The following is a 143,536-nucleotide window of genomic DNA, read 5'->3' on the forward strand; positions in this document are numbered from 1 at the left end:
GCAGTGATTTCGCTCTCAAAAGGAGGGGCAAAGAAATGTTTCTGGGTGTTGCAAAGCTAGGCCACGGTTTGCACAACAGTGACTGTTCCGGGGCATCGCTGAGATGACGACGGACTGCCCCAGGCTCCAGGGTCAGGCAGTGGCACCTGAGACCCTCGGGCAGTTGGCCATGCCCTTGCCCTCCATACGGCTTGAAATTTAGCCATAGGACACAATGTCACAGAAGACCGAGCACCCGAGCACCGGGCTGGTCACATGCTGAAGACAGGTTATCAGGGAGGTTCACAGAACGGGAGCTACCACCACAGGGCCCACACAGGAGAGCAGGGAGAGTAACCAAAACACAGCCGAGGGAAGCCGAGAACCAGGCCAGCTGCGAATACTTGTCCTGCAGCAGTGACAGATGGGTGTCCTCCCCCATCTCAACTCACCCTGCAGCCCTCTGTGAGCAAGGTAAGAGGACTGCTACTCAGTCACAGAGATCGAGCCCTGGACGATGTCCACAGAGCGAGTCTCCACCAGCACACGCTGGGCCCTTCCACTCTCGCCCAGGACTTTTCAGCCTCAGCACCAGTGACACGTTGGGATCTCGCGGTTCCTGGTTGTGGGAGTTGTTGGGAGCCTTCTATAAAGTTTAGTGCATCACCAGCTTCCATCCACCAGGTGCCAGTAACACCCCAAAGCCCGCCCACGAGCTGTGATGATCAAAAATGTTCTCGGGCATGGCCAGGTGTCTCCTGGGCTGAGAACCACTGATCCAGCCTCTGGTCTTAAGCTTCTGAAGAACTGAGTGCTTACAATCCTATTTCCTGAGACCAGAGCTTGCTGAGCAATCTGGGGACCTCTGCTAAAAACCCAACACTTGTGTTGATTTATTTGGGCCGGGAAGCTAAAAGCCATTATGTATATAAAACATTGCCCCAAGCACTGAACAGGGGCGTACAGCGCGTGGTGAATTACACAGTCCCCAGGGCAAGAGCCCAGCTGCTCGGATGCAGCTCCCCACATACTGTTATTATTGCAACACTGGGCAAGGGGGTTTCATCTCTCTGCCTCTCATCTCTTTCTCTGTGAACTGTGGCTCATCACCGGGACCGCCGCACAGACATCTGAAGACGCGCAAGTCTATTTTGAAGAAGTGGCATTAGAAGAAGTTTAAAATATTTGGCTCTAAAAAGAAATTTCAAACGTTGTGTTGTTGACTAATGAGTTTGCCGACCACTGGACTAGAGGGAACCGAACGCAGGCTTACACACATACGGTAACTAATTTTTGACAAAGGTGCAAAGGCATTCAGAGGAGGACGACGGTCTTTTCCAGAAATGGTGCAAAACCAAATGGCTATCCATATGCAACACAACACACACAAAAAATTTCATCCGTACTTCAAACCATATTAAAAGATTAACTCACATGAATCACAGACCTCAACGTAACATTCATGGCAGCTTATTTGTGGAAACAACCCAACTGTCCACCAGTGAAAATGGATAAACAAATTGTGTATATTGATACAATGTAACTCCACATAGCAGTCAACAAGAATGAACTGGGTATTAATATATGCAACAACATGATTGAATCTCAAAAAATTATTATACTGAGTGCAAGAAACCAGAACCACACACCCCCCAAAGAAGATAATACAATTCCATTTACCAGGAATTCTAGAAAATGAAAATTAACCCACAGTGACAGAAAAGAGATCAGTAGTTGCCCAGCTGGGGCGGGATGTCAGGGATGGGGAGGAGGAAGAGATTACAAAGGACACAGGGAATTCTGGGCAGGGCAGTGTTCACTATGATTGTTTCATGGGTGTATGAAACAAAGTTTGCACTTTAAATATGAGCAATTTATTAGGTCAATTGCACCTCCATTTAAAAAAGAAAATATTTCATTTTTATTTTTTTATATACAGGGTGAGGCAAAAGTAGGTTTACAGTTTGAGTACAAAAAAACAGAGTTGGTTCTTGTGCTATTATTTATTAATTAATCTATTATTTTCCATATGAACTGTAACCCTACTTTTGCCCCATCCTGTATATTTGTTTCCCAAACCAGTATGCCAGCGAAACATTTGTTAACAAATCCATCTTTCTCTTGAATAATTATTTCCATTAAACTAAACAGGATGGATCATTTACAAATCGACAAATTACAATTTAGTTGTTTCTGTGTGTAAGGATTGTAAGAAATAACATTAAAACAAACTTTAGAATAGAGTCTACAATAATATATAGATTAGAAATGTTTGAAAATCATTCTTTTTAAAATCATTATGCAAGAATAACAAGTTTTTAAAAAAATCCCTGAAGAGAGATATTGAGAGACTGTCTGTATAAAGTTAAGTAAAAAATAAAATAAAATAAATGGAGGAATGCCGATTCAGTTTATTTCTCTTATTTCAGAGGTCTACACAGATGAAGTGACTGCCCACAGAGACCCATGTCCCAGCCCCTCCTTGGGATGGAGGGAAAAGAGGGACCACCGGTTCTGTGCTCACCTGTTCCATCATCTATCCACAGCAGGCGATGGGGCTCGGAGGAGAGGCAGGTTATCCATACAGAGAAACAGCTGGCTCCAGGGGACAGGCAGCTTTTTTCCATTTTAGGAGGCGGCTTTCACTGGTTTCCCTCAGTATTAGTTCACTGTTGCTGCTGTAACAAATCATCACAGACTCAGTGGTCAAAACAATACAAATGTATCCTCTTGCAGTTATGGAGGTTAAAGTCTCCAATGGTTTGGCAGGGCTGCTTTCCTTCTGGAAGTTCGGTGGATGGGGTGTCTCCTCGCCCTGTCCACCTGTCAGAGGCTGCCCCTTCTTGGCTGGTGGCCCTGGCCCATTCAAACATCGCTTCCACCATCACCTCTCCGCTCTCTTGGACCCTCCTGCCTCTCTTTCTAAGGACCCTCTGATTACATTGAGCCCATCAGGATCATTGAGGCTAACCTCCCCAACTTAAGGTGCTTAGTCCCTAATTGAATCATCTCTGCGAAGTCCCTTTAGCTGTGTGAGATAACATTCGCAGGCTTGGGGATTGAACTGGACATCTTTGGGGAGTGGGAGCACCATTCTACCTACCACACGCTCTGTTTGGACATTTGATATAACCTCTAGGTCCAGGTTTTACTGTTCTTTTACTTTTTCCCTAAGAAGTCTATATTTTCCTCAAATGCCAGGACAAATGACGCCTAAACTTTCCATTTACCGGTCCCTCTGTACATTTCCTTCTGAACTAAATGCCTCACTTGCTCATTCCTGTAGAAACACCTGGTTCTAATCCTGTCCATTCTGGTCATCTAAGTTTTCACGTTTCTGTTTTTCCCTGAAGGAAACAGAGGCCTCCCCTCCTTGCCCAGAGCAGCCTAGGGTCATGATGAGCCGCACTGACTCTGGTCCAACCTCCTCTCCGTGACTTACCAGCAGGTGACTGCAGATGGCTGGACTCTGCTAAACCTCAGTTTCCTCTTCGTGACCTGAAAGAAATAATACCCAGCTTTAAACGGGATGGCGCGTAGAGATGACGTTAGAACGGATGAGCTCAGTGATTGGCTCACAGTGAGACTGAAATCACCTGCACACTATAGGGCAGGAAGGTGATTCTAAAGGGCCAAGACCCAGGGCCTATGCCCGGATGAGCAGTCTCACAATGTGGGCGGCCACTATTCCTGGTTTGCCTCAGTTACGTCATCAGCCCCCTGCGAGAGGCACCTAGCGGGTGGTTACAAGGGGTAGAAAACAGAAACAAGTGGGTTCAAATTCCAGTTCTGAGGTTACTAGCCACATGACCCCAGGCAAGTTAGTTAACCGCTCTCTGCCTCAGTTTACCCATCTGTTAAATGGGGCTGCTAAAATTGCCTGCCTTGTAAGGCTGTTAAGAATAAATGAGTTAAATTTGTATAGTGCTTAAAATAAGACCTGGGGAGCGCAAAGAAAGCGCTTCAGGTTTATTTAATAAATAGTTGATGGAACTACTGCAGGCAGAACTGGTCTCCGCTCCGATCAGCCTCGGCCTACTGGGGAAAGGGCTGCCCAGTGGGAGAGTGTTTCCGAGGAAGAGTATGGTGTGCAAGGGGCGTGAAGGCCAGCCCCTGGGCCACGCCGAGGGCCTCCCTGAGGAAGGGACGTTTGTGGAGAGCTGGAATTGTTCTTGGTAGAGCCGTGGGGCACTTTTTCCATTGGGCATTGACTTTATTTTGCCTGTTTCTGAGGAGCTGGCTCCTGGTGTAGGCGAGCTGGGGTTGCCAGATATTCAAAATAAAAAGGAGAGGAGGTCTTGGGGTTTCGAACAGGCCTGTTCTGAGCTGAGCAGAGGAAGCCTGAGGCTATGGAATGCAGGGCTGGAGACACTGCATTTCTGGGACTCTCTCTACCAGGGAACTGGCTGTATCTCCCTAGCAAAGGCCTAACCTGACCCAGGGAGAAACAGGATCAAACAAAGAAAGGTGTCATACCCCACATTGTCCACTTGGGGGAGCATTTTAGCCAAAGAAGGGACCTTTACATATTGATGCCTTAGGATGTCTACTTTGGAGAAGATAGATGCGAGGTTGGACTTGTGATGAATCACACCCATCAGAACCCCCCTCCACAGGTAATATTCATCAAAGTCCTCAAACCTATGGGCTGTGCCTATCCTGGTAAAGGAAATCCTCTATGGGAGGAACTGATTTTAAAATTTCAGAGCCAGAAAGTGGCCACGGGAGGACCTCTTTCCCCAGAAGCTGGAAATGTGAGGGCCAAGAGGGGGGAGCCTGGACCAAGGCTGCACAGCCAGGCTCGGCTGTGTCAGACCAGTCAGCACCCAGGCCTCCTGCGTTCCTGGCCGTGGCTCTCTCACTCGGGACTGTGTCTGAGTCACTCAGATAGGTATCCTTGCCCTATAGACCATCCACTGTAGGTATGAACCTATATATTTTAGGAACAGATGAAAGGTCTGAGAAAACTGATGCTGAGAGGAGAAAGAGGTGGGTACAGCTCCCTCTAGTGGTGGACTCTGCTCGGGTCTCCAGCGTGGAGGCCTCCCCCTCCTCCCTGGGACTGGCCTTCTCAGCAACCTGCTTTCTGTCTCAGCCCCTCTCCTCCCTTCTGCTCCCGTTCCCTCCTCAAAGATGCTTCTTGGACCTCCCATCCTAAAGGGCCACCCTCTACCCACTGTCACAGGCTCTCCCTGGACCTTCTCCATTGTACTTCAGCGTGTGTACACACACACACACACACACACACACACACACACACCCCTATCTGTCTCCCTATAGGAGGTAAGCCCCCGAATTCAGGGTTACATGTAACTACCCCCAGCACCCAGAAGAATGTCTGGTACACAGAAGATGCTCAGCACAAATTTATGTAATTAACACCTTAATGAAAGACCATGGCTTTAAACCCTCATGTACCTATAAAATGGATTATGGTGAAGATCAAATTAAATAGTATATAAAATGACCTGGCTGCCTGTTGAGAATAAATAAATGCAAGGGGTGCCCACGCACAGAGGGATGGACTAAAAATTGTTAGCAAAAGCAAGGGGCCTGTCTCCTGTCCTATGACAGTAACTGACATGTATTTGCATGAATTTGTTTATTTTGTTATATTCCTTCTTGTTCCAAAACAAAACAAAACAAACAAAAAAATACCTGCTAAGGGTACAGCCAGATAGACACAGCTCAGTCCGGTGCAGCCACAGAGCTAGGAGAGTGTGAGGTGTGGCCTTGGGCTGCGGCTGGTTTGCTGCATGCAGTGTTGACTCAGAAATGTCAGAAGCACTTGCTGTTTACAAAATAAATGCAAGTGGGTGAGCAATAAGGCAAAGGAAAACAAAATTAGGAAGCTAACCGGCAGATGGAGAAAAGGCTGGTACATAAAAAGCAGACCGTGCAGAAGCATTATCAGAAAGAGTGGGGCACAAATTTAGGTCCCCACGTCCACGTGGACAGACAGTGGGAAACCTGATCATCACAGCACATGTCTGTGGTGGTGCCAGCATCAGGGCTGGGCTGCGAGGCCCAAATAGAGTTTGGGATCTGAGAGCAGGGACTTCCTATACTGGGGCGTCTTTCTGTTAATACTCAGATGGGTCATAAGCCAGACTTGAGCGCCAAACTGACATTTTAAAAATTATCCCTTTGCGCCTGGCCAGTGTAGCTCAGTGGATTGAACACTGACCCAAGAGGTCAATGGTTTTATTCCTGGTGGCGGCAGGTGCCCAGGTTGTGGGCTTGATCCCCGATGGGAGGCGTGCAGGAGATAGCCGATTACAGTTCCTCTCACACACATCAATGTTTCTCTCTCTCTCTCCCTCTCTCTTTCTCTCTTTAAAATCAATTTAAAAAAAAATTATCCTGTTGCCCTGGTACTGTTCATCTCTTCCAAGTCAGCAGGAAATTCAACGTCTATGACTTTAAATAGCTCCCAGTGTTGTTGTTGTTTTTCTCAGTAACATATAAATATATATATATTGTATAAGAAAAGTAGAGCAAATTCTAAATAAAGATAAGCCAATGAGAATGAGACAACTGGGAACACTTTGGGAAGCTGACCTCAAAAAAGACAAGACATAAGGTTGTTTCAGTCGGAAATCTTTCCCCTCTAATTTCTAAAGAAAGCAGAGGTCACTGATGCTTGGCAGTGACCTGGGAGCCAACCACGCCTTGGAGTGGCTGTTCTTGGCCCCATCTTTAACAGCACAGACTATTCACCGTGGGAAAGAGCTGGATGTGGTGAGGGGTTTAATGGTGAGATCTCCAAGGTCCCGGCTTCCTGGACATGAAAAATGATGCCTCCTTATCAGCCGGACTCTCAGTAGGCTCTGAACTTCCCTTTTTCTTCCTTCCCTTGCAAACCCTGTGAGCCACAAGGTCCTCACTGTGTCCAAAGCCGTCTCTTACTGAAGGAAGACAAAAACTGGGCTGAAGTCCCAAGAGCCAGAGACCCCTCTAAAGTGAAGACATGCCCTGGGGGTGTGACTCAGTGGTTGAGTGTCGACCTATGAACCAGGAGGTCACAGTTCAATTCCCGGTCAGGACACATGCCTGGATCACAGCTTCATCCCTAGTATGGGATATGCAGGAGGCAGCCGATCAATGATTCTCTCTCCTCATTGATGTTTCTCTCTCTCTCCCCCTCTCCCTTCCTCTCTAAAATAAATATATATATATATATATATTTATTATATTTATATATATATATATATATATATTTAAATAAATAAAGTGGAAAGACTTGGCCAGACTATTGTGTGACCAGAAGACATGGTCAAGGGCCACTGAGAAGATGGGTGTCTGGAGGGGAGTTGTCCTGCGTCAGGTTCGAGCCACCAGGAGCACCGGGCTCCCTGGCGGAGCCGAGTCCTCTGGGTGGCAGCTAGAAACAATCACAGACGAGTTGCTAATTTCTCTGACTCTCAGCTCCCCCGAGAAATAAGCCCTGGTCATGTCTGCCCTGATCGCCTGATGCAATCAAGGAGAAAATGGAATGGAAAGTGTTCACAAGCCATTACTACTAGGAAACGAATGGCACTAATATAATAACCTATGACCCAGCATCTCCAGAGAGAATGAAGTAGGTATAGGAGCTACCATGTTTGGGCACCGGCTCTGTATCATGCTTTTCCATCTATATGTTCCAGACCTAACAATATAGTTACAAGTATTTGCATTTGACATGGGGGGCAGCTGAGACCCAGGGAGGGAGAGTAACCCCCCCCCCCCCGCCCCCAAAGCTCATTCAGCTGTTAAAAGGCAGAGTGGGGATTTGAACTCACACCTGTCACTCTGTGTCTAATAAAGAGGCAAAGGGGTAAAAGTGACACATTAGGGGTTCATGTGGAAAAAAAAATAGGACAGGGATGATAGTTGAAAACCTCAGGTTTCTGAGGAAGGCTGCTGAACTTGTATTTAATTAAAAAATTAAACGGGACGGTTGTCGTGGAGTCGGCAGAGTTCGGCAGTGGAGAAGGTGGTAGGAGGGAACAGTGGTCCCTTGGCAGGCCGGCGTCCCCGGAGCCCTCCAATGCAGTGTCCCTGTACCCTTGGCCCAGGGGCTGGTGGAGCCATGTGGGCATGGCGAGTGGCCAGCCAGGGCTGGGTTTCTAAGAAGAGAGGACAGGAGACAGGACAACAAAAGGTGAAGTCCACTTCAGGGCTCCCTCTCGTTCCCGCATCAGCCATGAGCAGACAGGGGACGGGCCCGCAGTCCCCAGGGAGGGACAGGCTGGTTACCTCCCTGGATAACAGGAGGATTCAGTGATGGCTGAGACGCTGTGCACGTCCTAACGTCTCCACTTGCTCCCTGATGCCACCGTCCCCTCTCACTCGCCTCTCATCTTCTCTCCCTCCCTCCAAGTTCACATCTCACCTTTGACCTTCCTGGTCTCAATTCCTCGGCTTTCCCTCCTGCCTCCTCCCTCCCCACCTCCTGACAGATCATATCAGCGAATCCCTCAACAGTGGCAGGGAGAACTTTTTTATTCCTCGCATGATTTATTTTTAGCAGGAGACAAGTGCATCCTAAAAATGGAGTTCCTGATGGGTCGGGGCTGGGCAGAGCTATGCGCGGTATCTGGGCTTGGCTGCCCAGCCTGGCTCAGTCCACACGTGTGTGTGCATGCGTGTGTGTGTGTGTGTGTGTGTGTGTATGAGAGAGAGAGAGAGAGAGAGAGAGAGAGAGAGAGAGAGAGAGAGAGAGAGAGAGAGAGAGCGCCTCAGCTCCCTCCTTTCTGAGCTCACAACTGCAGCAGCCGGACCCAAGAAGGAGAAGACTCAGTTCCAGGGCCCAGCAAGAGCAGGAGGGACAGGCCAGCCTCTCTGCCCCACGCCTCTCTCAACAAGCCCCTAAGAGTTTTACCTCTTCTGTCCTGCACTCAGCATTTCTGGGCAGGACACCCCACTTCTCCCCGATGAAGCAGACTCACCTGTTTGTGGTGGGGGTCTGCCTGCTGTCCTGCCGGGCGGAGGAGGGGCTGAACTTCCCCACGTACGACGGCAAGGACCGTGTGGTGAGTCTCACGGAGAAGAACCTCAAGCAGGTCCTGAAGAGGTACGACCTGCTGTGCCTCTACTACCACGAGCCCGTGTCTTCGGACAAGGTCGCGCAGAAGCAGTTCCAGCTGAAAGAGATCGTGCTGGAGGTGAGCGGGGGCATGCTGATGCTGCCCCGGGGGCTGGGGCTGCCCGGCAGAGGCAGAGGGGGCAGGGTCCCTGTCCTGAAATCTCCCTGCATCGCAGTGTCAGGTGAATGGGAGATACTCTTGTTGCAAAGTCGGGATGAGTGAACAAGCATGGGCCCTGTTGCCAAAAATGGGGACCGTGGGATGTGTCTGTCCCATGGTGGTCCTCTCAATTTTTCAAGGGCATTAGCTCTAGTCAGTGTTTTTCAAAAAATCAAAACTATTGTTAAAAGGCCTGGTTGACATGGGATTTCAGGATTGGTGGTGGTTTAACTTGGTGTGCTGATAACCCACTGGCTGTGCTGATGGCCCACTGAGTGTGCTGATGGCCTACTGAGTGTGCTATGGCTCAGTGGGTGTGCTAATGGCCTACTGGGACGTGCTGATAGCCTACTGATAGTGCTGATGGTCCATTCGGGGTGCTGATGGTTCATTGGGTATGTTGATTGCCCACTCGGGGTGCTGATAGCCCATTTGAGGTGCTGATGGCTCACTCAGGGTGCTGATGGCCTACTGGGTGTACTCATGGCCCACTCTTTGCACCCTCCCTGAGATCCCGGAGACAGGGCAGGCCTTGACCTTGCATCTCTTGGTGGGTCAGTGGGGAAAGCCATGAAGTTCCTTCCTTGTGGTTGGGTATGGTCAACATCACGCCGTGTGTGTGTGTGTGTGTGTGTGTGTGTGTGTGTGTATGAAGACTCAGTAACGGGATCTTTTTTTCCCTCAGAAAGTTCTTGGTGTGAGTTCAGGGCCGACACTGAAGTCAGTTCTTATTTTATCTGCATTACATGGCCCGTTAGTAAACCGGCGCTGGCGGGCCATTCTTGAATGCAGGGAGAGTGCCCTAGAACTCTCCTGGGCAGCCTAAGGTCACTCACACCCAGGAGCACCCTGAGCGCCCAGAATCCCAGGAGTCACCCAGGTCCCTTGTCAGTCCCCGTGCCCAGCCCTGTCCAGCCCAGGCGCAAACCTGTGAAAAGGATTATTGGAGAATTACAGCCATTTATTAACCATCAGAAAGCTCCTCTTCATCAAATATGTTATATAGAATTACCATATAAACCCTTGTGGATTTGAATTCTCAAAAAAAAAAAAAAAAAAAAAAAAAAGACTAATAAAATCCAAGAATACCACGCAAGCGCATCTAAATATCTTTGCTGATTTAAGAAGCACTTCAGAATCCTAAGTGTCTTCTGGTGGCCATACAAGCACCTATTTCGGAGGCTTCATACACGGCATGTGGTCAGCAGGAGAGCTCGAGCTGACAGACAGCTAAGTGTTTTGAAAATACCATCACTGCCGTTAGATTTTCCTCAGGCTCCCTCTGCGGGCTGAAGGCGGACATTGGGTGTCCTCTGTGGGTGGCAAGTGAAGAGAAACAGGGACAGTTCTTAGGTCTTGGTAGTGTGTACACGAGAAGATCGCAGGTGGGTAAAACCAGGGCTGGTTAGCCCGCAAAATCCTCACTCACATCATCATCTCCATCCCAAACTGCCCTACTCAATTACTGAGAGGTATTTTTATGAAAAGTTTAAGCAAAGGCATAATGAATCTATTTATATGTTCCTCATTGTTCCTTAGCCTAGAATTTGAAAAATTGAAAACAGCCAGTGCAAGCAGTGACCCCCATTTCTGAGTGCATGTCAAATGAAAACACACACACACACACACACACACACACACATACTCCTCCAAGAGTACATCTCCCTAGAAGACCCATACAAAATCTCGAGAAGGGACTTGCCTCTGGCCTCATATCCCTGCAGACACCTCTGACCCAAGAGCACCCGACAGAGACAGACAAGGGGGAGATTCACACAGCAAGTTGGAGCCCCAGAGGCACCCCAAACTGGAGTGGATGTCATTAGAGGGAGGATAATAGAGACTAAGGGGTCAGGAGATCTGGATTTATATTACATCACATTTATAAGATAGTAATTATACATGCTTATGAGATCATTAGATGAAAATTAACATTTGTTGAATGCCTACTATAATATAAGCACTTTGTACATGTGAGCTGCTTTGGTCCTTACAATATTTCTATGATGTAGGTGCCATACTATCCCCATTTCACATATGGGGAAACTGAGGCACGGAGCGGCCAAGTTGCCCAAGGTCACTTAACTAGTGTAGGTGAAGGCAGTCTTGTCCCTACACGGCACTGCTGCTGGAGTCATGAGACAGGTGTGAGGCTCAGCCCCGGGGCCGGGTCTGATGGTGCCAGCTGCTCACCAGCAGGGCTGAGCAGCACACAACCTGGAGGCACTGTTGATGCAAATGCCCAAACCTCAGAGGAGGCTGGGCATCCCTCCAGAAGGCAGGGCAGGGGCGGCCTGTGTTGAGATACCTGTCAGGTGTAGGCTGTTTCTTAGAACTCAGGACCAAAAACGCCTCCAGAAAATTCGTGGGTGGGAACAGAGGGTAGATGTGAGCCTCTAAGTATTCTTCATGGTCAAAACAACTATTTTGTTAACTTTTAAAGATATATATATATATGTGTGTGTGTGTGTGTGTGTATTATATATATATATATATATATATATATATATATATATATATATGTAATAGATTTCAGAGAAGAAGTAAGAGGGTGAGAGAGGTAGAAACATCAATGATGAGAAAGATTCATTCATCAGCGGCCTCCTGCCTACCCCCTGGTGGAAATTGAATGGTGATCTCCTGGTTCATAGGTCAATGGTCAACCAGGAGGTCACTGTTCAATTTCGACAGGACTCAGCTAGGGTAGGAGGTCCCTGAGCACCCCTTTTCTCCTCTCTACCTCTGTTTGTCCCATGGTGCTTGGCTATCCCACTGCATATTGGAAAGAGAGAATCATTGATTGGCTGCCTCCTGCATGCCCCCTACTGGGGATTGAACCCTAAACCAGGGCATGTGCCCTGACCAGGAATCGAACCGTGACCTCCTGGTCCATAGGTCGATGCTCAACCTCCGAGCCATGTCAGCTGATCTCCTTTATTTCTTTTTAAATTAGGTTAATTCTTTAAAAAGAATTGAACATAGTAAAAAAATAAAAAAATAGATTAAGTCTGTCAGATTCAAGGACCTGTTGGTCCTCCTTGCTTAATCCCACTGACATATGGTTAAAATTGCATTTTTAACCATGGGGCTCTCAGTCCAATATAGGCACAGGCTGAGCAGGAACCTCGGGCACAGCAAGGCTGGCCCTGCCCTCACACTCATTTAGCTCTGGCAAGTGTCCCAGAGGTTTTATTTCTAACCCCCAAGAGAGGGAGGCAATGAAGTGGCCGAAGTCAAGTGAATCTGCAGATGGGACGACGTGGGAACACGGGGCAGAGAATAGCAGCGCACGCAGGGTTGGGCATTTCCTCCAGCTGTTTGTGCCCAAAGACTGCCCTCTCCACACACGCACCTACCGTGCCCAGAAAGATCTGTGAGGCCAGGCTGGGCTTTGGGGCGAGTCCTCACAGGGAGCCGGCGCTCTCTCAGGTGTGCGCATGCTCAGTCTCACATTGCCCTCTTAGAGCCCAAGTGCCCGGACCATGTGACTTGAGTTTGCTGTGCAGGCCTCTGATAAAGCCGGTGCCTGGGCGAGATGGCAAAGAGACAGGAAGTGCCATTGCCAGAGCATGGGTTGTATTGAGCACAGGTAAACTCCTCCTCTGCATAAGGATTAACAGGGAGACGGATTTTACAACATGGCCAACACACTGTTGATACAGGGGGCTTTAGATCAGGGATGGGGAACCTTTTTTTTTTTTTGGCCAAGGGCCAGCTGGATTATTTATAACATCATTTGTGGGCCATACAAAATTACCAACTTAAAAATTAGTCTACTATATTTGGTCAAACATTTAATTAGCTCACCCCTAATGCCCTGGCACAGCCAGACCAAATGATTTCACAGGCCTTATACGGCCTGCGGATTGGACATTCCCCGCCCCTGTTTTAGGCCCAAAAAGCCCTTAATACTCAAGCCCAAATTTAGGAAGCCTGGTCATTGTATCACTGAGGGAGACCTCCTCTTAAAGTTATACATTTTAAAGTTTATTTTTCAATTACAGTTTACATTCAACATTATTTGTATTAGTTTCAGGTGCATGGCATAATGGTTAGATAGTCACATACCGTATTTTTCGGCCCATAAGACGCTCCGGACCATAAGACGCACCAGTTTTTAGAGAAGGGAAATGAAGAAAAAAAGATTCTGAAACAAATAGTGTCCTAAAATATTTTATGTGCATTAAAACCCAACATCACAGTCTTAAACACATGTAATCAACCCTGTAAAGTAAACAGCAGCATTTAGAACCATTTCAGAGCCGGGCAAGCACACAGAGACCACACAGAGCCGGGCAAGTAAAAAAACTTTTTTTTTAAAGTATATGTGTAGGCTATATTTGGACCATAAGACGCAGGGACTTTTTCCCCCCACTTCTAGGGGGGAAAAAAAGTGCATCTTATGGTCCGAAAAATACGGTACTTCACCAAGTGTTCCCCGATCTTCCCAGTCCCGCCTGGCACCATCCAGGATTATTACAATGTTATTGACTAGCTTCCCTGTGCTGTGCATCGCATCCCAGGTCTACTCTGTGCTCACCGATCTGCACTTCTCTATCCCTCACCTTTCCCACCCAGTCCCCAACGCCCCTCCCCTCTGGCCACCATCACCAAGTTACAAATCTTCCATGAGATACCCTGGAAGTCACCACTCTGAAACTATCGTAAGGACCATTGTAGTGCCAAGCAGTAAAATGAAAAGAACAGAATCTGTGTGAGTCACCAGGCCTGTCGCCAGCAGTAGCCCTGCCTTCCCAAGTGAGCACCGCGGGTCGGTGTGGAGGGCGGATGTACAGTAGTACACACTCAGCCTCTGCACCTAAACAACTTGGTCCACCAAGAGAGCCGGCCCCTGGAGGACAGAGCCACAGAGGCTCCCATACTACAAACTGGATGTATTAATAGTTTTACCCAGAGCAGTTTCTGTTTGGACAGCCACTAGGAGAGAGGCCTGTCCCAGCCGCACCCACCACCTGCTCCAGAGCCCAACCAGGCAGGCCAGCCTCTCCTCACCATCCGCCTGTGTGGGCAAGGGGTGGGCCAACAGGTACCCCTACACACACACACACACACACACACACACACACTCACCTGTCTCCATCTTAGAGAGACACACAGCCACGCTGGCTCAGGACACCCAGCGAATGTGACTGCTCAGAGCCTCAGAGCCTCAGAGTATCAGACATGAGCCCAGGTCCCTGTGAGGGTGCGGGGAACTGATATAATGGATGAGAGCATGGGCTTTGGAACCAGAATGTTGGGGATGGGATCCCAGCTATGTCACTTCAATGCTGTGTGGTCCTGGGCAAGTTGGTTCGCCTCTCTGTGCCTCCATTTCCTCATCTGCAAACTTCTACTTCATGTGGGTTTGGGAAGGCTCAATAAGGTAGTTTATATTAGGTGTGGGAGCAGGAGCCAGCGGGTAGTAAACACCCAATATCCTTGTTGTTATGGTTCCTAACATGCCGGCAGTGGAAGAACACACAGCATTGGCCCTCGGGTCTTCACTCTGGCACTGGCCAAGGTGATAGCCCCAAATACAATAGAACAATGGACAGCCTCTCTCACCCCCAAGGCTTTTTCGGAGGCCACTGATCCAGCCTCAGAGGCCCCAGTGTTCACCTGAATCTCAGGCCGTGGCTGAGCCATCCCCTCCCCTGCCTCCTGAGGGCACATCACGTGCGAGCCCCCAGCTATACATAGATCAGGCTTCAGTTGAAGGCGGTGGAAAGTGACAGGAGATTACCGGGAGGTAAGCATCAGCTCTCCGGTTTCAGGGCAGGACACACAGTTGTTGAATCTCTTGACTTGTCGCCAGATGGTATCAGGGACAGTGGGTGAGAACAGCCACTGGGCTCTTAGCTTCCAGGGACCATGCAGGATGGCAGCCAGGGTATTTTTAATGAGTGGCTTTAGGGACATTCACTTTGAGCAGAGATCTGAGGCATTTTCCCCCAGGCTCCTCCATCCTCAGGTTTTTTCCCAGCCTCTCGAGCCTGGCGCCTGGCCTGTTGCAGGTGCTGTCCTCTGAGGCCCACGGCCAGTCACACAGCCCAGGGAGCGTGTCGCCTGGTGCCTCGGTATTAACTTCCCCCTCCTTTCATGGGCAAACTTCTTGAACAAGTGATCCACACCTGATCTAGCATGTCCTTGCCACCCACTCAACTCCTCTAGCTTCTGTCCCCACTCCTCTCCAAAAGGTCATCGATGGCTTACCTGTCCTGAAAGGAAAGACTTCACGGGGGGGCCCACCTGCCCACCCCGGGGCTCCCTACAGCATTTGATCCGACCACCCACTCCTCAAGGCTCTCTCTTCCCGTGACTTTCGAGTCATGACCCAGTATTCCTTGTCCTCTCTTGCTCCTCCTAGAGTCCACTACGCCTCCTTCTGCTCTTGCCTCCTACAGGTGGCCAGTCCCTGAAGATGCCCCCCACCTCTCACTTCTGGAGCTCCACTCAGGGCCTCTCCCTGAGCTCCAGGTTGGCACCTCCAGCTCTTGGCTGGACTTCCATTGCCATGAACTCATTGCATCTGAATCCAGGCGGAGCTCCTTGCCCCGGGCTCTGGCATGCCCTCCTGATGTCACTGCTTTGTCCTCCACTCTGTTCCCTGGCTGGAGATCCTGGAATCATCTTGCCTCCTCCTCTCCTTTGGTTTCTCTCCCTTCTCTCTCTAAAGCCACGGAAGAGTTACCAGGTCCGCCTGACTCTTCATTTGTAACCTCACCTCACAAGTTACACCTTCTCCGTCCACTGCCACTGCCTCTGTCTGAGACCAGTCACCTCCACTATGACATCAGCCTCCCAATGGGTCACCTTTCCTTTCCTTTCTGTCTGTCGGGTCTATAACCTCAGATCACCCTCCTCAAACCCAAACTAGCTGCACTGCTCTATTCAAACATCTCCCAAGTCAGAACAGCTGGTCCTAATATTCAGAGTCCCTTACACTCTTTCTCATGTGCCTGGAACACACAGCTCCCTTCAGCGTCCCCAAAGAAGTCAGCCTGTAATGATTGGCATCGAACTAGACTTCATCTTCAAGTGAATAAGAGACCAAGAATAGTAAATCCAGTGGTTAAGAACACAGGGCTTGGAATCAGAGACCTGGATTTCTAACTTGGTCACAAGGGCTGGGATGGCCATAAAATATGGACAATAACAATGTCTATCGTGATGCTGTTGCAAAGATGCAATGAGATAAAGCATGTAACATGCTGAACACAGTTCTTGGCATGCAGTAAGTGCTTAATCGGTAGATTTTCTTCTTAATACCATGACAGCTGGATAGGGTTCTGGACCACGGACCGATTCAAAAATACCAAAGCATGATGTAGTGAAATGAAAAGAGAACAGTAACTGCTATTGAGGACCTACTATGATCAAAGTCTGTGTTAAACAAAAGTGGGTGAGATATTTCAGTATCAAGGACCTTGTGATTTCATTAGAGAGGAAGCTAATGAAAAATTAGGTAGGTGCTAAAAGACTAGAAAATAAGGGCTATGGAGAGACAGAATGACTACTTTATTATTGACATATATATTGTTTAATATAACTTTTTTCTATAAAATTAATTTTGTACTCGAAAGAATCAGCAATGACTGCCCAATTGGTTGGAGCATCATCATGTACACCAAAACGTTATGGGTTCAATTCCCAGTCAGGGCACATACCTAGGTTGAGGGTTCAACCCCAACCAGGCTGTGTACAGGAAGCAAATGATCAATGTTTCTTTCTCACATTGATGTTTCTCTCCCTTCCTCTCTCTAAAAGTCAATAAAAATATATTATCAGGTGAAGGTTAAAAAAAACCCACACAAAACAAAAAGAATCAGTAATGGCCAAAGTAAATCCTAATGCTTCTGGAAAGAATGAGTGTGTGCCAAAGTCCAGGAGCTACATGTACCAATCAGTAAGAGACAACCCTATTCTATAGGGTGGACAACAAGTCTCTAGGGTAGACAACAGGGGAGACCATCTGAGATGTAACCAATCAAACAAACAAAACCAGCAGAGAAAAAACTGTAAGTCAGCAGCATTCCATTTTTCTGGAATTTAGGAGACAGTGACTCTCTCATTTCTCCTCCTATATGTAACTCCATCACTGTCCTTGGTGATGATGGCTTTTTTCTCTTTGGCTCAGATGTCCTTGAATTTGTGAAGTTTTTTAGCTAATCCATCTTTTCACACACAGCCTGATGTCTCTAAGGACTACATGAGACACACAAAAAAAGGCATAAAACGGGTCCTTCTCTTAGGGAGGAAGATGCATAGTACAGAAGAGACGTAGACAACTCTCACGACTGTGAAATTAAGTGTCGGCGCCATGTCTCTGCAATGAGCTACCGGAATTCACAGAAAGGAGGCTGGGGTGAAATATGACCCTGGAGCTGGGCTTTGCAGCCAAGGGCGGCCAAGGCTGGCAGCAATGTGAGTGAGCACTGGGACTGGGCTGTAGCCGAGTGCAGAAAGGAACATCTGAGCTGGAGATCAAGGCCAGAGCAAAGACGGAGGTGCCATCCAGCCAAGTGGGAGACACAGGCACTGTCTGGCCTGCTCCCCTAGTCAGCAGGGGTTCCTGGTCCTGGGGGGAGGGATTGGGCCAGGAGTCAGCCCAGAAGGACTTTCAGCATAGCATTCTCCCACCCCCCCCACCACCACCACCACCCTCAGTCTCACTGCTCTCTCTTGGGTTGCAGCCAATCAGCCCTGGGTCACCCTTGGCTTAGGCTCCTGAGAGGTGCTCGCTGGGGCTGACGGAAGTGATGACAGAGCTCAAGTGGGCAGGCTTCGGGCCTAATCACAGTGGGAGGCGAGAGTGACGGGGGCACTATGGAGATAGTGCATAAGTGTGCCAAGGAGGAGGTGAGCAGGTCTCGGCTAGTGTGGTCTTGGCTGCTTCTGTATGTGCATCCACACCTAGGATAGTGAGTGGCTATGCTTAAACAGGAAGCCAGGGGAGCAGAACTGAGTTTCTCTGAGATACCACCTTCCTCTTCCATTCATATGTCTTCCAAAGTCACATATAATCAATAAGGGAATTAGGAGACCATGACTGACATGACTAGGAGAGGCACACATATGCATCCACCTAAAAACCAACAAAACATGGTGGTGTATGCCTAGGAGACATCAGAGTTAAATTTTGCATCAAATTTTCAGAGTTAATTTCTTATATTCTCAGTAATATTTGTATTTTTCCTCTATGCCTAAGGTAGGGAGCCCACAGGGCCAAGTGTGAAAAACTTTATGCCATACCACTTTTAGATGGGTACCCACCTTTCTGTGGGGATACAGTCAGAATCCTTTCATGGGTGCCCCAGTTGGTCACAGAAATTATGGAAGTATTTATCCGGTAACACAGTCTACATCTTTCTGCCTTGGGATCACATATTCTCCTTGTCTTTCCCTTTAGCTTGTGGCCCAAGTCCTGGAACATAAAGATATAGGCTTTGTGATGGTTGATGCCAAGAAAGAAGCCAAACTCGCCAAGAAACTGGGTAAGTGTGATTTTTGTTAGCTCTATCAGGAAGAAGCAAAGTGTCTTGCAAAAAAAGTATAGTTTCATTTATTCTTGCATGATAACTAGGCTTTATATTTATGTTCATTGTTATGATCTTACATACCCTAGTTTTGGTTGTAGAAGAGTTTCAGAAAAGTAAATATCAGCTTAACTTGAATGGTTTCACATTAATCATCTAATGAAGAAGGCTTTTTCCTGGAGAAATTGATGCTAAATATTTAAGCCTTTATTTTTAGAGTTAAAAGGCCAGCTTCTCTATCTCACTACTATGGTGGTCTCTCCTTCCATCATCCATTATTTCCTTACCTCTTGGCTAAAACAGCCAATACATACAAACTTAGTGGTAGTGACTCTGATGTCCCAGTGGTTTCTAAATTACCGGTAAAGGCTAAACCCCAGCTGGGCATTATCACCAAGGATGAGAGGGAGGATTTAGATGAGGTATGCGTGACTACCGAGTGCAGGCTGTAATCTCTGGATCAATATGTCCTGCATAAGTGCAAGCAAACTTTAAAATCCTGACAGTGCTAATCCTAAGGAGAAAGAACACAAACATCCCACACATGAACTGCCCATTTCGCTTTTTTCCGCATGATTAGCGAACAGTGGCCATAGCAGGAGGCTATAAAACAGGACCTTTGAAGAAAGGTTAACTGGATGTGGAATAGTAAGCATGTTGGGGAGGGGAGAATTAGTGGTGATTCTATCAATACTTCTAGGTAGCCCCGGTCAGTTTTTCCCAGTGGTTAGAGCATCAGCCTGCAGACCGAAGGGGCATCTAACTTAGTTGCTCAACCCTGTTGTTTTAAAGAGAAGTTAGATTTCCAGTCAATTTAGTTCAAGGAAAACACTAGTGATCCAGTGATCTAGAAATTTAGGGAAGATAAGCTGGGAAAGCATTCATATGGCTCAGTGAACATCCTCCCAGTCAGGATGTGATGGGGCTTGAAAAGTCTCAATGAGCCTTTCCCCAAGCTCAGCCTGGAGGAATTACTGGAACAGGTTCCTTCTTGACTGCCTCATCCTCGTTTCCAGGACAGAGATGTTTGTGAACCTTCTTCATCTCCATTTTCACTTCCACTTGCCTGAGTTGGGTCTCCATGGGGCTGTGCCTGAACCAGTACAACAGTCTCCTAATTGATTTCACTCGGAGCAAAATCCAACAGCAGGACACTGGCTGCTATTCCTGCGGTACCCTGTGATCAGCCCTTGCCAGGTTCAAGGATGTGTGATGCATTATTTCTTTAGGTTTGGAAATGGTGCTCCATGCTGTGCCCAAGGATCTTCAGACATGTCCTGGGCCACAGTAGGAGGAGGCCAGCCTCCCTTTCCCTAGAGGTTTGCAGAAGAGTTCTTTGGAGAAAGTGTTGTCCAGCAACAGAGAGTTTGAAAACAATGAACTAAGGAATTAAGGATGCCTGCAGCTGGACTAAACGCCAGCCTCAGCTCATTTCCCTTCCTGGGGAGAAATGCATTCTTGCAGCAAGTGTTTGTTCAGGTCACGGCATTGTGCCAAGAGCGATGGAGGGTGGGAAGAGGAGGCAGACCCTGTCTGGCAGCATTCTCAGCTAACTGGGAAGAGAGAATGTGCAGAACTCAGCTCCTCTAGAAAAGCAAGCTGTTTGTTCTGGCCACAAACATTTATGGGGTGCCCAGTGTGTCCAGGCTCTGAGTGACACCCTGAGATACCCATAGAAAGCTTACTGCTACCTTGAGTACATGTACATGGAGCCCAGAGAAGACCAGTCATGGCAGGAGACCCCAGAGTGGCCTTCCTGGGGAAAATGGGTCCTAACCAGAGACCTGAAGTAAGCTGACCAATATGGCAGAGGGTGGAAGGTCATCCCAGACTTGAAGAATAGGAGAACATAGGTGTCGAGAATCATGCTCTGTTACCTTTCCTATAGAAACCCTTTTATATCAGTTTGTGGGCAAGAAGCAAAGGGAGTTACAGGAGTAAGAGAGCAGTTCTCAAAGGAGGACTGGTCTACCCAGGGGAGAATGTGAAGGGTGGGTTGGCATGATGTTGTAGAAGGACCTGAATAGCAGGCTAAGGAGTCAGGTAGACAGAGGGCATTGCAACTTTGTGATAAGGAGAATGAGGTCACAGGAGTTTTGGAAAACTGAAGCAGTGATAGTGTGGAGAATAGATTTTTCTTTGTAAGGTAAAATCCAGGTAGGATTGTTGATTCTTGACTATTTTATTTAAATTTCCAAGAGCAATGCAGGGTAGAGAGAAGACACAGACCCAGCCCTGACAGCATTCTCAACAAACATGAAAGAGAGAATGTGCAGAATTCAGCTCCTCTAGAAAAGCAAGCTGTTTGTGTGGTGCCCAGAAATATGATCTAAATTTCCACTAGGGAGCAGCTTAGAGGTGTGGTTTCAAGGGAGCCATCCTAGGAGTAAGGTGGGCTCCACTCATCCTGACCCAACAGGATGGCTTTTCCTGCATCAGGATGATCTTGTCCTGGAAACTCTTTCTTTCTTTCTTCCAGGTTTTCATGAAGAAGGAAGCCTGTACATCCTTAAGGGCGATCGCACAATTGAGTTTGATGGCGAGTTTGCAGCTGATGTCCTGGTGGAGTTTCTCTTGGACGTGAGCATTTATGCACAGTGCCCTGCATGGAGTTGTTTGGCTTCCATATAGAGGGAAGTAAAACCTTAAAATAAGAACACAGAAGCTGGGTAATTGGACTTTATCTAAGACAGATTTCCCAGGCTTCACAAAAAGTCAAGGACAGCGTACATCCCAGTGCTATTTATGTATTCTAGGATGCGGGCCCATAGGTCACCTGAAAAACTGTTTCCTTGTAATCACAGGGTCACAGGTGGAAACTGTGTAGTAGTAACATGTTATGTCTCTTAGCAGTTGTATACGAACACCCCCTGGAATCCCCTTGGCTTGTTCCAGTGCTTTTGAACAGGAGTTGTGAGGAAGTGGTGGCTAGTCACCTGAAACCAGTAGGGAGAGGAGGAACGATCAGCTGAGTTATCCTCAGAGCAGAATAAAAAGGGGCAGGACTAATGAGCCCCAATATCATCCTTCTTCTCAGCCAGAGAGGTCCGCTACCATCAGATCCATATGCAAAGGCAAACCCATATGCTCAGACACTATACAAATATTTTATCCATGGACAAACTTACACTCTCAATAGCAACTATGAAGTCTAGTTCAAGCTGCTTTTGAACACAGATTCCTATACAGAAAAAGCACATCCATTCTGATGATACTTATCTACCAGCTCGTCCACAGTGGTCTCTCACCTTTCTCCATAGCCTCAAAAACCCAGAGATAGAATCAAAATGAGTTGAAGGTCACCTCCTATGAAAAAGTGCCCATAGGTTCTCATTGGCCCTGTCATTGACCATAAAAAAGTTGAGGGCAGCAACTGAACAGCTTGGCCAACATGGCAGTGCTCCACCCTACCAGCAAAGTCAAGGCTTTGAGAAGCTCAAAACAGACACCAGACTCTGGCACCAGACTCTGGCTACCGTAAACAACAGGCTACGTGATCACCTACATAAACAGAAACTCAGAGTGAGGGCAGATTTTAGACTTGATCAAAACTCACTCCATTTTTCTCTGTAAGTCATGGGTAATGCTGTTTTCTCTGGGTTGGCTTTGTCCCTAAGCTTACTGTTCCCATGTTGATTCTAAGATTAGCCAACAGCAGGAGGGGATACATCACATTTCCTCATTAATATTCAAGAAGAGGGAGGGGGAAATCTGGCTTCTCATTGTTGCCTTTAAGAGAAAGCAGAACTTTCCTAAAGCTTTCAGAAAATCTTCCCTGGAGAGTCATTGACCAGATCTGGGTCTCATACCATTTCTGAACCAATAAATGACAAGAGACATAGAATTGCCCACACCAACAAGCCTACCCCATTGAGTTAAGGTAAAGTCCTCAAAAGGCACTGTTGCTGTACTCATTGGGGGAGGGTGGGATAGATGCTGAGGTACCAATCGAAGTCCACAACTTCCCTCCAAAGCCCTCTGCACATGTGCCCGATGCCTTGGAGAGAGGGAAACGATTTTGTGTGTGTGTGTGTGTGGCATTTCAGCTAATTGAAGATCCAGTAGAGGTCATCGGCAGCAAACTGGAAGTCCAAGCCTTTGAACGCATCGAGGACCACATCAAACTCATTGGTTTTTTCAAGAGCGAAGACTCAGAATGTAAGTTGTCTGTCAACTCCAGCCTGTTGGTCTAAAGGCTACATTTCCAGCAAGGCATGTCAAGTTATCCATAAAGACGATGAGCATGTCCCATGCTGGGTAGGAGGGAGAATCTTCCTTGTACCCTGTGCAAAGGGACACCTGTATTAATTATACGAAACAGGCAGAGGAGCCGAAAGAAGGCTGAGGCTGGGCCATGTTCTCTGGCCTTGAGGGGCGTGAATGTTTTACAGAAGAGAGAAAGCCCTTCATCCACCTTTCCACTGGCTCACCCACCACTTGGATTCTCCCTTAAAAGGGAGCAAATAGTGGGCTGTCTTTCTGACATTGCCAGCTCCTAGGGTCACCAGTTGGAGAGCTTCTCAGCCTCTTGGACAGCGTTAGAGGAAAATTGGGGTAGGGCTGGGCCTAGCAGCTGCAGCACAATGTGGGAAATTGTTGACCACCAAGGCAGCCTGCAGTAGCACACCACACCCTTGGGTGTATTCCCTTTGAAAGTTTTGCGGCTGGGGTTTGGGTGGGTACAGGAACATATCACAGCATCAGCACAACCCTACAGGGGTTGAAGTCAGGAGGAATCAGGAAGAAGAGGAACCAGCAAGACTAACAACCTGAGTACCTTTCCTTTATGTGCTTTGGCAGCAGGAGCCCAGAGTGAGTCCTTTTTCTGGTGCCTCAGCCTTGGAAAGAGGGAATGGGCTTAACTATGAGAGGGGACCTGGTAGAATTAGTATAGGAAGGGAAGTGCAAATAACAGATGCTTCTGGCTATTTTTGGAAAACTCCAAAATATTTTGAAATTATTTGTGAAGCTGTGTCTCTACCCCATCTGCCAACTGGCATCCTTAGTCATCTCAACCACCCACTAATTTTCTCTCCCCCATGGCCTAGTCAGGCGTCTTCAAACTACGGCCCGCGAGCCACATGCGGCCCGTAGAGGAGTCTGATCCGGCCCGCCAGGTTTTTTGGGCAGTGAGCGCAGCCGAGGTGTTACAGTAGGAATTAGTAGTTCATATAGTCCGGCCCTCCAGCTCTCTGAGGGACCGATCACTTTAAAAAGTTTGAGGACCCCTGGCTGAACTGTCTCCTAATTTGCTATGTAAACTTCTGTATTCACCCTCCTTAAGAGTGTGTTGGGGGAAGGTGGCTAAGTGGGGAGTTTTATCCTGGTTCTTTGGGTGAATTCATTTCAGTGTTCACATTTCTATATAAATACTTACTACTCAAGGGAGATCAGAGTAGAACACTAGACCAGGTTTCCTGAAGACAACTACTGTTTGCAAGAGGCTACAGGTTCAACCCTAACTTGAAGCACCAACCTGGGATTTGCCTTGCCCCACCCTTTTCCATCTTAGGGATATAGACTAGCTCCTTAAGAGAAGAAGGGAGTTCTCTTGACAAAAGTCTAGGCCATGCTTTCCATCAGGGAAGAAGTTCAGGAAGGTGGAGAGAGGTTCATCAGCGACAAGGGGGACAGAGAATAGAGGAACAGAGAATTCTTAAGGAGCCCATGGCTCTTGTAAATAGATATAAGTGATGTAGCTATGGCTTTAACCATTTCCCTTTAACCATTTCCCTCTCCCACTTCCCTCTATTCATTCTCCAAATCTCCCACCCATCTTCTTCCCCTACACTCAATCCTCCACCCCAACTATCAGCCTATATGACATATTTTGTGACAACCCAGTCACTTTTATGAGGATGAGTTTGTGTGAATGTGGATCAGTATGTAGAGGTTTGTTGTACACTTTCAACCCCTCTCTCATCTGTGCTTATTGTGCGTACCTCTATTCTAGCAACTATGACACACACTATGACTCTTCAAGGGTTCAAGGGTTGTGAGCCTTTGATCATTATCTATATCTTCCTCATTTTGGTGTCCCCTGAGCCAGCATTATTCTTGAAATGTTTTTGATTGAATGTTAAAAAGTTCTGCATGCTCTTAGAATTCTAGCAAAAGCTTGTGCCTCTGATGATGAAGGGGTATGAATTCCAGGAAATGGAAAAAGTTAATCTTGTTGGATCATTGGCTCTCAAGACTATGGAATTTTTGTAGAAACACCACCAGCACCACCACTATTACCATTATCATCACCCTCACTCTAAGGCTTGAACCAGAATGCCTTTACCTAGTAAGTGTCTGGGTGTGGTAAGACACAACATGGCCACACCCATGTGGCCTCATGCCTCTCTCCCCTCAGTTTGTACTCAAGTTTGGGACCAGAGTCAAGCATGGTATTGATTAATTTTTAAGTAATCCTTTCAAGGGATCAGAATTAAAAAAAAGGAAAACTTAAAAAGAGGGAAAGAAATATTAGGATTTGTCAACAAAAAAAAAGTGCTCCTGCTAAGAGTTTAAAATACTTCTGTGCTGTCATTCTAATTGAGGTGCATTTCTCCGCACACTGTGTTCCTTCACATACAGGCTGCAACTCTCTAGGGGGCACATGAATAAATAGCAGTGACTTTGAGCAAAAGAACTTTTCCTTTGGGTTAGGGGTTTGACAATCTCTTTTCTTTCCCTTGTTCTCTCTGAGTTTTTCCTTTCCCTCTACTAGTTTTGTAAAACATACAACAGTGTGGCAAAGAGTTCTTTTGGGTGATTGAATGCCAATCAGTTCCAACTCCTTAGGGAAACTGTGGGTTTAAATGGTACTACATAATTATCTATCTAAATAATATCTACTCAATAATTATCCAATTAGGACTAATTGGCTTCCCACTCTCTCCATTATTTAAACAAAGAAATGTCTGCAGTGTGCCTCTTGCAAATGTCTCTCCCGCCTACTTTTTCCTTTTAGACTACAAGGCTTTTGAAGAGGCAGCTGAGCACTTCCAGCCTTACATCAAGTTTTTCGCGACCTTTGACAAAGGGGTAAGGACCTATGCCACCTCAATTTGAATGCTTTTATAGGCACGAAGTATATATTAACAGTTGAACTTTCCACCCCCTTTTCTCTTCTTTTGAAACGTTAAGCACCCTCCACTCAGGAGCACTTTCTCCAGAATTAGAAATGTAGCAGCACATCGCTACGGCATGAGATATGAATGCAAAGATGTTTCGCTCAGGAGATGTCAGGGTATTTCTGAAAACATCCAATGAAAAGTGATGAACCAACCTCTCCTATCACTGTCAGCACTAAGAATGGAGAGAGTGAGTCCTGAGTGTGCTGGGCACTAATCATTGCTTCCTTTTTCTAGAGCATTCTCTCCCTCCCTGGGGATGCTTGCCCTCCCACTTCTGGGTGGGGAGAGGCACTGACCTCAGAAGCCCCGGTGCTTCCGAAAGTTACCCACATCTTTAGGAGATGCCGCGGATGAACTTGCCTGTAATTCAAATGCTTGTTGTTTCATGGGTGTGGAAAGTGCCTCTATAAGACAAAGAGCAGCAGAGATAGAGGGACCTCAAATCAATGCATACTTTATTTGGGGTCTACTCTGGTTGGAGTGCTCTACCCTGGTTCCGGGTACCACTAAAAGGTTACTAATCCAGTGTTCTGTGCATGTTGGGCTCAATTGGATATTCCACACTAGTACAATCTCTAGTCCTTTACCCAACTTCCAGATGAAAAAACACTTAGAAAGATTAAGTAATATCCAAGGTCTCCAGGGAATTAATGGTAGTGCTAAGATTCCAATTTAGGACAAACTGTGCTCAAAGTCATGCCCTTTCCTCTGTCACACACCATTAACTAGAAGACTCTGTTCCTACCCTCGAGATTCAAGGCACACACTTGCACATTCATACCCACATAACACACACAACTCACACATGTATAGCACACACAACCCACACTCATAACATACTTAAAACACACACAACACACATGTAACGCACATACAGACAACATATATGCTACATAACACACACTCACACACATGTATAACACCCCCAATGCACACAGACTAAGAACATTCAAAGTATTCTGTGAAAAACAAGGAAGTCTGTAGATGCTGAAGCAGGGTAAAAGAATGACAAAAAAGAGATTGCACTCAATTCATACATATATTGACCCACTTCTATGACTCTGGCCCCAGTTTTCAAGCCTATAATCCAGAAGAGAGGTGCATAATCCAAATTACATCATCTAAGCTTGAAGAAAATTTACCCCAATTGGTTGGATTACAGTGGAGAGAGATATTGAGAAAGGATATCAAAAAGAATAATAATTATAATTCATTAAGTGGTTTTTATGTGCCAGGCTTTGTGCTAAGAGCTTATATAGGTTTTCTCATTTCATCTTCTCAACACCTGGTAAGAGAGGGATTAGTTTTCTCAGTCTACAGAGGATGAAACCAAGACACTGAGAGATTAAGAGATTTGTTCATGTCACATAATGAGTAGTAGAGCTATATGTAACCTCAGGTCAGCCTAACTTCAGCGTCAGTGCTCAGTACTACCGTGTTTCCCTGAAAATAAGACATCCTCTGAAAATAAGACCTACTTACAGGTTTCCTTCTGAGTGAAATATAAGGCATCCCCCAAAAAATAAGGCCCCCCTAGGCTAAACATGAGAGATTTGGTCCACTGATTCTGAAAGAAATGGAGTCACAAGAAATTCACCAGGAAATTCAGGAATTGGATTGTTATGATGATGTTCCAGAAGATGATGACATGATTGTCATTGAATAAATGAGCAAATTCTTGATACTGTAGGATTCAGTTTGTCTGGTTTGTGTTGACAACTACCGTACTACCGTACCGTATACTGGTAATAAATTTCCTTTATTTTCATTTAACAATAAATGTGTACCATATTCTTCTTCATGGAAAAATAAGACATCCCCTGAAAATAAGATCTAGTGCATCTTTGGGAGCAAAAATTAATATAAGACACTGTCTTATTTTGGGGGAAACAGGGTACTCTACTCCAGAGAAAGGCATGGCACATATACCATGCATCTGATATATTGTATGTAAGCCTTCAGTGAAGACTGTTTTTTGTTGTTGTTGTTGTTAAATATATTTTTATTGGTTTCAGAGATGAAGTAAGAGGAAAAGAGAGATAGAAACATCAATGATGAGAGAGAATCATTGATCGGCTGTCTCCTCCATGCCCCACACTGGGAATTGAACCCACAACCTGGGCATATGCCCTGACTGGGAATCCAACCATGACTTCCTGGTTCATAGGTTGATGTTCAATAATTGAGCCCCGCCAGCCAGGCAGGACTGTTGTTAATAAAGAAGGATAGAAGTGGGGAGATTATATTAGCGGAGAATGGGAGGTACAGAGAAGCTTAAACTGAGTCCATCACTGGCATCTGGTTAGGTTTGGTCAGCAGTGACTATGACTTCTAGGTAAGAACCCATCCGAGGGAAGAGAGTCAAGCAGACAAGCTTGGCCAAGCAACAGAGCCTCGGTCCTTGGAAGGGTGATTCAAGGTAGAGTTCAGGGTGGGGTTGGTCTGCAGATGTGCCTCCCAATCCAACCACATGGCTTCATGTCTGAGGCCCATGAAGAAGGTGAGGTCAGGCTATAATTAAAAACTCAGAAGGCTCTTCACTAAAAGCTCTAGAAGACACTGAGTCATAAGGGCCACTACTCACGTAGCCTGGCGGGATTTCATTAACATTCAGAAAGAGAAAGCTAAGTCCTCCCAACCTCCATGTGGAACCAGAGGGAAGAGCTGTCACTGAGAGGAGTCAATGCTATTTGGGACTTAAGAACTTGCACCCAGCAATTAGGGGTGTGGGTGGCAGTGCCCACTGGTGATGGTGGGGTCCAGCAGGCATGGTTGAACCCACCGTGTCACTCAGGATAGCACACAATTTAAACTTAAATGAATTATTTCTTGTTGGAATTTTTCTTTTAATATTTTTGGACCATGGTTGACTGCAGGTAACTGAAACTGCGGATAAGGGGGGACTGCTATCTATGAGTTAAAGAAATGTAAAGAGAGGGAGATGTCAGGGCTGCTAATATAGATTTGGGAGTTAGTAGTTTCCAAACACTGTCCATATTGTCCCTCGAGACGCTTTTAAAACTATGGGTTTCTGGGTGCCAGCCCTATAAATCTGAATTTTTATTTTTAAGGATTTTGACAACACCCAGGAATATCCATTTTTAAAAAGCTCCCAGTACATATTACCTGGCACATTGTCTTGGGACCAGAAATAATCTACAGATCCTGATCTTAAATCAACCCCACAAGGGGCCAAGAGGGGGTCAGTGTCCACTCTACTGTACCTTATAGCCTAAAATATGTAGTTCTAATCACGCTCCCCCCTTCTCTCCCCTGTGACCTCCCATTGACCTGTTCCTTTCTTGGAGTGAACAGTGAGAAGCAGAATCATTTTTTGAACCATATGGGGACCAAAAGAAGCAGTTGTTATCTAAGCAAAGTTGATGAAGAAGATAGACATTGAAAAGGCCTAAATTCATTAAACTGGTTTCATTTGCAACAATGAATGGCTTGCTAACGTGTAGAAAAACATCTGTACCAAAATCCATACACTTGCCAATGTAAAAAAATGACCATTCTGCTTTGTAGTTTTCTACAAAATCTATTTTGGCAAAATCTATTCCAACTAGTTTTTTATAAGAGAACTCATTATATGGGCCTCCTAAGCATTCAGGAGTAAAATCCATTCTTGTATTGCTGTTCCTGCCCATGAACCAGGCCTGGTCCCAGAACAGTGCTTCGGAGACAGTCAGCCCCATTAAATATTTATTGAATCAATAAATGAATCAATGCCTCAGCCAGTCAAATCTCCTTCAGTCCTTACCACCCAAAATACAAATAAAATAATTTAAAAAAGGAATTCTCTGAGATATAAGGTAAAGGCCCCCCTCCTCCCGGTGCATGCTGGTGGGCATGTAGTGAACAGGCGAAAATTATGCTCAGCGATCCCCAGAATTAAACTCAAGCACATCACAATCCAACCTCACATCCACGGTCTCCACACTGCAGAGCTGGACTCTGGCAACCAAGAACCAGAGACCTTCTCCCCCAACACACACACACACACACACACACACACACACACACACACACACTCACATGCACGCACACGCACACGTGGGTGCACCAGAGCTTCCGATGAGCCCCTTCTCACCTTTGGGGGCCTGTGATGGGGTGAATTGATGAGAGCACATCCAAGAGCAACAGGAAACATCTCACCAAACACATGCGGCACCAGGGGAATAACTGGGGCCAGACAGCTCTCTTCACAGGGTCAAAGAGAAGGTGATTTTCTAGAGAGGGTCAGCATACTGGCAAATGGGGTTTGAATTCTGGCTCTATCCCCTTAGGTAGATAATCCTGACAAATTGCATACTCAGACTGCACTTTGGGCTCATCATTTGTAAAATAAGTATAATACCAGCTTTTACCTGAAACAATCACAGGGAGGATTCATAAAAGAATCAACCTTACACAAGTTGCAAAAATGCCTGGCACATGGCAAGCGCTCTACGTGGTTACTATTATTACCTTTTTCTTCCTGGTTCTTAAGATAAGTAGTAAGTGAACCCAGAGAACCACAACTGAGTGCCATTTTCAAGCCCAGCTCTGCGAAGAACTGTGTGTGAATGCAGACACTGGGTGCAGAGCTGCTACTTGCCCTGCCCCCTTGCTCCTTGCCCAGCATCCACCCACAGCACCCTCTGCCCCATGGAAAAGGAAACAAATAAGAAAAAAAAAAAAGGAAAAAAACCCACACCTCCATGTCTCTTAAAACATAGCGAACATGACCGCAAAATCTCCTTTGACTGACTATGGCTCTTCACGTGTTCTGTTTCCTCTCTCTCTGAGTCAAATGCCAGTTTCTTTGTTAAGTACTATAACTAATGTCCTTTGGTCTCTTGTGACCTGGAATTAATAGCGGTCAAGGACAAAAACCATAGGGAGACCCATGTTTCCTCAGAATGGACCTCCTTGTGTAACAGCGTATGTGACAGCAGTTCCCCGCCTCCCGCTTGGTCCTGGCGGCCCCGGGCCACTGGACTGTGGGTTATCGGCAATTCCTCTGTAGTTTCAAGGGAACCACTGTTCATCTCTGTGCCCTCTTGGCCCACAGCTCTGACCTGGAAAAGAATGGCATTTGGTTTTCTCCAAGCGGGGCACATTCCAGACCTCTCAAGTCATTTCACAGGAAGAGGCCTGAGTTCAGCAGGTCTGCAGGCGAACACAGCAGCCATTCTGCCCTGACAAGGCGGTGGGGCCACTTAATCAGAGAGGAGATGGCTTCAGGCTACGTCTGGCTCTGAGCGCCCTTGCTGGGATAGGGGAGAACAACTCCAGCTAGCTTGTCGGGTACTAGGGTACTATCCAGTTTTAGCACCAAGAGTCTACATCCGGGCCTCCCCTCCACTCTGGACACACCAGGGAGGGGTTCACCTTCTGACTGGTAACCAAGGGGCAGTTCCCAGAGCCCGAGAAACCATCACAAAAGCCCTGAACCGAGAGACAACTGTAGGGCCATGCTTCAATCTGACTAACAGTAGGTTTATGAGCTGATCGAGAATTAAAGGGTGGGCCTCTGATTTTGAGTATCTGCTTTAAATGGTTCCCATCAATTGCCTGTTCTATCCAAATTGATTTGATTCAATCCATGCATGCAAGGACACTAAGCATGCTGACCTTTACGTCCTCCTCAGGCCTGGCAAATACAGTAGAGTGATGGTGATTAGAGAATTAGATTTCCCACTTTTTGTTCCATCTGCTTCCTGCCCCTGCTTGGACCTCATTGGCCAGAGTGGTTTTCTCCTCCCTGTCTGTCCTTCTTGGATTGGTCCAGCCAGGCCTTAGGTGAGGGGTTTCTATCACTACAAGATGTATGTTAAAATCGTACGTACCCTCTCAAGTCTTTGCCAGAGAACACACAGGCCTTATAGATGGACCACCACTGCCACTCTAGACTAGCATTCAAGGAAGCTATTGTCATATTTCTAATTATGACAGGTTGCAAAGAAATTGTCCTTGAAGATGAATGAGGTTGACTTCTACGAGCCATTTATGGACGAGCCCATTGCCATCCCTGACAAACCTTACACAGAAGAAGAGCTTGTGGAGTTTATAAAGGAGCACCAAAGGTACCCCAGGCGGCATGCAGGGGGTGGGGGTCTTGGGGCCTGGGAAATGGAGAAAAGCCTCTCAATCCTGACCATTAGTGGCACGGATGTTGCTACAGTTTCTGAATATGGGTCTGTCTACACTTGCAAACAGGTTTAAACCATCTCCTCTCAGTCAGCAAATCCCCTCAAAGTCAGAGTCAAATATAAATAAAATTCTTTAATAACAGCAATAGTGATTTAGGGACAGCCTCCTTTATGCCAAGTACTCTGATAGGTGCTATGAGAGCTATTTTATCTAATACAGGGGTGGGCAGAGTGGGGAAAGGTAGGTTTACAGTTGTGATCATGCAAAAGTTTATTCTTGTATTACTATTTATTAGTTATTGTATTGTTTATTTGTATTACAGCTGTAAGCCTACATTTGCCAAACCCTATATTCAACATAATGGGGTAATTATTATTATTATTATTATCTCAATTTACAGATGAAGGAATTGGGCTCCGAGTAGTTAAATAACTTGGCCAAGATGAACATTCTGTACGCAGAATTGCTGGGGGAGGAATATTTGACACCACTTAGAGTAGCTCAAGCGTGGACTGGCGACCCTTTCCTGTAAAAGGCCGGGAGGTAAATAGTTTAGCTCTGCAGCCAGATGGTCTCTGTTGCAACACTTAGCTCTGCTGTTTGTGTGGGAAAGCAGCCGCAGCCAATATCTAAACAATGGGGTGTGGCTGTGTCCCAAAGCGTTTATTTATAAAATAGGAGGCACCGCTGGATTTGGCCCTCTAGTTGCAGATTGCTAAGCCCTGCTACCGAGGGAGGGACAGTACTGACCATGGAATATGGTGGTGGGCTCACCATCACCCCTCACCTCCTCCCCCCCGCACTGGACATGTGCTCATGCATGCTCATTGGACCTGAAGCACTAACTACAATTCCATCAACCCGCCAGTCCTGGTCCCTTTAGGGAGGCAGTTCTTGGAGAAGCAAATAGCCACATTCTAACACAATTAGCCAACATTCAGAAATAACTGAAACCATGAGCAAAATACAGATCCCACCTGCTCTTCCGAACATCCTGAAGAGGCTTTGGATGGATGACCCTGAAGATAAGACACAATCAAGACTTCTCTTTTCCCTCCCAGGTGGCCTCATTCTGGGCCTTCTCTGGGCTCTCAGGCTGGCGCCAGTCCAGGAGGATGGAGATGACTTCTTGCCCTGGGAATGCCTACCCTGTGCCCCCTGGCATTGTTTGTAACAGACTTATAATCCCTGGGCCAAATGGGTCTGTGAAAGGCTGAGAGCGTTAGGCCCAGCTCTCTGTGTGACAGGGCAGGGTATGGGTTAGTGTGGTGTCCTGAGAATACCTACTCAAGGAAGCTCATCTTTTTTATTTCCAGACCCACCCTACGCCGCCTGCGCCCAGAAGACATGTTTGAAACATGGGTAAGATAGTGGCAAACTCCTTCTGCCTTGTAGAGACAGGCATATTCCCAAAGAGGAATACCCCTTTGAGTTCCAAAACTCAAACTAAGTTTTACTTGGCTGGAGCGGATATCTAGATGGTAGAGTATTTGAAATGTGGACACCATTGCGCTCAGAGAACCCGGTTTTCTATGTTCTAGTTTATACCTCTCTGATGTCACCACTGGGCAATGTTACTCTGTCTCTGAGTCCACTTTCCCTGGGACCCTGGCCTCTGTGCACTGGCCAGAGGCCTGGAGGACACCAAGGAGCAGCTATGGAGTCAGAGACTTGGGTTCAAGTCTAGAATTGGACATCTCATAGCTTTGTATCCTACGTCAAGTCATGTGATCTTTCTGAACTTTAGTTTCTACATCTGAACTTAGGGCTTTTTGTAAGAATTAACAGTGTGAAGAGCCCAGAACGTGGGAGGTGCTCGATAAGGGAAGGGCAGCTGTCTTTGTAACTATCAACTTAGGGCACTGGAAAGCACTAGGTCAGAGTACCCCCAGGTCTAAGTCACAGACAATGTGTCAGGCAGGTCAAATAGCATCAGAAAGAGGGTCATGGAGATACAACCTCCCACCCACTTCAGGTTTATACAAAATTTACAAACGATAACAACCAAAGTCTGAGGAACATTTTCCAAAGCATTTCAGGTGTCCTTTCACTCAGATCTTTGAGTGGTTCTAGGAAGTGCTGAAGAACAAGTATTATTTTAGCCCCAATTTATGTGGGGAAACTGAACATAAATTACTCACGAATATATAACTAATAAGCACTAGATCTTGGGACTTAAATTTAAATAATCTAGAGCCAAATCTCACCTTCTCTCAATTATACCTCCCTAGAATGGGCCATGGCCCCATAAGGTACCATTTTGGCAGTGGGGGTGTGGTTGGGAGGGGAAAGGGACTAATGTGGGAACACGTATGATTTATTTATGTACTTAATCTTTAACTCAGAGTTGAAAGTGACATGTGAAGAGAGCCATGGAGTAACTTGACACTCTCTGTTTTAACAGCATGTCACTCATTTGGACATGTGAACACAGAACAAACATTTCCTAAGACGCTGAAGGACAATAACCCAGTGTAAAGGCATAGACTGCCTGACAATAACACAGCACACAGAAACGTATTTCCCCAACATTTCAAACTTTAAAAAATTTAACCTTTTAAATGTTTTGTTATTAGATTTAAATACTGTAACAGTGCTTTAAAGATAATAGCACTTTAAAACTATTTTTACTTTTTATTTAACTTCAGCCTTATAAAAAGTAGTTCAAGGGTTAGGGTTAGGGTTAGGGTTAGGGATGGGAGTCAGCATTCCTTCTAGAAGAATCCTCCCTCTGCTGTAATAACTAAGTAATTCCAAGAGGGAGTCAGAAACCTTGGGATGAGCCCAAGACACTCTTTTGACCAGGGAATCTGCTACTTTTAACTGCATTTTCCTTCTTTGCATCTCTTTATTCAACATGAGAACAAACATTCAACAGAGGCTGGGAAGAAACAGCCAAACCTGAACAGTGGTAATCTACCTGGTTGGTGGGAACTGATGTTACTTTCTTCTTGGAATCTCTAATATTTGCTAATTTTCTTCAAGCAGTATGAAAGATTTTTATCACCATCCTCTTTTTAAAAATCCAATAGGCATTAGTAAGAACTCATTACCTTGTGCTAAGCACAGAGACTATAAATGAACATTGCTGTCCAGGCCTTAGGAGTTCAGGCCTGAGTCAATGAAAACAGTCTCAAATCACGTGACCCCAGACCTGGATGCTCCCTGCTGTGACAGAGGTCATACAAAGTCTGGGGAGTCCAAAGTAAGTTATTCACCTAAGTAATTCCTAAGCTCCAGTTTTGGGGGGAGCTGATGTTGGGTCACAATATATAAAGGCCCTTTCTCAGACTTTTTCAACTTAAGAGCCACTGACCTGAATTTGCAGCATCTTCTGTAGAGAGGACAGCAGATTCCTAAGCTCATTTTGTGCTGTTGGTGACGTCAAGGAGCAGAAACGTGTTCCTCCATCCTCTGAGGTTCCATACTGGAGGCCTGCAAATTAAAGTGACAAAGGATAGATTAGTGTGAGAGAAAAAAACAAAAAACAAAACAGATTTAATTACCTATTTCTGCATGGAAATTCACAAAAAAAATGTGACTCAAGGAGGGGATGGGGGACAGGGGGTCCTTCTGGGAGAACAAAGACTCCTGGGAAAGATAAATGAATACTTGGGAGAACAAATGGGAGATAGAATTATCTGTTTGAGAAGATCAGAGTTGTACTCGGGAAAGGATTTATGACAATTGAGTCCTTTTAAGAGACTCTGCATTTAGGCAAATAAGGGATTTCAGGAATTCACAAGCTTTCAACTCCAAATAATTTGTATGCCATGTGGCTTTCCCTGGCCTACGTCAGCAAGGGAGAAAGAGCATGGGCTTCAGAACCAGGCAGAGCTGGCCTGAACCCCAGGTACATCCTGTACAGGCTCTGTGGCTTTAGGGAAGTCAGTTCAATTCCTTAAGCATTAAACAGGAATAAGACTTGCATCTAAGATTTAGAAATAATGCATTTATAAAGCACTGACACAAATGGCAGATATTCATGTCATCATTTTAATCATCCTTAATATTTCAAGATGTAATCCCTTCCCTCAGAGAACTTCCCATTCAAGTAAAAAGATCATTTCCAAGACATTGTGATCTGAAGACCAAAGGAGTGATCTGGGTGGCCAAGGTTGTGGGGTGCAGAGAAAGCCCCTGGCTGGCCAGCCCTGCAGCTCTTCCTCGCCTGTGCATGTGGGACACGCACTGAGGAACACCGACCTTCTGGCTTGGGAGCTTATTACTGAAAATGCCTGCCACAGAGCACACGCCTGCTTCTTTGCAAAGAGAGAGGCTCTTTCCCTGGGTTAGAGTCTCCATCTGGGACCACCTGAGGCCTGGGAGGTGGCGGCCATGTCATGAGCAATCTCTTCGCAAACAGATATGGATTCTTAATTCTGAATCCAATTTCCAAACGTGTTCCAGAAGGGCAGGCAGAAATGGAGCCCGCTTCTCGGAGTTAACACAGCCGCCTCCCCACGGATGGCAGACACAAGGACAGGGCAGCCTACTGAGAACCGATCAGGGCATCCTGCCTGGTGATAATAGCAAACATGAAACCTCAGACTCCCCTTCCGGCTGCTGTCAGATTTGTGTAATAAACCTGTACGCACGCACACACACACACACACACACACAGACCTATCCAATTCAATTCCCCGGAGAACCTGACCAAGGCAGTGCCTGATTCTCTTGTTTCTAATAATATTTTCCATTTAATCTTGCTCAGAATTTTTGGAGGTTTTGTCCATTTCCAACTCAAAGGAAAAAAAATTAGCATTTAGATAGGATTGCACCAGCATTACAATCCATTGAAATGGAAACAGGGATGGGGAGGGCTGTGAAGCCTGGAGTATTGTTTCCTGAGGACGGTTCTGATATGACACTCGGGTGCCCCACGACGCCCTCTCTCGGGGACAGTGATAGTCAGTGTCCACTCAGATCTGTCCCCGAGCCTCTTGCTCGGGCATCTTCCCCTCCAAGCCTCATGGGGATCACATTTCCTATACAGGAGGCGCCCCCAAGCTCTTGCTGGTTCTTCTGCAGGAATGATCGATGCAAAGAAGACATGACGCCTGTGGTCCTTTCTGTTCAGGACATAGAAACATGGAATGCCACCTGCTTGTCCTCCAGATTTGAAATATTCTCACTTTTCATCATCACACCCTTGCCCAGCCCCATCTCCAGCCCCTCCTGTGACCTCCTACACTTAGACCGAGTTAGATGCCTGGACGGCTCCAGCAAGCTCTGGTTCCAGAGCCAAAAGGAGCCCAAGGAAACACCCTTGGAGTGGCAGGCAGCAAAGCGCCCCCTACTGACCACGCAGGTTCTTCAGTAAGCAAGGTCTCAGAGCAGCAGGACACACGTGTGAACAGAACAGACCCACATCCTAATTTGCCTCAAGATTCCTGACTGCTGCCCATTTGGGGACAGCTGCAGGACCCACCAGCAGCATCCAGAAGCTTCCATATAGGGTCTATTACTGCTTTATTTGCTGGTGGTGACTTCTTGAAACTCAGACTGGCATTCACTGAGCTCCATTCAGAGGGCTGATGAGCCAGACTCACATTCTTCCTCCTCCTGCCTCTTCCTGCTGCTCTCCTGGACCCACCAGACCACGGGAGTGAGGCCCATTCGGTGCTAGTCTTCTGTGTAGTTGGTGCTTTCCTGTCTCAAAATCCCGTCTATTAAATGTCACACCTTCCTCCCAGTTGCTCATCAGTATTCCCTGTCTTAAGATGCATGCTGCTCTGTCCCCCTGAGACTCTGTCCCCTGTGCCTCTGCGTCCACTCCTCTCAGCTCCCTCTCCGGCCTCCATTTCAATTCCCGCCCGACTGTCCCTGACTCCCCGCGTCTCTCACCTGGGAGTGTAACCTTTGATTCCTTCCTCCCACAGGAAGATGACTTGAACGGGATCCACATAGTGGCCTTTGCAGAGAGGAGTGACCCAGGTAGGACCCCTCCCCCTCTTCTGTCCGCTCCCTGACCCCGTAAGCAAGATCTGGCTTCTCACCTTGGTCAGCCCTCACCTTTCCTCTTCCCTCACTTCCTGCCTACAATGCAGCCGAAAGACAAGGGGCACCCCCTGCTGGTTGCCTGCTAGTACAAACCCATTTCAATCGTGCACACAGCTCAGAAGTGTGAGATCAGAGCCTCATTCTGCTTAGCTGCCCAAACTGGGGCTGAGCTCAGACAAACATAAACACAGCCTCATTCTACAGGCCTGTATGTGCATGCGCACATGTGTGCACGTGTGCGTGTGTGCGTCTGTGTAAACTTCTGTTCACATTAAAAGCTGATGTACCTAGCCTATATAAATAACAATATATATATACCCTCTGGCCTGTCAAATATGGCCTGTGCTTAGAAAACTTAACGGAAAATATTTTGGAGCATAGATTATCTGAACTGGGCCAAATCTATGCTACAAATAATGAGAACTGGGCCAAAGAAGCAGCTGATTTCCAAAGTGTAAAAGGACCTATAAGTGAATGAGTAACTTTATTTTGGACCTTGGACAGCTTTGCCCTGTCTTCGCTCTTTGCCGTGTCAGTGAGAGTGAAGTGCAGGAAAACTGATGAGCAGGTGGTAAAAGGCTAGTCCCAGGCAATGTCTGTGAGACAGAGGGTCCCGGGAGGGAGAGTGTACGTGCAGATTCTGAAGTGTATTTTGAGAGGTGTGGAATCATGTAATATGTGGCCTGTGGCCCGTTGCAAGGTGGGGGGGAGGAAGGGGGGATTCTGGCATCTTTCACTTATTGTAACATTTCAAGGTTCCTCCTTATGTGGTGTGTATCCATACTTTGTTCCTTTTCCTGGCTAAATAATATTCCATTGCATCACAACCGAATCTATGCTCCAAATTAGCCAATAGCGTCCTCTCCCTGCCCCCCCAGCTTTATTAGAATGTTTGAATGTCCACCATGTCCCAGTTTTCCCATCACTGACTTGCAGAGTTGGAAAAACTCTTCAAAAATATCTAGCCTTTGTAAAAAAAAAAAAAAGAAAGAAAAAGAAAAAAAGCCAGTGTGGTTCAAGCTTCTTTCCACATCTTCTGGCCACCCCTCCGCCCCCGGAGGAGACATCAGCCAAGGAGGCCAATGCCCGAGGTGGACAAGCTTCAACGAAACAGAATCGGATCCCTGGTGCTGTGGACAGAGATGCCCTCTGTGGGCAGCAGCCTGCTGGCCAGACTCCAGGGCCCTCCGCCCACCCCACCCCCTTCCATGCTGTGGGGAGGCCCGTCTGGCTCTCTAACAATGGAACAAAGAGCCTCGGACAAGCTGCAGGAACCTGTTTGACCGAGATTGCTGCCGATGAATCAAGCTCCTGAAACTCTCCACCTCCTCCCTGCACAAATATCCCTGGGCCCGAAGCCGGCTCTTCCCAAGCCAGGGCTTGTTCCTGGGAAGCTGGAGAAATGCGCTGGGTGGGGGTGGAGGAGCTCAGAGCATCTTTTTTCAAGGAGGGAGGCCCTACCCACTCAGGGCTGAGAAAGGGAAAGGCTTTTCTGTGAAAGTCTCTGCTTCTGGCTAGATCGTCATTGCCCGCAGGTCACTGAGGCATAACCCCGGGGGGAGAGGCCAGGCTGTGGACTAGGAACTGTATTCCCACCCGGACAGCGGGTCCTCCTCTACCTTAGCTCTTGCTAAAAAGGGGCACGTGGCCTATCGCTCCGACCAGAGCCCTAACCACTCTCCATGGAAAGGTCACACCTGGGGGGACCTAAACAACCCCCAGCTCCTGAGAGCTGATGGTCTGGAGGAAGGGGCCGAGGATCCCACTTGGTCCCTGAAGCTACTCCGTGACCTCTGCACGATGATGAAGACTCCGAGGATGGTGGTCACTTCTGTGTGCGTATGTGACAGGACAACCTGGGCGCAGGAGGTGCTAGTTTTTTCCCCATTTTACGCCAGAGGAACCTGAGGCCGGAGAGGCTGATGGCAGGGAGACTGCGGAGCCCACGTTCAGCTGAGGGCTGTCTGGCTTCCCAGCTGCGCCCTGGACTGCAAGGCCCTGCTACAGACTCACCACCCCGGAGTGACACCCTGATGTCAGCCTCCTTGCATCCACCAGCGACAGCAGAAAGATGCAGAGAAGGTCCATGGCACCCTCACGAGGATGAGACAGGCGCAACGGACACAGGCCTGGACTTCTGGATGGCTCCCTGGGGCGCGCACACACACACACACACACACGTCTCTCTCATGGACGGAGCCCCGGCTGCTGACCTGGCTGTGACCAGCCTTGGACCGGTCCCCGGGGCCCGGGGTCGGCTATTTCCCACAGCCCCGGCCACCTGGGGAGGAGGAGAGTGTGGTCACCGGGTTCCTTCCCACAGGGGCCGGGCTCCCAGCGGCCTGGCGCCCGCCCGCCGTGGGAAACCTGGCTGGGCAGGGGCCCGCAGCCGGGTCATGGGAGCGCAGGGTCCGCGCCGTGAGGCAGGGAAGCCGGCCTGGTTCTCACAGCGCCGGGCCCTCTTCTTTATTTAGCTCCGTCTCCGGGGCTCTGGGCTCCGGCAGGGGCGTGGCTGGGGTTGGGGGAGGCCGGGGCTCGGCCATAGGTCCGATGGCCTCGGCGGAAGCGACGCCCCCACGGCCCCACGCGCACCCCTGACTGTCTCCTGGGACCGAGCCCTTTGACCTCGGGCCCAGCCCTTTGACCTCACTCTGCCGCTCTCACCCCCGGGCACCTCCTGCACCAGCCGAGGCAGGAGCATCAGACCCCCACCCCCCAGGCGGGAACGCGGGCTGCCGAAATGGCTGCAGCTGTGTAGACCCAACACCCGCTCCGCCACGTGCTGGCCCGTGACACTGAGCAGGTCACGCACCCTCCCTGTGGTCTGGACTCCATCCTCCTCAAGATGGAGATAATAAGATCCTCCTTCCCTCCATCAGACTCCGCGCAAACATTAAATGCAAAAGTACCAGAAAGCGCTCGGGAAGTGGCATTAGCCCGCCCCAACCCACCTGAGCGGGGCTCGCCCAGGCGCAACTGCCAACCCCCTGCTCCAGGAGCCTCAGTCATCGAGTCAGGAGCAGGGGCCGGAAGGGACCGCCCACATGCCCTGCGTCGTGACGTAACTTCCTGTGCGCAGGCGCTGTAGGGATCTAGCCGCCTCTAAGGCATCTCTGTGCCCTGAATGTAAACATTGAATGAACAGGTGGGCGGCCAGGTTCCTTGCATTCAGGTGGAAGGACTCAGAGCATTTAAAAATAATGACCAGTCCTGGCCGGTTTGGCCCAATGAATAGATTCCGGCCAAGGGCACGGACCTTGGTTGCAGGCTCGATCCCCAGTCTGTGCGGGGTGCGTGTGGGAGGCAACCAAAGGATGTGTCTCTGTCTCCCCCCTCCCTCCCACTCTTTCTAAAAATCAATGGAAAAGGTTCCCTCAGGTGAGGATGAACAAACAAAAGTGGCAAAAGCGTATTCTCCGCCTCTAACATCAACTTCATTTATTAATAAACTCTGTGCATGGTTTTTTTGTTTGTTTGTTCGTTTTGAGCTTTCCTTGAACCTCTGTAAACCCCCAAACCTTTGGCATTCTTAAACATAGGCAGTAAGCCCCAATTTTGACTTCTCCTGTTTATGTAACAATTCCAACCCACTTGATTTTTTCTTGCAGAGATCAATGTTTGAAAAATTATACTTTTATTGATTTCAGAGAGTAAAGGAGAAGAGAGAATCATCGATTGGCTGCCTCCTGCATGCCTCACTCTGGAGATTGAGCCAGCAACCTGGACATGGTCAACACTCAACCACTGGGCCATGCTGGCTGGGCTTGCAGAAACCAATTTTTATCCCTTTGATCTTTATTGAAATCTCCAAATCTGCTCCAGAATGCAAAATAGAAAAGGTTTTTGTATGTAGCATTAAAAAGAAAAAAAGCAATCACACCATCGTGGGTTTTTCCCATCGGAAAACAACAGTGCCGTCTGTGTGTTCAGCCTCAGTTCTGCTCATGACCTTATCCGCCACAACACATGTGCCTACAGAGCCTCTCCCTCCCTCTTACGGGAGTTGGTCTTTTGCATCCCGGGTGAACTTGGACTTGGGTCTGTGTCGTGGAATGTCATCCTCTCTGTGCATTTCTGATTTGTCAAGGTCTCCCTTAAAATTGGTTCTCCTCTCCCAGACGACTGGCAACGTGGCTTTCTGTATCACCTTCCTTTCTCTGCTGCTGAAAGCAGGCACTGGAAGTGTTGGGAGGAATTCCCCCTTGTGGCCTGTGTAATCTGCTCCATGAATCCACAGGGAACCCAGGGGGCACCAAGTCCCCCGGCCTGTGACACAGCAACGTGCCCGGAAGGGAAGGATCGGTGGTCCCCAGATGGCGGCAGCCAGGGGCCCTCTGGGAGCTTGACTCTCTCGGCTGCAGGAGGAAGAACCCCCATCCCACCTCCACCCTAACCCCCCAGTGGTGGATAATGAACTCTCCAGCACAAGGATAGCCCTGTGGTCTCACCCAGGCTGCCCTCCTCTCTGCTAGGGGTATGGGGGGTGGGGGAGGCCTGCGGTCCGTAGAAACCCTCCTCTCTGCTGACAGGAGGCCTGCTTTCCAGGGGCCGTCTCAATTTTATGAACTAACAACATTGAAAGTGACTACACCCACGCAAGGCAGAGCTGCTAAGGAGAGAGTGCCTGCTGCCTGGAATGTATGAGAAAATGAGGAAGTGCTGAGAAAAACCTTCACCCAGAGGCCCCAGTAGCCAAACAAAGGCCGGGGTGCCCGGAGAAGAGAGAGGCTGGTTAAACAGAGGCCAGAGAGGGGCCCGACTGGCTGGGCCCCACCAAGAAGAAACCTTGACAAAGAAAGGCGGTTGCCATACTGAATTCCTAAGCAGCTGGTGAGTGGCTGTACTGAAGATCCACATTTCAGGCCAGAGTCAGCCTTGCGAGAAATGTAACCTCATAGTCTAGAGTAGAACTATTGCCAACAGTGGTCAGCAAACTCATTGGTCCACAGAACCAAATATCAACAGTACAATGATTGAAATTTCTTTTGAGAGCCAAAGTTTTTAAACTTAAACTTCTTCTAACGCCACTTCTTCAAAAGAGACTCGCCCAGGCCGTAGTATTTTGTGGAAGAGCCACACTCAAAGGGCCAAAGAGCTGCGTGTGGCTCGAGAGTGGCAGTTTGCTGACCAGGGGTCTAGACTTAAACATACGTTTTACCCCTGGATGGCATAACTTGAATCTGACAGTGAAGGCTCCCCCACCCTGCCTACCAGGCCCGCGGGCCAGTGTCCTGCTGGCTCCCAGGCACGAACAGGCGAAGTCATTGTCATCATCGCCTCTTACAATGACATTTGTCATTCTGTCTGGCCTCCAGCTTTGTCCCAAGGTCACCAGCAGCTCTTCTGTCCAGTTGCTAGATCTGTCTCCACTCTCAGCTTCGCCCAGGATCCCCAGAACCACAGAGAAGAGGGCAGGTCCTGACTTTCTTGCCCTGGTGCTCCTGTGGAGCTGGAGGGGTGGGGATAGGGATGGAGGAGGGGCGGTGGCAGCGGTGTGTATGTGAGTTCTCCAAGAGATTGATTCTGGGTCTTCCCCTTTCCCTGAGTTTTATTGCAGATCAGAGCATGGGTGCCCGATATTCTAAGATTCCCTGAAATTGTGGCACTTCTGTATGTGGACAGCGAGGCTCACATGGGCCTGTGTTCGGGTGTATGAACATGTACACACACGCACACACACACACACACACAGGCCTATTCCCAGGGACTTTCCAGAGTCTAAACTCTGTTTCCAGTTGGGAGTGGGGTGGGGTTGCTGAGGCTTTCTCTTACTAAACATTCTTTCCAAATGCTTGTTTATGGTATAAGTTTTGTTGTGTGCAGTCCTACAAGACTTAAGCTTTTAAAGCAAAGAGAGAGGGGGGGGGGGGGGAGCTGTGTCCTTGAAACTCACAAGACAGGGTCTGCTTTTCTTATGAATCATCCCTCCCCTGGGGGCAATGAATGCTTCGGACTGACTAAGGGGAAGGCACAGCCCACACGGAAATAGGGAGGGAGGGGCACCCCATTGACTTCTCAAAATTATGAAACCAGCTCTAAGTCAGGAGCTCCCTTCCTTGGAAGGCTTTAGGAATTCCAGGCCACAGGAAACCAAGGGTCCAGGCTACAGGTCCTGGTCCCAGAGCACAGGTCCTGGGGACACCGAGGGATGGCCAGTTGCTGGTTTCCGGAGCCGCCCAGAGGGCTGAGTGAGGACCAGGCCGGGGCGGGTCCATCTTCACCTGCAGGTTAGCGATCTGATCAGCGATCCAATCAGAGCTCGGCTTTGAGTTACAAGCCAGCCACTTCCCTGTGGACTTTTCGTTTCTTTACTCAAAAACTTTATTGTTCCCTTTGAGTAAGCTGCTTTGTGGCAGAGTTCTCGTCTGACTCATTTTATAGAATAATCCTATAATTTGAGGGTACGCGGCCACTGGCTTAAGAAACCCTCATGGAAAAACCGCAGCCTCTGCCGTCCGTGCTGAGAGCCATGTAGGCACGGGGGTTACTCACCTTCTTGGTCCGGCTGCAGATGGCTATGAGTTCCTGGAGACCCTGAAACAGGTGGCGCGGGACAACACCGACAACCCGGACCTGAGCATCATCTGGATCGACCCGGACGACTTCCCCCTGGTGAGTGGCTCAGACTGGGCTCCGACCCGGGGTCGCCGTCACAGTGTCATGCTTGGGTGTGGTGTGAGGGCCTCTCCCGTGAAGGAGGATGTGAAACAGGAGGGGCAATTGCAGAAACCCAGTGGCCGCCCCATCCAGCAGGGGAGACCTTGGCCTCAGGGGCAACATTGACCTTGGGGCCTGGTGCTGACCCTGACATGGTTAGATATATTTGTTCTCACTCCCTGAAGACCAGAAGTCTCAGCTGAGCTGCTGAAATGCTTCTGCCAACAGCGTGATAGCTGCCTGCAGCCCATCACCACCCACTGCTGTAACCTTTCTCATTTTTCTGAGTGGGGATCGTTGTTCTGAGGCGACCTGAGTTACTAAGTGATGAGAAGCAGACGTGAGCTCTGCATAGAGCCCAGAGCTGCACGGGGAGAAGGAGCCACCTCCAGGGCAGGGACCCATTCTCCGTCGGCTTCTCCCAGGTCCTGGCCTAGTGTCCAGCCCGGGACTAGACCTGTCAGAACCTTAAAGTCTGAACTCTCGCTGGTGTCAGCGATCAATGAGCAGCAAGCCTTGGTTGTGCTTGGTTTAAAGAGAATAAGCAGGATTTGGACAATACACAAGCCCAGTGGTGGTGATGATGAACGCAGCTGCTGTACTGTGTGCCTGGAAGGGTAAGTCCTTCCCATGGATCGTCTCATCTAACCCTCTCCACACCCTGTGAAGTGGGGACTGTTATCATCCCCAGGGCACAGAGGGAAGGAACGGCCATGGAGAGGTCAGAACAGTGACTGGTCTGTGTGATGTTCCAACCCAGGCCAACGTGATGATAAAGTTTCATCTGTCAGTCAATAGACCTCAGGTTGAGCTAATTGCTGGCCATCAGGAACGTTTTATAGGTTATAAATGACAAGTCTAGCTTCTTCCAGGAGTTACCATAGGTTGGGACCGGTCGTGCTATGGCTAAACAGACAAAAGCAAGGGGTTTTAGTGATTGCAACCCAAGCCCACATGCAGGACGAGTGCATCCCAGGCAGAGACTTCCGTGCCACCTGAGGTCAATGCCATCGTTGTGGGCAATCCTAACAAAACCGCGGCCGTGGGAGGCGCTGTGTGCTGTAACTTGGGCCATGGCAAGAATGTATTTCTTTCTTTTATATATATATATATATATATATATATATATATATATATATATATATATATATTTGCAGATTTATATATTATTTTATTATATATTTTATTGATTTTTTACAGAGAGGAAGGGAGAGAGATAGAGAGCTAGAAATGTCGATGAGAGAGAAACATCGACCAGCTGCCTCTTGCACACCCCCCACCGGGAATGTGCCCACAACCAAGGTACATGCCCCTGACCGGAATCAAACCCGGGACCTTTCAGTCCGCAGACCGATGCTCTACCACTGAGCCAAACCGGTTTTGGCAGCAAGAATGTATTTCTAATTTATCTGGACTCCCTGGTTATGCAAGCTTGCGGATGGTCTACAGCTCTGACCTGCTCTATCTGTTTGCCTTGCTTTTTGCAAAATAAAAATCTCAGACAATTCTGATTTCTGGGGCCCATCAGGCTCTGTACTCACCTGGGAGACTTTCCCACCACGGAATGCCTCCATTATTATTGGTAGCCCATGGCCCCCCATTCTTTAGTCCCACCCCTGTCGGAGATCAGCCCACAGGGACCCAAGGCTAGCTGAATGAAGAGGCACTTTTCTTACTTGTATGCCAACCGACTTTATGGGCTTAGTGGCACACGTAAGGGGTTTTTAAATGGGGCGTTGAGAGAGGCAGAGGGAAATCTCTCCCACCACATAAGCTATAAAGAGCCCCAAGCAATTTAGGGATCGACTTTGGACCACCTCTGCAACGCTCCCCCCTACAGCTGCATACACGTCCATGTTACACGTTTCATGGTTTTTGACATCCTTTCTTCCCGTGCTGACTTAAAGGGCTGAGGGCTGGGCAAGTCTTCAATTTCCTAAGTGCCCACAGCTGTTGGGAGCCCTTCACCCAGCGGTGACCTAGTTACTGTGGCGGGATGGCAGGTGGGTGCACCACAAAAAGTGCTTTCAGCAGGGAATGCCCCGGCCCCACCGTCTAATTGTACCTTCTGTTGCCACAGCTCATTGCCTATTGGGAAAAGACTTTCAAGATCGACCTATTCAAGCCGCAGATTGGGGTGGTGAACGTGACAGATGTGAGTACGCCCCGTGGAAGCTTGCCCAGGTCCCGTGGCCAGCCCCATGTCCTGCCGAGCAGCCTTGACCATGAGGTCACACAGGGAGTCCAGTCCCTCATAAAAGGAGCAGGACCCTGGGCCCCGCCCAAGCTCAATGTGGCTGGAGCCTCGTCTCCGAGCCAGTCCCAACCTATGGGACCTGGTTCTCTCCAAGGGCGCATGCCCTTGCTTACGGGGCCAGCCTGGCCTGGGTCACGGCCTATTTGGGAATAAACCCCCCTGTACTTTCTTCCAATGCCCCCAAAACAAGATCTCTTTGCACAACTGCCCCCACACTTGCAGCTGCCATTGCAAGATGGATGGGGCCCGCCCCCTGGCACCAGGTCACAGGGAGGAGACCGGGTCACAGGAGGAAGCCATGGGGTTGGCGAGGCTTCTCCTCACCGTTCAGGCCCCACTGGCCCGAGGGCGGCAGAGGCTGGTGAGGAGGACTGGTCGAGCCTGAGGAATGGCAGGCCTCAGTCCACACATCTGATGCAGCTCCAAAAACAACACACAGGGACAGACACACCAGGCAGACGGATGATGGACAGAAAGGGATGGCCACAGAGGGCCATCAGAGCCACAGCTAACTGGTGCCGACGCATGCAAAGCGGGCCCATTAGCCATTCCCCTCGCCCTGTCAGCAGGGTTCAATCAGCAGGGGAATTCTACACTTATGTATTTTGTAAACTAGTTTTTATATTAATAATAATTCCAACAATCTGCTCAAGTTGAAACCCTTCAAGCCAATATAGCAAAGAAGGTGAAAAGCAAAAACACGCTGCACTGCCAACCCCCTCATCCTAGTCCGATCCCTGAGGTAAATGGTAGTGGTAGTTTTGTGGCTATCCTACCAGACATGTAATTGTATATTATAAAGAGCTAATATGCTAATTAGACTGAACAGCAGAACCTCTGTCCAGAATGCAAGGGCCAAGCCCCTTGCACAAATTTCGTGCATCAGGCCTCTAGTTCTATATAAAATAGAATATATAACTAAGAGGTACAAGCTGGTAGTTACAGAATAGTCACAGGAATGGTAAGTGCAGCACAGGGAATACAGTCACTAATATTGCAATAACCACGTATGGTGCCAGGTGGGGATTGGAAATACCGGGGTGAGAGGGGGACCACTTTGTCAAGTACACGATCATTTCACCACTCTGCTGCACACCTGGCCCCAACACGGAAGAGAGTTAAAACAGTATCAAAGACCAAGAGCCACATGTTACTAGTATCAACTCATGAGCAGCACCAGATTTCATTAATAAATTAAAATCGTTAAGAATGGACTATAGGTGTTGTTGGATAGGGATCTATATACCAGCCGCAGTGGGGCCCTTGGGTCCGACTGGGCCCCAGGCCTCGCTCACGGCCCCATCCTGCCCCTGCCCGCAGGCTGACAGCGTCTGGATGGAGATTCCGGATGACGACGACCTGCCCACGGCTGGGGAGCTGGAGGAGTGGATTGAGGACGTGCTTTCTGGAAAGATAAACACTGAGGAAGACGACAAGGAGGATGACGATGATGATGATGATGGCGACAGCGATAATTCTGATGAGGAGGAGAATGATGACAGTGATGATGATGATGATGATGATGATGACTAGCTCCGGTTCCACCTGGTTTTGATGAAAATGGAATCCCAGCTCCCCAATTCCACACGGACAGCACCAGGGGGCAGCCAGCAGCCACAGCCACGCCCAGATGCTCCTCTCCCTTTCCCAGCATCCCTCCCCACCCCTTCCCATCAGGAGCTGTACAGTTCAGCGCATGCACATGCCTTTCTCAACCCCGTCACTTCGCTCAGCAAGGACCATGAGGAACTGTTCCCCTGTGGATGGTCCTGACCGTCACGGGAAAGCCCTGCTCTCTGTCCGGCCACCCGTGGCCATAGCAGCGCCGGACTCTGGCGTTCCGGGGAGAGCCCTCCCTAACACCGCTACTCAAGTTTACTGTCTCCTTTGGCTCTGACAGGGCCAGAATGGACAGCTTGCTAACTCCCAAACACACAGCGGCCGTATTGTCATCAGAGCCCAGGGAATACACGAAATCAATCCTGTAGCTCCGTGCCTGGCACATCAGTGAGACCCTTGCTGGGGAGGCTCAGCCTTGGAGACAGGCCAATGAGTCAGCTTCTCGTGGCTCTATGAAGCTTATTCTTTAAGTGAAGTCAGACCGTTATGAGCATAGATCCAAGCCTTCGGATGGCTAGCGAGAAGCCTTGTACAAGTGCATGTGGATGGAGGTTACTTCCAGTATGTGGGGCACTGGGTTGGAGGTTAACGTGCCCTGACCTTCCCCGAGGGACAAGCTCATATGGGGGGGGGGGGGGGGGGACACTGAAAGAATGAAAGTTTTTTCTCTTTTCTGATGGGGCAGGTGAGCTTGGGTCTGGGACACCTCCCCCTTCCCCTTTGGAGAAAGGGTTGGTTTGTCCAGAGGCCATGTAACTCTCCTTTCACCAGCACCCCCGCAGGACAGGAAACAGCGTTCACAGTGATGCTCCGGCACTAAAATAGACATGTCCAAGTGCCTTCAGAACTCTCTAAAAGTTACATCGTGCTCGGTAGTTTTAGTGTTCCGTGTGAATAAGAATGTTCTAAATTATTTTTCTCAATCTTTTAACATGTGTAAGACACTGCAAACTCTTCCAAAATAGGGCAATCCTTTTAAGGAATACTAGCTAACTGTCATTAAAGTCATATTTTGAAAATATCAAAACTATTTTGTTTGGGGTTTTTTTGGAGAATTTTTATGAGTTCATTTGAGCCAAACTGATGGCCAATGCTGGGGGAGCAGGTCCAAAAGCTCCCAATATTAAGACTGTCTTGGAAATCCTCTCTGACTTCTGATCTTGCACCCATTCTCTCCCTTCCCCCCCCCCCCCCCCCCGCACTCTCTCTTTCTTCTTCTTCAGTTTTCCTTCCTCTGCCTGCCCTTTAAATGTTAGTGTTTCCCAGCATCTCAGCTCTTTCTGACATGATTCTAGGGTAGGAGCATCTATGTCCATCAGCCACTACTTATGTGCTAATGACTTCCATGTCTGTGTTGTTAACCTTGACTTAAACCCATTTATTCAACTGCTCTTGGACATCTTGGTTTGAATGCTGCACAAATGCTTCAAACAATGTTCTTCGCTAGGGTTCCCCCTCCTCCTCTTAGTGGAGCCCCAGTCTGAATGAGTGATGTCATCATCTATCCAATTGCCTAGGTCAGTGCTCAGCAAACCATGGCTCTCGAGCCACATGCAGTTCTATTGAGTTTGCCGACCACTGTCATATACTACTTTTTACTTCTTTGCACACAATATGCCACAATTGCCTAATCCTCACAGTTTCCAACTACACAGTAACATTTAGTCTAGTCCAGTGGTGGGCAAACTCATTAGTCAACAGAGTGGAAAACCGCGGCTCATTTGCCAACCACTAGCCTACGTGACCTGGCCTCTTCCCTTCTACATCCGTGGCATTTGTGTGTACCCCAATTTGAGGCACTTACTTATTAATATGTATTTTTTATTTAAGAGAGGAAGGGAGCAAGCAATAGAAACATCAATGATGAGAGAGAATCACTGACAGGCTGCCTCCTGCATGCCCCCTGCTGAGGATCGAGCCCACAACCCAGGAATCGAACTGTGACCTCCTGGCTCAGATGTTCAACCACTGAAGTCATGCCAGCCATGCTCAGCGCACTTATTTAAATTGCAACACATATTTCCATGTTTGTCCTTTCCGTAAATTGTGGGCAAGAAATTTATCTTTGCATCCCCAGCACCAAGTAGACAGTCCGTTATTGAACTGATGAGTGAGTAACTGATCCATCAGAATACCTGTAACACCCTAGGTCTGCTGGGTAACAATGTGTAATCCTCAGGACTGCTGGGTAAAACAATGTGTGCAGAGCTTCCGTACTCTTATTTCTCCCCCTCACAACCCAAGGCAGGTACATCCCATGCTGGGCTACGCTGCTAACCAGCCAGGCCCAGGCATACCTCAGGTAACCTCCTGGGGAGGTAAGTTTTCAAAGCCCTCTTTGAAGCTAATCTTTCAAACGGCAGGCCGAGGAATGCGGTCCGTCATAAAAGTGGTCTGTTCCCCAGCCCGGGGAGATCCCCTTGTTCGCAGTGGGAGACCGTGAGCAATGTGCCTGGGGTTTAAATCCTGCCCTGAGCTCCTGTGTCAGAGGCTCTGGGGGTCACCCGGGCACTGTCTGGAAGCAGCTGCTTAGTCACGGGTCTGAAATGTTCTAAGCTGATGTGCATGGGATGTTTGGCCTGGAGCGCGATGCTTTTGCTTTAACATGAATTATCTCACTTAATCTCCACAAGGCTCTCAGGAGACCGGTCTGGTTATTAGCCCCCTTTTACAGCCGATGAATCCGAGGGGGACATGGGGGGCTCATGTAATTTTCCTAGGGTCACACAGACACTTTAAAAGAGTGCCAATAAGCCGAAACCAGTTTGGTTCAGTGGATAGAGCATCAGCCTGCGAACTGAAGGGTCCCAGGTTCAATTCCAGTCAAGGGCATGCACCTTGGTTGTGGGCACATCCCCAGTAGGGGGTGTGTAGGAGGCAGCTGGTCGATGTTTTGCTCTCATCAATGTTTCTAACTCTCTATCTCTCTCCCTTCCTCTCTGTAAAAAATCAATAAAAGTTATTTAAAATAAACATAAATAAATAAATAAATAAATAAATAAATAAATAAATAAAAGAGTGCCAATATAATCCCATTTTTACACTTAAATCAAGGATTTAAATGAAGTTCCTATAATTAAGGAATCAAAGGATCTCATTTCTTTTTCTCAGAAAGTGTCTGAAGACGGACTCAAGTGCATGGCCCACAATCCTTTTCACTGATGACGCCAAGAGACCCCTTCTCCGTTCTTTTAGGAGCGATGACCCATTTAAACAGTATGGGGAACGTCAGATCATCAGAACGGCAAGATCACCCTATTAGGAAAAAAATAGTTCACTGTGTTATCAGGAATGCACAATCATTTTCATGAGCAAGAAGCTGGCACAGGAAAAATGTTCGAAGCACCTTGTGTCATTGCCACAAATGCATCGTCCTTTTGTCAGAAATATGAATTCTCAGAACCACAGTAATAAGATCAGATGTAAATTCAGACAACATACCCAAAGTCAAATACAGTTTGGCTTGTCCAATGTCAACATCAGTCCGTGTAATTAGAAGATGCCTGAATGACACTTTGACACCAACAGGGAATCACTGAGTTTCCCTCCAAGCAGAGATAATGCTGTTCCCAGGCCCCTGCTGACGGCCTTGCCTCTGGCACTGGCTTTGCCTGGTGCCATCCTGATACCCCTCGCTCCATACCCATCACCTGGCAGTTCTCACTGGAGACTCTCAAAACTCTGCAACATTCTGTGGCTGCACCACGGGCAATGGGCAGGAAAGAAAGGAATCTTTGGTTTATGTCTGCATACAGCTTTCATCGTTTCTCCAGTAGAGTTTGTTCATGAGGACATAAATTGTGCACATCTTGGCTGACGGCCCAGAGCAACAGCTTATCAATGATCTACACAATGAATATGTTCACACCAATTGCTTTCTCTCACTCCTGTCCTTGCCACAGATAAGAATGTGTGAGCTGCCAGCGCTCCGCACAGGTAAAGAGATAGCTGAGTGAAAATCCATTTGTCAAATAACCAAGTTCCCTTTAATAGGCCTACCTAAAATAAACCACCAATTTAAACTGAAATACCAAGGCACTCTACAAAAACAACCCAATACTCACCACCACCACCGCCCCAAATCCAGCATATGACACTTTTCTCACTCTTGACTCAGAGATCTTTTTTCCATTTATGGATTTACTCAGAAAGGCCTGTTCCATCTCCAGGTTTTAGAGCCTAAGATTTTAAGTTCCAGTAGTCTGTTCATGCAGAATATTCTCTTGGCCATAAAATGATTGCAACCAGGTTTTTGTTGGCTTGTTTTTAATGCAATGGCGATCCTACGTTCCCATTCAATCTATCCTAATTCACTTAAGTGTTCACAGAAACTTGATAGGTTATCTCTAATAGGGTATTGAAAGCATGTAACAGTGAAAATGTCCCCTAAAACTCTTTAGATGAGGAAGGGAAACAAATTCAACAGGGGATTGAAAATGACCAGGATGCCAGGTACACCCTGTCCCTCAGAGATACGGGCACCGTTATGATGCCACAAGGAGAGGAGGTCGCACAGTGTCACCTGTGAATGCAGGAACGAGTGCTCCCAAGACGGCTGCTGGCCGTCCATTCATTCCTTCACATGTTCGGAATGCCTCAGAGAGCTCACCGCCCTGTGAGTGCAGGGAGTCACACCAGACCTTGCCAAACACACACACATAGACACACACACACACACACACACACACACACACACACACACACACACGATGCTCAGGAATTCAGGCTGGTCAGCAAAACGGGCCCTCCTGGCTACAGAGTGCAGCATCAGCAAAGCTGGGAGAACATGAAAGACCCCGGCCACATCCTAGCACAAGCGGTTCAGGCTCCGTCAGACAGAGCGAGGCAGTTCTGTCACTCAGCTTTTTGGGTTGATGCTGGATTCTGAACCTAGAAATGCACAGTTCTTTCAACACAAACGTGATCGCCAAGGATTTAAATGAAGTTCCTAAAATAAAGGAATCAAAGGATCCCATTTCTTTTTCTCAGAAAGTGTCCGAAGACAGACTCAAGTGCATTGCATGGCCCACAATCCTTTACACTGATGACGCCAAGAGACCCCTTTCTCCGTTCATTTCGGAGGCGATGATCCATTTAAACCACATGTGTCAAACACAAGGCCCGCGGGCCAAATCCGTCCCGCCAGGCCTTGCAATGTGGCCCGCACCGCGCTGTCATCACTGCACTCCGCTGCGTTTCCATCACAATGACAGTTTATGACTGTTCAGTAAACCATTCGGCCCGTGATTTAGGCTGGATTTTAGATTTTGGCCCCTTCTCTGATTGAGTTCAACACCCCTAATTTAAACAGTATGGGGAATGTCAGATCATCAGAACAGCAAGGTCACCCTGTTAGGAAAAAAACAGACCTGGCCCCGGCCACTCTGGCCTGGCATTCATGTTGAGAAATGGTCATCCGCCAGGCTGACTAGGTGCACCCTGCAGTGAGCCGCACCCACCCGGCTGGACATGCCACACATTTGTACTCTTAAGTGATGGCTCGGAAATCCAATTTGGTCATAATTTAGGGGCCCAGAGGCGATTGCTAGTTAATGAACGCCTACAGTGAGTCCATTATAAAGACCAGGAATTATTCACAAAGCTTGGATTTTCTTTGATCCCAATAGGACTTCCGTGCCACAAAAAATACCAAAGACATTCAGGTGAAAAGCCCAGGGGGTTTGTCACATTTGTCCCGAGGCTTGAGATAAGCGTGTTTTCATCCCACTGAGACGGGAAGAAAACACCCATGTTCTCCAGCCGAGATGTACACACGGCGGACTCAGCGCCCATGGGAAGTGACCCTTCGGGCGTTAGGAATCTGTTGTGTTGGGGACACTCCTGATAGCAATTTATTTCACAGGTGAAACAGAACAAACAGGGTTATCTAAGGAGAGGTGGGACCAGGCCCGGGAAAGGACTCCCAGCCCTGAAGTTGAGTTGTACTCGGTAGTTTTAGATTTCCCATCTGCCCTTTGAAACCTGTCCCCGGTCATGACGGGCACAATGCCGAGGATGAGAGCACTGTCCCCGCTCCTGTCCTTACTGAACACAAACAGCAGGAGAGAAGAGGATGGTGTAGGCACAATGGAGCCCAGACTTAAAGCCACAGGAATGGGAAAACAGGGATGCACAGCTCCTGGCTAGGCCTGCGGGCCGACCCTCTCCCCGCAGCCGGCGACGGGATGTGGACACAGAATGGGGAAGAGGCTGCCTTAGCTCAGGAGGCCAGGCCAGGCTGCACACCTCCCTGCAGCCAAAGCCTGAGGTGGCTGCAGGGGTTACCCCAGGGGTGACCCTCGTAAGACTGATTTTTCTGGGGGTTCTGTTCATTGAAAATCCAATGGCATCTGCTTCCGGTGGGGCCACGTCTCTGGGCAAACCCAAAGCGAAGGAGCAAAAGCACACCCATCTGCAACAGACAACACAGATGCCTAACATGCAAACATGCCATCTACCTGCTAACACACATGCTGAGAAAGGCTCATGTGCATGGAAACACCCTGCCTCACAGGACACGCGTTGCTGCTGAGGGAGCCTGACACAGCAGGGCAAAAGTCGACTGAAGGCTGATTCGCTGGTCTCCCTGAGCAGCTAGGACACTCTCCCCCAGGGCAGGCATGGGAGGGGGAGGGGGAGCAAGCTGCCCACACGACAGGCACATGGCTCCCTGCTGGGCTATCTCCACATCTAAACACGGGCACTCAAAGGGGAAGCTCAGATGCAAGACAGAGTCCTGGACGAGCACCTCATCCCTCTCCTACACTCGGCAGCACAGCCATGTCCTCTCCTCCCGATGGAAGAGGCGGCTCATGCTCAGGCAACAAGCCACACATGACACACACATACACACAACACACAGAGGCATGCACACACACAACACACACACAAACAGGCACACACATACTCACAATACACAGGCATGCACACACAGGCACATACATGCTCACAACACACAGGCATGCACACACATACAACACACACAGACATGCACACATACACACAAGAGACCCACACAACACAGACATGCACACACATATACGCAACACACACCCGCATGCACGCACATATACACACAACACATGTTTGCGCACACCTATAGGGGCTATCTGCCTCTTCCCACCTGCTGTATGGAACCTGTCCTGTCCGCAGATCTGAAGCGGACAGTGGGAGAAAGGGAGATGGTAATCATCGGGCAGAAAGCTGACCAAGCACTTTCCCTAGCGCTTGCTTAATGAACCTGAGAGGAAGCATTCCGTGTTTCCACTTAACCGCTAACGCAAAGGATGGATGAATGGCCGCACCTTAACATCCCGTCCGCCTCCGAGCACGCAGACTTCAACGTTCAGGTCACGGGCGATTCACAATGGCCATTACCTCCGAAAGGACACTCTGAAGGACAAAAGTCGTCTAGTGGTGGAAACACCGCCAGGGAGACGGCGAGCCCGAGATCACGCGCTCATTACCTCCTGCTCTTCAGCATTTAACGTCCACATTTTAGTAACTTCGGTTGAAAGCTATAGAAAAAATCTATAAACAGTTAAGGCACATGAAATCTGTCTCCTGTGAGGTGGCTGTATCGATAGGCACAGGACACCCCCGTTTTAAGAAGAACAGCCACTGGCTCCGGGAACTGACACAAAGACCCACTGAAACCTCCAGCGAGCTAACGCCACGGGCGCTGTCCCCGCTGTGAAGGGTTTGAATGTGCAAAGCCCGTGTCCAGAGACCCTGCATTTTATTTTGGTATTCTTTCAAAAAAGGATTCGTACAAAGTCAGTGTAAAAAAAAAAATCAGTATTCACCTTAAAACAGAAACAGTAATTTCAGAAGGTCTGACAAGGCTGAGGGACAGAGACACAGGGAGAGAGGAAATATATTAACCTTTCTTCGCCTGCTGGGGATGCAGGCGCCGAAACAGCCAATCCGACGTGACCCCTCCCGGGCTGGCTCCCGCAGATGGGGCTGGGAGCCCGGGCCCCGGGGTGCTGGCGGGCAGGGTCGCTGAGCACCGCGTGCAGGACACCGGGGCGTGCCCGCCGCTGTGCTCCCGACGCACAGAGCCTGGGACGTGATCACCTTCACGCGGCCAAAGTCATAGACATTCACCATCTCCCGAAACATATTCCTGAGAAAGACATCGTCCTAAGGAATGTCCAGCTTGGAGGGACCTACAGGCAGACACGAAGAGGCACGGAAGCACCATGGTTATGGGTGTGTGTGTGTGTTCCATCAGCAGAACCGTGTGGCGACAGCGCACCTGGGCCCAGGCCAGGCCAGCCGGCTTCCCTTCCTGCTTCCCAACACGCCTTCCTTTGGGCCTGAAGGCTGTTCGTGCAAGAACAGTTTCCTTTTTCAGGTACAAACATCCAAAGCCGATTCTGATGTAAAGAACGACACGCGAATCCTGTGCCACCTGTGGATGCGTAAACCGAGGAGGGGGGAGGCGTGTGGGAACACACGGAAGTGAGGGGATGGGACCCTAGTACCCAGGCAAAGCTAGAGGGAGCACTTGGTAAAGGTGTGCTGTGGATACAGGAAGAGGGAGGCAACCAGAACCGGGTGCGGCTCCCCCCAACCCCCTGCAGAGGCCTCCCCCCAGCCCCGGCCCAGGCCTCGGAAAGTCCCTGGAACCAGCTGCATTGAAGCTGATCACGGACCCTAAGACTGGCCCCCGCTCCCCTTTCCCTACACTCTGTGGCCCTTTCTCTCCTCTCTCTCTTTCCTCTCTCTCTTTTTTGGTGCCCCGATCAGGAATGAAACCAGAGACCTCTTGGTGAGTGGGTGGATGCTGTACCAACTGAGCCACGCTGGCCAGGGCACCATTCCTTCTCTCTTGACCAAACTCTACAAGCCACGTCAACACCAGGGGCCGCGGAGCCCTTCCTGGGAGTGAGCGGCGGAGGCAGGAGCGGGGTGCACAGTGATGGTGGTCAGAAATCAGGGGCTGGGTGGCAGCAGCAGCTGTCCCCGCGGTGGCATAGCCTGGTCTCCCCCGACAGGCACTCCCCGGGACGTCAGAGGCTCCAGCTGAAGCCGCCAGGCCGACCCAGCATCCGTCCTCCCCGGTGGGTGGAGAGCAGGGGAGGAGGGCAGCAGGTGAGGGGTTCCCGCTGCAGCCCGAAGGGCCATGCCAGCTGGCTTGCCCTCCCTGAGGCCTACCTGGGGGGCAATCCACACTTCATTATGCAAACAGCCCATGGGAGCCCCTGAGGCACATGGGCAGGGCCAGGTCCCTGGCAGCTCTGACCGTTGGGCTTCCCGAGCGGGACCTGTCAGCCAGGCAGGGGTGGTATGTGTGTGTGTGTGTGTGTGTGTGTGTGTGTGTGTGTGTGTATACCTGCCGAGGGGGAGGGGGAAGGGGGATGGGTGAAGACAGGTGCCCCTCACAGAGTAAGCAAAGGCTACCTGCTCTGGCGGGCAGGGAAACGGGATCAGAAACAGAGCGGCCAGGTTTTCTCTTTGGGAAAAGAAAGATCCAATCAAAGCATTAGTGCACGTTTTCTGCTGTGATCTCTCTGCGGGACCTAAGGCAACAAGGAGCAGCCCCTGGCTCCGGGGGAGTGGAGCTGGACCTCCACTCTCTCTCTCTCCCTCTCTCTCTCTTTCTCTCTCTCTCTCCCTCCCTCCCTCTCTCTCTCTCTCTCTCTCACACACACACACGCACACGCACACGCACACGCACACGCACACGCACACGCACACGCTGGCTTCTCCCCTGGGAGCTGTGGGAGGTGTGGACGGAGAAGGCGGGACGAAGCTGTAAGGTGAGGCTCCGGGAGCCGCCTGCTCCACTTTGGTTACAGCTGCCACAGGATCGCCCGGAGCCGCCGGCCTCTGAGAAGCCCCATCATCCGCCAGCCAGGTGTCCCCCGCACGGGTCTCCAGGGCGACACCTCGTCTTCCTTCCAAATAAAGTGCAGGTCAGGCTGCGGGTCCAGCGCCGGCCAGAGCGCCACACACACAGGGCGGCCCCCGCGCACACGCCGCCCTCCGCACCCTCTTCTCCGAACGAAGCCACGCCTGCGGGGCGCCTACACCGACGTCTCCGACTGCAAGCGGAGGACGAACTTGTGCGACTTGGGGTCCACGAACTCCTCCGAGAGCACGAGGAAGGGGATCTTCTTCACGGTGACCACCAGGCCGAAGTCCAAGCACTTGAGGACGAAGACGAGCCCGTCCCGCAGCCCGTTCGTCACGGCCTCGTCGCTGACCAGCCTCCACTGCGTGGACAGCCAGCGCTCCTTGTCGTACTGCAGCGTGGGGCCCGCGCCCAGGTACCGCTCCAGAAAGGCCTGGAACAGGGGAGGGAGGAGGGCCGTGAGGGAGAGCCACCCCGGTCCGAGGGCAGCCCCACCACACAGGCCCCTGCCTGCAGGTCCGCCTCCTCCCACACTGAGCGCTCAGGCCCCTGCCTGCAGGTCCGCCTCCTCCCACACTGAGCGCTCAGGCCCCTGCCTGCAGGTCCGCCTCCTCCCACACGGACAGCTCAGAGAACACTCCAGAACACGAGCTGCACACCTGCAGGGACAGACCTGAGCGCAGACGCCCGCTCTCCCACCGGCTGGCTGGGGACTGGGGCAGCCACCTGACCTCCAGGTGGGGATGACAGCACCCAACTCAGAGGCCTGCTGTGAGGAGGAAGTGGGCAACTAACCCCCTCATGGCAGGAGGGGACTACCATCAATCGCCAATCAATGCCGATCAATGCCGGGAACCGTTACTTTATGTTGGATCTGGGGTGGGGTGTGGAGGGAAGGTTGTGCATGGCAAGTCTGAGGGCTGGCCAGGCCTCTCCTCCCCTCACACCTCTTGGTACCAGCTCTTTGGGTTCTCTGGGGTCCCCCCACCTTCACGGTATCACTCCATCTGCTGAATGTCGTCTTTAAATCCCCACCCCTGGCCCTTTAAGTCTTCTCCAAGCACCCTGGACCTCTAGGACAGATGTGCATGCCTTGAATGCCGTGGGTCACTGCTGGGCATCTCAGTGGCTTCCCTTTCGGACAATTCATTCTGTCCTGGGGTCTGGGCCCCACACGGGATTTCCCTCTCCTGGGGGGCAGGCACTGGTTTCTAAATGTGGCTTTCCATTGCACCCAGCACACACTCAAGACTCCACAGCACACCCATCACATCCATTAGCACCCTGGCTCGGCTGCAAGGAAGGATGAGCCGAAGGGACAGATGGACAATGCTGGGTGGTATTGCTCTGGTCTGGATGCTGGTAAGGACGCCGCCTCAGGCCCCAATCTCGGCTCTGCGAGCACATGTTCTAAGCAGAGCTGAGCCTCTGGTACAGACACACTTCTCCTATGACAAGAGCTCTTATGAACCACACGGAAAAGAAGCAATTCAACAATCAGAGAAAGAAAGTTGGTAAGATACCGTAGAGGAGAATACACAGAACATCCACCTAGGAAAGATGTCCTGTCACATTAAGAATTTAAAAAATATAAATTCAAATAATAATACTTTCCTTCTCTTAGGTGGACAGTGAGTAAAAAGAACGGCGACCCCGACGCTGCCGAGCGTGCGAGGGAAGAAGCAGTGCCCTCCGATCTGGGGGCCCCAGAGGCGAGAGTAACACTGCCTCACCCCTCGGGAGGACGGCCTGGGACCCAGCGGCTCCCCCGCGAGAAACGCATCCCTCTGGAACAGCAGCACCCGTGCACAGAAACACACGCAAAGCAGACAGTCACGTCACCACTGTACGATCAGGGGCTGGCAAACTTCTCGGAATGTAAATATGTTAGGCTTTGCAAGCTCACTCTGTGATGGCCACTGAGAGAAAGCAGCCACGAGAGATATGGAATAAGGGGGCATGGCCGCGTTCCGATCATACCGAGGAAGGAAAGGGCCACGCCCCGGCTCAGACTCACAAAGAGCTCCGTCCGAGAGCGAGAGCGTACCAACAGGCAATCAGTTAAGCCAGCGGTCGGCAGACTCATTAGTCAACAGAGCGAAATATCAACAGTACAACGACTGAAATTTCTTTTGAGAACCGAAAACCAGTTTTTGCGCACGGGCCACGAAGTTTCAATCGCACTGTATGTGCGTGCCCACACGTGCTATTTTGTGGAAGAGCCACATTCAAGGGGCCAAAGACAGATGGAAAATGCTGAGCTGTATCATGTGGCTCTCGAGCCGCTGTTTGCCGACCACTGAGTTAAGCGAATCATGGGATTCCGTGCAAGGCAGTGCAGCTATTAGTGTGAGTTCCACGTGTAGGACAGAGATTGGGAAGTCCTGACATCGAAAGACAGCCAGAGAGCTTTAAGGAATAAAGCAAGTTTCCAAACTATATGTGTATAGGATACCATTTGTCCCCCGCCCCCATTTCTGCTTTAAATTCGCACTCACACACGCGCGCGCGCGCGCACACACACACACACACACACACACACACCTCACTCTATCAGGAAGAACTGTTTGCGAGAGGAGAATGAAATCTCACTTCGTATATTATTCTATTCTTTAATGTTTGGACTTTTATACAAAGGCTATTATTAATTCAGAAAAGCAGACATTTTTGAAATGAAGAAGAAAGCAAGCAGGAAACTACAAAATCCTGCAGGAAGGGAACTCTGCTGGGGCCCAGCCTCACGGCCAGCGCAGACACGCCGCCCGCACTGCTCTGCATCCCCCCCGGAACCTCACATTCTAACAAAGAGCCTCCTCCAGCCCACAGGGGTCAGAGGTGCCACACTCCGTAAGCGCTGTTCTACGTTTAGGTTGTTTTGTTTGGAGTTAGTACTGATTACTTGGCAAAAATCACCTGCAGGTGTATTCATGGACACGTGTGATTGTGCTGACTACTTTCTCTGGGCGAGTCCAAGAATCTGCAAACCTTATGCTCCTTTCCCTGGACGTGTCTGCTCTCCAGAACGCTGTCACTGGTTAGTGAGAACGTAACCAGCGGTAGTTCGTGTATGTGCAGGACAATGTGGGAACACAGGTCCTCCCGCCGACACCGGCATCCCACGGGCGACCTAGGCCAGGATCACGTACTCCGTGTCATGCTGCCTTATGTAATGTAATTCTCATACAACAATCCTATCAGGGGGAGACTGTTACCAACCCCGGTGTATAAAAGAGGAAACAAGTGTAGAGTAATGTAGGAGAAGTCACCAACCAGTGAGTGGTGGGACTGGGACTTGAGCCACTTCTGTCGGGAGAGTGGTCGTCCGTCCATCTCGTCCCCCTGGCCACCTCCCTCTCGGAGCCCCACGATGGTTTCCTAAAAGCGTGCTCCCACCACGATCTCAAAGACCATGCGGTACAATGAACCCCACCACACCCGAGACGCCTCACGAAGGGCTGGCACCGTTTCTGCCTCTGACAACAATAGCCATTCGCTGAGTTCTCACCATACAGCGGGCACTGCTCTGAGCGTGCCACACGGATGAACTTCATTTCTCACAACCACCCAGTGAAGGGGATATCGGTATCATCCCCACTTGCAGAATAGGAAACCGAGGCACAGAGCCGTGAAGCGGTTGGCTCCAGTTGGTGCAGGAGCTGGGTGAGAACCCACCAAGGACCCCTCACTATGACCTGGACTGCTGTCCCTGCAGGGAAATCTTTCCTCGGCTCGACCCTAGAGGCCTTCAGAGGCACATCAAGAAACCAGCTGCACCCACAGACCAGGGAGCAGGGGGCATCCCACATCCCCGTCAGCTGGCGCCTCGAAGGAGCCTTTGATGTGGTCCCTCCTGATCACACCCGCGTGCGGGGCCCGGGGGCGGGGCGGGGCGGGGCGGGCGCACCTTCGGGGTCATGCTGTGGGTGATGCAGAAGGCCAGGTGCTGCAGGATGCTCTCCATGCTGTGGTAGTGCTGCTGCCGCGTGGTGCGCAGGTACTTCTGCAGGGCCCGGGCCATGGACGGGAAGATGGCCTGGGCGGCCTCCCTGGGGTCCATCACTTCCCCCGGGGCCTTCTGCTGCTCCTCGGCCTGCAGCCGCTGGATGTGGATGAAGGCCTCCTCCACCGCCACCACCAGCCTGGGAACAACGGGACCCGGCGTCAGGGCGGGGCTGGGGAGCAGTCCTGCAGACCTGGATGGACTCCTGCCCACCTGCCGCGCCCAGCTCCCCTCAACTCCCCCCGAGGCCCTTAGCTGTCACTCTAGAACTAAGGTGACCAGACGTCCCGCTTTTTAACAATTTGTCCCTCGTCCCGTGGCATTTTTAAAAGGACTGTGTTTTATTTTATTTATTTATTTCTTTTAAATATATTTTATTGATTTTTTTACAGAGAGGAAGGGAGAGAGAGAGAGAGCTAGAAACATTGATGAGAGAAAAACATCGACCAGCTGCCTCCTGCACAACCCCGACTGGGGATGTCCCCGCAACCAAGGTACATGCCCTTGACCGGAATCGAACCTGGGACCTTTCAGTCCCCAGACCGATGCTCTACCACCGAGCCAAACCGATTTCAGCAAAAATTGGGACAGTTTTAAAACGCAGAGGGACAAATTGTTAAAAATCGGGACTGTCCCGCCAAAAGCGGGACATCCGGTCACCTTCCTCTGACAGTAGGTAGGGGAAGAGGGGAGGGAGGATTACGTGGTGGTGGGGGGGTGGGGAGGAGGGAAGAACTGGGGCTGTGGTGGGTGAGGAGGAAGGAGCCTGGGACCTGGAGGTGACCTCTGTTCTCAATCCTGCCACCGCAGTGCTCCGGAGACTCGCTCTATCTGGTCAGCAGAGGGAAACGCATGCCAAGGCTCCTCCGCCTCTGAGCGGGGCTGGTGGAGCCAAGCCGCTTACTAAGAGCCGGGCTGATCCTGTTGATCTCACCACCACGTAGCCGTCCCAGGGAGGGAAGGAAGAGGCCCAGCACACAGTGGGACCACCTCTGTCCCTCTCCGTGCATGGGATCAGGTCTAGAGAACCAGCCGGGGCCTGGGGCACAGGATGGGGCCCCTCAGAGTGTGGGCCCTGGGCCAGCAGCTCAGCATCGGCTGGGAACGGGTAAGAAATGCCAGTTCTTGGGCCCTCCCCCAGAGCTGCTGAACAGCAAGTGACCTGCGTGGGGGGCCTGGAGGTCTGTGCTGGGACACACACACACACCCCCACCCCCCCGCCTCCCCCGGGATGCTCATGCATGAGGAGTTTGAGAAACACCACGGCAAGATCACGCCCGAGGCTCAGGCCGGTCACGTTCCCGGAGTGAAGCCTCGCTCAGGGGACACCGTACCTCGCTCTCCGCTTCTTCACCCGCCGCTCGTGCTCCGCCTCCTCGTAGTACAGCTCGTTGTGGCTGGAGTCCCTGCGACGGGCGGCCGCGGCGATCATGGCCCGGGACTGGCCGGCGGCGTTGTTACCGGGGCCTTCGGGGAGGAGATGGAGGGAGGAAATGCCGTTTGTCTGTTTTTTTGTTTTGTTTTGTGTTTTCAGAACTTCTTTTTTTTTTTTATAATAAATTTTATTGATTTTTTTACAGAGAGGAAGAGAGAGGGATAGAGAGTTAGAAACATTGATGAGAGAGAATCATTGATCAGCTGCCTCTTGCACCCCCTCCTCCCCCCCCACTGGGGATATGCCCACAACCAAGGTACATGCCCTTGACCGGAATTGAACCTGGGACCTTTCAGTCCACAGGTCAACGCTCTATCCACTGAGCCACACTGGTTTCGGCAGGAAATGCAGTTTTAATGCCACGGGCTGAGAAACGGAGCAGAGCACTGGTACCACCGTCTGTTGGGGCCGCCCTCCCATCGCCTGCGAAGCCAGACACAGATCCCCAGTGTGACTCCCCAGGCGGGGAACGGTCCCCCCTTCTCTTCACCATGCTCACGGGGGGAAGGAAACCTCCCCGAGGCCCGATCTGCTAGGGGCAGAGGGAAAAGGAACTCGGAAGGAGATGAAGAATGCGCGGTGATTACGACGATGGCCAACAATAACACTGGGGGTGAGGATGTTACTTCCCATCTGGTACAGCACGGCCCGCTGGCTGCGAGGGCGGCCGTGACGTCACAGTTCAGCAACAGGACAACGATGGGGGGGAGAGGGATGGGAGGACAGGACAGAGAGAAAGTGCGGTCCAGGGACAAGTGCCACCGGCCACACACAGGAACACGCCCCGCTGGGCTCTCAGGGCAGCACAGCTTTCACGGAGCAGCCGTGATGCTTGAGGACGTGGGACACGGCCCCCATGCTCCTCCGGACTCAGAAGTCCTGGCCTCGCTCCTCTGATCACCTGATCGACTTGTCAGGAAGACAAGGCAGATCTCACGCTTGCTTTCTTTCCTTTTTTTTTTTTTTTTTTTAAAGTTGCTAAGATGAATACTTTTTAAAAATTTTTTTATTGATTTCAAAGAGCAAGGGAGAGATCGAGAAATAAAAATATCAATGATGAGAGATAAAAATATCAATTGATTGGCTGCCTCCTGCACGCCCCCTACTGGGGAAGATCAAGCCCGAAACCCGGGGCATGTGCCCCTGGCTGGAATCGAACCTGGGACCCTTTAGTCTGCAGACGGACGCTCTGTCCACTGAGCCAAACCGGCGAGGGTTTTCTCATGTCTCACCTACGTGGTCAATACTCGGTTTTGCTAATGGGAATTTTCGCTGTCGTCAGGTCACAGGCGAAAGGGACCAATCCTTCTCAATTCGTGAGAGCGTGCACATCTCATTAGCCAAACATAATAACGAAGCACAGCTTAAGGAGGCGGAGGATGTTACATCACCACCGAAGCTGACACCATCTATAAATCACTTGACTTGCTAACAACATGATCCTCTTGGAGGGTTTGCAAAGCTCTCGCCCTGACCCGGGCGGCCCAGCAAGACGTGACACCGGGTCCTGTTTCTTGCGCTGAAGCATCTGATAGCCCGAAGGAGTTCTGGCGGCCAGGCCGGGCCTCTGGCCTCCCGCCACGGCTCAGCTCCAGCTTCTGGCCGGGGCCGAGGAACGCCCCACCGTGTCTCCCCAGACGCCTGAGCTACTGACGGTTATACCGCCTTCACGGGTTTGGGGGGCTGAGTCTTTGCTTTGGGTACTTTATCCACATTTGGAAAAGCAGGCCTTTCCTAATAGCTTTATTTAATGGAAGATGTTCCCAGCAGGAGACAGGAAACACACACATCCCCATTGTTTTCAATCATAAAAATCCCCAAATGAATGAACTTCCCACAGATGTAGACCATAAAGAACAGTCCTCTGAAAATATGTTTGGGAGAGGAGAGAGAGAGAGAGAGAGAGAGAGAGAGAGAGAGAGAGAGGGAGTTGTTCTGACATGAGAATGGACCACAGAGGCACACACCGAGAGGAGGTAGAACCAGATGGGCCATGAAGTTGCCCCAATGGCCCCCCGACACCCTGAGAGCCACCGTCCCAGGCACGTACCATCCACGTTGTAGACTTTCAGCCCCGCCATGTGCTTGGCTGCTCGGAATTTGGAGGCTGTTAGGAGGTTGGGGTTATAGATGGTGAAATCTTTATAGTAATTTTCCAGGACCACCAGTGCTGCTCGCTGGATGCTGAAAAAAAAAAGCGGGGGGGGGGACGGGCAAAATGAATGCAAAGCACCTTCGTGGAATGAGCAGGTCCTCTCCTGAAGCAGGCAAACCCCCATGCCCAGGGGCAACCACACAGAAGCGCCGGTTCCACACCTCTGTCTCCGGGGCTCAAGAGGAAGCCCAGCCCTGTGGTGGTGCACCCGCCCGGGCTGTGACATTAGCCGGAACCCAGCTGGCCCACAGCCGAGAAAGCAGTGAGTTGTAACTGGGATTTGTTTCGGCCGCATGGAACTTTCCTATTTTCCCCAGTTTTCGAAAGAGGAAACAGAGGACCTCAACACGGTCTAGCCCAGTGGTCGGCAAACTCATTAGTCCACAGAGCCAAATATCAACAGGACAACGATTGATATTCCTTTTGAGAGCCACATTTTTTTTAAACTTAAACTTCTTCTAACGCCACTTCTTCAAAACAGACTCGCCCAGGCCGTGGTGTTTTGTGGAAGAGCCTCACTCAAGGGGCCAAAGAGCCGCATGTGGCTCACAAGGCGCAGTTTGCAGACCACAAGTCTAGACACTTACCGCTGGCCGCAGAGCTAAGGGGAGGAAGGGCACGGTATGCCTTCAGGTTCCCGGGTCCGAGGGCAGTGTCCCCGGGCCACATGGCCCTGTGTGAGGATCGCTGGGCTCTCCTATTCCACAGACCAGAGCGACACCCACTCGGGAGAAGCTGCTGTAGACTTGGGGTTAATGCAGATTCCTCCTCTTCCTTCCACCCACCCATCTACCCCAGGCCGGCTATATCGCCCCTGTGTCCCTCCACCAGTCACCGATCACCTGCTTGGTCTGGGGAGGACAGGGCAGAAGCAGAGAAGAGGAACTGCCAAGAGGTAACTATGGGGCAGGACCCCAGGGAAAAGCTGACTCAGCTTTCTGTGAAAACTCCCACCCGAGGGAGCCGGACAGGGCCCTGGGTTTTATCTGATTGGCTTCCCCCCAGAAGAGTCACCGAGACCCCACCTGGGTGTGAGGCCCGCCTCCGCCCTGGATGTGGAGACAGCGCTTGCCTGACGCAGCGCCAGGATGGTGTGCAGCAAGGCTCCTGTGAACCCCGAGACACAAGCATCATCAGCCCCTGAACGCCGCTCCCCCGCTGGGAACCGGGCACCTGAGCGCCGGTATCTCCTGGCACTCCTGCCTTTTAATTAAAACGTTTGCCTCCAGCTGCAGGCGGGGAGGTGGGAACACAGCCCCACACAGATAACCGGTAATGACCACCTTGGAACCGGGGCGCAGGGAGGAGGAAAGCCGGGATTGCCTGTGTTTATCGGCAGATCTGATTAGACTGCAGGACAAGCCGGAGGGAGGGCTGGGTTTTTTCTGGGATTTTGTCTTGAGAAAGCAGGAGGTGCACACATGTCTGCTTGAGACCTTGAGGCGTGAGGCCAATCGTCCTGAGAGGCCCAGACCAGTGGTCCTGTCCTGCTGTCCGGGCCCTCGGCCTCCTGCTGGCCGCACGGGTTCCTGGCGACCCCGACCTGCGGGCTCCTCAGCTCCGTGGACACTCCAGGGACCAAGTTCTTTGCATCAACACTCACGAGCTGGACAGTGTCCCCGGCCTGGGCTTTGAATGTGCGCTCTGTGGACAAGCCCTGCAGGTGTCCCCACTGAAGCCAGGAGCATCTGCACTGACAGAGGAGAGGCGGGAGCAACAGGGCCAGCTCATCAGCATGGCCCACACAGTGCTGTCTGGGAAGCATCTGGGCACTCTCGGTGCCCAGTGCTGCCCCCTGTCTAAGTGATTGCTGATAAAGTGTAACCCCGGAAAATGCCCTCTAAGCCAGCGTTTCCCAAACTTTTGACATACGTGTACCCCTTCTATAATTTCGTAACGCTGAGTACTCCTCGTACTCATGAGAACGTAGAATTAGGCGCAGCTAAGCACGGTGCAGTGCATACCCCCACCAAACTCTTCCCGTGCCCCTGGGGGTACACGTACCACATTTTGGGAAACACTGCAAGCAAACAAGCAAACCCACACCGGGTGCGTCCATGGCCATGTGCAACCACCTGGCTCTGCTGGTCTCGGGGCCGGAACCGCACAGAGCGGCATCCACATCCTCTCGCCGTGGGCAGTGACGGCCCTGATGACACAGCCTCCTTCGGAGTCGGTCCGTCACGGCTGGCCGGCCTCCGGGCCGCCTTTCCCACGGCAGACGGATGCGGGCAGACCTCTCAGAACTGGGGGACACACCGAGCAGGTCTGGCGATTGCAGCCCCACTTCCAGGCCAGGGCACAGACCGCACCGCAAAGCCACCTCCCCGCACAGCCTGACCCGGCCTGCACCTGCCCTGGATGGAAGTCCAGCCTCCCTGATGCTTTGCATTCCTGTGCCGAGCCAGCCAGATAAACATCAAAGGCCAGCACCTGCTCAGGGTTCTCCCGCGAGGAGACTGAGATGGGAACTAAGCCCTGCCAGCCCCTCCCAGGATGCTCCAGGGGCCTGCTCGCACCCGAACCTCCGAGAGGGGCGCACAGCGAGGAGGCTGGAGGGAGGGAGAGCAGGCCCCTGCCCCTGTGCCCTCTGGAGTGTCAGCATCTCTCTCTCACACACACACACACACACACACACACACACACACACACGATGTCACACCCATCACGCCGGGGGCGAGTGTGCGGAACACCAGGCCCTGCCCGCAGTGTGCGTCCTCCAGAAAATGAGCAGCACGCCACTTGGGGCGTGGGATCCACTGCCCCGCCTGCCTGCGGCCCTGCAGGAAGGCCTCCCACACCAGCCGGCCCTTCCTTCCCCTCCGTGGCCTTGCTCTGCGGGGTGACTCCCTGGGCCGCAAGGGGAAGCTGGGGGCAGATGCAGTGTGAGGGAAGCTGCCCGAGCTGCGGCCGCTGCCAGCAGGCAGCTGTGCAAAAGGGCCGCGGCGTCCAGCGCCTTCCATTAGCCAGGGCACACGCAGCGGCTCTGCCTGCCTGCCTTCCAGATCCTCCCACGGCAACGCGATCCGGGCAAAGGCCTGCAGGCTCCCCTCCATGCGCTGAGTCATGTTGCTCTTCAGCATTTTTTTAGGGACTGGGGTGTGGACTGGCAAGCATCTCCACTACAAAGCAGTGGAACAGAACGCACATTTCTGAAAAGGAAACTGTCTATGAATCCATGACTGTACATGGCCACATAAAAAACGCTCCCCAACTTCACCTCCCATGGTGCTGGGTCCTCCCAGACCCGTGGTCGGCAAACTTCGGCTCTTGAGCCTCATGCAGCTCTTGGGCCCCTTGAGTTTTTAGCAAAGGCTAGCTTAGGAGTACCCTATTTAAGTTAATAACAATGTACCTACCTATGTAGTTTAAGTTTAAGAAATTTGGCTCTCAAAAGAAATGTCTATCGCTGCACTGTTGATATTTGGCTCTGCTGACTAATGAGTTTGCCGACCACCGGCCTAGACCATGGATACTGGTTTTGAACGTGGGTGGCGGGGGAGGGGGCACAGCCCAGTGATCCCCGTCCTGGATGTCATTTGACCCAGAATCACAGTTCATAGGAGCCGAAATTCCTCTCCAACTGTGAACCGGGGAAGCCAGGCAAGTTGTATGTTTCCAGAACACCCAGGTGGATCAGGCACAGGACAGACACTCCCATCCCAAGGGGAGGAAGTGGACAGGAGAAAGGGGCGGTGGGTCCTGAGCAAGTTCAAAGCCTAGCAGCTATTAGATATTAACTCTTACATAGATATTATATCGATATTAAGTCTTGAGAGTAATCCTCTTTGGTTCAATGCTCTGCCCTCGGGCCCACAGGCGCAGGGGGGTGGGGGGTTCCATTTTCCCCTGATAATTCCTGTTTGCAGCCTCTTTCATCCTACCCCTTCCTGCATCCTTGGTCCCAACTGACTGATCTTCTGCTGGGATAAGCTCATCTTTATTCCTGGCTTCTGCTGATGGGTGACTCAATCCCTGGTTCACACCCATATAACCTCCTTATCAACGTTGGCCAGCCACCTCGGTGCTCCCTTCAAGACACCCATCATCATCATCATCCATCATCATCATCATTATTTTCCATCTGGATAGGCTGAGACAAATACCATATGATTTCGCTTGTATGTGGAATTTAAAGAAAAGTATAAACGAACCAACAGAACAGGAACACCCTCACAGATACAGACAACAGACTGACGGTTGCCAGAGGGGAGAGGGGAGGTAGTCATAGATTGGTAGTCACTCGATCCCCAGTGTGGGGCATGCAGGAGTCAGCCAACTGCTGATTCTCTCTCATCACTGATGTTTCTCTCCCCCTCTTCCTCTCCCTTCCTCTCACTGAAATAAATAAAAAAACATATTTAAAAAATAATTACACACAGACTCTGAGAATGAGGGCTCGAGGTGGCTGTGGGGGTCTGCTACATCGTGGACCCCAGGGAACCAGCCCTCCCAGGACTCCCCACCTTGCAAGGTCTTCTCCTTAAATCTAGGCTGGGGCTCGGACTTGCTTTGACAAAAGAATTCAGGGCAAGTCGTGCTGGGCCGGCTCCAGGGCTGAGCCCTAAAAGGCCGGGAAGCGCCTGCTTTGTGTTCTTGGAGCCCTGAGCAGTCCAGCCGCCATTACAGGAACTGTTCCCCACAGGGGGGCCCTCTGCGAAGGGAGAGAAGCCCAGCCCCGGCCGCCACCCCAGGCCGGCAAGCACACAGGACCGCAGGCCAGGCCAACTGAAGGCCCTCCCTCCCCCTCCCCGCTGAGCCCAGCCCACAGAACGGGGAGAAATCATAATAAAATCATGGCGTGCTGCTCTCCACGACCAGGCTCTGGGTGGGTGGTTTTCTACAGCAATGAGTAAAAAGAAGTCGTCTTTGGGACAAGGGACGTATAGGAAGCTCAAAAGAGCCGAAACCGGTTTGGCTCAGTGGATAGAGCGTCGGCCTGCGGACTGAAAGGTCCCAGGTTCGATTCCAGTCAAGGGCACATCCCCAGTGGGAGGTGTGCAGGAGACAGCTGATTGATGTTTCTCTCTCATCGATGTTTCTAACTTTCTAGCCCTCTCCCTTCCTCTCTGTAAAAAAATCAATAAAATATATTTAAAAGAAAGAAAGAAAGCTAAAAGCTTAGACCAGACAAAGGCTCAGCCTTACTGCTGTGGTTGTCAGGCCCAGACTGTTCGCTCCCCGACTGGATAAAAGACCCTGTGGGCTAACAATGACGCAGAGCACAAGGCCGCTGTCTCTGACAAAGCCCGTTCTCTCCGCCCCAGCCCCAAAGTGACAAGCTAAATGAAATAGAATAGTGTATAAAAAGCAGCATCCGGCGCGCTGCATGGGAAGCACTCAAAAATGCTTATGAGTTCCTCCATGCACTTTTAAAAAGTTGATTTTAGAGAAGGGGGTGTGGGTGGAGAGAGAACATCAATCCAGTGTTCCACTTACGTATCATTCATTGGTTGATTCTTGTATGTGCCTGACGGGGGACCAAACGCCAAATCTTGGCCTAACAGGACCACACTCTAACCAATGAGCCCCCCGCCAGGCCCTCTGTGCACTCTGAAAGCAGCGCCGGAAACACTCATTCAGGGGCACTGTGGGGAAACCGTTAGGACTGTTCTGGAACCAAGCAGCCTGGTTCCAATCCGGGCCCCTGACAATCACGAGTTGTACGGCCACAGACAACCTGCTCAGCTCTTCGGGGCCTCAGTGACCTCAGAGGAGAATGGGGCTGAGCGCTCTTAGGATTAAGTGAGTCCATGTGAAGGGTTTAGAAGGTGCTCGGCAGGTGGTAAGGACTGGGTAATGGTTAGGGTTGTCCTACATCTCGGGTTCAGACTGTTACACCAGCTTCTACGCTCCAAGAGTCCATGGTGTTTTTTCAAGGCCCATTTAATAAATGGACTCCCTTTAAAGACGCACACCGGATGCTCCTTTTAAAGATTTCAAAAGGGAGAAATTATCCATATGATAATGAAATGCCCTTTTTAATATCTTTTCCCTTTTCTTCTAGATTTCTCCCCGAAAGAGTCAGATCAAAACTCAGCAGTCTTGGGTGAAGTCTTAGGAAAAAAGTTAGCAACTGTGAAAAGGAAACCAAGAAAAGTGACAGGTGACATGTGTACACATTACAAGTCAAACACGCTGAGACACCGGGGTGCTGAGGGAGCCAGGGGCAGGGCGTGTGGCACAGGCCCCTCAGCCTTCGGCTCGGGACCCTCCCCTGCACAGGGTTCCCACCCCCAGGCCCAGGCCTGCTGCACCCCCCACCGGCCCCACCCCGGGGAGGCAGGAGGGGTAAATGAGCTCGAACATCCCCGAGGCGCTGGGCACAGGTCAGGAAGCCTCTCTCCTTACAGTGTCTCCCTCTGTGCAGCACCCTTTCCCATTTCCGAACATTTCAAATAAGCCAGGACTCCGTTCCTGCCGACCCGCAGGGCCCCGGCAAGGACCTTTTATGAGCGCTAACAAGAAGCAGGTTTTCTCCGAGAAACTGAAGAATCGGCGCTCCTCAGACAGCTCTCCAAAATAGCTCAGTCCATTCAACAAAATCCTCTTTGGAAACAAAACAAAAAAAGACCAGACCGCCGCCTGCACCCGGCCCACGGGTCGCCCCCGCTGCTGTGAGAGCAGGCCTGTGGTGCCCGCGGGGGCGGAGGGCCGGCCGCTGGGGCCCCAGGACTCCCTCCTGTCTATTCTGACCCCTTCCCCCGGTTTCTAGGCATCACAAAGGGCTTAGAAGTTGTATTTCTGGCACAGAGACTCTTCCAGCCACCGCTGGGCTGGGCCAGATTTATAGCCTGAGGATCGGGGGGCGACCCAAACTGTGCCCACAGGGCTGCAGGCTCAGCCTGAGCGCTCTGCTGGTGATAAAGGGTCTCCCCTCCTCCAGCCTTCTTTCCGCCCCAAAACCAGGGTCTCCACGGAAGAGAGGGAGAGGAAAAATGAAGGGCCCTGGGGAGGAGCCACAAGGAGATCCCGGGGCCACCTGGCTATGGCCTCCCAGGGCCGCTGGGAGCTCCCATGTCTGCCTGGGTTGGTGCTTCAGGGCCAGCAGTGCAAAGGAAGGATGCTGGTCATGGTGAGGACACCGGGAGAGGCTGGCGGCCAGCCTGTGGGCCCAAGGCACAATGGGTCCAGCCCCTTCCACCCGGGTCTAACCGGCCATAGAGCTCTGGGCGCGGCACCAGGACTCCTGCCGATTTCCCTGACACTCACAGGCACACTGCCTGGGCTGTTCTGCTGGTCCCCTCCTGACCCCCTTGCAGTCTTAGGAGGAGTGATGGAGAGCTCTGGAGAGGGGAGAAGCCTTCCCTTCCTTTCCTTTCTTACTCCGCAGGTAGGATTCCCACCCCAGAGACAGGGCTGAGGCCAAAACACAAAACCCCAGCCTCCCTGCCAGCGTCTCAGCCATCAAGTCCCCAACTCACTCATCTCTCCTGGGACCAGCCCGGGACCCTCCCACCCCTCAGCGGCCTCCAAGCCTGTCCCATCCTGAGGCAGACTGCTCCCCACGGCTTCCCTGTGCACTTCCCCCCGCCTCCGAGAACCCCTTCGCCCGCTCTGTGCTCCCATCACCCGGCCAAGGCCTGAGTCAGCAACCGTCCACCGCTCGGCGAGGACGAGAGCCCCAGCAGCTCTGGAACCATGCTCGGAGGGCAGCGTCCTGTGCCCCGGGCCCCAGGCCTGGGCTCTGCCCAGCACAGGAGTGTCAGTAAGCCTGCTCACTCCCAACGTGAGACACGGGGGCGGCGAGGTGTCTGAGAGGAACAAGGGATAGGGCCTCGCTTCCCATCAGAGCCTCCGGCACCTGCGGGGACTCAAACGGCAGGTCTGCTGCACAGACACGTGGATCGGGCACTGACTCCCTGCAACGGGTCAGGGTGGCCGCGGCCTTGAACGCTAAGCCGCCCGGTCTAAGATGTGCAGGCTGAGCCAGAGTGAGAGAGGGTGCGTGCCAGCCCTGAGAGGGTGGGCCTGGGGGTGTGGACTGGCAAGGTGACCCGACTCCAGGGTGATGTACTTGGGCCTCAGCCAGAAACATGACAAAGCCCACTGAGGTGCCCATGGAGGTGCCTCCTGGCAGCGAAAACACCACAGCAATGACGGCTACCATTAACATGACGCCCAGGTGCCATGCAGGCTACACGCATCGGCAGTCCGACAGCTCAGGGGATTCATTCGGCGTGTAACCATGTGACTGCCAGCAGCGTGCCATGCCCCAGGCTGGGCAGTCATGGTTTGTGGAAGGAAACAGACGGAAAAATAGGCCCCCCCATCCCGCGGACATCAACCCAGGCCCTGCTTCAGGACGTGTGGGCGAATCCACAACCACAGCCATGTTATTTTGTACAAATTACTCAGATTCCCTAAATGCTCATTTCCTCATCGGTAACAGAGATTAATAATACTTAAATTGAAGACTAACCGTTGGCAATTTGCACAAAACGCTTACCTTGGGATGAATAAAAATAAAATTAAGTAAATGAAGGATGGTTATTGCTCTTTTCGTTAACCACACAATCATTGGGTACAATGCACAGACTTCAAGCATGCCATCTCAACGTGTTTCTAACTCGTTCTCATGAATGTGCCTTCCAAACACCCAACCCCGAGGTCTCTCGCTGCACTGATTCGTGACTGGAGGGTCACCAGGGTGGCCCTGTAATGCGCTGCCCAAACGAGGGCACCTCTGAGAGGGGACAAGACGGGAGCAATGAGCAATCCAACTGGGATGCCCGGGTTCACCCGGTGTGCCATTCTGAGCAAATGGAATTGCTGATCGCTTAGTCCAGTGTTTCCCAAAGTGTGGTACGCGTGCCCCCAGGGGTACGGGAAGAGTTTGGTGGGGATATGCACTGCACCGTGCTTAGCTGCGCCTAATTCTACGTTCTCCTGAGTACGAGGGGTACTCAGGGTTACGAAAATCATAGAAGGGGTACACATATGTCAAAAGTTTGGGAAACACTGGGGAGTCCATCCTTCACAGACCAAGTTCAGGGGCAAAGTCAGCAGCCACCCCGGGGCCTCCTTTCTCCCTTTCGCCATTGTTTTTTGGAGGTGCCGCCAACATTGAGACCGGGCCCAACTAACCTCTGACCTGGATAACAGCCAGCAACTGCACCTCTAAATCCGTACGTTAGGACAATTCCATGTCCACGCACACCAACCACACACACACACACACACACACACACACACACGCACACACGCAGCTCTTCTCAAAACCTGAGTCAGAGAGAGCCCTGGCCCTGGCACCGGTCATCACCCCGCACCCACCGAAGACCCCCCGCACGGCCCCCTCACCTGAGGTGCCCCGCGCTGTAGAAGCGGGACTCGCCGTCGGTGGAGCGGACCACCTGCAGCGAGAACACGGGCTGCAGCTGCCGGAGCTCCAGCAGCACGATGGCCAGGTAGTGGATGAAGAGCAGCGCGTCCACCAGCGAGACCGCGTATTGCACGATGCCCTGGTAGTTCCGGTCCCGGGAGTCCAGGATGCGGACCCCGTAGAAGAGCCAATAGGAGACCACGAAGAGGAAGATGAGGACCAGCAGGAGGGCCCGGAACACGAACACCCGGGGCAGGTCGGCCCTCTGCTTGCGGAAGAAGAGGGCCCAGGTCCCGATGAGCAGGATGAGGAGCTTGAAGGCCACGGAGAGGAAGAGTCCCTCGCAGATGGTGCCGCAGGGCTCCAGCTCGTCCCTCCACAGGATGGGGGGCAGCAGGATGAAGGCGATGGGGGTGAGGAAAACTAGGAGTCCCAGAGCCGCGGCCACGGTGAGGCCCAGGTAGCGCTTGCAGTCCAGCCCCACGCTGTCCTCCAAGTCCTTGCTGATCCGGGCGATGTCCTCCTGTGAGATGCTGTGCTCCGAGGTGCCCGTGATGGCCGTGGTGGTCTCCCCCCAGTTGTCATCCTGACGGGAGAAAACAATCAGGATGCAGAGCCACACGCGGCAGGTCCTTCGTAAAGGCCACTTAACCTCCGACCTGGATAACAGCCAGCAACTGCACCCCCAATTACACTCCCACTGCAGAATGACCCACCCGCATCGGCTTCCTAGAAAACTGTAGCTTAACGCTTTCAATAACAGGCCTTTTTAAACTTTAACAATTATCATTGGCACCACAGGCCAGGTGCATAAAATTCGTGCATGGGGGGGTGGGGTGCCCTAGGGTGTCCCTCAGCCCAGCCTGCACCCTCTCCAATCTGGGACTCCTCGAGGGATGTCCGACTTCCCGTTTAGGCTCCATCCCAGTAGGATCCCTAAATGGGCAGTTGGACATCCCTCTCACAATCCAGGACTACTGGCTCCCAACTGCTCGCCTGCCTGCTTTCCTGATTGCCCCTAACTGCTTCTGCCTGCCAGCCTGATCACCCCCTAACCACTCCCCTGCCAGCCTGATTGATGCCTATCTGTTCCCCTGCCAGTCTGATTGCCCCTAACTGCTCTCCCCTGCAGGCCTGGTCATCCCTAACTGCCCTCCCCTGCAGGCCTGGGTCCCCCCCAACTGCCCTTCCCTGCAGGCCCAGTTGCCACCAATTTCCCTCCTCTGCTGGCCTGGTCACCCCTAACTGCCCTTCCCTGCAGACTTGATTGCCCCCAACTGCCCTCCCTTGCAGGCCTGGTCCCTCCCAACTGCCCTCCGCTGTTGTCCATCTTTGGTGGCCATCTTGTGTCCATATGGGGGCAGGCATCTTTGACCACATGGGGGCAGCCATTTTGTGTGTTGGAGTGACAGCCAATATGCATATTACTCTTTTATTAGGTAGGCTTTTTTCAAAATGTACTATATCTACTTACAAACAGAGAGAATGTGATTTGACCTTTTTGTTTGCTGGTTTGGGTGACTCATTATGACATGATTATCACCCCCCCCTCCTCCCCCTCCTCCCAGGTCCCGGGAGAGGCTTTGCCTTGCACTAACCAATCCCGTTGCCTGTTAGACTAACAGGAGGGCCCAAGGCACAAGGAGAAAACCCTCTCCATGTTCTCCTCAATGCATGCCTGGTCACAAAGGCTCACCAGTCCACCTTCTGGAAGTGCCCTCCAGGAGCTCACCCAGTTCACGGCCTCGTGAGGTAACTTTCCTCGCTGGAATCGAGGCTTCGAGCAGCCAGGACACACTGTTTTTGGAGCTCCATGGTGTTTTCAAGGCCCATTTAATAAATACCAGCGTCGAGCCTGCCCTGACAATGTTCTCGAGGAACAAGCTAAGCAAATCCAAGCGTCTCTGGCCAGGCAGCTACACCTCCTCCCACGACCCACGCTCTCCTGGCAAGCCGAACCTCAGGGCCGGGAGTGCCAGGACCATCACGGTGTGTCGGCCTTTTGCGTTCTTGCTTTCTCTCTAATTCTGAGGTGGTTTCTAGTTACAACAATGAGTCTTCACGGAACAAGACCCAGTTGTCAGGATTTTAAACAGTTTCGCTATTTCCCTGGCAACTCTGACGCCACCTCAGAGCAACAACAGAGGAGGCGATGAAAAGTCACGTGGAATCCCAAAGGGTGGGCCTCGGGGATTTATTATAACTGGGAAAGGGGTCAGATGCAGGGGCCAGTTGGATGAATTAATGTGTAAGACACCAACCTAAAACAATCTAGTTTAACAGCTGAATCACCAAGATAGAGCTCTCAAGACTGAACAATAGCATCTAATCTAGGAAGGATAAGAAATCGGATTTACGAAATGCACAGGCCAAGGGAAGGAGCAGGGAGGGGCGGAGGGCCAGTCCTCAGTTTGGAAAGTGACTGGAGCCACACACCACGAGGGAAGGGACCTTTTAAGACAGAGCCATCAGGGCTCTCGGACATCGCTGGAGGAAGCATAGATGCACAGTGGCTCTTAAACACCAGCCTGGTACTTCCACATACACTTAAATATATGCTTCCCTGGATGGCCCAGCAGTTCCATGTCCAGGTTTTTATCAAAATGAATGAAAACATATGTCCATAAAAGGCTTGTACGGGAATGTCCTGAACAGTTTTATTCACCGGAGCCCAAAAATGGTGCAACCCAAATGCCTGTCGGTCCGGAGAACGCATCACCAATTGTGGGGCATTTGTACCCTGGGACACGACTCGGCAAAAATCCCGAAGGATGAACCGTGGAAACACAGCACAGCGTGGAGAAATCTCCAATCATGATGCTGCATGAAAAAAAAAGTCCGAATCACAAGAATGCAACTCCCATTACATTAAATTCTAAAACAGGCAAGACTAATCAACAGCGACAGAAATCAAAGCAGGGCTTGCCTCAAGGGGAGAGGGGGAGACAGGGAAGAACATGAGACGACTTTCTAGAGTAATGGAAACAGTGATCGATAGGAGAATGCGCTGTATGGGTCTTATTCAGCTCTTAAAGTTTATCAAACTTTAGTCTGTTCGTTTCTCTGGGTGTAAATTTATTTTAATTAAAAAAAAAAAAATCACACGCAGGGGGAACCATCCAAAGAGGGCACCTTGCTTTAACAGGGAGAGTTCTGAGGCTCCCTACAATGACTGACTTGGTCATGCTCTCAGTGAAGGCGACACGGGACTCCACGCGTGGTATCGGGCCTGGTTGGGCCTGGTCTTCGGTTGACGCACGATGCAGAAACCATGACTAGCATCTTGCAGTCATTTTGTTGGCCACCACGCTCTCTGGTTTAGCTCCTCGCCTTTTTTTCCCCCTGCCAAAGCGTCACTAATTAAATCCCTGTCCATGTTAAGAATGTGAGCACATCTGAGCCTAAAAAAATGCAGGTGGCCAAAGGGCTGTCTGGTTCATGTGAGGTTCTTAGAACAGAAAGGATCTAAGACCCTCCAATCCATGTCCCTAGATTTTCAGTGAAGAAGCTGAGGCCCACCAAGGTGACGGCCGAGGTCATGCAGCTGCTGAGTACAGCCTCCCCATGCCCACTTCCATGCACTTCCCATCACATCATCCTGGTGTCAACACCCACAGCTTCCCAATGGCGCTGCAAGGTGTAGAGAAGCTGCAAAGAAGAAGTGCCTTCTCACAGGCCATCAGCATCCGTGGATCCACGTCTAGAAGGAAGTGGACCCCCGCGGCACTGAGGGTGGTCCACTCACGAGAGGCCCCATCCATCCAACCATCCCTCCGACCCTCCAGCCCCCTGGCCCTCCCAGAGCCAAGGCGGACAGTGAGAGAGTGAGGACCATAGACATTGCTCATCCTGGACACACCCCGCCCTTGTCCCACAGATGCAGCTCTGGGTCCCCAGGGCACCCTGGATGCTCTGAGGAGCCATCTCTCTGCTCAGAAATGCACATCTGTGTAACCCCACACACACACACAGACCGAGCCACAGTCCTACCTCCTTACAGCGGTGTGCACACATCGGGTTATTCAGGGTTATTTCATGAGCTGAGGAGGCCATGAAAACATGTTCCTGAGTGTAGCTCAGATGTTTATTTAAGTCTGATGGGCTGCCAGACAGTGGGGGCCCAGAGAGAAGACCCCACAGAATGTTTTATAAAAATTCTTAAATTACCAAAGCAGTTGACCCTTGAACAATGTGGGGGTCAGGGACACTGACCCCCCTGGCACAGTCAAAATCTGCATATAACTCTGACTCCCCCAAAACTAAACTACTGATAGCCTGCTGTTGACCAGGTGCCTTACTAATGACCTAAAGAATTGAGACGCATTTTGTATATGTATTCTATACAGTCTTCTAATAATAAAGTAAATTAGAGAAAATATTAATTCAAAAAATCGTAAGGATGAGAAAACACATTTCCAGGCCTGTCCTTACGTAATGAAGATCCGCATATAAGTGGACCCGCGACAGTTCAGGCCAACTGTGCTTAAAACACGGAGTGATTTCACATGAAATCCCAATTTCCAGCCTTTCCTAAATCTGGCAGGACCCAGGCCCACAGGCAGAGCCCCTGCGCTCCTGAGCGGTGACAAGGGCCTGGGTGCAGGGGCTGCCGCTCCCCACGGAGCATATACATCCGTGTGTCCCAGACCCCTCCCCCAGCGCGGCCCTGGCACCCCGAGCCACAGACTGCTCCCATCCCCCCAACCTGCCTGACATACTTGGGCCTTTGTGTGTCCCAGGGCCTGCTTCATCCATCTGTGCTTTCCTAGCCGGCATCTAAGGGCGTAGTTCCCAGTCAAGGTCATGTCCAGGAGAGGGGCTCACTCAGGGCTCTAACCGCCCCGCTCTCCTCCCCAAATGACTCAAGGTTTCTGGAAGGAGGGTCCTTCCTATACCATATATATATATATATACATATACATATATATATATATATATATATATATATATAATTTTTATATATATGTATTTATATATATATAAAATTGATTTTTTTTACAGAGAGGAAGGGAGAGAGAAAGTGAGTAGAGAGTTAGAAACATCGATGAGAGAAAGTCATCGATCAGCTGCCTCTTGCATGCCCCCTACTGGGGATGTGCCTGCAACCAAGGTACATGCCCTTGACCGGAATCAAACCCGGGACCCTTCAGTCTGCAGGCCAACACTCTATCCACTGAGTCAAACCGGTTTCGGCCCTTCCTGTACCTCTTGCAATGAATCTGCAGCCCACACTTTTTTCTCCTCTGCCCTGGTGCCAGCCTAGCTGGCTCCTTTCCAACACAACTCATAGCAGGCCCACCAGTCACAACTTCAGAAGCACCCACAAGCTGGCCGGTGGCGGCACAGGCTGCCCCTAAGACCAACAAGAAACTACAGGACACAGACAAACTGGTGAACAAGCTAGAAAAATAAAGGTGAAAGCCCCAAGAGAACCTATTGCTACGGGTCTTAGAAAAACATTTCCCAAGGAGAGCCGGGAGGGAGGGGCCCTGTGCTCACCGGCCGCCCCGGACCCTCACCTGGACTTCCTCCGTCCGAGTGGCCTCGTTCCCCAGCAGGGGCTCCCCGGTGGGCGCCTGGATGGTGACAGCCTTTTCGGATCCTCGGCCATCTTTGCTCCGGGATGATTTGTGCCTCTCTCTGTTTCTCTCCCTGAAGGAAAAACAAAAACAAAAACACAAAACAGCAGCTAGCACATTTATCCCATGTTAGTGAACTCTCATCTCATCCAGATATGCTGTAAATTCCATGTTGAATTTAGGAAAATCACACACACAGACACACACACACACACAATGGCAATACCCACCTACCGCCACTCCTCCGCCCCCACAAGGAGTAAGGTGATTTTAGCATTTTCTTCCCGCTGATCCAGGACCCCAAAGACTGTTACCCCTCCATCAGCAGCGACCGGACTTTCTCAAAGCCTAACTGTGAGCTTCAGAATCTGCGGGGCTAAGGCACGTTGTTATGGCACAAGGACCGCCTTGCTTTGGCTACGATTTGACTGAACTTATTTCCCAGGCCCCGCCTCTGCCCTGATTTTGAGTTTGATTGGGACGACACTGCAAAGTCGTCAGGCTTTGGTCTGTCCAAAAAAATCTGGGACACGCTGTCACCCTACACCTCTGGACAAGAAGAAAGGAAATTCTAAACCAGCACAGGGAATCATCTACTCCTCATTCCGACAACCTCAAACTGAAAGTCATTCCCACAGGTTCCAGCAGAACTCAAGGACAGCCACAGAGACCAACAGGAGCTGGGACAAAGGATGCCAAGGTGTGTGCATGTGTGTGTGCACGTATATGCATATATATGTGCATGTGCGTGTGTGCATATATATTTGTGTGTGTGTGTACATGTTTTCAGGTGTCCGAAGGACAATAGGCTGCTGGGTAATAGTAATCCTGGGTGGTCTCCCCGGGTCACTGTGAGCACCCTGCTGTGGGTCAGTCTTGAAACTGCAAAAAGAATCAATCCCTGTGCAAACCTCAGAGGTCACAGCCTGGACATCATCCAACCCCAACGGGGAATAGTTCATGCACCCCAAGGAGCCAAGAGTAAGTTCCCTCAACCCCCTGTCCCAAAGGCCGCCGTGACATCAGTCCTCCTTCCTCCGTCCACGGTCCTCACTCCCACATCTCCGGGCGGGACAGAGGCATGGCACTGCGGACCCTGGGGCACAAGCAGTCCTTCGGTGCTGCCCCGTCTATAGGAGGGGTCTCGCACACGTTATTCAGTCTCTGAAAGCCTCCATGTCCTCCTCTGTGAGACGGGACAATGATAATTACCACGGAGGTAGTGCAGGCAGAGCTGAGGACAGGGGTGTGGCCTAAGTGCTAATACACAGTAGCTACTATCACGGCTAGTCCTCTTAGCCGAGGGCCAAGTGTGTACCTTGGCAGAAAGAGCTGTAAAATGAGCCATCAACACACAATCACAGCCCTTCCCGCCCCCACAGCACACCTCCCAGTAACCTACTCCTTAGCTAACAACACCACATGCAGGTGCCCTGCTCAAACTCCTACCTTATCAGGACGGCCCTAGGATAGGCATGGGCTAAGCCATTGAAAGCTGGGGGGCTTCTGACTCGTCCATGATAGCAACTCTAATCTCTAAAGGACTGAAATCTCTTGTAAATCAGAGTCTGGCAGAAGATGTGTCCTGGTCAGCTCGGCGTTTTCCTTTAGCCAGGCAGCCAGGAAACAGCCCGGAGATGGGAGAGTCACTGCCAATCACCTAGCTCCACGCCCACCCCACTTCTGAGAACTCTGGTACCAAGTGCTCGATGGTATGCATTTCATTCAACCCCAACAATAACCTCGAGGTCAGCATTACTGTCCCCGTTTTACAGACCAGGAAACTGAGGCTCAAAGAGTTTACATGACTTCCCAAAGTCACCGTCCGTGGCAGAGGGGGATCCGAACTCACTACACCGCACTGATCTGAGAAGCCTTTAGGTTTAGGAGATTTTGCAGCACGAACATTTCTACTGTCGTCCTCACGCCCTGCCCCTGAGGATCTAGCACGGCTGTGAAACGTGCCGCTGAAGCCACGGCTCGGAGTCACACCTGGGCTGTGACCTCGGACAGTACAACACAGAGCAAGTGGCCAACGCTCTGCCCAAAACCATCGCTTCCGAAGGACTCACTGTGAGACCCTGAACACCCAGGGAGAGTCCCCACCTGCCAGAGTGACCTGTTCACGCAAACCAGGAGCCTCCTGTCTGATCTCACTATGTTCCCTTTCCCCACCTGCTCTCATCTCTGTCATCAGCCAGGTCACATGCTGCCCTCACTCATCTCCCGAGTCGCCGGTCCCATGGGTCGAGTCCTGTGATGGCACAGGTTCCAGTGGAAAGCAAAATTCTTCCACCGTGTGTGGATTCCCCAGGCAGACAGCAGGTGGGGAGCCACCAGGGCAGGAAACACCCTCCCTAGGACCAGCCATCACTCCAGCCCTACCCACCCAGCTGACTTGTGAAGGGTCCAGCAGCACCCAAAGGAGACGCGGCAGCCGATCAGTTCCTCTGGTCACATCAGAGTAAACCAGGGAAGAGCCTCTTATCTGGTAACCCAGGAGGGCTTCTCACCCCCAGGGCCAGAAACCCCGAACCCGTGCTTCTCAGACCGAGCGCAGAGAAGCCAAGGGGTGCGGGTGTGGGTGCAGACTCACCAGCGCCACCCTCCGAAGACTCCTCTGGATGGGAGACAACAGGAATTGCATTTTCCACCGGCACCCCAGGTGATTCAGGAACCGGTCCCCAAGGCCCTCCCACAAGATGCCCCGGGGGAGAGGCTGTTGGACTGGCTGCTTGGGAGTCCGCCGGTCTGGGAAGTGCCCTGTGCACAGCAGGGCTCACTCCTGGGTGTGACACTCAGCTGTATGACCTCGCAATGTCCAGCGGCTGCTTTATTAAGCTAGCTCTAGGAGGAGGAGGCTGAGAGGAGGGCTCAGGCAGCGTGCATGGGACAGAGGACAGCAGGCATGGGACAGAGAGACACAGGGATACAGGACAGTGGGCATGGGCCAGAGGGACACAGGTCAGCAGGCATGGGACAGAGGGATGCCAGGGCCAGAGCTTCCTCTACACCACATGTGTCAAACACAAGGCCCACGGGCCAAATCCGTCCCGCCAGGCCTTGCAATGTGGCCCGCACCGCGCTGTCATCACTGCACTCCGCTGCGTTTCCATCACAATGACAGTTTATGACTGTTCAGTAAACCATTCGGCCCGCGATTTAGGCTGGATTTTAGATTTTGGCCCCTTCTCTGATTGAGTTCGACACCCCTAGTCTACACAGTCAAGTGCGTGTAAAGATCGTCCTAACAACTCAGCACGGGCCGCGCTGTGCTGTCCTTGTGTCAAAGAACTGCCCTGGGCTTTCCGGAGAAGCCGGGAGCTGAGTACCTGCTCCGGGAGGGTCTCTGAGCCGGTGCGAAAGAGGAAAGTCCAACACGGGCTGTGCTTTCCGTTAGAGCTGCAAGCCCCAGCATGGCCGCCTCAAGGCCAAGGCCCGGACGCCCATCCGATCGCTCCCGATGCCCTGACTCCAGGGAAGGGCCCATGGCCCTGGGCAGGCTCCAGGGAAGACCACCAGAGGACGTGACCGGACACGGGGAGTCCGGCCACCAAACCTGAGGGAAACGTGTGCCCCTGGATGTTTCCAGCTCCGCCTAAACGGCCGGTGTCTTCACCGCCGAGTCTGTTTCCATGCAACACCTGCCGGGATGAGTACAGATAAGCGCCTCTGTGCACGTGTGTGCGCGCGAGGGGCAGGCGGAGCAGGCAGGGGCACGCCAAGCCCGGCACGTGTCTGTACCTGCGTGCGTGTGCGTGTGCACGTGTGCGTGTGTGTGTGTGTGTGTGTGTGTGTGTGTGTGTGTAAATGCACCTATGGAGGCGATGCTGGAGCTGAGCCCTTGGGGGCGGCTACAGCCCCGGCCCCAGTCAGCGTCCCTGGCGAGTCCCACCCAGGGCCTCCTGAGTCGGCATTTCCTGGGAAGATGATTTGGCTGCGTCTGCTGTTTGTCTTTCTATTTGGGGAAAGCCGGCCCCACCGGGTGCTCCTCCCTTTCCTTCTCCACCACCACCCACTACCTGCCCTTTCTGTCCGCTGCCGGCGGGGGCCCCGGCTGCTTCCTCTCCCACTGGCTCTGCCGACCGACCGGGAACAAAGCCAGCCGCCCCCCACCGCTCCACAGCCCTCTCCTGGACAATGCGTGTTAGCCTATCGGTCACATGAGCTACCCTTCGTTTCCTCTGCTCTTTTTCCTGCCGGTCACTCCTGCACGGCCCAGGGGGAAAGCACGGGCTTCCCAAGGCCTGAACCTACTACCTAAGGCACCCACGAGCCTTGAGGCCTCAGGCACATCGTGATGCCTCTGGGCCAGTCTCACCACCTGGGGAATGGGGGTTCCACTGCCCACGGTCCTGGGAGGGCTGTGAGGACGTAGGAGAAGGACCCATGTCCTGGCAGGCTCTCTGCAAGTGGTCCTGAGCAAGGCTGGCTGCCGCTGGATCGAACTCAGGGAACTGGGGTTCCGAACCCAAAGGTCTGGCAAGGTCGGCCCACACCACTTTCCCAGCAAGTTAACCGCCATCCTCTGGGGAGGGCGGCCATCGAGAAACCAGCGCACTGACCTCTCTGCTAGAAAAGAGTCACCCGCTGTCTGCTTGGAACCCAGGGACCACAGCGGCCTCGTGCACACCACGCTTGGTGCACAGATTCTTCTCCTCCGGTGGGAGGGCTAGTGACATTACCCAAGAGCAAGGCCCACCCCTCTCCTCGGCTCCCATTCCACCCCATTTCCCTGAGTCCGGAGCGGGGCGGCCTGCGCGGGGACACCGCTGGGGGGCAGTCTCTCGGCTGGTCCGGGGCCTGCCAGGATGGCCGTGGAGGCTGCTGTGACTGCCTCGCCGGCTGTCGCCTGCTCCACAGTGACCGGCCCCACTGGCCCTCAGACAGAGAGTCACCAGGGGCGGGCGATGCTCATTCGAAGGAGCCATGAGTGACCCATAAATCTTTCATGACCAACCCTCCCCCCGCAGCTCGCCCGAGCAGGCGCTCGGTAACAGTCCCTGATTAATTTATTAAAGCGCCAGCTTGTATCATTGTTTGCGGAGTACTTTCCACATGAGTGCTAGAGGTGCTGAGGGTTCTACATGCTCTTTGCATGCAAGGTTACAGTCCTTGCGTTTTCCACACGGGCACTGCAGTCCTGGATCCATTTCTGGGGCCCCAAGAGGCCAGAGGACACAGCAGAGCACGGGCCCTGACGCATGACAGTCAGGACATGCGTGGAGATAAAGAACCCCGGAGACCGTCCCTCCTCAGAAGGTGTCCTCCTCTTTCAGCTCCGAACACCACGGGAACCCCAAACTCCAGCTCCCACCGCTGTGGCGTGGGGAAGGGAAGCTTGGCATATGGACGAGGAATTGCTTTTTCCAGGCAGGTGCAAAGATGCGCTGTTTTGAAAGACCTGTTTCTAGTATATATACACCGAGTGGCCAGATTATTATGATCTCTGAACGCATAATAATTTGGCCACTCAGTGTGTGTGTGTGTGTGTGTGTGTGTGTGTATGTGTGTGTGTGTGTGTGTGTATATATATATTGTATATATATATATATATATATATACACACACAATATATATATTTCTTTCTTCTTTCTTTCTTTCTTTCTTTCTTTCTTTCTTTCTTTCTTTCTTTTTTTTAACTAACCTGATATGTTTACCTACTGGTTGAAGTCTGTGATGACATTGTTATTACGAGAGCCTTACCTGGGCTTCAATGCAACTTTCCCCCCAAATTTTTAAGTTTATAACAACCATACATGAAAACTCAGAAAATTATGAAAGTTTAAGAAAAAATATCCCACAATCTTAATAATCCCCAGAGACAGATTCAGATCCCTAATAACCCCACAGATGGACACGGTCAATATGTTCACATTCATCTTATCCCAAGAATATAGCACTACGATAACATACCAAGTTGTGAACCTTGTTTTTTACGACATGGCCCCGCCAACGTGTTTTCCTGCCGGTAAACAATCTTCACTAACCCTCACTTCTTTTACTCCATTCGTATTTTTAACTGCAAAAGACACACTAGGCAAAGACTGAGTACAGACAAATGGCGGAGACATGAGCCAGTCACTGTCTGTGCCCAGCCCCTTCCTTGTGGCTGACACCCCTGGCGGCCGGAAGAGCATCCTTACCTGTCTGCGGGTGCATCTGCATCCGGCTGCATGTGGGAGGACCTGTTCAGTCAGGGAGGCCCCACTGCAGTAACCCTCCCAGGCCACACAGGGCTGGACCACAGCGGGGCCTCTGGGCAGTGGCCAGGTGTGGCCTTTGACTCTGGGGCCTACACACCAAGGCCATTCATAGCATTACTGCAGCCACTGGTCAGTGACCTCCTACTATGTGCTGTCTTCAATGCTTAGCCTCATCTACCCCTCTCAGTAGTGCCGTGAGGAGGGTCCTGCTATGCCCATTTCACAGAGGAGCCTGAGGAAGGGGCAGCACCGTAATTTTGCCAACTTCTTCCCCTCGTTCCTTACATGCCAAACACTCAGTAGGTCTGCAGGACAGCAGGCTCGGTGAACATCCGAGCACGCCTGCGCATGTGCTCAGAGGAGGGGTGAGCCCCCGGTGCCCAGGACAATGATTTCAAAACCCCAAACGGACACCCGGCCAATCCCACTTCTTTGTTCAAGCCTTGTGGCAAGTACAAAATGGACCCTGAGTCAGCAGCTTTGGCTGAAAAGCAATAAATTAGCATGTTCTTCTTTTTTTTTTTTTTTTTTCTTCTCAAATTTTCATTTACATTCTTGGCAAAGCTGTGGAGAACTATCATCTAGAAGTCCTTGGAAATGGAAAAACAGTTCCACTGCAGAGAGAAACGCTCGTTTAAAATCAATTGTGAGAAATTGCGGTCATCGGCGATAATGGGAGCAATAAAATGCAACGTGGAGGCGTGGGTGCACCCCACACAAGCCCTGTGCTCCGTACGCTCAGCTCCTCACACACCGGAGACTGAGCCCCGGGCGCCCACAGCCCTGCAGCCTGCCCGTTACCCCGCAAGGAGAAGCGGAGGCATCCCCAGCGTACGTACCCCTGCCTGTGGGATTTCTTCGAGTGGCTGGAGTAGTAAGAATATCCAGAGTACGTGGACTCGGTATCCATAGCAATGGGCAGCTCGCTCGGGGTGAAGGCGCAGGTGTTGGTTCTCCGGCGAGGTAGAGAGTTCCCTGGGTGCCTGACACCTCAAAGGGCCCGGGAACCACGGAGCCACTCGTCCACAGGAACCAAATCTGGGGAAAAGGGGAGAAAAGAGATTATCAGCCTTTAAAGCCAAGCTGCAGGGCTGGCGGGTAAGGAGAGCAGCACCTCCTGGGGGGATAGGGGTTTCCCTCCATGCTCAGGCAGCAATAGCTCTCCCTGCATCTGAGAGGGAGACAGGTAGGTGACAGTCAAGCCACACCCCCAGCCACAGCAGCAGGAAGACCGAGGCAGGTGAGACCTGGCTGTGGGCCATTTCCGGGATACAGCTCTGCCCCCAGCAGGTTCAGGCCGTGGGTAGTGGCTTCCCACAGCCTGGCCCCCACTGCCTGTTCGCTGGTTACGAAAACAATACCCAGGAAAATCACTTCAAAGGGATGTGCTCATCTTTTCCAAAGGCCCATTTAGGGGAGGGGTGGGGGGAGGGGAAATAGTTCCCAGTCTCTTTAACCCAGGAACCCAAATTCCTGAGAATTTATCTGGGGGAACTAATTTCTTTTTTTAAAGAAAAATTATAATTACCGCATTATCAGTACAAAGCTAGAAACCCTCTAAGGGCCCCAACACAGAGGAATACGTTTATCCTCCCTAAGAAATATCATATGGCCGTTTACAGTGATAACGATGGAGAATGGAGAGGTTTGCAAGGGTACGGCAACTGGAAAAAGCAAGCTACCGGGCTGTGGAGACGGCCATCCACAGGGCAGTTACAAACCCTACAGAACCAAAGGCTCCGGTAGCTCGCCGTGATCGTATAGTGGTTAGTACTCTGCGTTGTGGCCGCAGCAACCTCGGTTTGAATCCGAGTCACGGCATTGTGGAACAAACCCTACAGAACCACACAGGGAGAGACGGGGATGAGGGGCGACATCAGGGAAAAGGAGCAGGTGATTGGTGAGTGGCAGGCTCCTCGCTCTTTCCCCACATTTGCATTAGATGCTTCTTGGCGATAAAAATGAATGTAAATTCCTGCTAATAGAACACGCCCCCGCCCCGCCCTGCCCCGCCCCCGCCAGATCTGAGAGTCGTGCCCATCACCCCAGAGCTGGGCTCCGCCCACCAGGGCTCCTCCCCCCAGGGCCCTGGGAGCTCACACTGCACACAGAGCTGGTGAGAGAAATGCAAGAAAAACACAAAGGCCCTGCCAATGCGACCCAGACCCGGCCCCCTGGCCCTGGGTGCCGTGACTGGTCCGTCCCATCCTCCTCGGCCGTTGAGGGGCCAGGTGAGAAGAGGGAGGCCTGGTTCCCACCAGAGTGCTCCCCTGCCAAGGACAGCCTGGGTTTGGCCACTGGCCTGGAGCGCGTTTCCTCAGCTGTCCCACTAACCAGCCACCACCTTCCCGGGGTGGATGTGAAGGCAGGAGCAGATGCAGTGCCCGGAGCTGGGTGCCAGTCCAGGCTCCCCTGGCTTATGAGCTTTGCGACTCGATTGCAGTCCTAGCCCTCTCGGAAGCTGCCTCTGTGAAAGGCACGCACCCGGGCTGCTGGCGGGAGGAGAGAGCTACAGGTGGGAACGCTCCCGGCGTGGCACCAAGTTCTGGACAAATGAATGTGGTGACTCCCAGGATGCTCGTCCCGGGTCCAAATCCAGACGCCCTGCTGTCTCCCTCAGGAGCAGGGAGGCTGTGGGGAAGGAGCAGGCGGTGGCCCTGGGCTGGCATCCCTGCAGTCAGGTGGCCCTGGGCTGCCATCGCTGCTCCCCCACCCCCTGGCTAAGGAGCTGTCACCTGGGCAGGGCAGGCTCCCGGGGAGCCCGGTCCCTTAAGCAGAAACCAGCAGCCTATCTTCCGTGCATGTGAAAACAGATGACAGATGTTGCAGGCATTTTGAAAAAAGGTTAGTTCTGCTCTCGGACCGACCCTCACTTTTCCTAGACTTCTCCAGCCCGCTCATCCTTTTCGCTCCCTCCTCTGCCTCCCACCATTTTCACGAGCAACGTCCACAGCTTTCAGCACCTCAAACGCTCACTCCTTTCAGCTCGGGCTCTGCTGCGTGTTACCCGGCGGCCACCGGCATCGGGAGGTGGGCCCGCCCTGCCCCAGCCTCCTTCCCCAAAGCCCTTCGCCCTGCTCTCCTGCTGACCCGCAGGCCCCAAGACCCAGGACCCCGACTGCGCTGCTCCTTTCAGAATCCACACCCACAGCGCCTGCCCTTCCTCTGCCTTCAAACCCGAATTCCTGACTGCCCTTTACGGCCCAGGCCCAGCTTCTCGCTAACGCTGGCCACGTGCTGCTGGGGGGTCTCAGAGGCGGGCGGCCTCGGCCCCGCAGATCCGGCTGGTCCTCTCCGGGCTTCCTGGTCATGACTCCGAGGGGCACACGCTCACCTCCCAGGCTTGTTTCTCCCCTGGCAACTCGAGGCCATTTCATTCGAACCTCCTCGGGCGGTTGTGAACATCCTTGGAGAATCGCCACGCAACGCCTCTGGCACCCAGTAGCCCACGTCTCATTCCTCTTCCCCCTCTGCCAGCAGACGCCATTCTCCGTCCTCATTGGCCATCCCCTGAGGCAACTCCAGGCATGTCCAGCCAAGGAAACGGTGGTGTTGCTTGCATGCACTCTCTCTCTCTCTCTCTCTCTCAACCTCTCCCTTCTGCTTTCTTTCGGGAAAGGCCATACTTAACCCACCCGCTGCCCTTGCCCAGTTTCTCTCCCACAGTCCCTGCCTGTGCTCATCAAAGGGGGTCTGCAGGTGCTGCCTCCCGGCGTCCCCCACCCCACCCCCAACTGTCATGCAACCCTCCTCCTCTCCCCTGAAGAGCTCTTAGCTGGCCAGCGCTGGCGATGAGCCCAATCCAGAGGCCACGCCCCTGACCCCCTTTCCCTAGATCGTAGCCTATCTGTCCATCCACCCACCGCCATGTCCATTAAGCAGCCGGAGAGACCCACTGGCAAGGTCCGGACACAGCCACACACACCAACGCACACAGCACAGTGTCATCGTCGAGGTGATGCAATGACACTTCTCCCTCACGCTCCCAAACCCTGTATACACTGTGTTTTTTACGAAATGTACGAAATGTACAAACCTATGAGAAAGTTTAATTTGTAAATTAGGCACGATAAAGAGACTAACAACAACAATAATTAAGTGGGACAATTGTAACAATCCTATACAATAAAAGCCTAATATGCTAAGTGTCCTCTCTTGACCATAGGACCAGGCGCTATGAGGCACACTGACCACCATGGGGCAGCTTCTCTGACCGGTAGGTCAGCTTGCTGCTGGGGTCTGGCTCATCAGGACTGGGTGAAACGGGCCAGACATGCTCTGGAGCCCTCCCAGTCCCCTTTCGCAATCCGGGACCCCTCCAGGAATGTCAGAGAGCCAGTTTCAGCCTGATCCCCACAGGCCAGGCCGAGGGACCCCGCCGGTGCACGAATCTGTGCACTGGGCCTCTCATAACACTATAATAAAAGTATCTGAATGTGGTCTCTCTCAAAATACCTTATGGCACTGTGCCCATCCTTCTCCTTGTGAGGCTGTGAGAGGACACCATGTCCAGGGTGATGAGGTGCTATTAACTAAAACAGTGGCCTTGGAACGAAAGCGCTGAGACTCCTCGCGGTGGATCTGATAACCTGCACGACTGCTAAGTGACTGACGGCGGGTAGCACCCACCACGGGGATCCTGGACGACAGGACGATTCACCGCTCGGGCGGGACGGAGCGAGACTTCACCACGCTACTCGGCATGGCGTGCAATCTAGAACGTATGAATGGTTTATTTCCGGAATGTTCCAGGCAATATCTTCAGACAGCGGTTAACCTCAGGTAACGGGAACCCTGGAAAGCGAAACTGCGGTCCGGAGGGGCTCCAGTGTCCTGGGCCTTATCTCGAAATGACAATATTTACGAGATAGTTCCCTTGTAGGTACAAGAACTGAGCAGAACTCAGATAAGGCCAGAGGGCTGCCTTATGGGGAAGGTAATGAATTGAAAGAGAAGGAACCAGATTCCCAGGGCGATAAGCCACAGGCTGCTGCAGGCCAGGCCTGCGGGGATGGTGTCACAGAAAGGCGCTAACAGGGATCCTGGGGCCTGGGGCCGTCCTGCTCCTGGCCCAGGGTGACCTTTCAGATCATAGGAGCTGTCCCTTCCCCAGAAACCCCTCCGGGTCTAGATGGGGCCCTTTCGCAGCAGCCTGCACTTTTAAAAAAATATATATTTATTTTATTAATGTTTTACAGAGAGGAAGAGAGAGGGATAGAGAGTTAGAAACATTGATGAGAGAGAATCACCCATCAGCTGCCTCTTGCACACCCCCCACTGAGGATGTGCCCGCAACCAAGGTACATGCCCTTGTCCGGAATTGAACCCGGGACCTTTCAGTTTGCAGGCATAAGCTGTATCCACTGAGCCAAACCGATTTCGGCCAGCCTGCACTTTTTTACATCCCATTGTCCAGTTCTCCATCTGAGCGGCTGCCTTCTGAAGGGACGGTCAGCTCCAGGAGGGCAGCGGTCACCTCCGTCACTGCCTCGTCAGCCCCAAGGACCCCACAGGCGCAGGGCACGCTGCATGGAGAGCGGCCATCCTCGGGATGGGAAGGACACGCGTCAACCGTGCAAGAACACCGTAGAGATCGCCTGTCTCAAACCCTCGTCTTCTGGAGGAGGGAGAGGTGCAGGGTTCGATTCGGCAGTGACGACAGCCACATGGCGCAGTGCTGCCTGCTGCTCACACGCCTGTCTGTCTCACTCAGACCCGCCCGCCCGCCTGTCAATATCCCCCCGGAGCTACAGGCCCCGCAGGAGGCAGACACTGGGACAGGGCTGGGGCTGGCACACCAGGTCCACGGGGGCACGGAGAAAAGCAAAGTGAAGACTGGTGGCCTCGAAGAGAATCTTCGCGAAAGTCACGTTCAAGCACACAGGCTATACCTACTCCTTACATGGGGAGGGCGGAGCCAGAGGAGGGACTCGGCGTGTGGTGGGAAGGGCAGCAGTAAACAGAAGCTAACCTGCACGGGAAGGAAATGATCAGAACATCCACAGCTCTGCCGGAGCTGGTAGGTCATCAAGGGCCCTGGTTTGCAGGGTAGAAGGTTCCCTGGCAAAGGGGTACAGAGACACACTGACCTCCAAGGGCCGCGGCCTCTCTCCCCTCCCACAGTGGGTGTGTTTCTAAGGGAAAGAGTTTCTGTGTACATTACTTTAACTATTTAACTTTCACCATGAATATACTTCTAAAGGGTTGACTCCATTAGTTATTATTCTTACTTCGCTCTTACTTTACTTTATTTTTTATTGTTGACACTATGACCGATGTCCCCCACCTCCACCCAGCCTTCTCCACCCTTTTCCCGTACTTAGAAGCTAACGTTTTTCTCAATGAGATGGACCTCGAGGGGAAAATGACCATTTACATAATTTTGTTTAAGAGTCGACTTTTCTTCTACGGAAGAGAAGCGGTGGTGAGCCCCGACTCTGGGGTTAGACCGTCACTGTTCAAACCCTGGTCCCGGCACTTAGCAGCTGTGTGACCTCAGATCAAGTTGCTTAACCTTTCTGTGCCCGGCTCTCTGACTGTAACAAGAGAATTCTATTTTACTGGCCTTATAGGCTCACCGTGGCTATTAAGGGAGGTGATTCACATAATTTAAAACAGAGCCTGGCATATGGAAAGTGCCCACAACTGATAGGGCATTCTTCTTCTTCTTCTCCGGGAAAGCGAGTCTCTCAGTTACAATACCTTAGGATGGCACAGGACGTGCGTGCCATTTTCATTGAACTCCTGTATCTTCTGGTGGGGTCTAACGTGTCTATCGTTAAACGAATACCATTAACTGTAGCGAAGTAACGTAATGATTTCCATTCTGTTCCTTGCAGGCCTCCTTTTACTGGCCCCAGGTTGGAAGTGAATTATCGCAGAGATCAGAGAAGACTGGACTTGCTTTACGGGTTTACTGGGAGGACCCCGGGGCTGGGAAGGGAGGGTGTGGACAACTAGGGCAAGGTCTGGGAAACATCGCGCTGGATGTGGTCTGTAAGCCGTCAAACATCGTCCAGATCCCTGATGTGGGGGTCAGAGAGCGTGTGGCACTTAGGATAGATCTCATGATTCTTTTGTGACAACAGAACTTCTTATAAGTGAACTAGAGGCCCGCTGCACGAAATTCATGCACAGGTAGGGTAGGCTGGCCATCAGGGCCAATCAGGTTCCCCACCTCCTCCTTCCCTCGCTCCCTCAGAGCCCCACCAGTGCCCCGCCATGTTCTGCACCGCCCACTGGTGGTCAGTGCGCATCATAACAAGCGATTGAACTCCCAGTCCCCCAAACTCCTGAGGGGACACTTTGCATATTAGCCTTTGATATATATATAGATGACTCTGTGCCACCATTCATAAGGAAAGAAATGTCAACCCCACTTTATCTGTCTTGCCAATGACTTCAGCTCACCTTCCCAGAATAACTGCTCTTGGCTTGAGTCACTAATGACCTCTAAAACTCCCCAGCTCCTCAATACCAATTTCTGAAGAGCTGTGAACAATTCACGTGTCTGGGGCTCTATGGCGTACATTTGTTTTCAAGTGGCTCCTTTGTCCCCTGCTAGACATTCAGCAAAACAGATCTCACAGGACCCCCTCCTCTGTAAATCCCGTGGTGCCGGGTCCAGTGCCTGCTGTCCAGTAAGGGGGACGCGGGACAGCGATGGAGACAGACAGCAGACAACACGCACCCTGTCATCGGGCGTTAGCCAGAACAAAGCCCTCGAAGAAGGGGGACCAACCCCAAGTCCACCTAATCCTGCCTCGTCCCCCTTCAGGAAAACACCTGGCACCATACCCCGATCACATGCCCATACCCAGCTGGTCCCATAACCACAGCTAGTCCCCTTCCGGGATCGAGGATGCATGAGGGACATTTGCATGCAATATCTCACTTATTTCTCAGATCAAACCTCCTAAGGGAGGTAACATGTTAATGTCACATTACAGCTGAGGATACCAAGATGACAAATGAGTTGAGTGAGGGAGGGTTTGATTCCAGAACCCGTGCTCTGAGCGATGGAAAAAACGTAGAGCCGTGGAGCCATTGCCAGAGCTATGTACTGACACAAAGGAGGGTGGGCAACGATCGCAAATGGTCCCCGCACACACGTAACCCATGGAGAATGCTGCGATTTCAACTCCTACGCACAGGTTCGGGGTCCCCAGGCACTGGGCGCGGGGGAGTCCGGGAGAAAAGGAAGGAGCTCACCACCCAAAGGTGGAAACTGAGTATTAAACACACAAGGTGGTGAGGGCCATGCAAGCCACACGCTGCTGAGGCCGGGGCGAGCAAGCAGGGCATTTGTCTGTGTGAGGGAGAATACCTCCTCACCGGGCCTGCTTATTCTCCCACAGAGCAGGGCCACAGGAGCTGTTGCCAGGGACGGAAACTCCCCTTTAAGGTTTCGAGGGTCACTCCAATGCATCACAATAAAAAGCGGCTGCCTGGCGAGCAGTCCTTACAAACAGGCCACTCGCCAGGTTCTCATCCCCTTTTATTTACAAGTTGAGCTGCCACCCAGTCACACAGCCAGCAGCTGTGAAGGGACATTTTCACACTCATTATACTTAGACACACACCAACGTCTGGAAAATGGCTACCTGCTCACGGATAGGTGGAAAGTGTTATTTCTTTGAACTCTGGAATAAACCAGTTTCCTCCCACAAATCAAAGCCCCAACAGATATCACACCGACTTAATTTGACTCTAAGAACTCTAATTAGTGGTTACATAAAGTGGCTAATTACACCTCCCTGGATGCAGACGGTTCCCCTGTCATCAAACGACCCCCCCACCCCCACCCCCAGGAAGGAGAATGCTCATTAGCATTGTTGATGGGCGGCAAGTTATACTGTTTCCAGCAGCCCTGTTTAAAAAAAAAACAACAAAACGTATAAACAGACAACTGGAAGTGCCAGATCCTCTCCAGCCTGCTAGCTTTGGGAAGAAGTGTTCTTTCTAAAAACAAAATGCATTCATTTCCAACCACAGCCCCTGGGGTTCACAAAACTCAAGTGCCAGCCACCACGCCATCACCATAAGAAAGCGCCCTGGCACCTCTCCGGGAGCAGATAAAAGAGCTCACCGCACCTTGGAGGGGAGCAGATACCTGGGTTGGAAGATGTGGAAACTGAGCAACAGATTCCTGAGTCTCAGTCCCAGCTCCTCTCCGGCCGCCAGGCCGCGGCTCCGCCCCGCTCCAGCCTCCACCGCCACCGACGCGTTTAAATTTGTATAAAGCTCCGCGCTCCCCGGGGCGCGTTGCTGGGGCAGCTCAGAGACTGCGGTTGGAGGGGAGATGTCCTGGCCCCGGTGGAGCTGCCTGGACGAAGGGCGATTTCCTCCGAGCGGGTCCCCCCTGGCAGGGCAGAGATCTGCCGGCGCCCGCAGCTCCACCCCGGCGTTTTTGAAAGTAAACTCCTACCTGCCTGTTGCGCTCGGCGATGCGCCATCGGACCGTCCCCCACCGGCCTCGGACTCGCCCCCTCTCCCCGCCCCCACCTCGGCCTCCGGGGCGGCTCAGATCGGGAAGCGGGGTGTGATCACAAGCCGAGCTCTGTGCCAGCCTCTGGCCCCGGGCCGGGCGGCCCCGGACGCCGGCGGTGACGGGGTCGAGCCCGCGGTGGGGTGGGGACCGCGGTGCGCGCCCGGCCCCCGGTCCCCCGGCCCCCACGGCGGAGGCGGCGGCCCCGGTGCCCCCGGGAACGCCCGGCCATTCCCTGCTGGCCGCCGGAGCGCGCACCCCGAGGTGCACCCCAAAGTGCAGCCAGGGGAGAAGGGGCGTCCGGGGCGCGAGGAGGAAATGCGGGACCCAGGGAAGCGGGGTGGGTGCGGCGGGAGCGCCAGGCAGGGCCGGGAGGGGCGCACCTCGCGGGGGTGCGAGGGGAGGGGGGTCCCGGGAGGCGCACCCGGGGTGCGGTCCGCAGGAGGGAGGGAGGGGAGCGGGGAGCCGGGGTGCGGGATCGCGCTGGGGGAGGGGGGGGAGGGTCCCCCGCCGGAGCTCCGCGCACCCGCCCCGCCGCCCTCCCGCCTCCGGCCACACTCACCTCGGCGCCGCCTGCGGGCTCCGGGCCGCGGTCTCGGCTCCAGCGGCCCCGGCTCCGCGGCCTGCGCTGGGTCCTGTGCAGGCAGAGCCGCCGCCGCCGCTTTCCGCTTCCTGTCCCGGCGCCGCCCCGCAGCCCAGCCCAGCCCCGAGCCCGGCGCGGCCGCTAGCCAAGAGCAGCGAGCGGGCCTCCGCCCGCCGCCCACCTGCCGCCCAGGGCGGGGCCGGCTTCCCTCCCTCCGCTCCCTCCACTCCCTCTGCATGGGACGCACACTGACCCAGAGACTGATCCCCCCACCACACAGACTCACGCATGGCCAGGCACTGACCCCACCCAGCACCCCAACACGCTTGCACCCTTACACACACACACACACACACAAACTCAAACTCACACATACACATAAACACATGGCCAGGCACTGACCCCACTCAGCACCCCAACACGCTTGCACCCTTAAACTCACACACACACTCACACACACATATTCACACATGGCCAGGCACTGACCCCACCCAGCACCCCAACACGCTTGCACCCTTAAACACACACACGCACACGCGCACACACACAATCACACATACTCACACATAAACACATGGCCAGGCACTGACTACACCCAGCACCCCAACACACTTGCACCCTCAAGCTCACACATGCACATTTTCACGACCGTGCATAAAATCCAAGCCCATTTGTCCTCTCTGGATCCCGAGCACACATAGTCACCCCCCTGCCTGGGATTAACGCCCCAAACACACACACTCATATACACACATTCCAGGAGCTAACCAACCAATATCCACATACACCCACACTTCCACCAGCACACACTCACAGGAAGCTCACACCCAGACCAGGAAATGACCCCCCAAACAACCACTCACACTCAGAGCCCCACACCCCCCAACAGCCAGCCTTCTCCCTCCTCTCAGAGCAGGTCACTGCCCCCCCTCCCCCCAGCCCACCTCCTGGAAACTGCGGGTAGCCCACATCAAACCCTGATTCCACCAGGCCAGGCCGGCTTCTGGCTCTGGCTCCGTTTCCCATTCTGAGACTCAAGTGGGTCCAAGGCCAAGGTTGAGGACTGTGCTAAGGACTATAGAAAGCGGCCGGTGTGGTAGGCACTGAACCATTGTCAACTATTTGCTCTCTTCCTCTGTTTCTTGTGTGAGTAGGCCTGGGGGTCCATGTGGAGAGTCTGCATCTGGCCGGGAGCACAGCTGCTCAGGTGACACAGATCTGAGGGGAGGCGTGTCATGAACTCTGGGACAGCTGGATGGAGAAACACATGCCCACCCTGAACTAGCCCCCAAGCCCTCAGTCTCCCTCACCTCCTCTGCCCCTCGCCCTCTGGTCCCCAAATATTGATTGCCCTTCTTCAGGGGACATATGTTCAATACACTATCTCCCCCCTCCCCTGCTCCCAACCCCCTACTAGCCTAACACCGGGCTTCACTACTGAACTTTCAAAAATGTGTCTCATGGCTCAGTGGTTGAGTGTTGACCTAGGACAGTGGTCGGCAAATGGTGGCTCTTGAGCCACATGCGACTCTTTGGCCCCTTGAGTGTGGCTCTTCCACAAAATACCATGGCCTGGGCAAGTCTTTTTTGAAGAAGTGGCATTAGAAGAAGTTTAAAAAATTTGGCTCTCAAAAGAAATTTCAGCCGAGACTGGTTTGGCTCAATGGATAGAGCGTCGGCTTGGGGACTGAAGGGTCCCGGGTTCAATTCCGGTCAAGGGCATGTACCTTGGTTGTGGGCATATCCCCAGTAGGGGGTGTGCAAGAGGCAGCTGACCAATGACTCTCTCTCATTGATGTTTCTAACTCTCTATCCCTCTCCCTTCCTCTCTGTACAAAATCAATAATATATATATAATATTAAAAGAAAGAAAGAAAGAAGAAAGAAGTTTCAATCATTGTACAGTACTGTTGATATTTGGCTCTGTGGACTAATGAGTTTGCCAACCACTGACCTAGGAGGTTCAGGTTCGATTCCTGGTCATGGCATATGCCCAAGCTGCGGGCTCAATCCCCAGTGTGGAGCATGCAGAAGGCACCCAATCAATGATTCTTTCTCATCAGTGATGTTTCTATCTCTCCCTCTCCCTTCTTCTCTGAAATCAATAAAAAATATATATATTTAAAAATGTTGGAATGGCTCAGTGGCTGAGCATCAATCTATGAGTCAGGAGGTCACGGTTCGATTCCTGGTCAGGGCACATGCCCAGGTTGAGGGCTTGATCCCCAAGGTGGGGCAAGCAGAAGGAAACCCATCAATGATTCTCTCTCATCATTGATATCTGTGTGTGTCTCTCTCTCCTTCTCCCTTCCTCATAAAAATAACATTAAAAGCATAAAAATGTGTCTCTTTCATCTTCAAAATGTAGACCCTTCAAAGTTACAGAAGGCAGGGATTTCCAATTCCAGTTATGCTTCTGAATCGCCCCCATATGATCTAAGGGCCTCGTTGGATTGTCACAAAAAGTAAGTTTAGCCGCCTTACCATGGGGTGCTTTTGTGGGAAAGCAGGGTAGTGTAAAGGAAACTCAATTTTAAGATATAAATTCCCCTTTCAATGCCACCTACTGTTCGTTTATATCTGACAATCTCAAGTATTCGAGTTGAGAAAGCAAGAGTTGGAAAACTTCCCAGGAACTGAGCGGTGGGCTGTGTAACCAGGAGTCCTGCCTGGGCCCCATTATCCGGGACAAAGTGGGTCAGCCTCCTTCAGCTCTTGCCCAAAGTCAAGTTTTCCAGCTTCACTATACCCAAGAAGAAGGGTAATATTTATTTGTCTCACATCTGTTTGGTTTTTTTTTCAAATTCAATCAGGGAGGTGGGGTACTCCCCATTGGCTGTTCTCAAGATGGCAGCATGGCTGTACTTTCCACAAATCCATGGGTGTATTTCTCTCATCCCGCCTGTTTTCAGGGCTTTCCCAACCCCAGAATGCTACCCACCAAAATTCTCCGGCGCTACCCAGATCCAACTCCAATGCCATCTCTCCTGCAAGGCCATCTCCAGTTCTCCCAACCCCATAGCCCTGCTTCTACAGCGTAGTTGCTTTAAAATGTACTTAGCAAATGAATGAGTGACTAAAATACCACGTGCTCTTGGGAAAGTAATAATCTAACCAGCGAACAATCTAATCAAAAAGTCATGACAAGAGCACGTTAGAAATAGTTAACAAAAGAGAACATATAAAATGGCAAGTGCTCTAAAGGCACACTGTAAAGAAACGATCCACCAAGCCTCAAGAATTCAGAATAAATACACCTGGAAAAAAAAACAAAACAAGAGTTAAGGGAGAAAGGCCTCTGATCAACAATACAGATTGTTCTGGAATCCATGCTTTGAAGCAGTTAGACTGTATATATAAAAGAACACCTTGTGCCCTCACTTAGCTACCATTTACACCTAATTTACAAACATCTTACCTAATAATAGACAAACATGTAAATTGACTGTACCTCCACTATATCCTTAGCCAATAGAGTGAGTATGCAAATTACAAGACCAAAGATGGCGGCCACCCAGCTGCTCCAGGTGTGGAGTGGCCAGGTGGGGCAGGATGCCTGCTCTGAGAGGGAGGGCGGAGGCAAAGGGATCTACAGGGTCGGAGTGCCACACTAAAGACAAGACGGCAGACACTGGAGTCTGCAGTGAAGACGAAGAAGGCAGACTCTGGCTGGAGTGAAGGCATGGGTCCCAGGTGCCAGAGGAAAACCGGTGCTGGAAACCAAGGGAAAGAAGGCCTATTGCACGAATCTCTTTGTGGGGGTGCCCTCCCCCTCCTGGAGGAGCTCAGGCTGGTGTGAGCCTGTTAACTTACACAAAGCCTCGACACTGGATACCGGAGCATGACAGACCAGAGGCTGCTGGGAAGGTGGAGCAAAGGGGCGGGCCCTCAGCCTGCAGAAGCATTCTGGCTTCCCCCGGTCCTGACCCACGAGTAGAACATGCAGGATGAGAATCTGGCAGATGAAGAGGGAGGAACATCCTGGGAGAGGCACAGGCGTGTAACGAGCCGGAAGCCGTAGCTGACGGTGTGTGGTGCTGATGAGCTGCTAGAGGGGGTGGGGTGACAGGAGGCTGCATGGTGCTGCAGGTCTGAGGCATGAGATGCCACTGGTGTCAGGGACGGAAGACAGGAGGGCAGGCAGTGGCAGCAGCAGGATTTCTCAGCCACCTGCTGGCAGTTCGGCATGGGGACAGAAGGGTGAGGGAGAGAGCGGGGTGAGGACAGGTGGGGAGGGTGGGCACCACCTGGAAGCGCGGGGCCAACGCCAGAACTGAGGGAGCCTCCTGTGGTGAGCTGAGAAGTCTGGCTTTTGCTGGTAGGCAATGGGGAGCCACAGAAGAGCCTCTATGAAGAGAAGATGAGCAGATGAGGACTGGGGAGCGGCTTTGTGAGCAAAGGGTGAAGGCAGGGAGACCAAACAGAAGACTAGTGAGACATAGGAACCTGACCTGACGAATGGGCTGGGGCTACTGCAGCTTGTGCAGCCACAGGCCAGTCTCTGGGACACATAGGGAACCAGGAGGAAGAGGAAATTGAAGGCGGGAAAGGTGAGTTCAGGTATAGCTTGTCAAGTGTCCGTACCTTTGTGATGTACAGCAATAGACCCCCTTTATGGAGCATTTATTGGACACCAGGCCCTGTGCTAAGTATCTCCCAGGTCTTCTTCATTCCTCACTACAACCCCTGTGGTAGGTGTTAGACCATCTACAGTTTACAGAGAAGGAAACTCGGGCACAGACAGGCGATCACACAGCTGCTAGTCGGTGGGGAGGCCAGGCTGGGAGCCAGGCCGGCCGAGCATAGATTCCCAGCTCTAATCTTCCAGCCAGACGGTCAGCTCTGTGCCGTGCGGGCTTAGAACGGGGAAGGAGATAGGCTACGGACAAGGAACATTGTTTCGGGAGGTGACCGGTCACTGGTGATGCTGCGGGGAGGAGAGCAAGAGGTGGGTAGAGAATGCAGACTGTGCAGCAAGGAGATAGGACAGGGATGTGCGGGGGTGCGACAAGTGTCACTGTCATTGTTTTGATGCAGGCTTAACCCCGTTTACAGACCTGGGAAAAGAAATGTTAAATCTCAGGATTTAAGAAAGTAGGGGATGGGTGGAAGGATTAACCTTGCCTAGGTGGAGACAGGCGAGCAGACAGGACAAGGCCATGTTGGTGTTCTCCATGAAGTAGGAGGGAAGAGGTGTGTCTGGTGGCCTCCTGAGACCCTTGGACAATCTAATTGCCACTGGGATGGGAACCACAGAAAAAATACACACATTCCCAATTTTTTCCCCCAAACAATTTGGATGGTCTCACAGTTCCTGGGGGCCTTGGTGAGACCCCAGAGAGTGCTCTCTGAAGTCCCTTCTGCCCGGCTGGCATGGCTCAGGGGTTGAGCGCCAACCCATGAACCAGGAGGTCACAGTTCAGTTCCCAGTCAGGGCACATGTCCGGGTTGCAGGCTTGACCCCAGTGTGGGGTGCACAGGAGGCAGCCCATCAGTGATTCTCTCTCATCATCGATATTTCTATCTCTCCCTCTCCCTTTTTCTCTGAAATCAATAACAAAAACAATATTTGAACGTCTCTTCTGTGTCTAAGAATTATCTTCAGTGCGTTGAGTTTGAGGTGAGGGTGGGATGTCCACGTGAAAAAGCAGTTGAAGTGTAATTTGCTGTTGACTGACTCTGATGGGCTCAGGAATCTAGTCTGTGGACCAGAGCAGAAAGGCCCTTAGTGAGCAGCCGTGGCCATGACCCCGTGACTGACCCCACGGTGGGCCGGCCCGGTGAGCGAGCGCGCCACTGGCAGGTCTGGGCAGGCGAGCCCACGCCCAGACTATCATTACCTGGGGGGGGGCTGGGAGGGAACACAGGCGGAGCTCAGGTCTCCATAGCAGGATGCTCCCACGCTTGGGCAGCCTGGTTATCAGGGAAAACGATTCGAGGAGCCGGGGCAGAAGGCCTGATGGAGGCGCCAGCCAGTGCCCGTGGCCTTGGGCCGTGGGTGTTCGCAAGGCGCGCTCACTGGCCTGGGAGGTGCCGAGGATCACCCTCTCGCCGATCACGGGCAGGGCTGGGCGCGTTAATCGCACCTTATGGGGCCCAGAAGTTTCTTTAATGTTGTTTTTTTAATCTACGGAGAGACGTCACCCGTAATTCATTACCTATTTATGAGAAACACTTGAGTAACACCTCACACCGTCCCACATTAGCTGATTCCCAGCTGGCAGCACGTCCTGAGGGTGAACCAGCCTCTGGCACGAGGGTGGGGGGATTGGGGGGGGGGGGAGAAGGCCTGGCTCTGGCTCCTCCTGGCTGTGATGTAGAGCAGACACAGGCATAAAAGGAAGATACAAACCACTTCCCCTCCCCAAGTCACAGTTTCCCTGGGTTCTGCAGAAGACGGGGAAAAGGGGGGTGCAGGACTGGGCATAGGATACCACCATTCGTCCATCCTGGTGCTCAGGGTGGTATTAATCATGCCTTTTGATTTTCTGCATTTCAGTTCCTTTGGGTAAATACCAAGGAGCACGGTTGCCGGGTCCCCTAGGAACAGTTTGTTTAGTTTTGTAAGAAACTTCAGCCTGTCTTCCAAAGTGTCCGCCCCAAGTTCATGGATGCTCCCCTTCAGGATATCAGCACTGGGTGCAGGACCCACGAGCTCTCCCGCGCCCCCTAAGGGTAGAGGGTGGTACTGCCCCCTTTCTGCAGCAGCCCTGGCTCTTGGCCTGTGTCCAGGGAGAGGCTTCACCTTTTCTCTCCAGGAACATGGCTCCACTTCTCCTCCTCCCCGAGAGCCATGGATGGAGGGTTCACTCTCCCCATCAATGGCTTAACACTGTTGCTTCCCAGGAGAAAAGGTTCTAGGGACCCGCGCAGGGCTTTGTGCCTGTCCCTCAGCCATCCATCACCTTCCTCCCTCCCTTCCTCCCTCCCTCCCTCCCTCCCTCCCTCCTGAGGACCAGAGAAGATGCCCCTCACCCTGCTGCCCTGTCCCCCTCTTTCCTGCGAGCACACTGCATGGGCTGGTGAAGAAGCTCGAAACCCTCATTGCGCCCAGGGACCCAGCTACTCCAGTGACAGGCTGAGCTCTCGGAGTCGTAGAGTTGGAGGCAAGAGTTAACATTTCCGTGTGCGTCTCTTTACTCTCTTTACTGGCTCGCTGGCCGCCACCCCCTCTCCCACACTCTGCCAGGAGGGAGGACTGCCTTGCCTCTGTGGGCCGGTCTCTCCTTGGAATTTGGTTGCTTGGCTGCCTGGTGAGCTCAGCTCTCTCACGGGCCCCACACAAGTGAGAACTCTGTGGCTTATCCAGCTCTTCCTCACTGTCAGGATGGGGACGACAGTCTTCACCCTGAGACAAAGCCTCATTCTCTCGTCACCGGATTTGTCCTCTGTGGCCAGGAGGGGTGAGCTTCCCATCCACAAGCAGGAAACGAAGCTCTCGGTGAGGTCCTGTGCTCCCCTTGGCCAGCGGCTCTGGGACTCCCCTGCCACCAGATGGCGTGAGGACTTGACAGGTGGATGGGGGACTGGGAAGGGGACAACCTGCTGAACTCTATGCTATGCATGTGGGACCACCCCGGTAGGCGCTTCACCTCCGTCTGAGTCAACACAGCTCTCTAGAAAAAGTGGGCGACGAGGCAGGTAAGCAAGGGATCCAGGAGAGAGAGAGGGCACAGAGGTATCCAAAGCAGGTAGTCAAACCTGCATCTCGAATGGGATCGCTCGGCTGAGGTGGTAATCTTTCCCACTTTGGCTGCGGGAGCAGTTCATACATCCTGGGAAGGTGCACCCATAGGTATTGAAATAATGAAACAATGTCTGTGGAATTCTTGTCAGGGTTTGTAACCGCTCTCAGAGCCACCCTGCTGCTTTGTAGCTGCTTTGTAGCTGCTTTCCTGTGTACGCTGTGTGAGCAAGGTACGAGAACCTGAAATACCGCATTCACAAGACTGATTTAGTAACTGACGAGAGGGGTGTCGGTTGAGGGGAACAAGGTCGCCTGTTAAGTCTGCCACCACAGCAGCTGTGCTGCTTGGAAGGATCCGATATGTTAAATTTGTAATTGTACTTTCAGATGTCTCAGGAAATATGATTCATTACAAAAAATCAGGGGGAGCAAATGTTTAAGGATTGAATCTGTTAAAATTAATTAGTTTAACATTGACCCAAGAGCCAGGGAGAAGCACATTTTTAAAGGTCTTTTGAGTTGTTAGGTTAATAGAACAAGCTGGTTTGTAAGTTGAACTTGAAGCCACGTTTAAAGTAAGCTAGGCTTAAAACAAAACAAAACACTTTAATATGTTGCATATTGTATTTGTAAAACACACAATGAACTAGAATCAGTATTTTCCAGGTGCAAAAACCTCCTTTCACCATATAAAAAGAAAAGAGAAAAACAAAACAAACACCCACACACACACACCTTATCCACCTCTGCTTGGTGGCTTCAGGTCCTGTCCACTTGCTCTTATTACTTCCTGCCAAACTAATGAGTAAAAAAATGATGCTTTGTTATGGCTTTGATGTCCGTTTCTATGACTACAGCCAGGCTGAGCATCTTTTCATCTTGGATTGGACGTGTATGGTGCTCTCGGAATTTCTGTCGAAGCCTCGAAGCTGGAAACAGGAGGCGGGTGAGCACGGCCTGATTACAGAGAGCAGCCTGGGCCCGTATGCTCGGGGCGGCCACGCTGTCCCAGGGGCTTCTCACCCACCCACCTCGGGCCTATGACGAGAAGCAGGGAGCCGGCAAGGAAGAAAGGAGACCCTAAGAGGGAGCGTAGGGGGGATGATAGTTTCTCCTCCTCTTCCCCATATTGGTGGGGGAAGTCCCTCTTACCCTCAAACCAAATATGAGGAGTCCGAAGAATGCTTTCCCTTAGAAGCAGAGAAGTCCTTGACTTGCCAAAAGGATTGACTGGCATTTTCCCACCCGGCCAGCTCTTTAGGGGGGAAAGGGGGACGGGTGTGTGGAGGAGGAAGCAGGGGACAGGTAGGATTCTACTGAAAGTGGGACTAACACTACTGCCTGGTCTTGGGGATCCTTCTGGCAGTGAAGCCCCAAGGGAAGAAGGGAGAAGAGGCTGAAACATGGCACCAGGCAAGCAGCCAGCCCCGCCGAGGTGCTGGCTGAGGGAGAGGAAGCTCTGGACGGCGTGTGGAGGAGGACACCATGAGAGAAAGCCTCGGCTTCGGCGCCTGTGGCAGCTGTGCCGTGCTGGGTAGGATGCCCGGCCTGCACGTGGTCTAAGCACACCGAAGGCCCCGCGGCAGTCGAAGCCAGGTATGCGTCTGACTGTGCAAAGGTGCGTGGCTGAAACTGGCATCTCCTCCACCTGGTCTCTCAGGCCACCTGTCTTGCTGGCCATTGCTGAGGCCACCCGCTGGGCCCAGGGGTGAACTGCCAGCTGCCGCCGCTGCCGTGCCCAGCTCAGGCCTTCTTCTCTCGGGTTTCCGGGCACTGCCAGGTGCTGCGGCCCCACAAGTCCATGCGGCCATTCTCAGGCGTGTGGTGTGTGAACCTGGAAATGCGCAGGAAGTCAATGCTCTAGGGGCCGACCCAGTTCAGTCCTCAGGAAGCGGAGGCCGAGGTGGCATTGGGAGTGCAGCTGGCTTATTTGGGGATGACAGGTCAGGGCAGGTCCCAGGGCTTTAGGCCAAGTGCACGCCTTGCAGCCAAAAGGCAAATTCTTTTTTTTTTTTCTTCTTAAATATATTTCATTGATTTTTTATAGTGAGGAAGGGAGATAAGAGAGTTAGAAACATCAGCTGCCTCCTGCACACCCCCTACTGGGGATGTGCCCGCAACCAAGGTACCTGCCCTTGACCGAAATCAAACCTGGGACCCTTCAGTCCCAAGGCTGCCAGTGGACATAACACTCCCCTGTTCTACCCCTAGGGCAGCCAACTCCGAATGCCACAGGCTCCACAGAGGGTCTCTGGCAAGACTCAGCCCTGGTCGCCTACAGCAATAATCAGCTCCATGAAGCACGGTGGCTTGATTTCCCCTCCTTCCGTTTACCTTTACCCTAGCCCCACCCCTCCCCCACCCCCAACTCCCTTTCCTTGAGATCACTCCTCAGATTATCTGTCTGTAAACCCAGATCTCAAATTACTTTGTGGGAACAGCTGGTTTACCGTGTTTCCTAAGTCAACAGCGCCCTCTTCTGCTGGCACAATGAAGCTCCGTTTCTTTCATGAATGGGGTGTGTGTGTGTGTGTGTGTGTGTGTGTGGTGTCCTCCGTGTACTGACTTTGATTTTGTGATACTGTTTCTGGAGCCCCTTAAATTCAGATCTTTCTACCTCCTTCCCTTTGATTATCAAGCCCCCTGGGAGATGCCTCCTTGTTACAAGCCCCCCTGTCCCCCTGGAGTCCCTGAGGCTCACACTTCCTCTGATGGGCTTGGTCTCAAACCCACTGGCAGTATTTCCCCCACTCATGATGGAGGCTCCCCTCCGCTGCACTCTGGGGGAGGGCATTTCTCTCAGGCTGCAGCGTGGACCTTGTCGGCCTCTCTCCCAGGGTCCCCGCTGTGTTTGTTCTCTACCCCGAAAGCTGCCCCTGCTCAGCCTCACGTACAGGTTCGAGCTTCTGTGTAAATCGTCTTCCGGTGTGAGTGTGGGCGATTCGTCCTCCTTCTTGCTCTGTGCTGTTTTGAGGGTGTCTGTAGATTCCTCCTCTGGGTGACGGCCAGTATCCTACCTTGTTTCCCCGAAAATAAGACAGTGTCTTATATCGATTTTTGCTACCAAAGATGCGCTAGGTCTTATTTTCAGGGGATGTCTTATTTTTCCATGAAGAAGAATGCGGTACACGTTTATTGTTAAATGAAAATAAAGGAAATTTATTAACTGTATACGGTACGGTAGCACGGTAGTTGTCAACACAAACCAGACAAACTGTGAATCCTACAGTATCAAGAATTTACTCATTTATTCAATGACAATCATGTCATCATCTTCTGGAACATCATCATAACAATCCAATTCCTGAATTTCCTGGTGAATTTCTTTCAGACTCCATTTCTTTCAGAATCAGTGGATCAAATCTCTCATGTTTAGCAATAGCATTGTCTTTAAATGAGTACTTCTTGTCAAGGTAGCCTGCTGGCAGTGCATTTGCAATGCAACTGTCAGTGATTTTCTCCCATGAATTCTTCACCCAAGTCACAACTTCTTGCAGTTTAGGTTTCACAAAGTTTCTGAGACAGAGCCTAGGGGGCCTTAATTTCGGGGGGATGCCTTATATTTCACTCAGAAGGAAACCTGTAAGTAGGTCTTATTTTCGGAGGATGTCTTATTTTCGGGGGAACATGGTATGCCACTCAGAAGTCCTGATTCCATCTGGAGTTCTCTTTCCTATTCCTCCTTGAGTCAGGATTGGAGTTATAACTAGAAAATTGTCTTTTTTTTTTTTCTTTTTTTTTTTCTTTTTTTTTTTTTGCCTGAGTTTTCAAGTTTGTTGGCATAACATTTAATTAAAATATTTGCTTATTATTTTTTAAATCTTTGCTTTAGTTTTCCCCCCTCTTCTCTCCAATACTAATTTGGTTATTTATGGCTTCCTATATATATTTTTTTCTGTGATCATTTTATCATATATATTTCTAAAGTATTCGTATTTCCAATAAAACAACATTTGGGTGCATCTATCTATAACTTTATTTTTTATTCTGTTAACTCCTTTTCTTAAGTTCATTATTTCATTCCTTATATTTTCTCTGGCTTTAGTCTATTATGCCTACTCTAACTTCTCAACTGGATAGCTAACACAATTTTTAGACTTTTCATTTTTCAATATGGTTAGTGCACAAGTATCCTCTTAGATAGTTTTAGCTGCATTCCAAAGTTTTTATCTGTACATTTTCATCATTACTCACTTTTAAGCTGTCTTAGCCCAGGCCCTTTGCAAAGCAGAGTCTGAAGCAAAGTTGGGATATTAACATGTTTGTGAGGTTCAGCCCGGGGCAGGGAAGGCGAGTGAAAAGCAGCGAGGTGGGGCAGAGGCACAGAAACATGATCCCGTGCCTCATGGTGCCCCTCACTCCTTCCAAGGGCGGCTGGCTGCTCGGCAGCTGTGTGCACTCCGTGTATGTGGTTTCCCCAGAGAGCCTGCAAGGAGGGACCCCGCCTGGGTGTCTGCAGGGGAGAGAAAGGAGGTGTCTTCCCAGCCGCCTTTCACCTCACTTCCCATTGGTCAAGATTCACACCACGGATACGCATTACCCTGCATTCCAGAGTGTGTCATCGGCCCTTCATCACCACTCAGGAAGTCAGACCCCACACCTCACAGCGACATGTTCATGGAAACCCACAACAACCCAGTGCAGGCAGGCCTCCTAATGGCCAGGCCCCGGGAATGACCCTCAGGGTCACCTCTGCAGGGAAAGAGCAGGAGCGCTTGCTAAAGGCAAAGGCAATATGGAATGGGTAGTGGAAGAATATATACATACATACTAGTACATGCACACATATATAGATATAGATAATGTTTCTCCTTTTTCTCTCTTATCCTCTTGTCATAAGACCCAAGATGTATTGACTTCATACCATCGTATTTACGTTTTTAAAAAATTTATATATTGATTTCAGAGAGGAAGGGAGAGGGAGAGAAAGAAAGATCAATAATGAGAGAATCATTGACCAGCTGCCTCTGCATGCCCCATATGGAAATCAAGCCTGCAACCCGGGCATGCGCCCTAACCAGGAATCGAACCTCCTGGTTCATAGGCTGATGCGCAACCACTGAGCCACACCAGCTGGGCTTACATCAAGTAGCTATTGGAGTTGCAGGATATCCAGAAGGAGAGTAGACCTCACTCAAGGTTGCTGCCTCCTCTTCTGGGGGAGGGTGAGTGCAGACCGCGTTGTGCAAAGGACAGTTGTATCATGCTAGGCGGCGTCACAACCTTCCTCCTGTCTCCATTTGGAGATGGTGTGGTCTGAGGGGGCGTGACAGAGGCCGAGTTGACAAAGAGTGGCCTTGTGATGGTTAATTTTATGTGTCAACTTGGTTGGACCTTGTGGTGCCGGATCATCCATCCAACACTATTCCAGGCGCTTCTGTGAAGGTGTCTTTGGATGAACTTAGCTCTTAAATCGGCAGATCACCCTCCCTACTGTGGTGGGCCTCGCCCATCAGTGGAAGAACAGAACAGAAAAGGTGGCTCTTCCCCAATCAGCAGAGGCTGTGAGGAGATGCAGGGATAAAGGGGTTCGAGGTGACCGTGTTAAATGTGCAGGTGAAAGTTACCAGCAGACGCTCGGGAGATTTCGCTGGAGACCCGAATTTGGAGTGGGCAGCCGGTCCTTGACCTGCATGCAACTCCCCACGGCCACTGGAAACGGGCAGACAGTCCTCTGGGAGGTTTGTGCTCAGTTGGTCTACGCTTTGCCTCACCCACACCTGGGATGCTGGTGAGAAGAAAGCACTCGTGGATTCCTCACCCCCCACGAACCAAATGGGAACCTCAGGGTCTGGAGCCCTGCAATCTTCATTTTAAACCACATGTGTCAAACACAAGGCCCACGGGCCAAATCCGTCCCGCCAGGCCTAGCAATGTGGCCCGCACCACGCTGTCATCACTGCACTCCGCTGCGTTTCTATCACAATGACAGTTTATGACTGTTCAGTAAACCATTCGGCCCGCGATTTAGGCTGGATTTTAGATTTTGGCCCCTTCTCTGATTGAGTTCGACACCCCTATTTTAAACCATCATCCCAAGGGATTTTCCTGCTCTCCAAACCCTCCTCCCAACAGGGTGACGGGTGGCTCCCTAGTCACTAGGTGGCGCCAACACACATGCCATCTCCCACTTGGCCTATTCCTCAGCAAGAACAGAAAAGGACATGAAGGAGACTCCTTTGGGTTCTTTAAAATAAATCCCACAAGCCGGGATGGGTTTGGCTCAATGGATAGAGCGTCGGCTTGGGGACTGAAGGGTCCCGGGTTCGATTCCGGTCAAGGGCATGTGCCTTGGTTGCGGGCATGTCCCCAGTGGGGGGTGTGCAAGAGGCAGCTGATCGATGACTCTCTCTCATCGATGTTTCTAGCTCTCTATCTCTCTCCCTTCCTCTCTGTACAAAAAATCAATAAAAAAAATATTTAAAATAAATCCCACAAGAAGGAATTAAAATAAATCTCACAGCGAAGGAAAGACAAGGCCTAAAAGGACCTGCGCTGGCGTCATCGGCCACCCAAGGAAGGCCAGCCCGGACGAGGCTGACGAGAAATAGATAGGTGGGGAGCAGTAGGTAGGAGTGGCTATCTGGACACACTGTTCCAGCCAGCAGTTCTGGCAAGTATCGGTGGGAATCTCCTAGGACCCAGGGGCAGCCCCAGGGGGAGCAGAGCTCAGCTCCCTTCCCACCAGCCCCCCAGTCTGGTCAGGTGTCTGCATGCCCCCAGCAAACTTGAGGTTTCAGGGTCAGACATGGGTCCTGGCTGCTCCACACCCCGCATGCTGCACTCTGCACTCTGCACCCTCTTCTTCAGAAGCAACACCTCCCCTGCCTTTCCTAGGAGAGCCGACGCCACCACCGCCTCCAACATTCTGGGTCCAAGCACTCAGTCCTCTCCCTGCCCGTCTCCTGCTCATATGGTCTAGGCCCTTGTGCCTGTCCCTCAAGCCACTCCCATGGTGTTTGTCTGCACTCCCGGCCCTGCACTCCTTGACCCCCTCCCGTGTGTCTGTTCCCAACTGTCGGATCATAAAACACCACCGTTCAGAGTCTCAAGGCACAGCCTGGCACCCAGGACCCTAGCCTCCTGGGCCCATGAGTACGGATAACTATTGGGGCTTTTTGTTATTAATGGAAAGGGGCTTGGAGTCTTGCTCCCCCAATTAGGGGACTGGCTGGGATGTCAGGTCACACAAGATCCCAGGTTCCCTGGACCACGGTCAGTGACAGCAGACAGACCGGACTGGCTCCGGGCCGGCCGGTGGGCTGATGGAGGAAGGACTGAGGACGCCAGTCCTCACACTGAGGTCGGGAGGAAGCCGTGTCCCCCACGAGGCCCAGTCCACCTCCCACGTCTTCCAACACACACCGCACCCCCCACACGTCCCTCGCTGGCCCACCAAGGACCACCCCAGATGGCGGGAAGCGCGGGGTGAGGGGGCAGGCCGGGCCTGAAACGGACCCGACGCCGTCTCCACGTGTGGCCGTCCAGTGAGTGCCTCTTTGTTAAAAGCGTGCCTGTGAGATTTACAAACGGTCCTTTTTATGAGCCCACGCTGGCATCTATCCATTTCTTAAAAACACAGCGGAAGCTTCACGGCACGCAAGTAGACGGGGCTATCACGGACGGAGGGAATGCCCTGCACAGGGGGACTCAGACGTTATAAAATGAAGCCGGTGCTCGACAGAGGGGAGGTCTCCCTGCCGCCTCCCCCGCCTTTGGGGGGGAATCGGGAGAAACCCACGAAGTGGATGCTGGCCGGCTGAGCAGCGGAGCCTGGAGGGCCTGGGCCTGGGCTGGGCCGCCTTCCCCGCCTGCCTTCCCCGCCTCCTCGTGGTGGGTGGCCAGCCCTTCTCCGATGCACAGCGTCCAGCCAAGAGGGGCCGCTCTCTGGGCCCCGCTCCTCCGGCCTCAGGAGCAGCTGCCAGAACCCCTTACACGGGAGCACGCGGGGGAGGGAATGCCGTGGACACGTCTCTGGGCGTCAGCTCCCAGGCTGGTGCCCTGCCCTGACCACCAGCGTCTCAGAAACAGCCCTCTCTCCCCGCATTGTCACAGATTTCCCACGGTGGGCCCCGGCCTCCAGAGAGAGCAGCCTGGCAGCAGGACAGCCGCGGTGGTCGGCAAAGGTGTCAGGAGACAACCATTTGTCCAGCAGCTTTTTAACTTGCTGATTGCACAGGCCGGAGTCCTTGGGGAGGAAGTGTCGAGGAGAACAATGCAATTAATACCTGCCATTCACTTCTTCTTTTTTATTTATTTATTTTTTTAATTGACTTTTTACAGAGAGGAAGGGAAAGGGATAGAGAATTAGAAACATTGACGAGAGAGAAACATCGACCAGCTGCCTCCTGCACACCCCCTACTGGGGATGTGCCCACAACCAAGGAACATGCTCTTGACCGGAATCGAACTTGGGACCTTTCAGTCCAAAGGCCGACGCTCTATCCACTGAGCCAAACTGTTTAGGGCTAACCATAACTCATTTTTAAGGGTTTTATTTTAGTTTACAAAAGTTGAGTTTTCTAAGCTGACCTGGATTATAGGACACTTAGAAAAAGTGCTTTTTTCCCTCTCTATGGAAGATAGACCATTGAAATGATAGCAATAATGTCCAAAAATAAGCACAAAAGTCTCCCTCATTAGTTCCTTCAGTCCCATCTCTGGAGGGAGGCGTCCTAGGAGAGGAACAGGGTCCCCGCCTGCTGGGTCCCCCCACGTAGCCGAACGAATGCCCACAGGAAGCACTGACTCATAATGATCACCCGGGGAAACCTCCAGCTCGCCAAAGCACGTAAGGTCCTACTTTCCCTGTCAGAGTTTCCCACCTCTTCCGACGATGAGGATCCTTTAAAATGTCAACCCTGTTAGTGGAACCTCGCTAGAGTATCCGAACCGTCCGTGGGCATTCTGTTGATTGAGAACACACGCTATGACCCAAAGTGCTTGTGGATTCGTTTGACTCGTTTGAATGAATAAGGGACAATTCATGAATCACAGTGCCGTGGATCAGTGATTTTCAACCCAAGTGACGCAGGAATTCAGGGGCATTGACGTCTTTCCCCTTAGATAGTCCAGTAAAAAAAAAAATTGACAACAGGCAACACAGCAGTAGCCTTCTGGTGGGAATGAATGAAAACGATACCTACTTTTGATCAGACCGGCAAAAATAATGTAATTTCGGGTGTGCCTCAGAATTTTGGTAATGATTTTGGAAAATGAGAATTTTTTGCCCTGAGATGGAAAGGGTGGAAGATGGCTGCTGTCGGTGGCCACACTTGGGGTCCAGCCTCCTTGAGGACAAGAGACAGGAGGGGAGAGGGGCCCAGCTGTCTGCCACCAAAAGGCAGCCACAGGAGTGCTTCCTGGGCAAAGCCTGAACAGGACCCACAGCCGATCAACAGAATCATGAGAAACAATGGCTTATTGTTGTTTTAAGCCATAACGTTTTTGGATTCGTTTGTTAAGCAGTAATAAATAATCAAAACACAGTGCGTTTGCCAAGATATGAAATATGCTAGTGTGCAGATGAGGGAGATGGAATACCTATCCATTTATCTGTCCACCTAATAAATAGTTACCAGAGCCTCGTAAATGCATATTGTCCAGACGAGCCTCGGGGTTAGCTTTGCATAAGGATCCATGAACCCTGTGTAATAACCCTGCGGCCCCAGAAAGTCTGAAACTCACAGTAGAGTAGGAAGCCCCAAATTAGAGTAATATTCTAAGGTAGAGTATTTTCTGATTTCTGAAAAACACCCTGAACTCCCTCTCCCCACCCCAGGTCTGTAACGCAAGCCGACCTTTTCATTCTGGTGGTTTGATCGTGGGTCTGAAAATCAAGACTGAGCTGTGGTTTTCGTATCTGTCTCGGCCAATCACTTTCCTTTGCTTTCCTCCCCAATTATTGGCTGCAGCATGAGTTCTGGTCACACGGTTAGTCTTGAACGGGAGCTAGTCCTGTGCTTATGCAGCCCTGTGCAATGTACAGAGTGTTCTTCACTGGACAGAGCACATTATCTCATGAAACCTCACAACAGCCCGGGGAGGCCATTTGCTTCAGGCCCTTGGAGCGAACGTGCAGGAAGAGGGTCAGTGAGATTCCACCCGTCACCACTGTTGGACAAATTCAAGGGGTTGGGCATTTCATAAACTTGTATGAAAGATGACACTCTCGCCGAAACCGGTTTGGCTCAGTGGAGAGAACGTCGGCCTGCGGACTGAAAGGTCCCAGGTTCGATTCCGGTCAAGGGCACATACCTTGATTGCTGCACATCCCTAGTAGGGGGTGTGCAAGAGGCAGCTGGTCGATGTTTCTCTCTCATCGACGTTTCTAGCTCTCTATCCCCCCTCTCTTCCTCTCTGTAAAAAATCAATAATATATATATATATATATATATATATATATATATATATATATATATATATATAAAAGATGACACTCTCATAAGCGATGTTTTCATAATACAATTAAAAAAGTGACCCTCCTTTATCCACAGGGTCAATGCCTTTCCATGAGAATTTTAGGTGGATTTCTGTTTTGTTCTCTGGAAGATTCAATTAACCCAGAAAAACAACAACAACAAAAAAAAACAACAACCGTTTTTTGCCTCCCATCCTTCCCAGTAGCCACGGAGAGTTTGGGTGTGTCTCTCGTTGAGGCCCCGTCCCCCCGGGGTGCTGAAGAAGAATGCATTCAGGCCTCCAGATGTTGCCGTGCAGATGTGCCTCAGCACGCACCCCGCAGCCACCTGGTCGCGGCGGCAGCTGGAGCGAGTCCAAATGTCAATGTTCGTTCAGGTGAAAGGGTACCAAACAGAAGAAATGGAGCCGATGGGTGGTTTGTCAACTGAACTTGTGAGGCTGTTTGATCAGCTGTGGGAGTGAACTCTCGGGAACAGGGACAGGCTTTCAGGATGCCGGAGTCCGCTTCCCTTTTGCTCGGGGTGGGGCCCCTCACCTGGACAGCCTGGTCAGAGGGGGATCTGCATTTAGTCTCTGAGCGTATGCTGCTTTACCGAAGTGCTCGGAAGCATATTTGTGTTCCCATGAATATGAAAGTATCTTTGCATCGCCATCCCCTTTCTAAGCCACGAAACAAAGGCCTACTCCTGAAACGGGAGATGGGGGGCGGGCGGGAGGTAGAAAAGTCTGGGGTGCCGGGAATGAATGTGTGGACCATCCAGCTTCTGACTCAGGAAAATGCATAAAGCATAAGCGAGTGGCAACGTTCCCACCTCCTCCCCAGGTTCCTGGAATGAAAGATAATATCCCCCCTCCCCGTCTCCGGATTCCAGGACCCCCAACACTGCAGGAGCATCTCATAATCCGGCTCCTCTTGGGGGGGAAGTTTGGATAATTATGTCAGGGGCTGGGCTGAACTTTCCCTGGCTATTAACTAAGTTTTTAACTCTGCAAATGAACAACAATGATAGTAACCAGTAAAAAGTATTAAAATGAAGACATAAACATTTTCAGGGAGAGGATTTCATCAACGTTTTTAAAAAGGATTTCCAAGAGCCTCATAAACCGCTTCCTCAATCGAAGATGGCAATAATAGCAAACATATATGAAGCATTTATTAGGCTGGGCATTTTGCTAATGGACTTATATAGATTCTCTCATTTAATTATTATGTTGAAACTTGCTCTCTTGTTTAACTCGATTGTGTACATGAGGACACTGAGCTGAAGGGCATCACAGAATTTCCCCAAGGTCCCAGATCTTTTAAATGATAGTTGCACTGGGATTTGGATGGAACTAGACTGATCTTAGATCCCCACATCCTTACACTTTCAATTACTTAATTATAATGCTACTCAATTATTGCTCATTCATTCATTCCTTCACTCGTTCATCCAACAGAAGCTTTTTGAGGACCGGAGAACCACAGTTCAATATCGAATCCTCACGTTAAGACCCTGGTAGCTCACAGTTCCTTGTACTCATCCCAGGCTTTCCAGCTTCTCCGCTCATGCTGTTCCCTTGCGGGCATCCCTCACACCCTTCCCCACATCTGCCAACCCACACCGGCCCCTCAGGAGCCAGCTCAGGCAGCAGCTGGTCCGGGTTTACCTCTGTTGTCTCCCAGGTGGTAGCAATGCCTCCCTTTCCTGAACTTCTAATTCAATGAGTCTTTGAGAGGCCCAAGAACCAAGGGTTGTTCCTGAAAAACCAGGAAGGTTCTTTATCCTCAGCACCGGGGAGCCAAGAGAACAGGAGAACAAAAGGAGAAAGTCAACTGCCTCCCACCCCAGATGACTCGCTAATCACAAGGGAGGAACTGGACCTTAACCACAGGGACGTCTGGCTGGTTATGTCTTAGCACCGGGGTTGAGTTTAGCGTTAGAGGAGACAAAGTGTGTGTGTGGGTCAGGCAGGGTAGGAGTGAGGTAGAGGTGAGGAAGTGGTCTGTACTGGATTTCTAAAAACATAAGAGGCATAACCAGATGTATCTCTGATTGGATCTCTATTCAATAAAAATTTATAAGACATGTTTTGAAAAGAATGAGAGAGATTTTGACGTGAACGAAGTATCAGGTGACATTAGGGAACTGTTAATTTGGTGAGAGTATAAGGTTAATAGAGTTAGGTAAAAGAATGGCTTCTTTTGGAACTACCTGTTGAAATATTTTGGAATGAAGGAGCATTATGTCTGCAATCACTGAGCAAATCTATACAGCAGGTCCTTGAACAATGTTTCGTTCAGGGTCATTTCGTTACAACATTGATAAGATGCCATAGAAACTTCACTCTCATTTATACCCACTAGCCTGTGGTGAAATTGGTCACATGTAATTAACCAATAGGTTCTTAAGTTGCAGAACCTATCACTGACATTAAGCGAGGACTGTGTGTGTGTGTGTGTGTGTGTGTGTGTGTGTGTGTGTGTGTGGTATGTATAAATATATACCCATATAAAATCTATAATCTATAATATGGCAGAATACTAACTAGCTGGTATGTTGTTCACTATGCTTTTCCTTTTACTCTTCTGTATGCTTAACACTTCCATAATAAACATATTTAAGAACAGCCACTGTGGCTGGCAACCATGCTAGGAAACAACAATTAGGTCAACACCTTTTTAAGTTGCTAATTGTACAGGCTGAGTCCTGGGGGAGGAAGTGGTGAGGAGTACTGTCCCAAGTACATGCGCACGTGCTCATTTACTTAATTCTCACCATCATTTTGTGAGGCCATTTTTGCTCTTATTCCCATTTTATAGGGAAAGTGTGGCATCCCCCTCTCTCCCCCATTCAGGGGTTTTCTCTAGATCCCGGAACTAGTACATGGCAGAGTGAGAATGTGGTCTTGCCTCTGCAGTTTCCAAATTTGAGGTCATTCCAAGACCCTGCAGTGCCCTTTCCTAGGAAATAAAGGCCAAAGCCCTCAAGACAGAGCCATGAAGCCCACGGAGCTGGTCCTGGGGGGTCTGGGTGGGAAGCAGAGCGCCCTCTCTGGGTTATCCCTAAAATCTTTGGGAAAGGTACTTTGCAGGAATCAACCATTGAACCTCGATGGAAGACTACAGTGTTTCCTGTTTCATCCCGACACCTCCTGAGATGGCGAGCTTGCTGACTGCAGTGACAGAAATGCCAGCTGGGCCCCGATCTAGCCTTCGGGTCAGCATGCACCACACATGCACCCCAGGGGTTGCTCCGGGGACGTCTCTGAAAGCAGCAAGGAAATCAGCCCGTCTGCGTTCAGGAGTCAGGTTCTCCTGAGGAGGGATTTCTGAATCAGCGGACAGCAGACGCTAGACCACATCAAGGAGGAGACACGTCAGGCAGACGTGGAGTTGCAGCTTTGGGAAATGCCGGCTGATTAGCCAACTGCAGGGCAGGCCGTGCCCAGCTCCTGAGCTCCTCGCTGGAGCAAAAGGAGGAGGGAGACAGGAAGGGTCAGGAGCCACGAACATCTGGGGATGCTTAATGGAGAGGAAATGTAGACCTCCCACACAGTAGCGCTTTTATGAGCTCTGATTGTACACTAGGGTCCAGAAAAAATAACAGAAATGAGCATGCTGGTAAATAATAACCCTCCTTGAAGCGGAAAACCTGCTGCTTTCTCCAATATTTTCCCTTCACTAACATGTTTAATAGGTGAGTGGTGGGGAGTGTACAGCTTGACGGGAAGGGAGCTCCGTATCTAAACATTGACAGTTCCTGGGAGGCCCTGGGCCACTATGGGGGGGGGGGGGGTTGATGGCCCTGGATTCCTCTGGGACACCCACAAAAATGTAACTCAAGTATTGATATTTAAGCACTATTGGGTGAGTTGGGACGGCAGGGTGGGGCTGAAGGGTGAGGGATAAGGAAGATCATGAACAGGCCTCAGCTCACTCTCTCTTTCATTCGCTCATTCACTCATTCACTAATCCATTCACTCATTCACTCATTCATTCACTCAATTTCACTCGTTCAATAAGTCACCTATTCACTCATTCACCTAATCACTCATTCATTCACTCAATAATTTCACTCGTTCATTCATTCACTCACTGATTCATTCACTCAGTCACTCACTTATTCATTCACCCATTCAGTATAATGTTAGCAATGTGTGCTCTGAAGTCAGGCACATCTGGATTCAAATCCCAGCGCCACCACACGAGAGCTCTGTGGAATCGGCACGTTACTTAGTCTCTTTAGGTTTCAGTTTCCTCATCTTATCCAAAGGTGTCTGCATCTTGGAGATGTTCTGAAGAATACAATGCAAAGCCAAGTCATTTGACAATGCCAACTCAATGGGTGGCCCATTGATACATGCTATTTGTCACTATTGAGTCTTTCAGGGAACAGTGATGAGCTCTGGGCTAGTTGCTGAGGCTACAAAGGTGGTGGCCTTGGGACCTAATTTACCCTCCATTTGCAGAGTGAGACACGATTCTTCTAGGCCTATTGTCTTCCCTTCTATTTCCTTTCTCCCCACTTTCCCATATACAGAAAACCGAATGGATGGGAGAAGGGAGAAAAGAGGCTCTGTGGTCAGAGAGGAGATGAGAAGAGCATTCTGGAGCCCTCCCTCTGCCTGGCACACAGTGGGCACTTGGTCACTGAATACATAATTGGCCTCCAGAAGGGCAAATTCTCAGAAGAGTGGAAACGTCTGTCCAATTCTCTTAGTGTTCTGATTAAAATGGGGCCGCTCATTTGTAATTCACTCATTTGTAATGGATCAGGTCTGGCCCAGGGACAGGTTTTGTTTGGCCTGCCCAGTATTTTAAGAATTGGGAACATTTCATATAAAAACTTGGATTTCGGGCTTTTCCAGAAAAACAGGAAGACCAGGTGATCCTGGGCCTGCATCCGCGTGTGGTGAGGGCCCGGGTGGAGGCTGCCCATCCTCCCACCCCACAGAGCAGTCTCCCCCCACCCCCACCCCCAACCCCTGCCGGGCCAGGGTGCTCCCCTTTCCATACATTTTTCCAAGGGCGCCTCGATTTCATCTGATGGTCTTGGTCACCCTTGAGGTCACAGGGGAGGAGAGGAGAGCTCAGAGGACTCTCAAACCCGCATGCTCCCCCCCCCTCCAACACCCGCTGGTGCCTCTCCACTTGGGTTGCGGGTCCAGATGACGCATCTTCCCTCTTCCATCCAGACATGCTGGCTGGCCCTGTGTCAGCTCCGCAGCCACCACCCTTCCTTTAAGACGAGTCCCTCTCCAGCAACAGAATGCAATGATTGCCTGGCAGTGACTGTGGCATCGAATACAGGGCACTTTCCCTCTGGTTAGCCAACCACGGGATGGAACATGGCTGTGCCTTCTCGTTTACCTTCGGCGCCAGGGACAGGGAGCCTGTGCGAAGGCTTTGCTGATGCTGAGCTCAGGGCAAGGTGGAGACATGGGGCGGCCGGAGCACAGTGAGTCACGGATGAAAGTGAGTCACCTTTCATCCGTGACTCACTTTTATTTTTGTCCCCGTTGAGCCCTTACTCGGGGCCTGATGCGAGGAACCAGCCTGTAAACACTGGTCTGATCGCACTGCCTTTTACAAACAAGGAAGCAGAGGCGAGGGACGGTGGCTCGTCCAAGTTCACGGAGGGAGGAAGGAAGGGGCAATGGACTCAGAGAGGCCTCATTCCCGGTCTCTCACCCTTTGCCCTTTGCCCTTTGCCCTTCAACATGCTATCATCAGGGACAGCTCCCAGAGCAACAAGAACAGCTGGGCCTCTGGCATGTCACTTTCACTTTCCGGCACTCGATGGGCCCTTGTCCAGCTGCGTGTCCGCACTTTGGGAGGCGTCGCTCTGAGTTCCTGCCCTCTGGGTTCACCCAGCCTGAGGACTGCTGCCCCCCAGAGCAATCAGCCCCCATCCAACCCACAGGACCCTGCCTCCTGTGTTCGCCCTGTGACACTCCCACACGGGGCCAGGATGGTCTGGTGGCCGATAGAATATGGCAGATGTGATGGCTGCCACTTCTGAGGTTAGGCTAAAAAAACACACCAGCTTCCACTTCTCCCTGTCTCTTTCCCCCACTCTCCGTCTTACCCTGCCCCCCACCGCTCCCTCTCTGTCTCTTTCTCTCCAATAGAAGCATCTTGTGAGCAGCCCCAGGAAGAGGTTCACTGTATCATATCCCGCAGCCCAGCCCTGTGTTCAGGGACCACCTCCTGGCAGACGGCTTGACTGAAACCCTGTGAGAGACCCTGAGCCAGAACCACCAGCTAAACTGGCCCCAGATACCCGGCTCGCAGGAGCTGTGAGAGTAAATGCCTGCAGACTGAAGCGGCTGAATTTTGGTGCCATTTGTCACACAGCACTAGAGAGAGAACGCAGCAGCACAGTGCGCTGTGACAGTGAACATCCTTAGAAAAACGTTAAAGCCCAGGCCCCCAAACCCAGGAATGTTTGGCTTTCTATCGCTAACTATGATTCGGAGGACATACCTCAAAAGGCAGAAGTCGTGTTATTTCATCGGAATTAACCAAATCTTTTATCATCTACCTGTTTGTGCCACTGCTCCAACACATATATGCATGTGGGAGGCATGATAGATACAAATGCCCATGGAGAAAGGTAACAATGAAATGTAATGGGGAAAATCCTGGATGCAAATATGAGCTTTGTCAACCTTGGAAAAATACCCAGAACTTCAGTTTCTTCCTCCATGAAGTGGGGAGAATAATATAACTTTCATTAGAGGCCTGGTGCATGAAAATTCATGCATTCTCGTGGTCCAAGACCCCTCAGGGGATGTCCAACTGATGGCTTAGGCCCGCTCCCTGGGGGAATGGGCCTAAGCTGGCAGTCAGACATCCCTCTAACAGCCCAGGAGCCCTTGGGGGATGTCAGACATCCTTAGCGCTGCTGTGGAGGCAGAAGAGGCTCCCACCACTGCTGCTATGCTGGCCAGCCATGAGCCGGCTTCTGGCTGAGCAATGATTCCCCTGTGGAAGCATACTGACCACCTGGGGGCAGCTCTGCATTGAGCATCTGCCCCCTGGTGGTCAGTGCTCCTTATAGTGACCAGTCATTCCTGGTTGTTTCCCTGTTAGGGTCAATTTGCACATTACCCTTTTATTATATAGGATTGTTGGGGATTAAGTGCAGGGAGTATTGCCTGATATGTGCCAGATGCTCAACAAATAACAGCCAATTCCGGTTATCAGCAAAGACCCTGAGCACATCCTCATTTGAAACGAATGCCTAAAACAGTTGGCCAAGAGAACTCTCCTGCCCCATCTGCCATGTGAAGATACAGCAAGAATTCTGTGACCCAAAAAAATACCCTCACCCAAATATGCCAGCACCCTGATCTTGGACTCCCAGCTTCCAGAAGGGTGAGACATAAATGCCTGCTGTTTATAAGCCACCCGATCGGTGGTATTTTGTTACAGCAGCCCACATGGACTGAGACATGTGGATGCACAGTGTTCCTTCTCCCTGGTTCATCTCCCTCCTTCTGCTCCCCCCATCCCCAAATCTTTGTGGAATTCTACCATCCCTCCCCAAAAATAACCACACATACATTGAAAAACAAACCAACCAAACGCTCAAGACCACCTCCCTCACATGCCTCAGCCCAAAGGGTGGCCAAGGCCTCTTTAAAATCAACATCTTACTCCTTGATTGGGGGGTCAGCCCTGATGAACCGTAATCCCCCAGAAACATGCTGAGAGAGCCGAGGATGTGGGGGCTGTGTCCATGTGAAATAGCTGCATCATTTCACAGGGACCACAATCTTCCAGTTCCACCCAAAATCCAGCAGCACAATAACAAAGACAACAGAAGGCCCACGAGCTCTCCAAACAAAGATGTTATTCAGCTTCCCCCTCACACATGTTGAAATCTCCATTCCCTCATAACATCGAGATTGCTTCAGCCGCTGCGGGGCCAGGGATCACTCCCTTTGGGGACTTAGACAAGCAGCCAAGTTCCTTAGGTGAGGGTCATTGTCGGATTGCTTCCCCACCAGATGGTTTCCAAAGGCCCTGGATGTCATCCCTCCTGCCTGCTGGCCTGCAGCTGCAGTGACCGCTCCTTTGGCCAATTTCACTTGGTCTCTCTGAGTCTCGCCCTTGGCAACTCGCCTATGAAAAGTGAAGTGTGAGGGTGGACTTTGAATGAGAAGTTTTTGGAAATGAAAAAAATCAAGCTAGGAAGCACAAAGTAAGTGCTTGATAGGAATGAATGAATGAATGAATGAATGAGTGAATGAGTAAATTTATCCCACGAGCCAACAACTTTCCTCATAAAGAAAACAAACAAACTGTATTACAGGGTTTTTTGAAGTTAGTTTCTCAGCACCTTCTCCAGAATGTAGTGTTTCCTTAACGCTACAAACTTCTGGGTCCAACCCGAGACCCACTCAATCTGAATCTCTGGAGAAATTTGACGTGGCTTTGGCCTTGCTAAGGAACTCCCCAGAGAGTTTCTTGGGATAACAAAGCTGGACGAGCAGATGCCACAGGCACCGTAGCCTCAAGAATTCTGAACCAAAGCCTGTGAGTCAAGGAGCTCTGCCATCACGATTAATAGCAAGTGCTTCCTTTTCTTGAAAAGCGGTCTGGGGAAATATTAACAAATACTCACTCTGGTTTGTGGGATGAGCGAAAGTGAGGAAAAGCTGAGAGGAGCCAAAGGACTCATAAAAAGCAAGAGCATGAAATGTGCTACTTCACGTTTCCACAATGAAAGAGAGCGCGGTGACTATGATTGCCCAGAGACAGACAGACGATATTTCACAGCCCTCACATGCTGCCTGGTTGCTAGTCATTTCACAGGGACTCCAAATTTTGAGAAGAAGGCAGGCAGCGTGGAAGAAAAGGCAAGGACACGTGGCCCCAGAGCACGGATGTCAGAAAAGAACAGCAGGCTTTCCCCGCACAATTATCCTCCCCAAAATGCCAAGTGCCAACCACAGAGCTTACGTCCAGACTCAAGAGAAAGCTGCACTAGCTGGAAGCTCTGTAGGGAGTATTTCCTATTTGCTAGTTAAGCTCCTACGATTGCAATTACACTACATTCAGTAGAGCTTGTCTCTGGCCACTTATCTTCAGGAGTAAAAGCTCCGTGCTGCTCCACTACGGGCCCATCTGTAAGGGGTTGGCAGAATCATGGCCTCCGAAGAATGTCCTGGCCTTTTACGGAAACTGTAGGGACACTTCAAATTCTTGCTTCCTAGATGGGAAGGGGCATCAACTCCTTAATCTCCAGGGAGCAGAGTATCGTGATGTTTCTTCAGGGCCCAAAGCTTCTACTTTAGACCTGCTCTTTCACTGTCAATGAATTCTCCATCATGCCTCCCACCCCTACACCCCCCTCTTGCTTCTGTGGATTTCTCCCTTTAGATTAAGGTGACCAGATGTCCCGCTTTTGGCGGAACAGTCCTGATTTTTAACAATTTGTCCCATGTCCCATGGCATTTTTAAAAAGTCTAAAAGATTTTAAAGAATCTTTCCAAAAATCAGGACTTTTTTTTAAAACACCGAGTGACGCGGGACAAATTGTTAAAAATCGGGACTGTCCCGCCAAAAGCGGGACATCTGGTCACCTTACTTTAGATGAAATTGGGAATTACATCAAGTTGATCTGAAGATCCCCTACACACACACACACACACACACACACACACACACACACATACCGGTCTCCCTTTCCTGCCTCTCCCCATTGTCACCCTCTGTTTTTTGCCTCCATTCATCAAACGTGAGCTAGTCCTGCATGTGGTGCCTGCCCAGAGCCTGAGTTCTCAGCCTTTCCTAAGTGGCTCACAGCCTGTCACCTGCTGCTTTCCACCAGATTCCATGAGGACAAGGAGCCACACAGTGACCAAGGATGGCTGAAACCAATGGTCGCCAACCGGTGGTCCGTGACCATTGGTGGTCTGAAATGCTGGTGACCGCTGTCTAAACCACCTCTTGGCATGGATAACTCAAACTCACCACAGTCGTGGCCATCCATCTGCACCTCAGCTACTCAGCGAAGCATGGCAAACGTGTGGGCTTCAAAATGCACCCAAGTCACCCCAGCCCTCCCTGATTATCCTCCTGATTCCACTGCTGGTCATTGGTGACAATGTAAGCAGGGGGACTGGATCTTGGACCCTCTCTGCCATGGTCTTCTCTCTATACTCCTTCCTCCCAATTCATACGGCATCTCCTATCAAACTGATGTAGAACATTTGGCCCGCTCTGCCCAGAATAGGCCTCGCTTATGCTTGCTATCCTGGTGTCTTGTTTGGACAGCACCCCTTCCACCTTAGAAATGGCCCAGTATCGCCGAAACCTGTTTGGCTCAGTGGATAGAGCGTCAGCCTGCGGACTGAAGGGTCCCAGGTTCGATTCCTGTCAAGGGCACGTACATTGGTTGCGGGCACATCCCCAGTAGGGGGTGTGCAGGAGGCAGCTGATCGATGTTTCTCTCTCATAGATGTTTCTGGCTTTCTATCCCTCGCCCTTCCTCTCTATGAAAAAAAATCAATAAAATATATTAAAAAAAAAAAAAAAAAAGAAATGGCCCAGTATGAATGATGGTACATGGCTAACCTCCTGACCAGAAAGGACACGAAGAGTAGACACTTATCCTTCCTGTGAATTCAGGGGCATTTGTACTGTATACTTTACCTCTATGTGTAAATGCAAGTCCGTAGGTAGGATGAATAAGTATTTTGAGGTGCAAAGGGACAGGCTCATTGGACCTAGAAGCTAGTGAAAAAAGCATAAGCTAATACAATACTTATACCCTATCATAATCATCTGTTTACTTGCTCGATGTCCCCTCTTTGATGTAGCCCTTGAGGCAGGACCATGCTTTATTTCTGTCTATGTATCTTTTTATATCTCGACAACTGGCACATAACAGGTACTCATTAAATAGTTGTTGAGTGAAAGAATAAAGCAACGATCAAAGGAATAGATGGGAATGGGGAGGGAATGAGTCTATCAGAGCCTGACTAATGTCGATAATAGTCCAATCACCTTGAACTTAAGGATTTCAAAGAGAGTTGTCAAAAAGCCACAGCTCTTGGCGGTGTGAAAGGGAGAGATGGGTTTATAAACAGTAATGGGTCCTTTCTATTCCTGCAGGTTGTTAAGGATGAGAGGTGAACACCTCTTCACTTTGCACAGAGAATAGATGAAACAATCCTTTGAAACAGACAGTGCTTTAACATTGTTTAACGAGTAAAAAAAAGAAATTGAAAACTATTAATTGTCCCCGTATAAGAGTGACAATCTGTTCAGAATGCCCCAAAGAGGACATTCCTACCTTCTGGGTGATTCCTTCTCCCCCGAACAAGCATGTGGTTTGAATAGGATTTGCCATTTTCTTTTAATTCCCACCCCACTGGCCATAGTGGTTGTTTCAAAGGTCAATACCTCACCTGAGCCAGGCCAATCATATCACCCCTTTCCCGGGCCACAACGGATTGTTCAGAGATGGACATCAACCAAGTCTAAGATGGACCAACAAGAGCCCTCCCCTGGGGTTGCAAGAGTCTCAGATCTCTGGCGGTTGAGAGGTGGCCTGTGGGGTGACACACAGCCACAGTGAGGAAGGGGTGGGAGGGATGGCCACCAATGTGAGGAGGAGCAGAGTCGGGACAGCCTGAGGGGCCTCCCTGAGCCCTTCCTGCCGCACCTGAAACCTCTGTCTGCCAGGAAGTTCTGACAGGTTTCTGTCTACAATCAGAAGAGGACTAGTTCACGCAGCTCAATGCCCAGACTCAGCAGTTTCAGGTGAGGTCAGTGCTGTTCTCGGTGTAAAAAGATGATTGGGTTGCGTTTCTCATTGTCCTCCTGCGCGCATCAGCAGCCAGCTGCTCACACAAGTAGGGCTCCATGTAATTCAGCGCCTCGCGAAACCAAACACAAACGACTTATTTTCAAAATTCAATGTTGTTTGTTTGGAAAAACGGCGGCTTTGTTTCTTGTGTCATTGCAATACTTTATTTTGATGGTTCAGAAATTCACGTTAAGTCTTTCAAAGGACTCTTGTCTGCATGAATATATTTCCTGCAGGATGGCATCAAATCTCCAGCTCTGGTTTTTACATCTTTCCTTCCTCCAGGAACTTCTGTGCTGGCGGCCTCAGCTTCGCTACTTTATGAAGGAAGATGTTCTTTTTTCTTTAAATTAAAATAAATACCAGAATTGCTCTGAGCTGTTTCCCTCGTCTCATGGATTTCTTCAATCTGGGCCTACATTTCTGTTTTATTTCAGCCAGAGCAACAGGAGAAAAAAGGAAGTAGCATGAGTTCACCAGTGTATTAAACAGTATCCCTCCTCTTAAAAAAAAAAAGAAGAAGAAAAAAAGAAAGTAGCAAAATAACACCGATGTAAATAAAGGACACGAATTTTGGTAGGCGTACATGATGGATGTCCAATATCAATAACCGAGAGGACCAAGAAAGCGAACTCAATCTTAGGCTGCTCAATCCTATATAATAAAAGATTAATATGCAAATTGTCCCCTTGACTGGGAGTTCAACCAGGAGTTGGACTATGGGGCGGGGCCAGCCGGGGGGAGGGGCTGCAGGCAGTTGGCCAGCTGGCCCTGCCCCAATTGCCCGGAAAACCACCCGTGGCCCCTACCCCCAACTGGCCTGGCCCAATTGGCGCTGATTGGTGCAGGCCAGCCAGAAAACACCAGTGCACAAATTCATGCACTGGGTCTCTAATGAAAGAATATTTTCTATAACACAGACTGTAGTTGAGAGTTCTCTACTCTTCATTCATCGGCCCGATGTAGAGTATTGTGATGCGTGATTCAGGATGCCATGCCCGAAGACTGATAGTCACAAGCTGACGAAGGGCCTGTGGCCAGGGAGCTGAGACCTGAAGCCTGGGACATCATGAGGAAGGGCTGGGGATGCTAAGGAGAAGCCAGCAAAGAAAACCCATGGAGAAGTGAGAACTTCAGGCCTGTCGGGTGGAGGACAGTGAGTCCTGACAAGGCTCCTCTAGAGGGGACTGGGCAGAGCACAAGGATTTAGCTGTTTAGGGTCCTTCTGCTGCTCTTCCGCTGTGGAGAGCACGGATTACAGAGTGAATAGCAAGTCCATCCCAGCATTTGGGCCAGCTCTACCATGAACTAAGTTCTGTGCTAGTCTTCACCCTTGGGGAGTCTCTATTTCTTCATCTAGTGAACGAGCAATAATACTACTCAACAGCCATGCTTTTGTGAGAATTAAATAGGATAAGGTAAGTAGGACTCAAAGGCCCCCAAGTCACTCAGCCTTCTAGATCCTTCGCTCTTTTCTTTTCAAAAGTCAATAACAGGCCTCTGCTGCAGGCAGAGGGGGTACACACATCAAAGACTTGTGTGGACAAAAGAGGCCACACACTATACCTAACAAGCTCAGTGGAGGCCTGCATGGCGGCCTTGCAAACCTAAAATAACCATCAAGGACAGTCTGAGATGAAAACTTTTAAAACTAAAAGCAGTTTATGGTGGGTAGTCATGTCCCCTGACAAAAGTTAATCTTTACCTTAACTGAGTCTTTCTGTGGTTTTTCTGGCATCTACAATAACATATCTTTGGAATGTTAAAGTAATTTCCTTTTTCTGGACCCTCAACGTACAGGCCCCGCTCTGCTCTGTGGAGACCTCAAATCCCCACATTGTTATTGAGTTCATTGTTGACTATCCTATACCCTCCTATGTAAAAGAAGTATGTCTATCATTTCACTTTTTATCCAATCCCAGAGGTCCTTCCACCTCCCGCCCCCCCTTAACCTATCACCAATCAATTTCATGTAACAACCATTAATAATTTTTCCTGGGTTCATTCAGAAAATGTTTGTGTATGCACACACACACACACACACACCCCTAATTAGTTTAAGCTCATAAGAAACATACTATATTCCACTGTAATTTGATTTTTTTTTTTTACTTGACAATATAGCTTAGACATCTTTTCTAAATTAGTACGTTTAGCTCTACCTCATTGTTTTGAATGGTTATGTGGTAAGCCATATGTGAATGGGCCTTCATTATGATGAGCATTTTTATTGTTACTAACTTCATATTTTTCCAACGCTGTGTTAACATCCTTTGTACAATGGTGAGTTCATCGCTTCTCGGCCTTTTGGCTAAGATCAAGTGTACAATGGTGAGTTGGTACAATGATGAGTCTATGTATACACACATGAGCACGTGCGTATGCACACACATTTGCACATTTGTACAAGTTCACATATGGAGTAAATTCCCCAAAGTGGAACTACTCCATCCAAAGGTGTGCACAGTTTAAATGTCAGCAGACATTGCCTTGCAGAGATGTTACTGAAATATATTTTACACTCAGCAGTTTTCCCGTCGAGCGTTAATGAGCTTTAAACTGCGGCAGCTGGATTTTTGTTTGGTTGTTTTTAGAATTTTGTCTCTTAAACATTGCTTTCTGGGCTTATTCACTTCCTCCAACAAAAGAGCAGTGGCAAGGACATGGAAATGAGAGAAGACAGAAGGAGGGGAGACAGAGCAGCCCAGACCCAAGGACGGAGGGAGCACAGCCTGAGAAGCAAGGCTCAGGCGAGGGAGTTGGGGTCACAGCTCAGTAACCAGTAAAAGGGTCCCCAGGTCACAGAACAGTCTGCAGGGGAGGGAGATGGAGGGGAGACATCAAACCCTCAAATGCGTGCTACAGACACAACAGACTTGATTAGATAAAAATTGGTCAGTTCATAAAAGCCATCGACAGAAACATGTCCCGTCCCAGGATGTGATTCAGCCTTCTGCACTGTAAACAAAACAAAACACCCATGACTTGGGCAAGACACTGGGAGCCTGGATCGTCTGAAGCGCTACCAACCTTTCCACATCACCCATTTGTCAGCCCCGTTAGTCACATTGTAAAATGTGTCTGTGTCCTCCTGCTTCAAGACCAACTTTCCTCTAACCCTTCCAAGGGGTCCTGACTTCATTGGCCTTGTCCACTCATGCTCAGGAGACACATTCTTTTATCTACATCTCAGCGCTTCTCCTCCGGCTTTGGGTGACGGTGATGGTGCCTTCTCTGCCTGTCGAGGCCCAAAGATGCAAGTATGCTGTTGGCAACAGGGAATTTTACTGACTGTGTTGAATAGTGAAGCTACTCAAGTCATAAGCCAAAGCTGCGAATAAAAATATAACCCAAGACACAATTTTATGCTGGATTCCAGAAAAACAAAAACAAAACACCACATTTTCTTCTGAGACATGATCAGACTCAAAATAGACCGTGTATTTATACATACACACTGCATTCTTGGCTTATATTTCTTTATATTTTTTTTATTGATTTCAGAGAAGAAGGGAGAAGGAGAGAGAAATAGAAATATCAATAATGAGAGAGAATTATTGATTGGCTGCCTCCTGCACGCCCCACACTGGGGCTTGTGTCCTGACCTCCTGCACGCCCCACCACCCAGGCTTGTGTCCTGACCAGGAATGGAACTGTGACCTCCTGGCTCATAGGTTGATGCTCAACCACTGAACCACACTGGCTGGATGTGGCTTATATTTTTTTCTCTTCCATCTTACAGCCCATCTTCAAATATTGTCACATTGCACAGTCAGCCGTATTTGTAAAATGAATCCTAACAATAAATACTTAAAATGAGAAAGTTGTGAGAGGTACAAAAATTTCACTCCATGGTTTTCTGGAGCCCCACACAATCCATGGTTTTCCATGCTTACAGCAGCAGTGAAGCATCAGGGAGGTGACTGAGCACAGAAAAGTTGCTTCTTACATGGACAGTGCCCTCTGATTTGCTTTCACACCCAGAAAGGGCCTTGCTCTGGCAAGCTAGTGGCCAGAAGGGTGGGAGTGGGAAGTAACTCAAGAGGGAGAGGCTGAAGTCATGGCCTGCCATCCTCCCCTCTGTGAACTTCCTAACCTGCACGTTGTACAAGGGTCAACCGTATTGTGAAACCTGTAGCAACAGAGCTAGGGTTCCATGGAACCCCATTTGGGAAACCCTGCTCCTTGGGTTACTGTAAAGGTTAAATGAGATAATACATGCAAAGGTCTCGGATGACTGTCTGCTGCACAGTAGTTGTTACTACACCGGAACAAAGAAATGCATATGACCCTTGAACTTGCAATTGGGAAAAAAAAATTGGCATCCATACCCACAAAGTATAATATCAGGCCATTGCCTTAAGTCATATGTAAAGTTCTCCAGGCACTCAAAAAAGCAGCACCTAAGTTTGGAGTTAAGAAATGGTTTTTCCCAGTAGACGGCACTTGAATGGAATCTGAAGAGCAATTAGGTGTTTCCTAATCATGTTAGAGGGAGAGGGTGCTCTCGCCAGAGAAGTGCCATGGGTGAGTAGTTGTTCTGCACATGTAATAGATGATCACCAGGAAGGGCAAACCAAGACGGAAATGTAGGCATTGCATTTCTATTTAGTGTCCAATTGACAGAGGTAATCATTTCCACAAACTACTTTTGCCCTGATCAGAACTGCCATCACTTAAAAGTATTTGCTAAGTCTAACCCCCTGACTGAACTTAGGCCATTTGTAAAAGCCACGCAAATGTCAGTTTACTAATGACCACAACCAGAGCAGCGGGGTCTGCTTCCTAACACTGGGCTTGGGGAAAAACACAAAGAAACAAGAACACAATCCGTTCATCCGTGTAGTTCTTCCCGGCTCTACACTTAAATCGGCATTCCAATATTTGCCAAAAGGCACGGGAACATGTATGCTTTGGAAGTGACGGCCTCTAAGGATGTTGCAGGAAATTCGCTATCGTGTTACAGCCTTGTTGTTGAGCCTTCAAAACTACTTTGCATTGAACAAACTTGGGGCTATTTCAAGCGCAACTTGTTGGGATCTGAAAACAAATCTTAGCTCTTGAGAAGAATGAGAGCCCTTGAAGGAGGTGTGGAGAGAATGCTGACCCGAGTCCAACATCGTCTTACAAATGTATTTGGAAAGAAATAATTCAGCATTGTTTTCCTTTTTTTCTCTTGCCTGGGTAATAAGAGAACTTGACTATATTGTTTGAGTTGTTCTCCAGTTTCCTCACATCTGAGTCCTTTTAAACCAACTGGAAGACATTTAGCGGGGAGGATTTTGCATTACGTTTTCTCTCTTTATTAAAACACTAAAACCTGCCAACTTTTCTTCCAGCTAATTCTAAAAAAGTATACATCCTTCACGTGTGTGACAAGGTGTGTGTGATAGCTCACTGTCATTGTCCCTACCGTGCAATGATTAATGTGTCAGAATCTCATATTACTTTTTAATTCAGGAGAATCTATTTCCTTTGTGCCACCTGTTATTTTCTGTGGCTATTCAGAATAGAATTGGAAACCATGCGGTTCCATGTGACACAGATAGTCTAAAATGTAAATTCTATGAGGGCATGAGACGAGGTCTGTTTTGCTCGCCATTGACTTACAGTCAGTATGAGCGCATGTTTGCTGCACGGAAGGTACTGAGTATGAATGAATTGATATAAATCCCCAGAACTTTAGGATATTTCCATAGGATACTTCCGATCTTCTTCCTGGTCCAATACTCCATGGGGCTCATGGCAGGTACCTTTTCTGCTCTCAGTTAACTCAGAAATGGTTGGATTAAAGGTGCCAAACATAGCCTGTAGGTAATCCCGAGTGCAGAAGGCAGCAGAGTTACTTTTGAAGGGAAGAAAAAAAGGTTAAAGTATGAAGTTCTGAGGCAGCATGAGGATCCAGAGCTCCTCGTTTCAGGGGACATGGAGATGCTTTCAAAGCCCTTTTCATCCATTAGGTGTCTCCCTATTTTTGGCATGTACGCCATAACCTGTCTGGTGTGGGCTCCACCACTGGTTTTAAATCATGATTTATGGATTAAGAAGTGGCCATGGACAAGCTTTACAAAATGCAGAGTTGGCCCAAAGTGTCTTTCACTCTTTGAGGTTGTTGCTTTGTTTTGGGGGTTTTGTTGTTTGTTGTTGTTGTTGTGTGTTTTTCATCTGCTGCTGCTTTGAGCTTTTTGGGTAGAGTTCCCGCTCTATTTAGAGAACAAGAGTCACAGTGGAAATCACGCTGGAGAAAGCGGGCCTAAGGGGGTGGACATGGCATGTGAGTGTCCCTCTCCTCACTAGCCTTAGGGCTGCAGGCCCAGTAGGGAGGAGGGAGGAGGGAGGAGGGAAGAAGGAGGAGAGATGCCTGGGAACAGTCGTTAGCTGACTTCCTCAGAGTGATCATTCCGTCCAAAGCCCTGAGGCCCTCGCTGCAGAAACCACTGCACCAGGAAGAGGAGAAGGAGGAAGAAGAGGGAGTAAGGTTGGGGAGGGGAGGACATGGGGCAGAGGAGAAGCAGGAGAGGTGGGCTGGGGGCAAAGAGCAAAGGGGACCCAGGAATTGGGTTGGGTCAGAGGACCTCGCTAAGACCACCATTGGCTGGGACCATGCTCTGCCCCTAGATGGCGCTGTGGGGCCAGCAAGTGTAGAAAGCCAGCCGTGCTCAGAGCCAGGACCCCAACTTTCCCCTCCGGTGCCTTTGTATAACTGGAGCGTGTTTAGATGAGCCCCAAATACCCCCCCCCCCCAAATCAACTTCTGGATGCTGCCCTTTGTCCCCATCTCCCCTCCCTCCATTCTCCTTGCTCCTTCTCATTTACTATGGGCTCTGCTGGGCTCTTTCTCTATAAGAGCTCACGGACGCTCCCATGAGGGGCAGTTTTCTGTTTTACAGATGAAAACTCCAAGGCTCAGATATATGAAGTAAGAAGCCCAAGATCCTTACTCAGTAGGTTCAACATTGGAGTCAGGGCTTGACTCCAGACGTGTGGGACGACACAGTCCATGCCTCCGACCATGATCAATCTCTAGCTTGACTCCCTTCACCAGCTCTGACGCCAAACACGGCGGTGTCACCTCCACTGTGTACTAGCTGGGCTAGTCTGCCAGCCACCTGCTCCTCGGTCACTCAACACCCTTTATTCGGTCCCACCCAGCTGTGTACAGAGCCCTGCCCCAGCCCCCTGGCAGGGAAGTCACAGGTGGCTCCCATGGGAGGGAGCTGGGAGCAGTGAGTCATCTCTGCCCACGGAGGAGCTCTAGGTGGGTGCCTGGCTCAGTCGTCACCAGGGGACGCAGGAGAGTGTGAGTGAGCAGAGATGAGAGGCTGGGAGGGGGTGGGGGGAGGAGGAGAAAAAATAACCTACATCAACATTGCTTTCTCTGTTCTGGCAACAAAAATAAGTTCTTTTCCACTGAGATGTTACACCTGCACATGGAAACAACAGGCTAAGGGTCCAAGAAATAGATCCCATTCTCACGTAATTAGTAATTAAGCCAGACCAGGCTCAAGACAAAAATGGTGAGTTGGTGTTATTCATGTGGTAATAATATCCCTTGAAAAAGAAGGTGTAGCCACTTGGTTCCATTCTTCAATGTATTTTAAACAGGGAGAGAGTGGAGAGGAGAGAAAGAGGGAGAGAGAGAGAGGAAACAAGCAGAGTGGTGACAAGAGAGAAAAGGGAAAAAGGACCAAAGCAGTGAGTTTGCACAGGTCCCGGCAGGCGCCTGACTCCTTTCCTTGGGACCCTGTGTCCTCTCCTCCTGTTCACCTCCCCTCCGTGTCTGCAAGCCCCTCCTCCCTACACACACATCTGAAATGAACAGGAAAAGGAAATAGAATTCAAAGGAAATCCTGCCCCCCACCCCCAATCTTATTGTCTGCATATTAACTACAAGATCATTTTTCACTGCATTTTTAAATATGATTGATCAGTCCGTTATCAATTCAGGCAACAAAATAAAATTAAGAAAATTATAGCCTGGATTAGCCATTAAAAAAAATGTACAAAGCATCCTTGCTGGCATGGCTCAGTGGTTGAGTGTCAATCTATGAACCAGGAGGTCACGGTTTGATTCCCAGACAGGTCACATGTCTGGGTTGCACGCCCAATCCCCAGTGTGGGGTGTGCAGGAGACAGCTGATCAGTGATTCTTTCTCAGCATTGATGTTTCTATCTCTCTCCATCTCCCTTCCTCTCTGAAGTATATATATATATATATATATATATATATATATATATATATATATATATATATATATATATAAATGTACAGAGCAATTGAGTGAGTTCTGTGTAGCTGAGCAGTTATGAAAGAAAGAAAAGAGCGTTACAGTCTTGGTGGTAGCAGGGCCAGACGTTGCCTTTAAAAGATGCCTCCTATGTACCGGGGCCCATCCTCAGCCACTGGCCAGTCACAGAGGAGAATACAAGAAAAGAATTAAGAGAAAAAGCAAATATGAGATGATGTATTGGTAACATGTCTCCTCGCCTAAAAGTTCTTTAGAGTTCATCAAAACAAAGGGCAATCTTGTCTTCCATGACCAAAAAAAAAAAAAAAAAAAAAAGAATTGCTTCTGTTACATCTGGTAAACTCATTTGTTGTTGAAGACACAGCCAAGTGTCCAGAGAATGATCTGCTCTAGGCCCTCCGTAAACTGTCTGGATTTTATCAATGGTCCCGACTTCACAGGATCGAGCAGCATGAGGGGCGAGCATCCAAGTGAGTTAGCTTCCCACTTCCGGGACGTGGAGAGGCAAACATCTCCGAATCAAGCAGCTGTGAGCCATGCCCAGGAGGCCCTCAGGATACCTTTGGCCGGAGTGTTAAGATCAATCAAGCCAACAGTTCACTGTAAGTGTGAGTGCTCTTGCAGCATCAATGAGATTTTATCTATGGAGTGAAAGATTAGGGGAGACCAAATTTATTGTCATTCGGAGGAAGTATTTATAAACTTGGCAGGGCCTCATGTGAGAGCAGAACAAAGGCTGCCAAAGAGGGTCATAAATTAAGATGGATGGTCTGAAACTATTTTCCACATACACTGCATACATCTGGTTACACGCACACCGCACGGCCCCAGTTCTGTATTGAGTTGCCCTGTACGAATGCTGAAGCTACCTTACGTGTGGGCATTGGGGGTGTGGTGTGGTGGGGAGCTTGAATTGGTGTCAGAGTTGGGGTGGAGAAGAGAGAGTGTTCTGAAGTGTGAGGTGTGCAGAGGGGAGGATGAAAGAAGCAGAAGATTGAGGTGGTGGGGCGGGCAGAGAGCTCCCTGATCAGTTGCATGCAGGGGAAGAACCATCCTGTGGATGTGGCTGGTGGAGAAGACCTGAGAGGGGATGGATAGGATGTGGGGAACAGAATAAGGGATTAGCATCAGGAGGGAGAACAAGAAGGCACGTGGGCCAAATCTGGCCCTCTTGCCAGGTTTTGCAAATAAAGTTTTATTGGAACACAATGTTCATTTGTTTACAGATGGTTTCTGGTTGTTTTCATGCTGCAGCAGCAGAGTTGAGTAGTTGTCGCAGAGAGCATAGGACCCACAAAGCTAAAGACATTTACTATCTAGTCCTTTTCAGAAAACAGTTGACAAACCCCAGCCTTGACCATAGAGTCCACACCCCTCTCAGCCACTCAAATGCCGCTGACCTTTCCCTATTGATAGCAAAGCCTGATTCTACTCCACATTTATTTTCATTTTGTACAAACTTAAAGCTCTGGAAGATTAGACTTGGGAAAGTAAAGGTATGTGATATCTCATTTAAAAAAATAGCAGGCACTTTGAGAGAGGAAGTCTAGCACTTTGTCCCTTGAGGATTCTTTCATTAAAGCAGTGGCTTATTGTTATGGGTTGAAATGTGTCCCCAAGATTTATGTTGAAGTCTTAACTCCCAGTACCTCAGAATGTGGCCTTATTTGAAAATAGGGTCTTTGAAGATGTAATTAGCTAAGCAGAGGTCATTAGGGTGGACCCCTAATCCAATATGACTGGTGTCCTTATAAAAATGAGAAATCAGACAAAGACACAAAGCATGTGAAGATGAAGGCAGAGGTGGGGTGAGTCAGCAGAAGCAAAGGAACACCAAAGGTGGCAGGAAACCACCAGAGGCCAGGGGTCTGGATGGAGCAGATTCTCCCTCACCACCCTCAGTGGAACCCAACCCTGCTGACACCTTGGTCTTGTACTTCCAGCCTCCAGAACTGTGACAATAAACTCCTGTGGTAGAGCCAGTTATCTGTGGTACTTTGTTATAGCAGCTCTAGCAAACTCATACACATAAGCACAAAGTTCCTGAGACTTTCTTTGTGGGTAACAACCACAACCAAGGGGCTACCTTCATTCCCAGGGGACACTTCAGTGCAGAGCTCACAAGAGTCTAAGACTCACTGATTTCCCCCCAGACAGGCAAGCCTTCCAAAACCTGACATTCAGCTCTGGGATTGCCTATTTTCAACAATTCTTCTTCCTTGATGAAGACACCAGAATAGTCACAAACTTCCTTTTTATGCATGCACTTAGGACAGACAAAACAAGTTTTATTATCCTTTTAATTCAACTCATCTTCAGGGTTTAATCATAAACAGTAAAAGCCATCAATCTGCTCTGAAAACACCACACCCTTTAGAAATACAGTGGCCAATGGGAGTGTCCCAGACCCCCCCTGGAGTACAGCCACTGACCAACTAATCTGTCCAGGCATCAGAGTTGGCGTGTTGGCTTGTTCAGTTTCAAAACTACAACAACATTCTTGTCCTCAAATATTAAAGATTCAACTAGTAGTTCACATGTGGGCCCATGGAATTGTTTGATTTTAAAAAAAATAAAGTCTCTTTTTAAAAAGTATGATTCCTTAATCATTCCCCTATTTGTATTGTGGCAAACACACATAGCCAGTACTCTGCTAGGCATCAGGACAACAAAGGGACAGGACACACACGGTCCTCAAGGATTTCAGAGTCTAGTGTGGAAGGAGACGAGGAAATCAGGGATGAAGCACAGAGACGCGAGGGCCGTTAGGAGCATGCGTGGGAGAACTGCAGGTGGACACCTGACTCATGGTGACGTGGCGCAGTGGGTGTTGGGGCAAGGAGCTGGACTAGGCTCTGAGGCGGGGATGGCTGAGTGTGAGTGGAAGCTGTTCTCACAGCCGTGCAAGCAGGGGCTTGGCAGACAGGAGGCGGAGGCACCCTCTGTGAGCACCTGCTCCAGGCCGACACCAGGTCTTCCCTGTGGCCTTCTGAGACACGTCCTGTAATTTTTCAAAGTTTTTATTGTAGTAAAATATACATAACAGTAAATTTACTATTTTAAAATCTTTTTAAACAAGATGTTTTTGTTGATTTGAGAAAGAGAGAAACACACACACACACACACACAGAGAGAGAGAGAGAGAAAGAGAGAGAGAGAGAGAGAGAGATGTGAGAAACATAGCTCTGTTGCCTCTCACATGCACCCTGCCTGGGATCAAGCTCATAACCCAGACACTTGCCTTGACTGGGAATCGAACCAGCAACCTTTCGGTGCATAGGGCATCCCTCAACCAACTGAGCCACACTGGCCAGGGGAGCCATCTTAACTTTTTGAGCATCCAGTCCAGTGACAGTAAGTACATTCACATGGCTGCATATCATCCCACCATCCATCACCAGACGTTTTCATCTTCCCAAACTGACACTCTGCACCCACAGAACAATAACTTCTCTGTCTCCTCCCCCGCCCTGCCCCTGCCTGGTCACTGCTTGGGGCCTCTGTGAAGCTGACAACCTCAGTAAGCTTAATTGCCCGCTATTTGTCTCCTCCTATCCGGCGTGTTTCACTTTACAAAAGTCCTTCCAGGTTCATCCATGTGGTACACGAATCAGGATTTGATTCCTTTGGAAGGAGAACGATATTCCGCCTTGTGACTAGGTCATGTTTTGTTTATCCTTTCACCCAGCGATGGCGCTTGGGTGTCCTCCACCTTCTGGTCACCCGAATGGTGCTGGGTGCACATGGGCACCCAGGTACCCGTGGGGGTACCGGTGGGGGTCCCCGGCGTCTCTCTGTCTGTGCCCAGATGTGTGACTGCTGGATCGCCCGCCCATCCCGGGATCCTTGGAGAGTCTGGCCACCGAGTTTTCATTACCTTTGAAGAATTGCCATCACGGTCTCACAGAGGCCCCGCAGGTCAAATCCCCAGCAGCGGTCAGGGGCTCTAATGTCTCCACATGTTTGCAAACACTTGTAATTTTCTATCTTTCCCCCCTGCTACTCACCCTCCCAGTGGGTGTGAAGTGGCATCGCACCATGGTGAGCAGGTACTGTCGTTACCTGCATGTTTTCAGGTGACGACACAAACTTGGAAGCTTGCCCAAGGTCATCTGGCCAACACGTGGCAGAGCCCGGGCTGGACCCGGTCCATCAGCTTGGCCCGTGTTTTTAACCACGATCCCCATTGCCTGGTGGGCTGCTGGCGAGAACCTGCGGAGCTCGGAGGAGGCAGCAGAGGAGTGGGTGGGCGGCGTGAAGGAGGCAGGGGCCAGATCATAAAGGCCTTTGTGTGTGTTTTTTTTCCTGGAAAAAGTTTCAGTTCTTATAAGCAATGCACAGACATAAAGTGCATATGGCAATCATATTAATCTAAGGATACTGGAAACACGAGATGAGCTCATAAAAAATAAAAAAAAATCCAAATCTACGTTTCTGAGAAATGTAATCAGATGCTGTAGGTTAAGGCCTAATGTAAGGAATAACTTATTTTTCCATCAGAGTGCAACCGAAAATAACCAAGAATAATAAGATGTTGGCTTCACATTTTTCCATTTGTACGCAGCGAGGATATTTTGGGGCATCCTATGGAAAATATAACCTCAAGGGTTAAGGGAGCACTCATCAGGCATCTCAGCGAATTCCTACAAGGAGTCTGTGCTTGCAGGATGACGGGACCCTCGAGGAAGGAAAGACCCCAAGGCACCCTTTGGGAGTCAGACAGCAAGTGAGGAGTGTGTCGGGGGGGAGAGAGGTCTCTGCATGGAAAGGGCTGGAGCTAGCTGGTCAGGAGAGAGGGTGGTCTTGGGAACCTTGACCTTCTGCTAGCAGACCGAGGAGGAGGCAGCCGCCAGACTAGCATCGCTGCCAGCCATCTAGACAAGCTGAACTGGGTCCCTTAAAAAGGTGGGGAGGTTTGCTATGGATGGGGAGACAGAGAAATAATAGCTGAGAGTGCCATCATTCGATGAATAAAGAAGCCAGCAATGAGGTAGGTCCCATGTTACATTGATGCTTTGAAAGAGCAAGAAATGACGTTGTCTCAACTCTCCCTGAAAGGGTGAAGCTGTCTGCTGAAGCTGCCAAGCTGACCATCCAGCCTGTGGGACCTGCCCCAAGCACATGGGAGCCTGCACCCCTGAGTGGGCTCACCTGGGGGCGCTGTGGCCATGTGCTGTGACGATGCCCTGGGGCCTGGAGGAACATGCCAGCGTCGTGTTTCAGGAGGATCTGCCACCCTGAGACAAGGCCCAGCCTCAAGGATAAGATCGTAATGCCAATGCCGATGCTCACGTGTATGGCAAGTTGAGCTGAGCCTCCTTTCCCGCCCCACGCTGGCTCTTCCAGATCTCAGGCCTGGAAAAGGAAGCGTGCTCAATGGCGGGGGTGGGGGAGGGCCTGCCAGGTGGAGAATGAATGAATCTTGCCCTCCTGCTCCTGGGAGGGAAACCCTAAAGCCAGGGGATGTCCCGGTGAGGTGTGCGTGTTCCCAGACCCTGGGGTCTGAGTCACTTGTCAGGACTGGGATCTAGCCCATCTCCATCTGCATCTAGATATTGTTGGGGGAGAAGAGCTGAGAGTGAAAACTCCTTTGATTCAAAGCAGCAGGATTGTGGACAATTAGAAGGAGTGGCTGGTGATCTGTTCTGGGTGGCAGGGGCTCAGTGTGGGTGCTCCTGGGGGGCAAAGGGGCAGGGAGAGGATTGCTTAAGGGGAGTATCAAAGTCATTTCTTTGGTAAGAATCGAGCTCTGAGCCACTGGAGGGCGGATGCCTCTCCATGCCTTGCCCAAAATGCAGCTCATGCGCCACATGCAGCTCTTTGGCCCCTTGAGTGTTTAGCAAAGGCCAGCTTAGGAGTGCCCTAAAGTTAATAACAATGTACCTACCTATATAGTTTAAGTTTAAAAAATTTGGTTCTCAAAAGAAATGCCAATCGTTGTCCTGTTGATATTTGGTTCTGTTGACTAATGAGTTTGCTGGCCACTGGTCTAGACACTGGATTTGGGGGGCCTCAGGGCCTCAGAGGCACCATCCCGGACACCCCAGGCATGGAGGGTGCAGACGTCTGGAGCTCTCCCCTGGGCCCTTCACCTCTTATGGATGCTCAGGGGAGACAAGGCCAACGAGCAAGGAGGCCCGAGAGGGGGTTCCAGGTGCAAGCAACACGGGCAGTAACTGGTGTCTGCCTGTCTCTTGGCCTCCTTTGCTCTGTGTCAGCTCAGTTCATCGATGAGCCTCTCTCTCAGGCCGGCAAGACAGCAGTGAATCCAATCCCATGTCTCCTCAGCTTATGTCCTGGGGAAAGTGAGCGGCACCTTGAGACTCCCAGGGTTTGCTCTGGGCCACCTGAGTCAAGAGGCTGAGCCCTAGGGACTGGGGTAGGGATGGGACTCACGGTGGCCCTTCCCAAAGCACTGGACCGAGCGGGAGGCAGGGGCCCCCTCTGCACGAAATCAGGTCGAGAACACACGCTGGGCACGACGGTAACAACAAGCAGACAGCAAGCGCATCTCCGCTGCCTTCCAGGTGCTTAGCGTCCAGAGCAGGGATCAGCAGAACTTCTCTGGAAAGGGCCCGAGAGCATCTGTGTTTGGCTTTCTGGGCCATGTGGCTACCGCTCAGCTCTGCTCTTGTGAGAAACGGCCAGAAACAACTGTAAACAAACAAACCGGCGTGGCTGCGGCCCAATAGACTGTTTCCGGTCACAGGGGAAAGGGTTTGCCTGTGGCTGTAGTTCCCCTTCGGATCTAAGAAAAGTTGTTGATTTACCACTTGATCCTCTTTTTTCCTGTTGTGTGAACAGGAATGATGACTTCCAAGCTCCTTATGCCCCTTCCTTCCTTCCTTCCTTCCTTCCAAACACAGATGCTCTCGGGCCCTTTCCAGAGAAGTTCTGCTGATCCCTGCTCTGGACGCTAAGCACCTGGAAGGCAGCGGAGATGCGCTTGCTGTCTGCTTGTTGTTACCGTTGTGCCCAGCGTGTGTTCTCGACCTGATTTCCTTCCTTCCTTCCTTCCTTCCTTCCTTCCTTCCTTCTCCTTACACAAGGCAAGCACCGTTTACTTTTTCTCACAGCTGCGGTTTGGCGGGACGCGCTCTGGTCTGGACCCGTTGGAGGGCTGGCTGCTTTGGGATGGCCTCTCCTGTGCTGGAAGCCCGGCGGGCCTAGGAGGTCTCAGCAGGGATGACTCATCTCGTTCCAGCATCCAGCGGGCCAGCCTGGGTTCTTCACATGACAACGCAGGGAGCCAGACAGGAAGTGAGCAAGCTGCCATGCCCAGGCGCTTTCTGTGCCACTGTTTATGCCACATTTCCCCTGTCCCACTGGCCTACACTGGTCATGCGGCCCAGTCCAGCCCCAGTCCCTCCTGCTCGGGGTGGCACAATGGCACAATCTGAAGAAAGCCCAGTTCCAGGCCCTTCCAGCAGCTACCCCCCCTCCCCCCAGGTCTCAGTGCAGAGGGAGCATGCTACCCACCCCAGAGGTCCATCTGCACACTCCAAAGCTGCGGCTCGAGGGCCAGGTGTCCGACCCGGCACACACCTGGGGGCTGGACACTACCCCCCTCCAGGGAAACCAGGGGACACTTCCCCTGCCTGCTCCCCTCAACCCACACCAAGCGGCCAGCATCTCCCCAGAAGGAGCTCCCAGCATCCTCTTCTCCAGTTGTCCTATGATCGTTGCCAGAAGGAAGGGCAGAGCAGAGAGGAGAAAGCTAGGAAGGTTACCTGGAGAGCTGGTGATTGGAGGATTGACCAGTCAGAGGGAGGGCCTGGATGAGGACCCTCTGATCAAAGCCTCAGTTGGGCCCTCTCAGTGGAGCGCAGCCCCCTTGTAGAGCACACCCACGCCCCAAGGCCTTCAACAGCCAAGCTTACTCCTCCTTGCCCTTGGCTGAGTGCAGGCACTGGCTGTTTGAAACTCAGAATTTGCACCTCCTTCTCCCAGACTGCCCTCCGAGGGGCTGCGGCAGGGGGAGGTTCTGTTCTTAGTGGGCAGGTCGCTGGGGGAGTGCAGTGCACCCTGGGGAGGGGCTGCCCTACGCTGAGCGTTTCCACCAGGATCCCACCTATGGGAGCAGGAATTCACAGGGAATTCTGGGGCCTGGCTGGACCAGCTCTGAGCCAGGAGCTGGGGAAGGCAGCAATGTGTGTGTAGATGTGGAGGCTCCACATTCGCACACACTGGGAGGA

General features: G+C 50.9%; 2 protein-coding genes across 2 annotated transcripts; one reads left to right on the forward strand and one right to left on the reverse strand.

The window, feature by feature from the left end:
• The first annotated feature begins 8,698 nt into the window (after nt 1–8,698).
• On the forward strand, nt 8,699–49,566 carry CASQ2 (calsequestrin 2). The gene is made up of 11 exons (XM_036452649.2): nt 8,699–9,128; nt 18,622–18,706; nt 21,228–21,328; nt 22,795–22,906; nt 25,707–25,780; nt 31,813–31,943; nt 33,327–33,372; nt 37,893–37,947; nt 44,525–44,625; nt 46,751–46,825; nt 48,248–49,566. Exons 1-11 carry the CDS (start codon nt 8,898–8,900, stop codon nt 48,458–48,460), a joined length of 1,224 nt encoding a protein of 407 aa, XP_036308542.1. The 5' UTR covers nt 8,699–8,897; the 3' UTR covers nt 48,461–49,566.
• Nucleotides 49,567–56,242: 6,676 nt separating this feature from the next.
• Nucleotides 56,243–97,279, reverse strand: VANGL1 (VANGL planar cell polarity protein 1). The gene is made up of 8 exons (XM_036452648.2): nt 97,156–97,279; nt 87,946–88,144; nt 80,841–80,973; nt 75,300–75,907; nt 65,895–66,028; nt 63,744–63,876; nt 62,314–62,548; nt 56,243–58,842 (listed from the first exon to the last, which is right to left on the reverse strand). The coding sequence occupies exons 2-8, from the start codon at nt 88,014–88,016 to the stop codon at nt 58,582–58,584; spliced, it is 1,575 nt and encodes a 524-aa protein (XP_036308541.1). The 5' UTR covers nt 88,017–88,144; nt 97,156–97,279; the 3' UTR covers nt 56,243–58,581.
• Between the last annotated feature and the right edge of the window lie 46,257 nt (nt 97,280–143,536).

Source organism: Pipistrellus kuhlii, unplaced genomic scaffold (genome assembly GCF_014108245.1).
Source record: "Pipistrellus kuhlii isolate mPipKuh1 unplaced genomic scaffold, mPipKuh1.p scaffold_m20_p_24, whole genome shotgun sequence".
Lineage (NCBI taxonomy): Eukaryota > Metazoa > Chordata > Mammalia > Chiroptera > Vespertilionidae > Pipistrellus > Pipistrellus kuhlii.

Bases quoted from the DNA above. Each gene is read 5' to 3' on its own strand.
- CASQ2 (XM_036452649.2), top strand. From the start codon at position 8,898: ATGAAGCAGACTCACCTGTTTGTGGTGGGGGTCTGCCTGCTGTCCTGC. The intron at 21,329-22,794 runs GTGAGCATTTAT...GTGGCATTTCAG, and splicing joins TGGTGGAGTTTCTCTTGGAC to CTAATTGAAGATCCAGTAGA. The intron at 33,373-37,892 runs GTAAGATAGTGG...TTCCTCCCACAG, and splicing joins AAGACATGTTTGAAACATGG to GAAGATGACTTGAACGGGAT.
- VANGL1 (XM_036452648.2), bottom strand. From the start codon at position 88,016: ATGGATACCGAGTCCACGTACTCTGGATATTCTTACTACTCCAGCCAC. The intron at 75,908-80,840 runs GTGAGGGTCCGG...TTCTCCCGTCAG, and splicing joins CTCGGACGGAGGAAGTCCAG to GATGACAACTGGGGGGAGAC. The intron at 66,029-75,299 runs GTGAGGGGGCCG...TTTTTTTTTCAG, and splicing joins TACAGCGCGGGGCACCTCAG to CATCCAGCGAGCAGCACTGG.